General features: G+C 34.5%; 1 protein-coding gene across 2 annotated transcripts; it reads right to left on the reverse strand.

Annotated features, from left to right (window-relative positions):
* Positions 1–23,892: 23,892 nt before the first annotated feature.
* On the reverse strand, positions 23,893–91,049 carry LOC143238666 (dual specificity protein phosphatase 22-like). 2 transcript variants are annotated; one of them, XM_076479085.1, is made up of 6 exons: positions 90,961–91,049; positions 88,158–88,356; positions 48,819–48,935; positions 36,225–36,349; positions 30,314–30,485; positions 23,893–24,727 (listed from the first exon to the last, which is right to left on the reverse strand). In XM_076479085.1, the coding sequence occupies exons 2-6, from the start codon at positions 88,176–88,178 to the stop codon at positions 24,545–24,547; spliced, it is 618 nt and encodes a 205-aa protein (XP_076335200.1). In that variant the 5' UTR covers positions 88,179–88,356; positions 90,961–91,049; the 3' UTR covers positions 23,893–24,544. The 2 variants fall into 2 exon arrangements, with proteins under 2 accessions (XP_076335200.1, XP_076335201.1); XM_076479086.1 differs by lacking the exon at positions 48,819–48,935.
* Positions 91,050–144,179: the final 53,130 nt, after the last annotated feature.

Consider the following 144,179-nt stretch of genomic DNA (forward strand, 5'->3'; position numbering starts at 1 on the left):
AATAAACATAGAATTTAGAGGAAAGAAAGCCAGTTAAATTATTATATTATATCCTTAAACATACATTATTAAGTTGCCATCTAAGAAGTATAATATTTTCTTGTTATAGTGCAAATTGTGAACAGTTTGTGTTGAAACTTCAGAACAACGAATTTGAATCTAAAAATGTACTCTGTCACAAAATACACAAACTAAGCTTTAACACAATACCATTAGTTACTGACATTATGTATTTAGACAGTGACACTACACGGTTATATACCGACACTAAATGGTTAGATTGTTACAGTATACAATTAAATTCTGACACTATATGACTAGGTTTTGACACTATATGGATAGATTGCGAAAGTATATTGTTAAACACTGACTCTATATGATTAGATTCTGAGAGTATATGGTTATTTTCTAATGCTGTATAATTACATTTTGACAGCGTACAGTTAGATACCGACTTTATACAATTAGATTCTGAAGTCAAGAATTGAAACCCACATATTATTTCGGTGCTTTGAAAGCTGAATATACATATTAACAGTTCTGTATATAATATTAAGTAAAATTAAATAATTATAATTAAATGCAATTTAATGAAAAAACAAAATTACAAGGAAGGACTGCATTACAAACACTAAATCCCAATCTCTGATTAATTATATTATAACCATAAAATATTCAAGCCATAAACCAAAACACATTAACATGAAATTTTAAAAAAATATTTAAATATGCTGCACAGTTTTTAAGAAAAGAGGATCCTTAGATACAAGCTACAACATAGGATTATAATAAAATATCCTATGTTTTGGAGGTGACTGATATGTAGGACCCACATTGCGGTGGAAATACACCGTCTATCAGTCTTAACCTTCAATTCGGTTGTCTAACATGAGAAAATCAGTAACATTTTATGTTTATCTTATTCTTATTTTAACTTGGGAGAACAGTCACCTACCCACAGCTGTCTGCTGGCAGTGAAGGGTGATATAGATGTCGGACGTTGTAGTCTTCAGCACCCACAACTCGCTATCCTAATTTTTGATTTTCTTATGTGACACAATCGAATTGTAGAATAAAACTGACGGTGTATCACCACCGCAATGTGGGTCCTACATAGCAGTCACCTCCAAAACCTAGGATACATTTTATAATCCTACGTGGTTGTTTGTACCCTAGGATTTTTTTTATTTAAAAAAATAAAGAGCAGTGCAATTAAATAAATCTTTTAAAATAAATTTCATCTTAATATCGTTTGGTTTGGGCCTGGCATGGACTAACGCGTTAAGGCGTGCGATTCGTAATCTGAGGGTCGCGGGTTCGCGCCAGAGTCGCGCCAAACATGCTCGCCCTCCCAGCTGTGGGGGCGTTATAATGTGACGGTCAATTCCACTTTTCGTTGGTAAAAGAGTAGCCCAAGAGTTGGCGGTGGGTGGTGATGACTAGCTGCCTTCCCTCTAGACTTACACTGCTAAATTAGGGACGGCTAGCACAGATAGTCCTCGAGTAGTTTGTGCGAAATTCCAAAACAAACAAACAAACAAATCGTTTGGTTTATGGTGTATATACTTTGTGGTTACAATACAACATTAAGTGTATACAACATATACACAACATTAAGTACACACAACACTATTTGGTTAACTTGTACAAGCAACTTTAATAAGAAGCAGCAACAAAGTGAACATGATGTGTTATATACAATGTTACATAAGTATACTATGTAGATGATAAAGTGTGACGTACTAAGAACAACAATCTTGTGAACGATACTTGTTACATAAGTATACTGGGTAGATGATAAAGTGTGACGTTCTAAGAACAACAATGTTGTGAACGGTACTTGTAACATAAGTATACTGTGTAGATGATAAAGTGTGACGTTCTAAGAACAACAATGTTGTGAACGGTACTTGTTACATAAGTATACTGTGTAGATGATAAAGTGTGACGTACTAAGAACAACAATGTTGTGAACGGTACTTGTTACATAAGTATACTGTGTAGATGATAAAGTGTGACGTTCTAAGAACAACAATGTTGTGAACGGTACTTGTTACATAAGTATACTGTGTAGATGATAAAGTGTGATGTAATAAGAACAACAATGTTGTGAACGGTACTTGTTACATAAGTATGCTGTGTAGATGATAAAGTGTGATGTACTAAGAACAACAATGTTGTGAACGGTACTTGTTACATAAGTATATTGTGTAGATGATAAAGTGTGATGTACTAGGAACAACAATGTTGTGAACGGTACTTGTTACATAAGTATACTGTGCAGATGATAAAGTGTGATGTACAAAGAACAACAATGTTGTGAACGGTACTTGTTACATAAGTATACTGTGTAGATGATAAAGTGTGACGTACTAAGAACAACAATGTTGTGAACGGTACTTGTTACATAAGTATACTGTGTAGATAATAAAGTGTGATGTACTAAGAACAACAATGTTGTGAACGGTACTTGTTACATAAGTATACTCTGTAGATGATAAAGTGTGATGTACTGAGAACAACAATGTTGTCAACGGTACTTGTTACATAAGTATACTGTGTAGATGATAAAGTGTGATGTACTGAGAACAACAATGTTGTGAACGGTACTTGTTACATAAGTATACTGTGTAGATGATAAAGTGTGATGTACTGAGAACAACAATGTTGTGAACGTTACTTGTTACATAAGTATACTGTGTAGATGATAAAGTGTGATGTACTAAGAACAACAATGTTGTGAACGGTACTTTTTACATAAGTATACTGTGTAGATGATAAAGTGTGATGTACTAAGAACAACAATGTTGTGAACGGTACTTGTTACATAAGTATACTGTGTAGATGATAAAGTGTGATGTACTAGGAACAACAATGTTGTGAACAGTACTTGTTACATAAGTATGCTGTGTAGATGATAAAGTGTGATGTACTAAGAACAACAATGTTGTGAACGGTACTTGTTACAAAAGTATACTCTGTAGATGATAAAGTGTGATGTACTGAGAACAACAATGTTGTGAACGGTACTTGTTACATAAGTATACTGTGTAGATGATAAAGTGTGATGTACTGAGAACAACAATGTTGTGAACGGTACTTGTTACATAAGTATACTGTGTAGATGATAAAGTGTGATGTACTGAGAACAACAATGTTGTGAACGTTACTTGTTACATAAGTATACTGTGTAGATGATAAAGTGTGATGTACTAAGAACAACAATGTTGTGAACGGTACTTGTTACATAAGTATACTGTGTAGATGATAAAGTGTGATGTACTAAGAACAACAATGTTGTGAACGGTACTTGTTACATAAGTATACTGTGTAGATGATAAAGAGTGATGTAATAAGAACAACAATGTTATGAACGGTACTTGTTACATAAGTATGCTGTGTAGATGATAAAGTGTGATGTACTAAGAACAACAATGTTGTGAACGGTACTTGTTACATAAGTATACTGTGTAGATGATAAAGTGTGATGTACTAAGAACAACAATGTTGTGAACGGTACTTGTTACATAAGTATACTGTGTAGATGATAAAGTGTGATGTACTAAGAACAACAATGTTATGAACGGTACTTGTTACATAAGTATACTGTGTAGATGATAAAGTGTGATGTACTAAGAACAACAATGTTGTGAACGGTACTTGTTACATAAGTATACTGTGTAGATGATAAAGTGTGATGTACTAAGAACAACAATGTTGTGAACGGTACTTGTTACATAAGTATACTGTGTAGATGATAAAGTGTGATGTACTAAGAACAACAATGTTGTGAACGGTACTTGTTACATAAGTATACTGTGTAGATGATAAAGTGTGATGTACTAAGAACAACAATGTTGTGAACGGTACTTGTTACATAAGTATACTGTGTAGATGATAAAGTGTGATGTACTAAGAACAACAATGTTATGAACGGTACTTGTTACATAAGTATACTGTGTAGATGATAAAGTGTGATGTACTAAGAACAACAATGTTGTGAACGGTACTTGTTACATAAGTATACTGTGTAGATGATAAAGTGTGATGTAATAAGAACAACAATGTTATGAACGGTACTTGTTACATAAGTATACTGTGTAGATGATAAAGTGTGATGTACAAAGAACAACAATGTTGTGAACGGTACTTGTTACATAAGTATACTGTGCAGATGATAAAGTGTGATGTACTAAGAACAACAATGTTGTGAACGGTACTTGTTACATAAGTATACTGTGTAGATGATAAAGTGTGATGTACTAAGAACAACAATGTTGTGAACGGTACTTGTTACATAAGTATACTGTGTAGATGATAAAGTGTGATGTACTGAGAACAACAATGTTGTGAACGTTACTTGTCACATAAGTATACTGTGTAGATGATAAAGTGTGATGTACTGAGAACAACAATGTTGTGAACGTTACTTGTTACATAAGTATACAGTGTAGATGATAAAGTGTGATGTACTAAGAACAACAATGTTGTGAACGGTACTTGTTACATAAGTATACTGTGTAGATGATAAAGTGTGATGTACTGAGAACAACAATGTTGTGAACGGTACTTGTTACATAAGTATACTGTGTAGATGATAAAGTGTGATGTACTAAGAACAACAATGTTGTGAACGGCACTTGTTACATAAGTATACTGTGTAGATGATAAAGTGTGATGTACTAAGAACAACAATGTTGTGAACGGTACTTGTTACATAAGTATACTGTGTAGATGATAAAGTGTGATGTACTAAGAACAACAATGTTGTGAACGGTACTTGTTACATAAGTATACTGTGTAGATGATAAAGTGTGATGTACTAAGAACAACAATGTTGTGAACGGTACTTGTTACATAAGTATACTGTGTAGATGATAAAGTGTGATGTACTAAGAACAACAATGTTGTGAACGGTACTTGTTACATAAGTATACTGTGTAGATGATAAAGTGTGATGTACTAGGAACAACAATGTTGTGAACGGTACTTGTTACATAAGTATACTGTGTAGATGATAAAGTGTGATGTACTAAGAACAACGTTGTGAACGGTACTTGTTACATAAGTATACTGTGTAGATGATAAAGTGTGATGTACTAGGAACAACAATGTTATGAACGGTACTTGTTACATAAGTATACTGTGTAGATGATAAAGTGTGATGTACTAAGAACAACAATGTTGTGAACGGTACTTGTTACATAAGTATACTGTGTAGATGATAAAGTGTGATGTACTAAGAAAACAACGTTGTGAACGGTACTTGTTACATAAGTATACTGTGTAGATGATAAAGTGTGATGTACTAAGAACAACAATGTTGTGAACGGTACTTGTTACATAAGTATACTGTGTAGATGATAAAGTGTGATGTACTAAGAACAACAATGTTGTGAACGGTACTTGTTACATAAGTATACTGTGTAGATGATAAAGTGTGATGTACTAAGAACAACAATGTTGTGAACGGTACTTGTTACATAAGTATACTGTGCAGATGATAAAGTGTGATGTACAAAGAACAACAATGTTGTGAACGGTACTTGTTACATAAGTATACTGTGCAGATGATAAAGTGTGATGTACTGAGAACAACAATGTTGTGAACGGTACTTGTTACATAAGTATACTGTGTAGATGATAAAGTGTGATGTACTAAGAACAACTGTTGTGAACGGTACTTGTTACATAAGTATACTGTGTAGATGATAAAGTGTGATGTACTGAGAACAACAATGTTGTGAACGTTACTTGTTACATAAGTATACTGTGTAGATGATAAAGTGTGATGTACTGAGAACAACAATGTTGTGAACGTTACTTGTTACATAAGTATACTGTGTAGATGATAAAGTGTGATGTACTAAGAACAACAATGTTGTGAACGGTACTTGTTACATAAGTATACTGTGTAGATGATAAAGTGTGATGTACTGAGAACAACAATGTTGTGAACGGTACTTGTTACATAAGTATACTGTGTAGATGATAAAGTGTGATGTACTTAGAACAACAATGTTGTGAACGGCACTTGTTACATAAGTATACTGTGTAGATGATAAAGTGTGATGTAATAAGAACAACAATGTTGTGAACGGTACTTGTTACATAAGTATACTGTGCAGATGATAAAGTGTGATGTACAAAGAACAACAATGTTGTGAACGGTACTTGTTACATAAGTATACTGTGTAGATGATAAAGTGTGATGTAATAAGAACAACAATGTTGTGAACGGTACTTGTTACATAAGTATACTGTGTAGATGATAAAGTGTGATGTACTAAGAACAACAATGTTGTGAACGGTACTTGTTACATAAGTATACTGTGTAGATGATAAAGTGTGATGTAATAAGAACAACAATGTTGTGAACGGTACTTGTTACATAAGTATACTGTGTAGATGATAAAGTGTGATGTACTAAGAACAACAATGTTGTGAACGGTACTTGTTACATAAGTATACTGTGTAGATGATAAAGTGTGATGTACTAGGAACAACAATGTTGTGAACGGTACTTGTTACATAAGTATACTGTGTAGATGATAAAGTGTGATGTACTAAGAACAACAATGTTGTGAACGGTACTTGTTACATAAGTATACTGTGTAGATGATAAAGTGTGATGTACTAAGAACAACAATGTTATGAACGGTACTTGTTACATAAGTATACTGTGTAGATGATAAAGTGTGATGTACTAAGAACAACAATGTTGTGAACGGTACTTGTTACATAAGTATACTGTGTAGATGATAAAGTGTGATGTACTAAGAACAACAATGTTGTGAACGGTACTTGTTACATAAGTATACTGTGTAGATGATAAAGTGTGATGTACTAAGAACAACAATGTTGTGAACGGTACTTGTTACATAAGTATATTGTGTAGATGATAAAGTGTGATGTACTAGGAACAACAATGTTGTGAACGGTACTTGTTACATAAGTATACTGTGTAGATGATAAAGTGTGATGTACTAAGAACAACAATGTTGTGAACGGTACTTGTTACATAAGTATACTGTGTAGATGATAAAGTGTGATGTACTAAGAACAACAATGTTATGAACGGTACTTGTTACATAAGTATACTGTGTAGATGATAAAGTGTGATGTACTAAGAACAACAATGTTGTGAACGGTACTTGTTACATAAGTATACTGTGTAGATGATAAAGTGTGATGTAATAAGAACAACAATGTTATGAACGGTACTTGTTACATAAGTATACTGTGCAGATGATAAAGTGTGATGTACAAAGAACAACAATGTTGTGAACGGTACTTGTTACATAAGTATACTGTGCAGATGATAAAGTGTGATGTACTGAGAACAACAATGTTGTGAACGGTACTTGTTACATAAGTATACTGTGTAGATGATAAAGTGTGATGTACTAAGAACAACAATGTTGTGAACGGTACTTGTTACATAAGTATACTGTGTAGATGATAAAGTGTGATGTACTGAGAACAACAATGTTGTGAACGTTACTTGTTACATAAGTATACTGTGTAGATGATAAAGTGTGATGTACTGAGAACAACAATGTTGTGAACGTTACTTGTTACATAAGTATACTGTGTAGATGATAAAGTGTGATGTACTGAGAACAACAATGTTGTGAACGGTACTTGTTACATAACTATACTGTGTAAATGATAAAGTGTGATGTACTGAGAACAACAATGTTGTGAACGGTACTTGTTACATAAGTATACTGTGTAGATGATAAAGTGTGATGTACTTAGAACAACAATGTTGTGAACGGCACTTGTTACATAAGTATACTGTGTAGATGATAAAGTGTGATGTAATAAGAACAACAATGTTATGAACGGTACTTGTTACATAAGTATACTGTGCAGATGATAAAGTGTGATGTACAAAGAACAACAATGTTGTGAACGGTACTTGTTACATAAGTATACTGTGTAGATGATAAAGTGTGATGTAATAAGAACAACAATGTTGTGAACGGTACTTGTTACATAAGTATGCTGTGTAGATGATAAAGTGTGATGTACTAAGAACAACAATGTTGTGAACGGTACTTGTTACATAAGTATACTGTGTAGATGATAAAGTGTGATGTAATAAGAACAACAATGTTGTGAACGGTACTTGTTACATAAGTATGCTGTGTAGATGATAAAGTGTGATGTAATAAGAACAACAATGTTGTGAACGGTACTTGTTACATAAGTATACTGTGTAGATGATAAAGTGTGATGTACTAAGAACAACAATGTTGTGAACGGTACTTGTTACATAAGTATATTGTGTAGATGATAAAGTGTGATGTACTAGGAACAACAATGTTGTGAACGGTACTTGTTACATAAGTATACTGTGCAGATGATAAAGTGTGATGTACAAAGAACAACAATGTTGTGAACGGTACTTGTTACATAAGTATACTGTGTAGATGATAAAGTGTGATGTACTAAGAACAACAATGTTGTGAACGGTACTTGTTACATAAGTATACTGTGTAGATGATAAAGTGTGATGTACTGAGAACAACAATGTTGTGAACGGTACTTGTTACATAAGTATACTGTGTAGATGATAAAGTGTGATGTACTAAGAACAACAATGTTGTGAACGGTACTTGTTACATAAGTATACTGTGTAGATGATAAAGTGTGATGTACTGAGAACAACAATGTTGTGAACGTTACTTGTCACATAAGTATACTGTGTAGATGATAAAGTGTGATGTACTGAGAACAACAATGTTGTGAACGTTACTTGTTACATAAGTATACAGTGTAGATGATAAAGTGTGATGTACTGAGAACAACAATGTTGTGAACGGTACTTGTTACATAAGTATACTGTGTAGATGATAAAGTGTGATGTACTGAGAACAACAATGTTGTGAACGGTACTTGTTACATAAGTATACTGTGTAGATGATAAAGTGTGATGTACTTAGAACAACAATGTTGTGAACGGCACTTGTTACATAAGTATACTGTGTAGATGATAAAGTGTGATGTACTAAGAACAACAATGTTGTGAACGGTACTTGTTACATAAGTATACTGTGTAGATGATAAAGTGTGACGTACTAAGAACAACAATGTTGTGAACGGTACTTGTTACATAAGTATACTGTGTAGATGATAAAGTGTGATGTACTGAGAACAACAATGTTGTGAACGGTACTTGTTACATAAGTATACTGTGTAGATGATAAAGTGTGACGTACTAAGAACAACGTTGTGAACGGTACTTGTTACATAAGTATACTGTGTAGATGATAAAGTGTGATGTACTAGGAACAACAATGTTATGAACGGTACTTGTTACATAAGTATACTGTGTAGATTATAAAGTGTGACGTACTAAGAACAACGTTGTGAACGGTACTTGTTACATAAGTATACTGTGTAGAAGATAAAGTGTGATGTACTAGGAACAACAATGTTATGAACGGTACTTGTTACATAAGTATACTGTGTAGATGATAAAGTGTGACGTACTAAGAACAACAATGTTGTGAACGGTACTTGTTACATAAGTATACTGTGTAGATGATAAAGTGTGATGTACTAAGAACAACGTTGTGAACGGTACTTGTTACATAAGTATACTGTGTAGATGATAAAGTGTGATGTACTAGGAACAACAATGTTATGAACGGTACTTGTTACATAAGTATACTGTGTAGATGATAAAGTGTGATGTACTAAGAACAACAATGATGTGAACGGTACTTGTTACATAAGTATACTGTGTAGATGATAAAGTGTGATGTAATAAGAACAACAATGTTATGAACGGTACTTGTTACATAAGTATACTGTGCAGATGATAAAGTGTGATGTACTGAGAACAACAATGTTGTGAACGGTACTTGTTACATAAGTATACTGTGTAGATGATAAAGTGTGATGTACTAAGAACAACAATGTTGTGAACGGTACTTGTTACATAAGTATACTGTGTAGATGATAAAGTGTGATGTACTGAGAACAACAATGTTGTGAACGTTACTTGTTACATAAGTATACTGTGTAGATGATAAAGTGTGATGTACTGAGAACAACAATGTTGTGAACGTTACTTGTTACATAAGTATACTGTGTAGATGATAAAGTGTGATGTACTGAGAACAACAATGTTGTGAACGGTACTTGTTACATAACTATACTGTGTAAATGATAAAGTGTGATGTACTGAGAACAACAATGTTGTGAACGGTACTTGTTACATAAGTATACTGTGTAGATGATAAAGTGTGATGTACTTAGAACAACAATGTTGTGAACGGCACTTGTTACATAAGTATACTGTGTAGATGATGTGATGTAATAAGAACAACAATGTTATGAACGGTACTTGTTACATAAGTATACTGTGTAGATTATAAAGTGTGACGTACTAAGAACAACGTTGTGAACGGTACTTGTTACATAAGTATACTGTGTAGATGATAAAGTGTGATGTACTAGGAACAACAATGTTGTGAACGGTACTTGTTACATAAGTATACTGTGTAGATGATAAAGTGTGACGTACTAAGAACAACAATGTTGTGAACGGTACTTGTTACATAAGTATACTGTGTAGATGATAAAGTGTGATGTAATAAGAACAACAATGTTGTGAACGGTACTTGTTACATAAGTATACTGTGTAGATGATAAAGTGTGATGTACTTAGAACAACAATGTTGTGAACGGCACTTGTTACATAAGTATACTGTGTAGATGATAAAGTGTGATGTACTAAGAACAACAATGTTGTGAACGGTACTTGTTACATAAGTATACTGTGTAGATGATAAAGTGTGATGTACTAAGAACAACAATGTTGTGAACGGTACTTGTTACATAAGTATACTGTGTAGATGATAAAGTGTGATGTACTGAGAACAACAATGTTATGAACGGTACTTGTTACATAAGTATACTGTGTAGATGATAAAGTGTGACGTACTAAGAACAACGTTGTGAACGGTACTTGTTACATAAGTATACTGTGTAGATGATAAAGTGTGATGTACTAGGAACAACAATGTTATCAACGGTACTTGTTACATAAGTATACTGTGTAGATTATAAAGTGTGACGTACTAAGAACAACGTTGTGAACGGTACTTGTTACATAAGTATACTGTGTAGATGATAAATTGTGATGTACTAGGAACAACAATGTTGTGAACGGTACTTGTTACATAAGTATACTGTGTAGATGATAAAGTGTGACGTACTAAGAACAACAATGTTGTGAACGGTACTTGTTACATAAGTATACTGTGTAGATGATAAAGTGTGATGTACTAAGAACAACAATGTTGTGAACGGTACTTGTTACATCAGTATACTGTGTAGATGATAAAGTGTGACGTACTAAGAACAACAATGTTGTGAACGGTACTTGTTACATAAGTATACTGTGTAGATGATAAAGTGTGATGTACTAAGAACAACAATGTTGTGAACGGTACTTGTTACATAAGTATACTGTGTAGATGATAAAGTGTGATGTACTAAGAACAACAATGTTGTGAACGGTACTTGTTACATAAGTATACTGTGTAGATGATAAAGTGTGATGTACTAGGAACAACAATGTTGTGAACGGTACTTGTTACATAAGTATACTGTGTAGATGATAAAGTGTGATGTACTGAGAACAACAATGTTGTGAACGGTACTTGTTGCATAAGTATACTGTGTAGATGATAAAGTGTGATTTATTGAGAACAACAATGTTGTGAACGGTACTTGTTACATAAGTATACTGTGTAGATGATAAAGTGTGATGTACTAAGAACAACAATGTTGTGAACGGTACTTGTTACATAAGTATACTGTGTAGATGATAAAGTGTGATGTACTAGGAACAACAATGTTGTGAACGGTACTTGTTACATAAGTATACTGTGTAGATGATAAAGTGTGATGTACTAAGAACAACGTTGTGAACGGTACTTGTTACATAAGTATACTGTGTAGATGATAAAGTGTGATGTACTAGGAACAACAATGTTGTGAACGGTACTTGTTACATAAGTATACTGTGTAGATGATAAAGTGTGACGTACTAAGAACAACAATGTTATCAACGGTACTTGTTACATAAGTATACTGTGTAGATTATAAAGTGTGACGTACTAAGAACAACGTTGTGAACGGTACTTGTTACATAAGTATACTGTGTAGATGATAAAGTGTGATGTACTAAGAACAACAATGTTGTGAACGGTACTTGTTACATAAGTATACTGTGTAGATGATAAAGTGTGATGTACTAAGAACAACAATGTTGTGAACGGTACTTGTTACATAAGTATACTGTGTAGATGATAAAGTGTGATGTACTAAGAACAACAATGTTGTGAACGGTACTTGTTACATAAGTATACTGTGTAGATGATAAAGTGTGATGTACTAAGAACAACAATGTTGTGAACGGTACTTGTTACATAAGTATACTGTGTAGATGATAAAGTGTGATGTACTAAGAACAACAATGTTGTGAACGGTACTTGTTACATAAGTATACTGTGTAGATGATAAAGTGTGATGTACTAAGAACAACAATGTTGTGAACGGTACTTGTTACATAAGTATACTGTGTAGATGATAAAGTGTGATGTACTAGGAACAACAATGTTGTGAACGGTACTTGTTACATAAGTATACTGTGTAGATGATAGAGTGTGATGTACTGAGAACAACAATGTTGTGAACGGTACTTGTTGCATAAGTATACTGTGTAGATGATAAAGTGTGATTTATTGAGAACAACAATGTTGTGAACGGTACTTGTTACATAAGTATACTGTGTAGATGATAAAGTGTGATGTACTAAGAACAACAATGTTGTGAACGGTACTTGTTACATAAGTATACTGTGTAGATGATAAAGTGTGATGTACTAGGAACAACAATGTTGTGAACGGTACTTGTTACATAAGTATACTGTGTAGATGATAAAGTGTGATGTACTAAGAACAACAATGTTGTGAACGGTACTTGTTACATAAGTATACTGTGTAGATGATAAAGTACAGTGTGATGTATTGAGAACAACAATGTTGTGAACGGTACTTGTTGCATAAGTATACTGTGTAGATGATAAAGTGTGGTTTATTGAGAACAACAATGTTGTGAACGGTACTTGTTACATAAGTATACTGTGTAGATGATAAAGTGTGATGTATAAAATATTCCATGTAGGAGTAGTTGTGGAAAAAATAATTGGACGAAAACATGATTTGTTGTGCAGTAGTTTCTTTACTTTATAAGAAAAACACTTGAGAGAAACTGTGTTATTTGTTTATTGCATACAGGATTATGTAACCATATTCTTCTCTTGTTACATAGCTACAATTTTACAGAGTAAAGAACTCTGTTGTTTATTCAGAAGAAGTAGTTTAGGTGAAAACTAAATTGTTTATATTTAGATATAAAATGTCTTAATATATACAATGTTAATTTTACCGAAAATAAAACGAAGTTTAACAAAGCAATAAATGTGGGTAACCAAAAATTCAAAATACGTTTTAAGACATCTAGTATTGACATTAAAATTCCAGATATTCAAGTCTATGTGTTACATAACAATTTTAAACTTATGAAAGTTACAAGTACATTAACTGATTCAACTGATGTTTTGTCACTTGTCAACATATTACACCAGTTCAATAGAGTATTCAATTATGTATTTTACACGTGAGAAATGACCAAGTTTCACAGTATTTTGAAACAGAAATCATGAAGTTACATTGTATTTTGAAATCTATTTTCCCCTCATTTATTGGCATGAAAAACTGATTCGTTTTAGAACGTGAGCTATCACACGTGTGTACTGAAACGCACGTGCTCTGTATTAATTTTCTTTTTAATAACACATATCAATAAAATAGTTGAAGTTTCTTTCTAAAAACGGATACATAAAAGTATGACTAGACTACACTTACATTGCTGATGAAAATGTGTCTATATATCAATACATATCTCGATATCAATAATCTTGAAAACATTTGAGGTCAAGTCATTAAATTCACTCAACTGGAAATATTTAAAAGCGGAACTGAATGAAATGTCCCTCTGACAGCAAGCTTTCGAAGCTTTTGTTTGTTTAGAATTTCGCGCAAAATTACTCAAAGGCTATCTGCGCTAGCTTTCCCAAATGTATCAGGGTAAGACCAGAGGTAAGGCAGCTACTCATCACCACACACCGCCACCTCTTGGACTACTCTTTTACCAACGAATATTGGGATTGACCGTACCATTATAGCGCCACCACGGCTGAAAGGGGAGCATGTTTGGTATGACGGGGATTCGAACCCGCGACCCTTTGATTACGAGTCGAACGCCTTAACCCACCTGGCCATGCCGGGCCTAGCTTTCGAAGCAAGACAATTTCTAGTTCTATAGAACATGGTGTTTGATTTTGACCTGACAATAATTATTCTGTTTTGTTTGAAAACCCAGTGAAAGCAACAAATCAGATGAAGATGTAACAAAATGTAGTAAAGACGATTATTAATTTGACATAACGACGCGTTGATTTTTAATGAAAATAAGAAACAAGTTCTGTAAAGTATACAACTATTTGTTTAAGTATAGAAAATGACGAGTGTTGAGTTCACTTTATGAAACTTTCAGTGAGCATGCGTCATTCTTGACCTTATCATGGAGTCAAAGGTGAAAGCATATTTTAATAATGTCCGCACTGAAAGTGGAATGAAATATAGCATTCTTAATAACAAATTCATAACCTAAAGATAACTTACCATTAAAATTCCTAGAGTTGATCAACGTGAAGACACATGAAACCACTGAATTTAATCTATACCACGAACCACACTAATAATTAATTCTATTACACTACCGTGAAAGATTATATATGAATGGGAGCTGATCTGGAGGTTGAATCTCGTAAACTTTGACCACTCTACTATAAGCAATCACTCTAATAGCCCCTACGTATTATGTTTCGTTGTGATAACCCCTCACCCTACGATGTTAAGGTTACAAAATGCTTAAAAAGCACGTGAAATGTGTGTGCGTCATTACATCACAGTGTCAATGACAAAGGTCAACATAAAACCATTTTGTACAAGAAGTGAGGTAATAAAAAATACAACACAAATCAGGTATCAGACTGGATATAACACAAATCAAGTATCAGACTGGCTACAACATAAATTAGGTATCAGAGTGGATGTAACACGAGTCAGGTATTAGAGTGGCTACAACACGAATCAGGTATCAGAGTGGCTAGCCACAATACAAGTCAAGTATCATACTAGCTACAACACAAGTCAAGTATCAGAGTGGCTAGCCACAATACAAGTCAAGTATCAGAGTGGCTAGCCACAATACAAGTCAAGTATCAGAGTGGCTAGCCACAATACAAGTCAAGTATCAAAGTGGCTACAACACAAGTCAAGTATCAGAGTGGCTACAACACAAGTCAGGTACCAGACTGGCTACAACACAAGTCAAGTATCAGAGTGGCTACAATACAAGTCAAGTATCAGAGTGGCTACAACACAAGTCAGGTATCAGAGCGGCTACAACACAAGTCAGAGATCAGACTGGTTGCAATACAAGTCAAATATCAGACTGGTTACAACACAAGTCGAGTATCAGATTAGCAACAACACAAGTCAAGTATCAGACTGGTTACAACAAAAGTCAAGTATCATACCAGCTACAACACAAATCAAGTATCAGACTGGCTACAACACAAGTCAAGTATCAGACTGTCTACAACACAAGTCAAGTATCAGACTGTCTACAACACAAGACAAGTATCAGACTGGTTACAACACGAGTCAAGTATCAGACTGTCTACAACACAAGTCAAGTATCAGACTGTCTACAACACAAGTCAAGTATCAGTTATTGTCATACAATCCACAAGTCGAAGTATCAGACTGTTCTGACGTGGTACACAAAGACAAGTATCAGACTGGTTTTACTGACGTGGTCAAAAGTATCAGACTGGTGTTACTGACGTGGTACAAGTCAACTGTTTGATGTATCAGACTGTCTACGTGGTATCACACAAGTTTGATGTACAGTGGGTTTTATTGACCTGCATTCAATCCGTACTGTTCGACGTGACAGTGGGTGTTACTGACGTGGTATCAAACCTTACTGTTTGATGTGACAGTGGGTTTTACTGACGTGGTATCAAACCTTACTGTTTGATGTGACAGTGGGTGTTACTGACGTGGTATCAAACCTTACTGTTTGATGTGACAGTGGGTGTTACTGACGTGGTATCAAACCTTACTGTTTGATGTGACAGTGGGTTTTACTGACATGGTATAAAACCTTACTGTTTGATGTGACAGTGGGCGTTACTGACGTGGTATCAAACCTTACTGTTTGATGTGACAGTGGGTTTTACTGACGTGGTATCAAACCTTACTGTTTGATGTGACAGTGGGTGTTACTGACGTGGTATCAAACCTTACTGTTTGATGTGACAGTGGGTGTTACTGACGTGGTATCAAACCTTACTGTTTGATGTGACAGTGGGTTTTACTGACGTGGTATCAAACCTTACTGTTTGATGTGACAGTGGGTGTTACTGACGTGGTATCAAACCTTACTGTTTGATGTGACAGTGGGTTTTACTGACGTGGTATCAAACCTTACTGTTTGATGTGACAGTGGGTTTTACTGACATGGTATAAAACCTTACTTTTGATGTGACAGTGGGCGTTACTGACGTGGTATCAAACCTTACTGTTTGATGTGACAGTGGGTTTTACTGACATGGTATAAAACCTTACTATTTGATGTGACAGTGGGCGTTACTGACGTGGTATAAAACTTTACTGGTCGGTATGACAGTGTGTGTTACTGCCGTGGTGTCAAACCTTACTGTTTAGTGCGACAGTGAGTGCTTTTAACGTCCTTTCAAACCTTAGTGTTTGGTGTGACAGTGGGTATTATTGAGGCGCTGTCTTCCTTCTTGTAATTTAAAATTAGAGACACAGGTAACTGTGTGTTGGCTTTCGCGACTTTCAACAAACAATATTTCTCATAAAGCCACAAATGGTTGTTCTCGAATAATAAAATAAAAGCACAAGGTTTTACATGCATTGTAGGGCTGGTCTATACAACAGAAACTAAACAAGATAATGGAAAACAAATACTGCTACTTTTTACATATTAAGTATACTAAATTCGTGGTCAGAATCTTGTTGTCTGAAGCTAAACTGTTTGCTGGAAAAGATCGTCTAATATACATATATGATTACAACGTATGATTCGGCAAGTTGGCATACAGTGACTATATGTGGTTACTGACAAGTTTGTAAAATGATGTCGAACGGCCTCTTTCTACATTAACAATAACAATATTTAACAGAAGTAGACTTTGTGTCGCTATATGGTTAGCCTATTAACCCTTTAACTCTCCGGAAGTCATTACTCTAAACGGACAGACATCTCAGAACTCTAGAACCTGAGTCAGTCCTCTGATTGATATTCCTGAAACCAGAGACTAACAGCTGTCCCACCGGGCTTGTGTGTTTCCTTCCTTAACAATAAATAAGAAGAAGGTTATTCATATAGTCATATAATGTATAACGTGTTTAGTGTAATGTATACAGTGTATAACGTGTTTAGTGTAATGTATTTAGTGTATAACGTGTTTAGTGTAATGTATTTAGTGTATAACGTGTTTAGTGTAATGTATTTAATGTATAACGTGTTTAGTGTAATGTATTTAGTGTATAACGTGTTTAGTGTAATGTATTTAGTGTATAACGTGTTTAGTGTAATGTATTTAATGTATAACGTGTTTAATGTATAACGTGTTTAGTGTAATGTATTTAGTGTATAACGTGTTTAGTGTAATGTATTTAATGTATAACGTGTTTAGTGTAATGTATTTAGTGTATAACGTGTTTAGTGTAATGCATTTAGTGTATAACGTGTTTAGTGTAATGTATTTAATGTATAACGTGTTTAGTGTAATGTATTTAGTGTATAACGTGTTTAGTGTAATGTATTTAGTGTATAACGTGTTTAGTGTAATGTATTTAGTGTATAACGTGTTTAGTGTAATGTATACAGTGTAATGTATTTAGTGTAATGTATCTAGTGTATAACGTGTTTAGTGTAATGTATACAGTGTATAATGTGTTTAGTGTAATGTATACAGTGTATAATGTGTTTAGTGTAATGTATACAGTGTATAATGTGTTTAGTGTAATGTATACAGTGTATAACGTGTTTAGTGTAATGTATTTAGTGTATAACGTGTTTAGTGTAATGTATTTAGTGTATAACGTGTTTAGTGTAATGTATTTAATGTATAACGTGTTTAGTGTAATGTATTTAGTGTATAACGTGTTTAGTGTAATGTATACAGTGTATAATGTATCTAGTGTATAACGTGTTTAGTGTAATGTATACAGTGTATAATGTGTTTAGTGTAATGTATACAGTGTATAATGTGTTTAGTGTAATGTATACAGTGTATAACGTGTTTAGTGTAATGTATTTAGTGTATAACGTGTTTAGTGTAATGTATTTAGTGTATAACGTGTTTAGTGTAATGTATTTAGTGTATAACGTGTTTAGTGTAATGTATTTAATGTATAACGTGTTTAGTGTAATGTATTTAGTGTATAACGTGTTTAGTGTAATGTATACAGTGTATAATGTATCTAGTGTATAACGTGTTTAGTGTAATGTATACAGTGTATAATGTGTTTAGTGTAATGTATACAGTGTATAATGTGTTTAGTGTAATGTATACAGTGTATAACGTGTTTAGTGTAATGTATTTAGTGTATAACATGTTTGGTGTAATGTATACAGTGTATAATGTATTTAGTGTATAACGTGTTAAGTGTAATGTATACAGTGTATAACGTGTTTAGTGTAATGTATACAGTGTATAACGTGTTTAGTGTAATGTATTTAATGTATAACGTGTTTAGTGTAATGTATTTAGTGTATAACGTGTTTAGTGTAATGTATTTAATGTATAACGTGTTTAGTGTAATGTATTTAGTGTATAATGTGTTTAGTGTAATGCATACAGTGTATAACGTGTTTAGTGTAATGTATACAGTGTGTAACGTGTTTAGTGTAATGTATACAGTGTATAACGTGTTTAGTGTAATGTATACAGTGTATAACGTGTTTAGTGTAATGTATACAGTGTGTAACGTGTTTAGTGTAATGTATACAGTGTATAACGTGTTTAGTATAATGTATACAGTGTATAACGTGTTTAGTGTAATGTATACAGTGTATAACGTGTTTAGTGTAATGTATTTAGTGTATAACGTGTTTAATATAATGTATTTAGTGTATAACGTGTTTAGTGTAATGTATTTAGTGTATAACGTGTTTAATATAATGTATTTAGTGTATAACGTGTTTAGTATATTGTATACAGTGTATAACGTGTTTAGTGTAATGTATACAGTGTAATGTATTTAGTGTATAACGTGTTTAATATAATGTATTTAGTGTATAACGTGTTTAGTGTAATGTATTTAGTGTATAACGTGTTTAGTATAATGTATTTAGTGTATAACGTGTTTAGTTTAATGTATACAGTGTATAACGTGTTTAGTGTAATGTATACAGTGTATAACGTGTTTAGTGTAATGTATTTAGTGTATAACGTGTTTAGTGTAATTTATTTAGTGTATAACGTGTTTAGTGTATTGTATTTAGTGTATAACGTGTTCAGTGTAATGTATTTAGTGTATAACGTGTTTAGTATAATGTATACAGTGTAATGTATTTAGTGTATAACGTGTTTAGTATAATGTATTTAGTGTATAACGTGTTTAGTGTAATGTATTTAGTGTATAACGTGTTCAGTGTAATGTATTTAGTGTATAACGTGTTTAGTATAATGTATACAGTGTATAACGTGAGTGTAATGTATTTAGTGTATAACGTGTTTAGTGTAATGTATACAGTGTAATGTATTTAGTGTATAACGTGTTTAATATAATGTATATAGTGTATAACGTGTTTAGTGTAATGTATTTAGTGTATAACGTGTTTAGTGTAATGTATTTAGTGTATAACGTGTTTAGTGTAATGTATACAGTGTAATGTATTTAGTGTATAACGTGTTTAATATAATGTATTTAGTGTATAACGTGTTTAGTGTAATGTATTTAGTGTATAACGTGTTCAGTGTAATGTATTTAGTGTATAACGTGTTTAGTGTAATGTATTTAGTGTATAATGTGTTTAGTGTAATGTATACAGTGTATAACGTGTTTAGTGTAATGTATTTAGTGTATAACGTGTTTAGTGTAATGTATTTAGTGTATAACGTGTTTAGTATAATGTATACAGTGTATAACGTGTTTAGTGTAATGTATACAGTGTATAACGTGTTTAGTGTAATGTATACAGTGTAATGTATTTAGTGTATAACGTGTTTAGTGTAATGTATACAGTGTATAACGTGTTTAGTGTAATGTATTTAGTGTATAACGTGTTTAGTGTAATGTATACAGTGTATAACGTGTTTAGTATAATGTATACAGTGTATAACGTGTTTAGTGTAATGTATACAGTGTATAACGTGTTTAGTGTAATGTATTTAGTGTATAACGTGTTTAATATAATGTATTTAGTGTATAACGTGTTTAGTGTAATGTATTTAGTGTATAACGTGTTTAATATAATGTATTTAGTGTATAACGTGTTTAGTATAATGTATACAGTGTATAACGTGTTTAGTGTAATGTATTTAGTGTATAACGTGTTCAGTGTAATGTATTTAGTGTATAACGTGTTTAGTATAATGTATACAGTGTATAACGTGTTCAGTGTAATGTATTTAGTGTATAACGTGTTTAGTGTAATGTATACAGTGTAATGTATTTAGTGTATAACGTGTTTAATATAATGTATATAGTGTATAACGTGTTTAGTGTAATGTATTTAGTGTATAACGTGTTTAGTGTAATGTATTTAGTGTATAACGTGTTTAGTGTAATGTATACAGTGTAATGTATTTAGTGTATAACGTGTTTAATATAATGTATTTAGTGTATAACGTGTTTAGTGTAATGTATTTAGTGTATAACGTGTTCAGTGTAATGTATTTAGTGTATAACGTGTTTAGTGTAATGTATTTAGTGTATAATGTGTTTAGTGTAATGTATACAGTGTATAACGTGTTTAGTGTAATGTATTTAGTGTATAACGTGTTTAGTGTAATGTATTTAGTGTATAACGTGTTTAGTATAATGTATACAGTGTATAACGTGTTTAGTGTAATGTATACAGTGTATAACGTGTTTAGTGTAATGTATACAGTGTATAATGTATTTAGTGTATAACGTGTTTAGTGTAATGTATACAGTGTATGACGTGTTTAGTGTAATGTATACAGTGTAATGTATTTAGTGTATAACGTGTTTAGTGTAATGTATACAGTGTATAACGTGTTTAGTGTAATGTATACAGTGTAATGTATTTAGTGTATAACGTGTTTAGTGTAATGTATACAGTGTATAACGTGTTTAGTGTAATGTATACAGTGTATAATGTATTTAGTGTATAACGTGTTTAGTGTAATGTATTTAGTGTATAACGTGTTTAGTGTAATGTATACAGTGTATAATGTATTTAGTGTATAACGTGTTTAGTGTAATGTATACAGTGTATGACGTGTTTAGTGTAATGTATACAGTGTATAATGTATTTAGTGTATAACGTGTTTAGTGTAATGTATACAGTGTATAACGTGTTTAGTGTAATTTATACAGTGTAATGTATTTAGTGTATAACGTGTTTAGTGTAATGTATTTAGTGTATAACGTGTTTAGTGTAATGTATACAGTGTATAACGTGTTTAGTGTAATGTATACAGTGTAATGTATTTAGTGTATAACGTGTTTAGTATAATGTATTTAGTGTATAACGTGTTTAGTGTAATGTATACAGTGTATAACGTGTTTAGTGTAATGTATTTAGTGTATAACGTGTTTAGTGTAATGTATACAGTGTATAACGTGTTTAATATAATGTATACAGTGTATAACGTGTTTAGTGTAATGTATACAGTGTATAACGTGTTTAGTGTAATGTATTTAGTGTATAACGTGTTTAATATAATGTATTTAGTGTATAACGTGTTTAGTGTAATGTATTTAGTGTATAACGTGTTTAATATAATGTATTTAGTGTATAACGTGTTTAGTATAATGTATATAGTGTATAACGTGTTTAGTGTAATGTATACAGTGTAATGTATTTAGTGTATAACGTGTTTAATATAATGTATTTAGTGTATAACGTGTTTAGTGTAATGTATTTAGTGTATAACGTGTTTAGTGTAATGTATTTAGTGTATAACGTGTTCAGTGTAATGTATTTAGTGTATAACGTGTTTAGTATAATGTATACAGTGTATAACGTGTTCAGTGTAATGTATTTAGTGTATAACGTGTTTAGTGTAATGTATACAGTGTAATGTATTTAGTGTATAACGTGTTTAATATAATGTATATAGTGTATAACGTGTTTAGTGTAATGTATTTAGTGTATAACGTGTTTAGTGTAATGTATTTAGTGTATAACGTGTTTAGTGTAATGTATACAGTGTAATGTATTTAGTGTATAACGTGTTTAATATAATGTATACAGTGTATAACGTGTTTAGTGTAATGTATACAGTGTGTAACGTGTTTAGTGTAATGTATACAGTGTATAATGTATTTAGTGTATAACGTGTTTAGTGTAATGTATACAGTGTATAACGTGTTTAGTGTAATGTATACAGTGTAATGTATTTAGTGTATAACGTGTTTAGTATAATGTATACAGTGTATAACGTGTTTAGTGTAATGTATACAGTGTAATGTATTTAGTGTATAACGTGTTTAGTGTAATGTATTTAGTGTATAACGTGTTTAGTGTAATGTATACAGTGTATAACGTGTTTAGTGTAATGTATACAGTGTAATGTATTTAGTGTATAACGTGTTTAGTATAATGTATTTAGTGTATAACGTGTTTAGTGTAATGTATACAGTGTATAACGTGTTTAGTGTAATGTATTTAGTGTATAACGTGTTTAGTGTAATGTATTTAGTGTATAACGTGTTCAGTGTAATGTATTTAGTGTATAACGTGTTTAGTATAATGTATACAGTGTAATGTATTTAGTGTATAACGTGTTTAGTATAATGTATTTAGTGTATAACGTGTTTAGTGTAATGTATACAGTGTATAACGTGTTTAGTGTAATGTGTTTAGTGTATAACGTGTTTAGTGTAATGTATTTAGTGTATAATGTGTTCAGTGTATAACGTGTATTTAGTGTATAACGTGTTTAGTGTAATGTATTTAGTGTATAACGTGTTTAGTGTAATGTATTTAGTGTATAACGTGTTTAGTGTAATGTATAGTGTATAACGTGTTTAGTTAAGTATAGTGTAATGTATTTAGTGTATAACGTGTTTAGTGTTTAGTGTAAAGTGTAATGTATTCAGTGTATAACGTGTTTAGTGTAATGTATACAGTGTAATGTATTTAGTGTATAACGTGTTTAGTATAATGTATTTAGTGTATAACGTGTTTAGTGTAATGTATTTAGTGTATAACGTGTTTAGTGTAATGTATACAGTGTATAATGTATTTAGTGTATAACGTGTTTAGTGTAATGTATTTAGTGTATAATGTGTTTAGTGTAATGTATACAGTGTGTAACGTGTTTAGTGTAATGTATTTAGTGTATAACGTGTTTAGTGTAATGTATACAGTGTGTAACGTGTTTAGTGTAATGTATACAGTGTATAACGTGTTTAGTGTAATGTATACAGTGTATAACGTGTTTAGTGTAATGTATTTAGTGTATAACGTGTTTAGTGTAATGTATACAGTGTATAACGTGTTTAGTGTAATGTATACAGTGTATAACGTGTTTAGTATGTTGGTCAAATAATGAAACATTATTTAAACGTATAGAAGTTTCTGACTTGAAATGTCAACTAGTCTGAAGGTTAAAAAGATACAATATTTCTGTTAAGAGTTAGAAACTGTTCTCACAAACGTGCGGTCAAAATAAAGAACAGTTTGAGCATTATTGTCCCCTTACAGTTATACATTTAGTTAGAATGAATACCACAATACAATTCACGACTTACACGTGATCTCAAGGAAGTTATCACTATTATGGTAAAGAAGAAATGACCTTTCAGAGAGTTATAACAAAACCTTAATTATTGTTTTTATAAAGATCTAGTTAGCTCCACCACTGATGTAAACTTACTGATCAGAACTTGTGTCAAATGCTGAGAAAACCAGAACAGAAAACAATTTTCTAACAGGTATTCAAAAATTTCAACGTGAGATTTGAACAAAGTACCGTGCTAATGTGAATGAACTGGAGATGAAAGTGAGAAAATATCGAATATCAAATTTAGATTAATAAGTAAAAACCAATACTTATTGGTTAAAATTGAAGACTATAATTATTTGTTAATAAGTTCTTTTTTTCAATAACTTCTCTGAGGGTCCGCCAGGCGTAGAACGATTCAGAGCTCCTTTAAAAAGGACGGGCGTTCTCGTGACCCGGAGCACGACGTTTCGGTGAAGGAGGAATGGGGTGACTCCGACAGGGCTCCATTAGGCGGATACAGTTATGATAGGCCATCAACAGCTTTCGGCACTCTCTCTCATCCGCGTGGAGCTCGTGATCAGGATAGTTTGTTCTGAGTCGCTTTCGTTCCTGAAAGTTTACCTTCTGTGGTTATTCAAATAACACGTGTTTCTTTAAGAATTCACTACTATACTTTTACTGTAGAATTAGAATGTAGTTTACTGTAATTACACTTTTTTACCTATAATAAATATGAAACACAACAAAACAGCGATGTACGATTCATATAAAGTAGACACAACAAGACCAGTGTGATAACTTATCCACATCTGCACAGTGGTGCTTCTAATTGTGGACTAAACAATGACACATTTAAATTAGAGGATTTTGCTTCCAGTGCGTCTAAATCAGAAAACAACGATATGAACCTGCCTGTCTGTTCATAGACAATAAACACACAATAACAAACTGGATGTGACTGGTGTGTTTGTTCATAGACAATAAATACACAAGAACAAACTGGATGTGACTGGTCTGTTTGTTCATAGACAATAAATACACAACAACAAACTGAATGTGACTGGTCTGTTTGTTCATAGACAATAAATACACAACAACAAATTGAATGTGACTGGTCTATTTGTTCATAGACAATAAATACACAACAACAAACTGAATGTCACTGGTCTGTTTGTTCATAGACAATAAATACACAACAACAAACTGAATGGGAGTGGTCTGTTTGCTCATAGACAATAAATACACAACAACAAACTGAATGTGACTGGTCTGTTTGTTCATAGACAATAAATACACAACAACAAACTGAATGTGACTGGTCTATTTGCTCATAGACAATAAATACACAACAACAAACTGAATGTGACTGCTCTGTTTGCTCATAGACAGTAAATACACAACAACAAACTGAATGTCACTGGTCTGTTTGTTCATAGACAATAAATACACAACAACAAACTGAATGTGACTGGTCTGTTTGCTCATAGACAATAAATACATAACAACAAACTAGATCTGTCTTTTCTGTTTGTTCACAGACAATAAATACACAATAACAAACTGAATCTGACTGGTCTGTCTGTTCATAGACGACAAATACACTAACAAACTGGATTAGGCAGATGTATCTCAGGATGGTTGGTATGGGTTCTAACATTTTTATTAATAAAGCAGAGAAAAACGTTTCGACCTTCTTAGGTCATCCTTAGGTTAACCTGAAGCCGTCCTGAGATACATTTTTACTTCAAGTGGGGTTCTCGTCATCACAAATTATTTCACCATGGATCAGACCTCTCTCCTTGTTTATAGACAATAAACACATAAACAAACTGAATTAGAAAAAAATCTGTCTGTTCATAAAATTAAATACACCAACAAACTGGATGAGTTAGACCTGTCTATATATAGAGAATAAATGAGCCACTTCAAACCAGAGCTAATTGGAACATGTGATTTTGAACCGCACCAAACTAGAACTAACTGATACATGTATTCATCGAACCCCTTCAAACCAGATGTTGACTCTCAAACCACAGTGCTTATTAAGTGTTTAAATAACACGTGTTTATTAACAACAAGTTAATTTCGTTGTCGAGGACTGTTGTTCTTTGTCAAACGTTAGATCTGAGTTATTACTGTAATGGGGAGTTAGAAAAGAAACAGTCAGTGCTCTTACTCGGTTCAAAATGCTTTAATATTTGTTGAAACAATTGTCACACGTGGTATGTAAAACGTACGTAAGAAAACCTATAACAATGTACTAAGATCAAGGTAATGTATTACCTTACTAATAGAAGACATTAAGGAGGAGCTGAAAATGACATAACACTTAGGCCTAAGTCTGAAAAAACTCCCTTTGTTTGTATTTCTAACAAAGGTTGTTATATATACAACAACACGTAAAAAAAGTAATGCCATGTTAGTACAGCTATTATTCATAATTATTGATGGTATTGATACTAGTGTTAAAATACTAAAATAACAAGATTAGATTCGTTTGTAATTACGTACAAAGCTACACAATGAACTATTTGAGCTCTTCCCATTACGGGTATCGAAACCAGGTTTCTTGCGTTATACGTCCGCAGAAATACCGCTATGCCACTTGTGGGCTGAAAGGTAAGGAAACGAGATAGAAATGACCAGATAACGACACAACACTTGGTGGTTTTTAACGCGGTGCAAACTGAATGTGGGTGTGGCCAGCGTTCCACCCATTCCTACTTCGTGTGTTTTTTCTAAGTTGGTAATTATTCAAACTAAATGAACAGTGCGTATAGCTAAATTCTGTTGTAAGCTTTGTTTCAGCAACCAAGTAAAGATATATGTATGTAATCAAACTACGTGACCCTAACGAAATATATTACGTCGTAAGAGGGGTAACTGATGTTCGAAGTGTGACAGGTAGCTGTAGTGGTCATAATTTCCTTAAGAGGAATATTAAAGGTATCAAAGTAGTAAGAAGCGGGTTAACAAAGTAGTATTAATATTGTTAACTCTGAAGATTGATTGAGTATTTAGAAAGGATCAGCTACTGATAAAACTCACTTCAAGACTTTCATCAAAGTTTAATGTGCAGCACCACGCAGTAATGGGTGGAACTATGGTACTACCAACTTTGAGGGTGACTGTGCCAACACCCAATAAATGTTGCAATGTTTTCCCACCCATGCATTCATTGTTTCCTTCATTTTTGATGCTCCAATTGCTTTTCTTCCTATTTTAAAATATTCACAGTTGTTTCATAGCTTCTCTTGGTATCAAGTCGAGATTTGCGACTGTAATGTAAATAACTTTCACGTATAAGCCCCCAAATAGAGTCTCTCAACATGTTTTCGTTATACGCTCCTTGGTAGCGACCATCAAAGTCCAGTATATCTTAGTGGAAGCGCTCGCCTTGCTCCTCTGAGTATGCTCCCATGTTCTCCTTGAATTTATCAAGATGAGCATTAAGGATATGGACTTTCATGGGCATCCTGCAGCCCATTTTGCCTTAGTTCTTCACCAGAACCTCAACCAGTTCAATATAATCTTCAGCCTTGTGATTGATTGCCCAAGAAACCCCGAATTGCTGCAACAAAGCTGCCCAAAGCTTTTCTTCCCTTCCTTCTGAGGTTCTTGGTGAATTATGTGAACTCCGGGATCTTCTTTATTTGTGGTCCAACGAAGACACGAGCTTTGACCTTTGCCTCAGACAGCTAAGGAAAGAAGTCTCGAAGGTACTTGAAGACTGCAGACTTCTTATTAAGAGCTGTGATAGATTGTTTCATAAGACCCAATTTTATTTGCAATGGTGGGAACAACACCTTCTAGAGGTTCACTAGTGGCTCACACTTGACATTTTGCCTCCCTACAGAGAACTCGGTACGTTGTGGCAAGTGCTTCCTGTTGTAGTGCGCTGCGGTGTCCCTGCTGTTCCAAAGGCAAAGCTAACAGGGAAACTTGATAAAGTCTCCTTGGAGACCCATCAGGAATGTCACTATTCTGAAGTCTCCAATAATCTCCCAGCCATACTCATCAAATTTCAAGGCAGATGCTGTGACAGAGTACTTTTTCGCTCCTGTCTTGATAAATTGTCCACATACATAGCAGAATGTGTCTGGAGAATACTTGCAGCTTCTTGATGCCATCTTTGATAAAATCAGATAGGTTTATGTGTTCACTTAGGCAGCTAGCACTAAACTGAAATGGTAAGTGGTGAGCCCCAGTGTGTATACATATATACATATATATATGTATTGCTATGGAAAATTCTAAAAAGTTATTTAAAATTATTTTAAGTTCAAGATAATTCTCTATCAGCTACTCAGCACTGAATCTGCCTGGAATATTCTGGAAAATGAATAAATTGGAAAATTTTATTACCCAGGTTACAAAAGCAAAGTTTGAAGAGAAAAATAGGTCTTTTGCATTTACTTTAGCCATAAATAATTGGGAAATAACACGTTTTGCCCAGGAACAAGAAAAAGTAAAAATCTTGTTACATAGTATAATTGGACACAAGGGTGAGTTGTGTTCTAGATTAATCTTCTCGTAGCATTTTTCAGAGCTATCTCGCGATAGTTTACGGCTTTCGCTGATATCTTTGCAATAGATTCTCTTCCATGACAACCTTTTCTTTGGCTGGATTAATGTCTAATTGCTTCACATATTCACCATTACTGTATCTTACCTTATCTCTATTCTTACAGTAATCTTGTAACAATGACGTTTCAAGATTATTAACGTAAGATTTTCACCTTTTCTCTCATTTCATTTCCTTGAAAAGCATATTTTAAAAATCAAACTGAATCAAGTACAAACTTAGATGCTAATAGTTCACATGAAGTCTTAAAGTTATACAAATTTTATACAACTTGTACTTCTTGTTTTCAGTTCAGAGAGCTGGAAAAGCTGTGTTAAGTTTCGACAGAGGTAGAGTTTGTCTTCATATAGAAGACTCACGTCTTTGGCATCATTTGTACATACTTTTACTGATATGATAAAATTACTTTGTCTAACACAGAGTCAGATGTATTTTTTTTTTATCTAGCTGATATAGCTACAGGTTCATCACGTAGCGGGTGTACATGAACAATGGTGCATCCAAACATGATACAAAAACAGGTTGCTACTTGGCAACTCTTAGAGCGTACTCGTAATCGTAGAATGTAGCAACTAGTATATTGTTAGCTCGTTAGTAGTGTCGCAAAATAATTATTGTTATTACTTATCATTACCAAGGATGTAAGTAAAACTAACACAAAAGATTTTAATCAAAGTAGCATAATTCAATCATGTCCAGATGAGAGCTATGACAGAGCTATGCCTTTCCAACAACGTCATACAGTTAGTCAATCAGATAATTAGATTGACAAATTTGTGGATTTCTGAAATTTTTGTTTTTGCCTTACCGACTTTATCACGGGCTATTGTGGTTTGTTACTCTGTAGTCGATTTGTTTACCACTCAACACAGTGCTTACAAGGTTGTATTTGCATGCCGTTGACAGTGTGTATGATATTTGAATTTGTATTACACTCCATATTGTTACACTTCCTACTACAAACAATATCATACTTAGAATATACAATAATACTTAAAAATATAATGCTAGTTATCGTAGTATCACTAATATTCATTGAAACTACTTGTATACATAACATCAAATAAAAAAGATAGTTTTAGGCTATCGTGTACTATTATTAATGTTTATATATATATTACAATAAGGGAACAGGATAATTCGAAACTATAGGAAAGTAACACATATCATATTTAAAACCTTTAACTAAAATACATGTTTACTATGGGAGATGACAAACTAGACTCTAGAACACAGTTAACACTAAAACACAGTTACAGATACAGCGTGGATCTAATATGTTTAAGCCTAAATATAGTAGCTTTTGTGTCTAAGACTGAACACAAATAATTGTGTTGATCTTCAAATTACAAACACACCTGAAATGAAACATATCTCAACTGAAACAGTTAAGTCCTTGTTATTTCTTTTCATTCTACTGACGATCATTATAAATTACCTTAGAATCGTAAATAAAATTATAGACATAACGTTTCTAGGTCTAAAGAAATATTAATTAGATCAGGAAATGTATGACCTACCAAAAATACATGTTTTAGGATCAGTATATTTTGTTAAGTGACACATGGAACGAAGATTTACTATGTGACCGACTGATTATAGTTCTATACCTCTTTTACTCTACGCTGTTCGAAGTCACTCAGTTGCTTCTGGAATCCAAAGTTAGGATTGGCCACACTTCTAGCTCCACGGATAACTTTCAAGGCGTCCCTGTAGCTGAGAGAGGTCACGGACATGACGTAAGCCACTGCAATGGTTACACTACGAGACACTCCTGCTAAACTATAGTTAACAACATAACATTTGTAATTAAAAACGTCATTGTAAAGCAACAATTATAAAGTAAATCCTAAGTATATATAAGTTATCAAAATATAGTTAACTGGCGATAATAGAATTCCAGATTTTTGTACTTAGCAGTGACTCATAGGGAGAACTCATGTTATACATAAATCATATAGATTGAGGAAAGATATTATTACTTACCTTTCGTTAAACTAATTAAAGTATCATCAACTTTACGTATAAACCATTCATGTAATTTTTTAAAACAATATTGTAATTAAACATGAACTTCGGTCTAACAAACGTGTTTTTATAACTATAGCTTTGAATTAATTTTTATCAATTTATTATTTTTCTCAGAAGATAAAGTCAGTTTCCGTCATCGAAGTCTCATCGGTCTAACAAACGTGTTTTTATAACTATAGCTTTGAATTAATTAATATTAAACAATATTGTAATTAAACATGAACTTCGGTCTAACAAACGTGTTTTTATAACTATAGCTTTGAATTAATTTTTATCAATTTATTATTTTTCTCAGAAGACAAAGTCACTTTCCGTCATCGAAGTCTCATTGTTCAAAATATTGAATGATTTAGAAAATATATACGTGTGTTTACTTATATGTGTGTGAAGTTTTATAATGTTCATATCCTCCTTGTTTCCGTTGCTCACTCGATTATTATTAGACTTTCAATCCAATTAATATACAAAATCTTAAGGCTAATAAAGATAAGGAAACAAATATGCATTTTGCGTTATTAGACTCAACCACTTATTTGAGTAGAGCTTCGAAAGATGAAAATAAGAAAAGGGAAAATAGAAATAAAAACAATTTTAGTATTTAATAGGGAAAATGTGAACACTATGAAAATATTCTAAATATTAACTGGTCAAAAGTTTAAGACCATACCAAAAATAAGTCCTAAACAGGGTAGGAAATGCCCAACAAGAGGTCTCAGTAGTGAGTTGCACGGCCGTCATTGCGAATAAGTTGAAGCATTCGCTTTGGAATGGTCAATATAAGCGTTTGCAGAAGGCTGGCTGCAATGATATTCCAAGTGGTGAAGATGGCTTCACGAAGATCATGCACTGTTTGGAATTGACGTCCATTTTTATAAACTTCCCTTGCCATCTAACCCTAAACATTTTCAGTGGGGTTCAGTTCGGGCGAACACGCTGGATGGTCCAAAAGAATCAGGTTATTCGCCATGAAAAAATCCTTTATCCTGCGGGCATTGTGAATTGTAGCATTGTCCTGCTGAAAGATCCATTCGTTTCCACACAAGCGAGGACCTTCAGTCAATAAGGATGCTCTCTCCAACATGCCAATGTAGCCAACTGCTGTTTCACGCCCCTGTATAACTTGAAGCTCCATTGTGTCTTCGGTGGGATATCCTTATCGTGCCAGTAACGTTGGAAGCCATTTGGACTATCTAGGTTACATTTTTCTAATCAGAGAACAAAACCTTCTTCCACTTTTTTACGTCCCATGTTTGATGCTTCTCAGCAAAGTTTAACCGAGCTGTTTCGTGGCGTGGAAGGAGGCGTGGCCTTTGAAGACGTTTATGGATTTTAAAGTCTTTCTAACGTAGATGCCGTCTTATTGTTCTTGAGCTGCATTCTGCGTCTGTAAGGGCCTTAATCTGGTTCGAAGATCGGCTGGTGTCTTGCCGGAAAACTCGTTGAATCCTCCTGCTCGACATTAGCGAAATTTTCTTGGGCCGACTTCTTGAAATTCTCATTCCGTATCCCTAAGGGTCTTTTAAGAAATTTGTAACAGCAGTTTTACTACGCCCAATCTCACCAGCGATAGTTGAGAGAGACCTTGCTTTTGGAGCTCGAAAATTCTGCCACGTTCAAACTCTGTCAACTTTTTAGCTTTTGCCAGGTTTTTACTCAATATAACACAGGAAATGTCAGTGGGAGATGTTGACAACTCTAATGCTTGAACACAAATAACTAAATTTCGTTACGTGTTTCCCGATTAACGCTTTGTATCAGTATAGTCTTAAACTTTTAACCAGCTGGTATTTAGGCTAATTTCATAATGTTCACATTTTCCCTATTAAATGCTAAAGAAGTTTTTATTTTTATTTTCCCTTTTCTTATTTTCATCTTTTAAAGCTCTGCTCATATAAGTGGTTGAGTCTAACAACACAAAATGCATATTTTTTCTTTATGTTCACTGGCTTTAGGATTTTGGTCAGCAGTGTATATTCAGTTAAATAAACATTTTGAAAGTCGATCCAACGCCCCCCTGACCCTGTCTTAAAACGCTAAAAACCGTCATCTACGAAGACAAGAGAACAGACAGCCCACCGTCCAACTATGTGTTCACATACAAATATTGCAGCAAGCCTCATCTATGGTTCATCGGTTAGTTTGAGGTCTTTTAAGGCTAAAATCGGTATGCATAGTAGGCAATGTACAGATAGCTTATTGTACTTTTCTTTCTCTTCTTTATCGATGTTAAAAACAACAACAGTAATGTTGAAGGAATGTGGCAATAGTTATTATTGTAGTTAAGGACAGCACGATCACACTGATAATTATAACTCTATACAGTTAGCCAAATCAGTCACATTCGCTCACAGTATCAAACAATGAACAGCAAACTTGTCTCTTCACCCCTCTAACAGAAGTGTAAACAGAGCTCTGACATATTGTCTCTTCATTCTTCTAACAGAAGTGTAATCAGAGCTCTGACATCTTGTCTCTTCATCCCTCTAACAGAAGTGTAAACAGAGCTCTGATATCTTGTCTCTTCATCCCTCTAGCAGAAGTGTAAACAGAGCTCTGACATCTTGTCTCTTCATCCCTCTAACAGAAGTGTAAACAGAGCTCTGACATCTTGTCTCTTCATCCCTCTAACAGAAGTGTAGACAGAGCTCTGATATCTTGTCTCTTCATCCCTCTAACAGAAGTGTAAACAGAGCTCTGATATCTTGTCTCTTCATCACTCTAACAGAAGTGTAAACAGAGCTCTGATATCTTGTCTCTTCTTCCCTCTAACAGAAGTGTAAACAGAGCTCTGACATCTTGTCTCTTCATCCCTCTAACAGAAGTGTAAACAGAGCTCTGACATCTTGTCTCTTCATCCCTCTAACAGAAGTGTAAACAGAGCTCTGACATCTTGTCTCTTCATCCCTCTAGCAGAAGTGTAAACAGAGCTCTGACATCTTGTCTCTTCATCCCTCTAACAGAAGTGTAAACAGAGCTCTGATATCTTGTCTTTTCATCCCTCTAACAGAAGTGTAAACAGAGCTCTGATATCTTGTCTCTTCATCACTCTAACAGAAGTGTAAACAGAGCTCTGATATCTTGTCTCTTCTTCCCTCTAACAGAAGTGTAAACAGAGCTCTGACATCTTGTCTCTTCATCCCTCTAACAGAAGTGTAAACAGAGCTCTGACATCTTGTCTCTTCATCCCTCTAACAGAAGTGTAAACAGAGCTCTGACATCTTGTCTCTTCATCCCTCTAACAGAAGTGTAAACAGAGCTCTGACATCTTGTCTCTTCATACCTCTAACAGAAGTGTAAACAGAGCTCTGATATCTTGTCTCTTCATCCCTCTAACAGAAGTGTAAACAGAGCTCTGATATCTTGTCTCTTCATCACTCTAACAGAAGTGTAAATAGAGCTCTGACATCTTGTCTCTTCATCACTCTAACAGAAGTGTAAATAGAGCTCTGACATCTTGTCTCTTCATCCCTCTAAGAGAAGTGTAAACAGAGCTCTGACATCTTGTCTCTTCATCCCTCTAAGAGAAGTGTAAACAGAGCTCTGACATCTTGTCTCTTCATCCCTCTAAGAGAAGTGTAAACAGAGCTCTGACATCTTGTCTCTTCATCCCTCTAAGAGAAGTGTAAACAGAGCTCTGACATCTTGTCTCTTCATACCTCTAACAGAAGTGTAAACAGAGCTCTGACATCTTGTCTCTTCATACCTCTAACAGAAGTTATATTGTGAAACAGTAACACCGTGTGACTCAAAACTGAACGAGTCTCCTTTGCTGTTCCCATCTCACGGACCGAGCCATGAATTTCAGCATTATAAACGTTCAGGCTTAATCCACATCGGGATATCTGCTGAGCCAATCGAGGGGAATCGAACCCCTGATTTGAGCGTTGTAAATCTATAAACGTTGCGCTGTACTAGCGGGGGGCATACAGAGTTCTATTCAGCAAATATTAATTTTAAAAGTAACCAGAAAAAATGAACTAATATCGCGTAAATTTTGTATTTTAAAACCACTGAATATTTGTAGTTAAAATAAATAAAAAATAAGATTAAAAATAAATAATTTATTGTTTCTTATACTTTCAACAACTTCTTTTTGCACCAATTGTGAAGATAATGTAAAAAGTGTAACAGTAAGTTTCACATTTCAGGTTTCAAAGCTATAAAAGTGTTTATTTTGTAAATAAAGTTTGTGTTTTTCTCGTAGCAAAATCATATCAGGCTATCTGCTGTGTTTACCGAGGGAAATCGAACCCCTAATTTTAGCGCTGTAAAGCCGTAGACTTGTAACTAAAGAATACAATCATGAATATGTGAAGTTTGAGAGTAAAAAAACAAACAAACAAAAATGAATCTTGTTAATGGTTTGCTGGTTGCTAAATTAAATCAAAATGCGTAAGGAATTAGGAACAGTGGAGACTGTGATCCCAGAATCAGTCGATTAGGAACAGTGGAGACTGTGATCCCAGAATCAGTCGATGTGTAACAGTCTTTACTTATTGTTTTCAAACATGTTTACAAGACTAGTTACAAATATGGTACCAGTCATTTTGTAGTTTTCCTAGAAAAACAGTACTGGCTTTATTAAGTGACAGTTAGAGAATAAAAAGAACATACTTCTTGAAATAATCTAGTCTAATAAATACTACATAACCGAAAGATAGAGTGAGGGGGAAAGTGTGTGAAGAACACACCCTGATATCCCAAGAAATCACATTATTCTGGTACCTAATTCCTCATCAGCATGAGTGGTTATGTTCTTCAAGTAAGTAACTATTTTTGTCTTCAAATTAAGAGCTGTACGATTTTCATAACTTACTGAATTGGTTAAAACTTTACGTTAAAAATAGTTAATATGATATTTATGTTTTCAAATACACTAGGGGCTACGTGTGCTGTGTCCACCACGACCATAAACCCAGTTTTTAGCATTTGAGCCCTCAGACTTGCTTCTGAGCCAGTTAAAGGTTGCTGTTAGGTTGGGGTTAAAAGATCCTCAATAAATAATTACATACTTCATTACTTGTATTTGATCACTATGTTGTTTTTACCACTTTTTAGTCCTAACTGATGGAATTGGTCATGATGACGAGAAACTGAAGTTAAACTGAAAACAAAAACATGTAATTAATGTTTACCAATTATTATATGAAATCTGACAATCTGGTAGTTAAATGAGTCTGTGTTTGGAGGATACATAAATACTAAAACCATGAAATAAAATGTAAAATCATCCTAATATTACTCGGTTTTTGTTAGTGTGAAACAGGATCGAGCAAGTAATCTTCATTTGCCTCTGCTAGGTCGAAGGTCACGTTTTTCATTCATCAAATCACTGAAATATGTACTTCATAGTTAAACATAGTTTCTTAAAGAAATAGTGGGAATACACTCCTAAGAAACATATATACAAATAATAAAAAATAAAGACGCACGTGTTGTTCTTAACTTTTAAACAAAGAGAAAACGATTATTTTGTAACGAGATACTCACCAGTGAACGAGCACGTTCCCTCCATTAGTGCGAGCCTTGTGGATAAAATCGTTGCATCGAGAGAAAAACTGGATTAAGTTTTGATACGGTGTATCAGATGCTTGTATACATAAATATTCTTTGTCCTAGAAATATATGTTGATAAATACAAAACGATATTTAACTTATATTAAAATTTTACTCAAATTAAAATAATAATTCTACAAATTTCACATCTGATATAATTTAAAACGTCACAACAATGGACATGTGGTACGACGACACATGTTAAAATCAGAAATAGTTAATGTGTACAAGTACGTAGTGTAAACTACTTATCCTAACCATTGTCCAGTCTTCACACACACACGTAGTGTAAACTACTTATCCCAACCATTGTCCAGTCTTCACACACACACGTAGTGTAAACTACTTATCCTAACCATTGTCCAGTCTTCACACACACACGTAGTGTAAACTACTTATCCTAACCATTGTCCAGTTTTCACACACACGTAGTGTAAACTACTTATCCTAACCATTGTCCAGTTTTCACACACACGTAGTGTAAACTACTTATCCTAACCATTGTCCAGTTTTCACACACACGTAGCGTAAACTACTTATCCTAACCATTGTCCAGTCTTCACACACACGTAGTGTAAACTACTTATCCTAACCATTGTCCAGTCTTCACACACACGTAGTGTAAACTACTTATCCTAACCATTGTTCAGTCTTTGCACACACGAAGTGTAAACTACTTATTCTAACCATTGTCCAGTCTTCACACACACGTAGTGTAAACTACTTATCCTAACCATTGTCCAGTTTTCACACACACGTAGTGTAAACTACTTATCCTAACCATTGTCCAGTCTTCACACACACGTAGTGTAAACTACTTATCCTAACCATTGTCCAGTCTTCACACACACGTAGTGTAAACTACTTATCCTAACCATTGTCCAGTCTTCACACACACGTAGTGTAAACTACTTATCCTAACCATTGTTCAGTCTTTGCACACACGAAGTGTAAACTACTTATCTTACGACTGTTCAGTCCTCACACAGACGTAATGTCAACAACTCATCCTTATTACTATCTAGTCTTCACACACACGTAGTGTAAACTACTTATCCTAACCATTGTCCAGTCTTCACACACACGTAGTGTAAACTACTTATCCTAACCATTGTTCAGTCTTTGCACACACGAAGTGTAAACTACTTATCCTAACCATTGTCCAGTCTTCACACACACGTAGTGTAAACTACTTATCCTAACCATTGTCCAGTCTTCACACACACGTAGTGTAAACTACTTATCCTAACCATTGTCCAGTCTTCACACGCACACGTAGTGTAAACTACTTATCCTAACCATTGTCCAGTTTTCACACACACGTAGTGTAAACTACTTATCCTAACCATTGTCCAGTCTTCACACACACGTAGTGTAAACTACTTATCCTAACCATTGTCCAGTCTTCACACACACGTAGTGTAAACTACTTATCCTAACCATTGTTCAGTCTTTGCACACACGAAGTGTAAACTACTTATCTTACGACTGTTCAGTCCTCACACAGACGTAATGTCAACAACTCATCCTTATTACTATCTAGTCTTCACACACACGTAATGTAAACTACTTATCTTTGTACTGTCCAGTCTTCACACACACATAGCGTAAACTATTTATCCTCACCAATGTCCACTCTTCACATACACGTTGTGTAAACTATTTACCCATACCATTGTCCAGTCTTCACACACACGTATGGTAAACTACTTATCTTTAGCACTGTGCGGTCTTCACAAACACGTATGGTAAACTACTTATCTTTAGCACTGTGCAGTCTTCACACACACGTATGGTAAACTACTTATCTTTAGCACTGTGCGGTCTTCACAAACACGTATGGTAAACTACTTATCTTTAGCACTGTGCAGTCTTCACAAACACGTATGGTAAACTACTTATCTTTAGCACTGTGCAGTCTTCACAAACACGTATGGTAAACTACTTATCTTTAGCACTGTTCAGTCTTCACACACACGTGATTTGAACTACGTATTTTTACCACTGTAAAGTCTTCTCGGAAATCCACGTACCTTCAATCTGCTTTTGACTGTTTTATCGCGAAACTATACAAGAGGCTATCTGCACTTTGTTCATCACGAAGAATCGAACCCCAGATTTTAGCGTTGTAAGCCCGTGAACTTACCGCTTATCAACTGAGGGATTTTCCAACCTGTAAATACTGTTGTGTTATCACTTCATTTATGTAGTAATTCATTAGATTCATGTTAACATGAAAATTGCAGTTAAAAATACATCGACTGTTTCATTGGTGTTTTTCTTTTGTTTTTTTTTAGATAATTTCATAAAAGAACAACATGACTGGTTTATAACTTATGGTGAAATCATCTTTATTTCACATCAAAGCGTTGTAGTCACGTGAACTGTGAAAGAAGTAGAAACGTTTGTGAAACCAAGAGCGTATGTTTTGTTACAATCCTTTAAATACGGTATAAACACACACGCAAAGAAACACAGCACATAAACAGCAAGACATAATAATTTATCTAGCATGTCATAAATATTAAATACGTAATATCCAAGGAAACTAAACTAAAAATAAAACAAGATAAATTTGCTTTGGAGGCATTTCCAGGAAAGGCAGGATAACTAAAGAATAAAACAATACAAAAAGCAGACCCTACTAATCTACTCATGCGAATAAAATAACAACAATAACAAACGTAAACAGAATATACTCGTTTCTTTAGGACATCGTTCATGGTAAAGAAACCAGATGTAAACATGTTTTCTCATTACACGAACTACATGTGTAAACCCATTTTTTAACTGTCATGTGCTTTCTTATGTACGTATAACACAAGCAATATTCTGTAGAATTACACTGTCTCTACATTTTATATATCTCCTGTGGTCTTGTCTGTGTAACAGAAGTAACATATGTGCTCTATTTAATTATTATATGATTTATTTTAGTGTGTGTATGATAACAGTAATACCTGACGTGTCCTTCAATCCACACAGAGTTAATATTACAACAGAGTACGGAAAGTCTGAACATCTCATTCACATCCGGGTTTTCCAGGTTCACATTTGTCACGGAGGTTTCAATATGGTCATGAATTCAGGTTTGACGTTTCTTATATGTTCCTAATAGCATAAATCACGATTATTTTGTAGTTTTGAAATAAAAATGTCAGTTTTTTTTTTAAATAAATGATCCTGGCCGTTTCTTTTGTTTGATAAGAGAATATGTTAAACGTTACAATATAAAACTAAACACACACAGAACTAACCAAACACAAAACTTACCGATTGAAGGTTCGTTTTTCTTCAAGTTAAAACTATTCTGTTACATAGATCTAAGAACAAACTTACTGTTCTATTTCCTACACCGATCAAACAACAAAGTTACTGTTCTATTGTCCCACGTGGATCTAACAAGGAAGTTACTGTTCTATTGTCCCACGTGGATCTGACAACGAAGTTACTGTTCTATTGTCCTACATGTATCTGACAATAAAGTTACTGTTCTATTGTCCTACATGTATCTGATAATAAATTTACTGTTCTATTGTCCTAGATGTATCTGATAATAAAGTTACTGTTCTATTGTCCTACATGTATCTGATAATAAAGTTACTGTTCTATTGTCCTACATGTATCTGATAATAAAGTTACTGTTCTATTGTCCTACATGTATCTGATAATAAAGTTACTGTTCTATTATTCTACATGGAAGAGTTTTTTATTTTTCTACAATTGAGCCGTACAGTTTAGATAAAAATACACTAAATGTGTTGGTTTTCGTTGGTGTTCAATTTATTATGGGCCGTAATGAAAATGTAATTCCATAAGTATAACTGCTTTCGTCAGAAATGTAAGGTGTAGATGTGAGCTTCTGACCACACACAGCCAACAAATTATCTTTTCTCAAAACGATGCAGGGAAAGTACTTGTTTCCTTATAGGAAAGCCAGACCGGGATATCTGCTGAGTCCAGCGAGGGGTGCAGAGAAAGACTGTTTCTTAAATTAATACAAAAAGCGTGAATATTAAAGGTGGCGCTTCGTGTGATTCGATTACAATCAAATGCCTGTAGAAAATGTATACTGTTCGTCTATAAATAGGTGAACAGTTAACGTAGAGTTTATACAAAGAAATACGTGAGTGGTTAAACATCGACGAGCCAGAAATGTCAAATTATTTAAACAGGTGAGGTTAATGTGTTGTCACAAGACATAGAAACATTTCAGGTGAAAAGCTAAAAATTCATAAGTCAGGCATTGTCAACATTTTGAGTCTCTAAGTTTCTGTGATTTATTGAAAATCTTTAATCCTAATTCCTATAAAACTACATATGTACTAGCGGGAGGGAACTAGAACTCGTAGTAATGCTCGTTATATTATGTTATTCACAATCAGAGAGTGTTATATGAAACATGCATCCAACTCTTGTTATTACGACCTGTTGTCTGCCTACAGTCCACTAACGACGAAGTTACATTTCGATACAAATTAGAACAATGCTTAACAGATTTTAACAAATCTGTATAATGATAGCAAAACAAACGGTAAGGGTATCGATTATGAAGTGTCGGAGAACTACAAATTAGTGTCGTTTGGTTGTTGTATGTCTCACACATAAAATAAAACCTTTTAATTCATAATATGTACATGTCCACAGTAGTTTAGCGGTAAGTCTATATATGGGCTTATATATAGACTAACACTAAAAACTGGTTTTAGATTTCTGTGGGGAGATAACCTACCGTGTAGCTCTGTGTTTAATAACAAACGAGCTGTTCACTCACACACAGACAAGTGAAAGCGATACCCCTTTTGTTAGGGAGTAAATATTTGCTTGAATTTCGGCTCATTGTTAATAAAAATATAGGTTTAAATAGTAATATAAAAACACAGTATTTAATCCGATGATATTGTGACAACACGACCAGATGTTTTATTTTCAACATGATGAAGGACCATCTGCGCTAGCCGTCCCTAATTTAGCATTGTAAGACTGGAGGGAAGGCAGCTAGTCGTCACCACCTACCGCCAACTCTTGCGTCACTCTTTTACCAACTAATAGTAGGATTAACCGTCACATTATAACGCCCCCACTGCTGAAAGGAGAAGCATGTTTGGTGTGACGGGGATTTGAAACCACGACCCTCGGATTACAAGTCGATTGCCTTAACCACCTGGCCATGCCGGGCCACGATGAAGGAAGAGCTAACTTACTTTCAACATGATGAAGACAGATCTACCTTATTTTCAACATGATGAAGGCAGATCTACCTTTCAAATTTGCTCGAGTTTCTTGCATTAAAACTAAATTACGTACAGTCATAAGAAAAAGTTAGGACACCCTATGAAAGCCTGTGTATATTTGTAACATTTTTGGATATATAAATATTTAATCTCAATTTTAACATTACTGAGAGATTATAGGAATATAACTAAACAATTAATACTGAAGAAAATACTTTTCAAGATATTCTGTAAATGTAATTCTACAAAAATGCATATTCTAACTGAGGAAAAAGTTAGAACACTCCCACATTTATTTCCACTTAAAATGGATAAACTCACACACACAGGTGTATCACACCATGTGCACATGATTAGAAGATCGTTACTCAGAATTTTGAATGAGGCTTACATTTAGTTTGGTGTGCTCCTGACTGTTGAAGTGAGAGTGAGCACCATGGTGAGAGCAAAAGAGTTGTCTGAGGCCTTCAGAAAGAAAATTGTAGCAGCTTATGAGTCTGGTAAGGGATTTAAAAAGATCCAAAATATTTTGAAATCGGCCATTCCACTGTCCGGAAAATAGTCAACAATTGGAGGGCTTTCAAAACAACTGCCAACATGCCCAGGTCTGATCGTCCAAGCAAGTTCACCTCGAGAACAGACCGCAACATGCTAAAAGAGGTTTCCAAATACCCTAACATGTCATGCCGGGACCTACAGCAAGCTCTTGCTACTGTTGATGTGAAAGTGCATGCCTCTACAATCAAAAAGAGACTGCACAAGTTTAACTTGAATGGGAGGTGTGCAAGGAGGAAACCTTTGCTCTCTAAGAGAAACATCAAGGCCAGAGTGAAGTTTGCCAGAGAGAATGTAGACATAGACCAGGACTTCTGGAATAATGTTCTTTGGACAGATGAGCCCAAATTTGTATTATTTGGACACCAGAACAGAGGACATGTTTGGCGTAAACCAAACACAGCATTCCAGGAAAAGAACCTCATACCAAATGTGAAGCATGGAGGTGGAAGTGTCATGGTTTGCTGCTGCTTTGCTGCAGCAGGACCTGGACAGCTCACAATCATAGAATCCACCATGAATTCTACTGTGTATCAGAGGGTGCTTGAGGATCATGTGAGACCATCTGAACGAAAATTAAAGCTGAAGCGGAACTGGACTCTGCAACACGACAATGTCCCAAAAACATACCAGTATATCCACCAAGGACTGGATGAAAACTTAAGAAATGGAGAGTCCTGGAATGGCCGAGTCAAAGCCCAGATCTTAATTCAATTGAGATGCTGTGGGGTGACTTGAAACGGGCTGTACATGCAAGAAACCACTCAAACATCTCACAGCTGACAGAATTCTGCATTGAGGAGTGGGGCAAACTTTCTTCAAACCGATATCAGAGACTGGTAGATGGCTACAAGAAGCGTCTCACTCCAGTTATTTTAGCCAGAGGGGATAACACTAGTTATTAGGGGGTAGGGTGGTCCTAACTTTTTCCTCAGTTAGAATATGCATTTTTGTAGAATTACATTTACAGAAGAACTTGAAAAGTCTTTTCTTCACTTTTAATTGTTTAGTTATATTCCTATAATCTCTCAGTATTGTTAAAATTGAGATTAAATATCTATATATCCAAAAATGTTACAGAAATACACAGGCTTTCATAGTGTGTCCTAACTTTTTCACATGACTGTATATAATAATTTCAAAATTCCATAAACGTCTTTATTCACGTGCTTATATTATATATGACAGATGTGTAACTGAGATTCAGATTTGTAGTTATTGATTGTAACTTCAACTGTACAGTGATAATAATTAAGAGAAGACCATATTTTATTTTACATAGTTTCTAATGACAAACTTGACGTAAACCATCGGATTTCATTTCGAACGTGATGATGAAAGCTACCACGTAATTGAGACTCATTCAGATGTACTATAGCAGAGCCTGGAACAAGTTAAATATAGGGACGGAAAAAGATGGTTTTTACAAGCGCTCTCCAGTTGCATAGTAGCGTGTCTTTGGGCGTACAACGCTAGAATCCGGGTTTCGATACCTCTGGTGGGCAGAGAACAAATAGCCCATTGTGTTGCTTTGTGCTTAGCTATAAACAAACATGTTATAATCACTGATATTTGTAACCCATGACATATAGTTATTTTAATATGTGAGAATCCGATTCGATGGTCGTAAGTACAACAGATGAAATAAAGCTACCAACTCTCAAAAACGAAAATAAAAGTTGTCTTTTTTCAAGATCCCTGGTGTCTCATTCGTGAAATTAATGGCTTATACTGCAAATATTTTAGGTTTAGTCCCTAAAGTAAACAAAGCTCATTGTTCGGGTGCGTACTTAAACGAACCTTCACAAAAGTGCAATGTATGAAAATAAAAACAGTCGATATAATTAAAGAACAAACAGTAAAATGTATCTTTACACAGAGAGAATCTATCGTAAGTTTGAAAATAACGACTGTATATTTAACGTTTTCTTTTTAAGTAACATACCGTGATGTAGTTAAGAAGATACAAGTAATGCGATATTTAATGCACGAACAAAATTGTATGTTCAATTATGTGTAAAGTTTATGAATTATAAATTAATTGAGGCTTAAGACAACTTATATAGTTTGATTTATATAGTGTCTTTATTGTTACCTTAACTGATACATGTTTCTAACGGTCATGTCCTTGGAAGTATAGTTAAATTGTTTATATTTTTAATTGTATTTAACTACCAGTGCGTCTAAAACAGTGTTTATCACCAAATTTCAGTTTCAATCGAGTTATTAGCGAATATGATGACACACTACCTTCGTTTGTTTGACTCGTTTTGGAATTTCACACAAAGCTACTCGAGGGCTATCTGTGCTAGCCGTCCCTAATTTAGCGGTGTAAGACTAGAAGGAAGGCAGCTAGTCATCACCACCCACCGCCAACTCTTGGGCTACTCTTTTACCAACGAATAGTGGGATTGACCGTAACATTATAACGCCCTCACGGCTGGGAGGGCGAGCATGTTTAGCGCGACGCGGGCGCAAACTCGGATTACGAGTCGCACGCCTTACGCGCTAGGCCATGCCGGGCCTGTTTGAAGTAACTGTCGTAAACACTTTTTACGTTACGTAATAGATATCAACCGATTGTAATAATTTACTGTCTTTGTTTGTTTGAAGTTAAGCATAAAACTACACAATTGGCTGCCTGTACTCTGTTTCTAGCGTTGTAAGTCCGTAGACGTACCGCTATGCCACTTGGGGGTCGTACTGTTCTTACGCAAATAGTTTTGGTAATAATTGTTCGCATCCTGTGTGTCTTCACTGTTTACTACACATTTAGGTTTTTTTTCTGGTAATTGTTACTGGTGTATTAGCAGAGCTGTATATTTAATTTTTTTCCTCAAATGGAAGATACCCATGAGTCACGTGATGTGTCTAATAATTCTATATCTAGTGCACACGTGGAAGGAGATAAGTTAATAATTAAGGAGTTTCAAGAAACAGGTGAAGATATATGGGTTTCAAAACCCATAACGTATGGTCTCCAAAAGGTTATATTTTGGACATAAATTCCAGTAAATAATAAAATAGTAATAATAAAAACACAACAAGGTATTTTCGTTAATTCCACAACGTCTCACCAGATGAGGTACATATCGTGCGTATTACCTCAAATATCAGTCATTTAGTCGCTCAACTTTAACATATAATACACCATCATGGTATCAGTACAGTGTAAAGGTTGGATAAAAAACAACACAAAAAACCAATGTGGTTCACAAGGAAAAAAACATAAATATAGCAACACGAACTATAAAAACTCAGCAGCTATTACATCTATGACGTCATATTTTATCAGATATTCATAATATTATGACATCTAATAACCATCTTCTACTTTTAAGACTGTCCATCAAACATGTCTAAATATGGAAAACTCAAGGTGAAGATACAGTTCTCTTGACATCAACTAGTAAGGTTCTAATAATATTTTAACGTGGACATTGTGGATTTTAACATTTATCATCCAGGCTCTATGTTGCTATAGCTGTGGGAATCGAGAAGAAATAATGTGAACAAGGGTGTGCATCTGTAGTTGGTACATGCCATTCTGTTATCTAATTTTGAAGAACTGACCACGGGAAGACACGCAGTCACGAGCACATTATCATCGATATTCGCTACCCAGTGGCTCAGCGGTATGTCTGCGGACTTACAACGCTATAAACCGGGTTTTGACACCCGTGGTGGGCAGAGCACATATAGCCCATTGTGTATCTTTATGCTTAATCCAAAACAAAAACAATCGTCATTATTCATACTAAAAAACTGATTGTCACTTGTATAACGCACCCATAGCAGAAAGTGCGGGGAATATGTTGTGTTATCGCAAAAATTGGAAAACGGTCCACCAACTTCGAAATCCGGAACTCTATCATAGGGGCTTGCAAGAGGAGACCCTATTTGGAGAAATACATCTATCCCTAAGGAATATATAACGAAACCCCACTGTTCTTTAGAACTATGGAATAAAACCTCCGTTGTCCCTTAGGGCTATGGAATAAACCCAACACTGTCCCTTAGGGCTGTGAAATAAACCCTACACTGACCCTTAGGGCTGTGGAATAAACCCTACACTGTCCCTTAGGGCTGTGAAATAAACCCTACACTGTCCTTTAGGGCTGTAAAATAAAAGCTCCACCACTTTCCCACACGCCTATGGAACAATTCAGTTACTAACAATAAGTATGTGAGAAAATAAAACAGTCGAAGTGACTGTAACAGAATAAGAATTTATAATAAACGTTTCATTAGATGGCAAATAAAAATCGTTTTACAATATATTCACCACACAACTATTTTTCCATGTGCAATAATTTCAACAACTTCATTCTAAAGCTTTTAAAGTTTTGTACACCGTATCTACTATTGTTTTTTTTTAAAACATATCATTCTCTGTAATGGTGTATATAGAATATGCTATGATAAACCGTTTTATTAATAAGTTCAATTACTGTTTGCATAAATACTTGACTGAAGTCTGAGAGAAATAGACTACACGTGGTTCTGTTTATTATGATCTATTCGTTTGTAAATAGTTAATATATTACAGAAGAGAATGAAATCGAAATTTAAGATAATTTAAAGTATTTTCAATTTCATTCAGAATTTGTGATTTTACGAGAAGTATCGATCGAATCACTATGTTACCTTCTAACACAATTTTAGACGACACAAGTATGTTGAATTGTTTTGGCAGAGAAGTCGTCCGTCGGAGTTAAAATGTAATATTGTGAGTTGGACACAAAAGGTAATAAAATTCAGGTATAGTATTAATATTATTTACCTTTTCAAGAAATCTAAAGATTCGATCCTCTGCTACAAGGATTTTCTACGGGTGAGTAAACCACATTCAATGACATAATGTTGGATAAAAGCAAACTGAATCAAATGTAAAGGCTAAAAAGTTAAAGCTTAATTCATGGACCACATTGTACTACCGGGTTAACAAATGTAAAGTCAGGTGCAAAGGTTAAAACGGTATTTCTTTTAAACAACGAACAAAACCTACTGAATCTGAAACGGCATCTTTGTTCTATTGTCGACCATTTTAATTATTCCAGATAATTCATCGAGACAAACCTAAAACTGTTTAACATTTTAATGTTTTCAAATAACTTTACTTAATTAATCCTATATCGTTTGAATTATGTAAAATTATTTCAATTACAATATTGAAAAGTGGACTAGAGATCAGGAACACCTATAAAAAAAAAGAAGCCACGAACTTCACATGAGCAGTTCCAAGAAATAGTAACCAATATCTTTGTTTTCACCTTTGGAAGTTTCACCACAAAAATCCAGATGAGCAGTTCCAAGAAATAGTAACCAATATCTTTGTTTTCACCTTTGGAAGTTTCACCACAAAAATCCAGATGAGCAGTTCCAAGAAATAGTAACCAATATCTTTGTTTTCACCTTTGGAAGTTTCACCACAAAAATCCAGATGAGCAGTTCCAAGAAATAGTAACCAATATTTTTGTTTTCACCTTTGGAAGTTTCACCACAAAAATCCAGATGAGCAGTTACAAGAAATAGTAACCAATATCTTTGTTTCCACCTTTAGAAGTTTTACCACGAACTTCAGATGAGCAGTTCCAAGAAATAGTAACCAATATCTTTGTTTTCACCTTTGGAAGTTTCACCACAAAAATCCAGATGAGCAGTTCCAAGAAATAGTAACCAATATCTTTGTTTCCACCTTTAGAAGTTTTACCACGAACTTCAGATGAGTAGTTCCAAGAAATAGTAACCAATATCTTTGTTTTCACCTTTGGAAGTTTCACCACAAAAATCCAGATGAGCAGTTCCAAGAAATAGTAACCAATATCTTTGTTTCCACCTTTAGAAGTTTTACCACGAACTTCAGATGAGCAGTTCCAAGAAATAGTAACCAATATCTTTGTTTTCACCTTTAGAAGTTTTACCACGAACTTCAGATGAGCAGTTCCAAGAAATAGTAACCAATATCTTTGTTTTCCACCTTTAGAAGTTTTACCACGAACTTCAGATGAGCAGTTCCAAAAAATAGTAACCAATATCTTTGTTTTCCACCTTTAGAAGTTTTACCACGAACTTCAGATGAGCAGTTCCAAGAAATAGTAACCAATATCTTTGTTTTCACCTTTGGAAGTTTCACCACAAACTCCAGATAAGCAGTTCCAACAAATAACAACCAATATCTTTGTATTACATTTAAGGGAGACGAAATGTTGTGTGTTAACAAGTCAAAACAGTATTTATCTGAAGTTTGTGGTTATAGTTGTGTTATGAGTTATGGAAACTTCAGATTCTAAGTGCATTAGTTCATTTCATGATGAAAAATAGAATAGAAATAATAATATAAAACTGTGATTCTTTACTTATCAGAATCCTGATATAAAAATAAAAAAAATGAAACTTCTACTCCCTGGTGAATTAAGGTAATTTCTAAGCAAAAATATGATTTCACAAAATCATCACGTGTGTAAAACGTTACAACTGAATGTTTTCATTGAAACAGATAAAACAAAACTGCTTAACGTCATTTGGAAAATTTAACTTCCAATTTTCTACTAGTCTAAAATATTTTGATAACTTTTCAAACATCACCAGAAATTTTCTATAAAATCAAAAACAGAACTTTCACGTTACCACACACTTTTCAGTTGAAATATCCAATGTGGATGAACCAGAAAAACGTCAGTGGAAAAAACAACAACTTAAGACTAGGTTTAACCCGTCTTGGAAGTTTTATAATTACCTCATAAATTATCTTGGCGTTGTCGTGGATGGAGATGATGTGAGTGATGTTATTGGTTGTTAACTGACCCTTGTCCTTGGAATCCCGGAAATTTCCCACATACAAACCCGGGAGGACCTACATATAAACACAATATAGGTGTATATTTATAAGTACAGTAAGTGTCGTGCTTGACAAGCTGTCGTAACAACGATGGCAAAACGATCAGTTTAAGTATCATATTAACTCTGTGCTTCAATACTGGTATTTTATTGAGAGGCTGCAGATATATTTTTATTAACACGAATGTTTTATTCAACATCATCATGTTTTATTGTCCACATGTTGGGTCACTGGTAAATTTATGGACTCTGAACACTAAAATCACGATTCAATTTCGCGCGGTGCACTAAGTGTGAATAAGCAATTATGACGCTTGTCACTAAGAAAATGGCACATTGTTTGTCAGTAATGTCTCGTCTAAATATAGACATATGTACATCGAACTGGGTTTCAGTTTCACTAAGTTTATGAAAAAGGAAAAACTTATGACGTCACTTCAGAGTCCACAAAGTTATCGATTCTATCCGATAAATACATTAAGCTCTAATAGTCCGGTACAACTGGACGTCTTTCATTAAGTACCAATAGCCCGGTACAACTGGACGTCTTTCATTAAGTACTAATCGTTAGACACAAGTTGACGTCTTTCAATATGTCCTAACAATTAGTTACAATTGGACGTCTTTCAACATGTCCTAACAATTAGATACAATTGGACGTCTTTCAATATGTCCTAACAATTAGATACAATTGGACGTCTTTCAACATGTCCTAACAATTAGATACAATTGGACGTCTTTCAATATGTCCTAACAATTAGATACAATTGGACGTCTTTCAATATGTCCTAACAATTAGATACAATTGGACGTCTTTCAATATGTCCTAACAATTAGATACAATTGGACGTCTTTCAACATGTCCTAACAATTAGATACAATTGGACGTCTTTCAATATGTCCTAACAATTAGATACAATTGGACGTCTTTCAATATGTCCTAACAATTAGATACAATTGGACGTCTTTCAATATGTCCTAACAATTAGATACAATTGCACGTCTTTCATTAAGTACTAATATCGTTTAAAAAGTTAACGTTTGACAAGGTGTGGCTCAAACAAATGTTTTACTACCAATAACTTTGATAAATATATCTAACATTAAAACAACGTATTTTATCACAGAAAACGTTGAATTGTAACTTGGAGGAGACCATACAGAGTTTGGCTGTACGTGTGCTAATCTCAGTTTTTCAACAGAGATATTAATACTTCAGCAGTCCCAACTGACGTACCAACACACAATTATCTTTTGTTATTTTTACACACTGCTGACAGTAATGTATCTTAGAATCCGAACGGAAAGGAAAAAAAGAACCCCATCGATAATATACCAAGAACTCGTGTAATAGCATTTTGTCACGCATATCCATAGCTTCTGAAATCTCTCTCTTAATGAGTAGAACATTCGTCGCCAAATAACGATTTGGATAAAGTTGAATATAACTGTGGTGCTCGAAAGTTCATTGTAATCTTTAGGGTAAAGCTGAAAACGCTACATATTCTTACATACCAAACACAGAGAAGTAATGGTAGAATGTACCATTTTCTGTATAGCGTGCCATTGTTTAGAAATATCATCTGTTATTTAATTTCTTAACAAGTCTATCATAATCCCTCAGTATTTCAATTAACTAACATATCTTTTAGACTTTGTTAATCAGACGTTTTTGTATTTCATAAATTAAAAAACATCTAATGTATTGAGAGCACGGACCATTAAAGGACCTCTGTTATTAAAAGAACCTATACACAGATGTAGATTTGAATGTATAAGTTTATTTCAGTTTATTAAACTTATCAACTGTCCTTCTGTGTATTTATTGTTATGTTTTATAAGTTACACAAAACTGGATGTCAGCTGGAAAGAACAAATAACACTTGAAAATAATACAGACAATAAATCACCGGTTATAGAAAAAACAAACACTTTATATCATTAAAAACATTTCATAAGTGAACATTTTACATACCCGATAGAGATTGTTTTCTTATTTAAACAAGACAGAAAAACTTCATGTTCCCGTTATTGTTACAGATAAGTTTCGTTAGTAATAAGTGCAGGTCAGAGAAACAGAAATATAAAGGCAAGAAAAATTATTTTGGGATCAAAAGGATTGTATCAAGATTAGAGGAACACAGAAATAAAACAAGAAATAATAGTTGTAGCCATCCAGATATAATCTACATTCTACAGTAATTATATTATAGTGATTAAGTAATTTAGTGGTTGTTTTACGGTAATTATATTACAGTGATTGTTTAGGTTATTTAGTGGTTGTTTTACAGTAATTATATTATAGTGATAGTTTAAGTTATTTAGTGGTTGTTTTACAGAAACTATATTATAGTGGTTAAGTTATTTAGTGGTTGTTTTACAGAAACTATATTATAGTGGTTGTTTTACAGTAACTATATTATAGTGGTTAAGTTATTTAGTGGTTGTTTTACAGTATCTGTATTATAGTGGTTAAGTTATTTAGTGGTTGTTTTACAGTAATTATATTATAGTGGTTAAATTCTTTAGTGGTTGTTTTACAGTAATTATATTATAGTGGTTGTTTAAGTTATTTAATGGTTGTTTTACAATAATTATATTATAGTAATTGTTTAAGTTAGTTAGTGATTGTTTTACAGTAATTATATTATAGTGGTTAAATTCTTTAGTGGTTGTTTTACAGTAATTATATTATAGTGGTTGTTTTACAGTAACTATATTATAGTGGTTAAGTTATTTAGTGGTTGTTTTACAGTAATTATATTATAGTGGTTATTTTACAGTAACTATATGATAGTGGTTAAGTTATTTTGTGGTTGTTTTACAGTAATTATATTATAGTGGTTGTTTTACAGTAACTATATTATAGTGGTTGTTTTACAGTAATTATATTATAGTGATTAAGTTATTTAGTGGTTGTTTTACAGTAATTATATTATAGTGGTTGTTTAAGTTATTTAGTGGTTGTTTTACAGTAACTATATTATAGTGGTTAAGTTATTTAGTGGTTGTTTTACAGTAATTATATTATAGTGGTTATTTTACAGTAACTATATTATAGTGGTTAAGTTATTTTGTGGTTGTTTTACAGTAATTATATTATAGTTGTTGTTTTACAGTAACTATATTATAGTGGTTGTTTTACAGTAATTATATTATAGTGATTAAGTTATTTAGTGGTTCTTTTACAGTAATTATATTATAGTAGTTGTTTTACAGTAACTATATTATAGTGGTTAAGTTATTTTGTGGTTGTTTTACAGTAATTATATTATAGTGGTTGTTTAAGTTATTTAGTGGTTTTTTAATATCTAGAGATAATGAAAATACTAGATGCAAGTTTTATAATTCATACTTGAAACTGTCAGTAGTTTAAGTGAAACTCCATTATCATAGTTTTATCTTCCAATCTACAAATATAAAATCTAACAAAAACTGATGCCGAAATTTTGTATATTGCATAAGATATAAGTGTTCACACCTGGTAAATGACAGGCCTAATTCTTTCAATTTTATACAGTGGATGAAACGTCTTTAAAAGTGCAAGAACTAGGATGTCTTTTCTTCTGTCACACACGAACTGAGACTTTCTTTCTGTGTTGACTTTCTTACGAAATATTCATCACGATAATACAGTATTATTTAGCAAATAAAATTAAAAACAACAACTAGGAAAAGGTTATGATAAAAAGAAAAGTACACCTGAATGTCAAAATGTATAGAACAATGAAACTTCGATAGAGAAATGCATCAACATATGTTAGGCCTTTCAGTGAGTCAATGGTAAGTCTGCAAGCTTGAGACACTAAAATTCGGGATTCGATACCCGTAATTGGTTTAGTAATGCGCTTAATAATGAACTGGCCAAGATCTGTTAAACATTTTGTACATATGTCGCCTATACTATACAGCGCCACCATTAGGAGGAGCAAAGAGTTACAATAAGAGCTAATTTATATACCTTAACCACTACATGTACATACAAACTCCAATACAACTGACCAACCTGTACGTGTATAATACTGGTTCCTTTAATACTAACATTCTTATTTAGAACCGAACTACAGTCTTGGTAGGTTCCACGGAATCTCTTGTGTCTGATTAACTACTGCTAACTGACAACATGAGCTATAAATCTGTTCCTAATCTTGAACTGATAGATTAGAGGAAAGGAAAGCTAATTAACAGCCCCCATGGACAACTCAGAAGCTATTCTAATCAAATGGTGAGATTTAGCTCTTCCACTTATAGAATACCAACAGCTCCAAATTGCGGAACATAAACTAGGACATACCATCCAAAGATCACGTCATTGGCCATCTTTCTCTGTATCAACACAGATTCAAAGCCCTGATCTCTAGTTGAGTATGTTGACCTTCAAAAGCAGATGAGGTCCAGAATTTAACTCTTTGAAGAAAAGAATATATTTAGTGCTGGAGAGGAACGGGTGGTTTTCCAAAGATTGAACGGAACAGCAGCTGCAGATGTGGAATACAGAACTATGTGGACTGAATACACCAAGTATACAAAACTATGTGGACGTACTGAATGCACAAAGTATATAAAACTATGTGGAATGAATACACCAAGTATATAAAACTATGTGGACTGAATACATCAAGTATATAGAACTATGTGGACGTACTGAATGCACAAAGTATATAGAACTGTGTGGACTTACTGAATGCACAAAGTATATAGAACTGTGTGGACTTACTGAATGCACAAAGTATATAGAACTGTGTGGACTTACTGAATGCACAAAGTATATAGAACTGTGTGGACTTACTGAATGCACAAAGTATATAGAACTATGTGGACATACTGAATGCACAAAGTATATAGAACATAAGTAAAGTATATAGAACTGTGTGGACTTACTGAATATACCAAGTATCCATTTCTTATAGTCCTTTGTATAAAACAGCATTATCAAACTGTTACTGTCCATGTTGCAGAAGATTTATTCAGGACGGTTGTGGGTAAGTCCACGTTACAGTAATAATGGTAAGTTAATCACATGCACATTTTAATTATAAGTTTGGTGGAAGCAAATATTACGTACTTATATTAAGTGCCAGGTTAATTTTGTAGTTCTGTATAAAAACCAGTAACTTGACAAATTATGTATGTCAGATGGTGAATTTAGTAACTTGACAAATTATGTATGTCAGATGGTGAATTTAGAAATCAAGAATATTTACAACCGGAAAGATGACTCACAGGTTAACAATAAGGAGCGGGGAGATGACTCACAGGTTAACAATAAAAGCAGGGGAGATGACTCACAGGTTAACAATAAGGAGCAGGGGAGATGACTCACAGGTTAACAATAAGGAGCGGGAAGATGACTCACAGGTTAACAATAAGTAGCGGGGAGATGACTCACAGGTTAACAATAAGGAGCGGGAAGATGACTCACAGTTTAACAATAAGGAGCGGGGAGATGACTCACAGGTTAACAATAAGGAGCGGGGAGATGACTCACAGTTTAACAATAAGGAGCGGGAAGATGACTCACAGGTTAACAATAAGGAGCGGGAAGATGGTTTAACAATAACAAGGAGCGGGGAGATGACTCACAGGTTAACAATAAGGAGCGGGAAGATGACTCACAGGTTAACAATAAGGAGCGGGAAGATGACTCACAGGTTAACAACAAGAAGCGGGGAGATGACTCACAGGTTAACAACAAGGAGCGGGGAGATGACTCACAGGTTAACAATAAGGAGCGGGAAGAAGACTCACAGTTTAACAATAAGTAGCGGGGAGATGACTCACAGGTTAACAACAAGGAGCGGGGAGATGACTCACAGGTTAACAACAAGGAGCGGGGAGATGACTCACAGGTTAACAATAAGGAGCCGAGAGATGACTCACAGGTTAACAACAAGGAGCGGGGAGATAACCACCCAAACCATCATAACCATACATGTTGCGATAAAAACGACTAATTAATTTTTGTTTTATTTTTATTGCACTGATGGTCAGTTTACTAAAGCCATTTCCCGTCGACTATATATTTGAAGTAGTGACCAGAGAGAAAGCACGCATTCAGCAACAAGTTGATTTATTCTCAAAGTTATAAGGAACTCACAACTGAAAGTACAAGCATCATTTTGTGGTTTCGCACAGATTCAAACCCAAGAGCGCCAGCTCTGAAAAAATCATATCTGTACCATAGGGCCACAAAATAATATTTGTGCCATAGGGTGACAAAACAATAAATATATCATAGGGCTAAAAAACAACAGTTGTACCATGGGGCCAAAATATAATAGTTTTACCTTAAAATCACGAAATAAAAGTTGTATCATAGAGTCACAAAATAATACTTTTAAAATAGGGCTACAAATTTATTGTTATATGTTGTTAGTTTCTAACTTACTTGACCTATACGGTCATAACTGGTTTTCCACGAAAGGAAAGCCTATAAAAATATTTTAAACTAATTTAAAGTTAGTCTGAAAGACCGTCACTATCATGATGTCATGTGTTATTATAACAAACATAAAGTTCACCTGAAAGACCGTCACTACCACGATATCATGTGTTATTCTAACAAACATAAAGTTAGTCTGAAAGACCGTCACTACCATAATATCATGTGTTATAATAACAAATACAAAGTTAGTCTGAAAGACCGTCACTACCACGATATCATGTGTTATAATAACAAATACAAAGTTAGTCTGAGAGACCGTCACTACCACGATATCATGTGTTATAATAACAAATACAAAGTTAGTCTGAGAGACCGTCACTACCACGATATCATGTGTTATAATAACAAATACAAAGTTAGTCTGAGAGACCGTCACTACCATAATATCATGTGTTATAATAACAAATACAAAGTTAGTCTGAGAGACCGTCACTACCACGATATCATATGTTATAATAACAAATACAAAGTTAGTCTGAAAGACCGTCACTACCATGATATCATGTGTTATAATAACAAATACAAAGTTAGTCTGAAAGACCATAACTACCACGATATCATGTGTTATAATAACAAATACAAAGTTAGTCTGAAAGACCGTACCATAATATCATGTGTTATAATAACAAATACATAGTTAGTCTGAAAACCGTACTACCACGATATCATGTGTTATAATAACAAATACAAAGTTAGTCTGAAAGACCGTCACTACCACGATATCATGTGTTATAATAACAAATACAAAGTTAGTTTGAGAGACCGTCACTACCATAATATCATGTGTTATAATAACAAATACAAAGTTAGTCTGAGAGACCGTCACTACCACGATATCATATGTTATAATAACAAATACAAAGTTAGTCTGAAAGACCATAACTACCACGATATCATGTGTTATAATAACAAATACAAAGTTAGTCTGAAAGACCATAACTACCACGATATCATGTGTTATAATAACAAATACAAAGTTAGTCTGAAAGACCATAACTACCACGATATCATGTGTTATAATAACAAATACAAAGTTAGTCTGAAAGACCGTAATACCACGATATCATGTGTTATAATAACAAATACAAAGTTAGTCTGAAAGACCGTCACTACCATAATATCATGTGTTATAATAACAAATACATAGTTAGTCTGAAAGACCTTAACTACCACGATATTATGTGTTATTATAAGAAACATAAAGATTTATTACAACTAGCAGTAAAATAATTATTTGTCTGAACTACGATTACTACCATGATGTGAAATATTATTTTGTAGAAGTCTGTGGTTATTGTAGAGACTTAGATGTGATGTATATTATTTATATAATACCTACCACTACCACAGACTGTGATGAACACGAAAGTTTCACTGTTGTTATATAGGTGTTTAGTGCTTGCTCTTGTCCATGTAGTGTCGTGACCTACAGTTTTTTTTCGATACTTAAGGTGTTGAGTGTCAATTCTACTCACCGTACATTAATCGTTTTATATTCTACGTTTTTCCCGTTGTAAATGTTCAGAAATACGTTGAATTTATAACTCCCGTCGTGTAGCAACCAAACATATCCGCATATCGATATCACCACAGTAACAATGGGAAAACAGCGGCCGTCATCGAATAATTTCTTACTCACTTAGAAAATTATGTAATTTATGTCGTTGCCTTCACTTATTATCATATTCCTTTCGCTACATGTATAAACATTTACACAAGTAGGTGATAAAGTTGTTTATTTTAGTCAAAATGACTAATAGCTGAAGTCATATGTAAAATAAGAAAAATAGGAAATTTGTGTATAAATCTGAGTTTAAAAAACAAACGCAGACAGAAAACAGCGGCCGTCATCGAATAATTTCTTACTCACTTAGAAAATTATGTAATTTATATTTGTTTTTTAAATTTCGTTTTAAGCAACTCCAGGGTCATCTGCGCTAGCTGCCACTAATTTAGTAGTGATAATCTAGAGGGAAGTCAAATCACCCCATGAAAAATGGAATTAGCTACATTAATAGCAACATGACTTAAAACCCTTAATTTCGTCCAGTGATAGAAACATGACTTAAAAACCCACGTTCCTTACAGTAACAGAAACAGGATATAAAATATCTAGTTTTGTACAATGAGAGAAACATGACATAAAACCCATAGTTTCGTCCATTAGTAGAATCATGACTTGAAACGCCTAGTTTTGTCCAGTAATAAAAACAGGATGTAAAATACCTAGTTTTTTGGAATAGTAGAAACATGACGTAAAACCTCTAGCTTCTTACAGTAATAGAAACATGACCTAAAACCTCTACTTTAGTCCAGTTGTAGAATCATTACCTAAAACCTCTAGTTTCGTCCAGTAATAGAAAAATGATTGAAAACCCCTAGTTTCGTCCAGTGAGAGAAACATGACTTAAAATATCTAGTTTAGTCCACTAATAGAAACATGACTTAAAACATCTAGTTTCGTCCAGTGAAAGAAACATGTGTTAAAACACTTTCGTTTCTTCCAGTAACAGAAACAGGATGTTAAAATACATAGTTTTGTACAATGATAGAAGCATGACTTAAAACCTATGGTTTCGTCCAGTAACAGAAACGTGACTTGAAACCTTTAGTTCTGTCCACTTATAGAAACATTAGTTAAAACCTCCAGTTTTGTCCAGTAACTGAAAGAAGATGTAAAATATCTAGTGTTCAACAATGATAGAAAAATGACTGAAACCCCTAGATTCGTTGAGTGATAGAAATATGATATAAAATATCTAGTGTCGTCCAGTAATAAAAACATGTCTAGAAACCACTAGTTACGTCCAGTGATACAAACATGACTCAAACCACTTAGTTTCGACCAATAAGAGAAACATGACTTAGAACCTGCAGTTTCGTCCAGTGATAGATACATAACTTAAAACCTATACTCTACTTCAGTAATAGAAATATGACTTAAAACATCAAGATTCGTTCAGTGAAAGAAACATGACTTAAAACACGTTCGTTTCTTCGAGTAATAGAATCATGACATAAAATACCAAGTTTTCATAAGTAATGAAAACATGACTTGAAACTTCTAGTTTTATCGAGTAATAGAAGCATGATTTAGAACCGCTAGTTTCGTCCAGAGATAGAAACAAGACTTAAAACCCCTAGTTACGTCCAGTAATAGAAAAAAATGACTTCAAATCTATAGTTTCGACCAGTGATAGAAATACGACTTAAATAATCTAGTTTCATTCAGTGATAGAAACACAACTAAAAATCCAAGATTAATCCAGGAATAGAAACATGACTGCACCCCTTGTTTTGTCCAATAATAAAAACATGAATTAAAACCCCTACTTTCATCCAGGAATAGAAACATGATTTAAAACCCCTAGTTTCGTCCAGAAAGAGAAGGATGACTTGAAACTTCCAGCTTCTTCAAGTGATAGAAGCATGACTTAAGGCCTTTAGTTTCGTCCGGTGATAGAAACATGACATAAAATTCCTAGTTTCGTCCAGTAATAGAAACATGATATAAAACGCCAAGTTTTGCAAAGTAATAAAAACATGACTTAAATCACTAGTTTCACCCAGTAACAAAAACATGACATAAATCCTCTACTTTAGTCAAGTAATAGAAACATGACCTAAAACCCCTAGTTTCGTCCAGTGAAAGAAATATAAGTAAAATCCTTTAGTTTCGACCAGTAGAAGATAATATCTTAAAACCCCTAGTTTAGTCCAATTATAAAAATATGACATAAGACACATAGTTTCGTTTAGTGATAGAAACTTGAGTTAAAACCCATGTTCCGTACAGTAATAGAAACATGAATTAAAACCATAGTTTCGTCAGGAATATAAACATGACTTAAAACCCCTAGTTATTTCCAATAATTGAAACAGGATGTAAAATATCTAGTTTTGTACAATAATAGAAACATGACTTAAAACCTCGAGTTTCGTCATGCAATAGAAACATGATTTAAAATCTCTAGCTTCGTACAGTAATACAAACATGACTTAATTCCCCTAGTTTCGACCGGTAATAGAAACATGATATGAGCCTTTGTTAAGTAAGAGAAACATGACTTAAATCCTTTACTTTTGTTAAGTAAGAGAAACATGACTTAAATCCTTTACTTTTGTTCAGTAATAAAAATATGACTTAAAACCCCTAATTTCGTCAAGTAATAGAAACATGGATTAAAATTTCTAATTTCGTCCAGTGATAGAAACATTTCTTAAAACCCGAGTTTAGTAGAGTAACATAAACATGACTTTAAACCCCTACTTTCGTCCAGTAATAGAAACATGATTTAAAACCTCTAGTTTAGTAAAGTAATAGAACCATGACTTAAAACCTCTAACTTCGTCAAGTAATAGAACCATGATTTAAAACCCCTAGTTTCGTCCATAATAGAAACATGACATAAAACACCTACTTTCGTCCAGTAATAAAAACATGACTTAAAACACCTAGTCTCATCCAGTAATAGAAACATGACTTAAAACCCCTAGTCTCATGAAGCGATAGAAACATGACTTAAACTTCTAATTTCGTTCAGTAATAGAAACATGATTTAAAACTCCTAATTTCGTCCATTAATAGAGTCCTGACTTAAAACCCATAGTTTCGTCGTTTGATAAAAACAGGATATAAAATATCTAGTTTTGTACAACGGTACAAACATGACTTAAAACCTGAGTTTCGTCTGGTTATAGATGCATGACTTAAAACCCATAGTTTCGTCCAGTAACAGAAATAGAAACGTAATATAAAAACCCTGGTTTCGGCCAGTGATAAAAACATGACTTAATACCCCTAGTTTAGTACAGTAATAAAAACATGACTTAAAACCCATAGTTTCGTCCAGTTACAGAAACATGATTTAAAACCCAACGTTCCGTACAGTAATAGAAATATCACGTAAGGCCTCTAGTTTTGTGCAGTAATAGCAACAGGACTTAAAACTTCCAACTTCATCCAGAGATAGAAATGTGACTTAAAACCCTAGTTTCGTCCAATTATAGAAACATGATTTAAAGCCCCTACTTTCGTCCAATTATAGAAACATGATTTAAAGCCCCTACTTTCGTCCAGTAATAGAAACATGTCTTAAATCCGTACTTTCGTCCAGTAATAGAAGCATCACTTAAAACCTCCAGCTTCCCCCAGAAATACAAAAACAGGATGTATATGATCCAGTTTTTACAATGGTAAAATATGACTTAAAACCTCTACTTTAATCCAGTAATAGAAACATGACTTGAAACATCTAGTTTCGTCCAGTAATTGAAAGAGAAGGTAAAATATCTAGTCTTCTACAATGATAGAAACATGACTTAAAACCCCTTGATTTGTTGAGTGATAGAAACGTGACTAGAAACCCCAAGTTTCGTCCGATAATAGAAGGATGACTTGAAACTTCTAGTTTCGTTCAGTAATAGAAACATGACTTAAAACTTCCCCTTTAGTCCAATAATAGATACATGAATTAAATTCTTTACTTTAGTCCAGGAATAGAAACATGACTTGAAAACTCTAATTTCGTCGATTAATAGCAACATGACTTAAAATTCTTAGTTTCGTCCTTTAATAGAATAATGTCTTAAAGCCCCTCGTTTCCTCTAGTAATAGAAACAGGATGTAAAATACATAGTTTTGTACAATGATAGAAACATGACTTAAAACCTCTAATTTCATCTAGTAATAAAAACATAACTTGAAACCCTAGTTTCATCCAGTAATAGAAATATGAATTAAAACCAGTTTCGCCTAGTGATAGAAACATGTCTTAAAACTTCTAGTTTCATCCAGTAATAGAAAGGTAATTTAAAGCCCCTAGTGTCGTCCACAAATTAAAACTTCTACTTCAGTCCAGTAACAGAAAAATAACTTAAAACAAGTAGATTCGTCCCGTTAAAGAAACATGAGTTAAAACATCCTCGTTTCTTCAGTAATAGAAACAGGATGTAGAACACCTAATTTTGTACAGTGATAGAAATATGACTTTAAACCCCTAGTTTCGTCCATTTATAGAAACATCTTAAAATTTCTAGTTCCGTCCAGTAATAGAAACGAATTAAAACACCCTCGTCTCTTCCAGCAATATAAAAATGATATAAAATACCTAGTTTTGTTAAATCATAGAAATATGACTTAAAACCCTAGTTTGGTCTAGTAATAAAAACATGACTAGAAACCTCTAGTTTCGTCCAGTGATACAAACATGACTCAAACCCCTTAGTTTCGTCCAATAAGAGAAACATTACTTAAAACCTGCAGTTTCGTCCAGTGATAGATACATAATTTAATATCCTAGTTTCCAGTTATAGAATCATGACATATACTCCCTATTTATATCCAGTTAAAAAAATTGACTTAAAACCTCTTCTTTACTTCAGTAATAGAATTCTGACTTAATATCCATAGTTTCGTCTAGTATTAGAAACATGACTTAACACACCTTCGTTTCTTCCAGTAATAGAAACATGACTTAAAACTAGTTTCGTCTAGTGATACAAACATGTCTTAAAACCTCTGGTTTCATCCAGTTATAGAAACATGATTTAAAACCTCTAGCTTCGTCCAGTAATAGAATCGTCACTTAAACGCATAGTTTTGTCCAGAGATAGAAAGATAAATTAAAACCTCTAATTTCATCCAGTGATAGAAACGACATTAAACCCTAATTTGGTTCAGTAAAAGAAAAATGACTTGAAACCCCTAGTATTGTCCAATAATAAAAACATGACAAAAAATACCTAGTTTCGTCCAGTGATAGAAACAAGACTTAAAACTCCTTGTTCCGTACAGTAATAGAAAGATTATTTAAAATCTCCAGTTTCGTTCAGTGATAGAAACATTACTTAATATCCCTAGTTTCACCCAGTAATTGAAACAGGATGGAAAATATCTAGTTTTGTACAGCGATAGAAACATGACTTTAAACCCTAGTTACGTCCAGTAAAAGAAAAATGACTTGAAACCCCTAGAATCGTCCAGTAATAGAACCATTTTTTTAAAATCCTAATTTCGTCCAGTAATAGAAATTTGACTTAAAACATCTAGTTTAGTCCCGAGAGTGAAACATGAGTTAAAAGTATCTCGTTTCTTCCAGTAATAGAAACATGACTTAAAACCTGAAGTTTAGTCCAGTAATAGAAACATTACTTAAAACCCCTAGTTTCGTCCAATAATAGAAACATGATTTTTAACCTCTAGGTTGGAAAAGTAAAAGAAACATAATTTAAAACATCTAGTTTCGTCCAGTAATATAACCATGACTTGAAACACCTAGTTTCTTCCAGTAATTGAAACATGATGGAATATATCTAGTTTTGTACAATGAAAAAAACATATTTTAAAACCTCTAGTTTTATACAGTAATAGAAGTATTACTTAAAATCTCTAACTTCATCCAGTAATAGAAGTATGATTTAAAACCACTAGTCTCGTCCAGAGATAGAAACATTACTTAAAACCACTAGTCTCATCCAGAGATAGAAACATTACTTAAAATCTCTAGTCTCGTCCAGAGATAGAAACATTACTTAAAACCACTAGTCTCGTACAGAGATAGAAACATTACTTAAAACCTTTAGTCTAGTACAGAGATAGAAACATTACTTAAAATCTCTAGTCTCGTCCAGAGATAGAAACATTACTCAAAACCTCTAGTCTCGTACAGAGATAGAAACATTACTTAAAACCACTAGTCTCGTACAGAGATAGAAACATTGCTTAAAACCACTAGACTCGTCCAGAGTTAGAAACATTACTTAAAACCTCTAGTCTCGTACAGAAATAGAAACATTACTTAAAATCTCTAGTCTCGTCCAGAGATAGAAACATTACTCAAAACCTCTAGTCTCGTACAGAGATAGAAACATTACTTAAAACCACTAGTCTCGTCCAGAGGTAGAAACATTACTTAAAATTTCTAGTCTCGTCCAGAAATAGAAACATTACATAAAATCTCTAGTGTCGTACAGAGATAGAAACATTACTTAAAACCACTAGTCTCGTCCAGAGATAGAAACATTACTCAAAACCTCTAGTCTCGTACAGAGATAGAAACATTACTCAAAACCTCTAGTCTCGTACAGAGATAGAAACACTACTTAAAACCACTAGTCTCGTCCAGAGATAGAAACATTACTTAAAACCACAAGTCTCGTACAGAGATAGAAACATTACTTAAAACCTCTAGTGTCGTACAGAGATAGAAACATTACTTAAAACCTCTAGTCTCGTCCAGAGATAGAAACATTACTTAAAACCACTAGTGTCGTACAGAGATAGAAACATTAGTTAAAACCACTAGTCTCGTACAGAGATAGAAACATTACTTAAAACCTCTAGTCTCGTACAGAGATAGAAACATTACTTAAAATCTCTAGTCTCGTCCAGAGATAGAAACATTACTTAAAACCACTAGTCTCGTACAGAGATAGAAACATTACTTAAAACCACTAGTCTCGTCCAGAGATAGAAACATTACTCAAAACCTCTAGTCTCGTACAGAGATAGAAACATTACTTAAAACCACTAGTCTCGTACAGAGATAGAAACATTACTTAAAACCACTAGTCTCGAACAGAGATAGAAACATTACTTAAAACCTCTAGTCTCGTCCAGAGATAGAAACATTACTTAAAACCACTAGTGTCGTACAGAGATAGAAACATTACTTAAAACCACTAGTCTCGTACAGAGATAGAAACATTACTTAAAACCACTAGTCTCGTACAGAGATAGAAACATTACTTAAAACCACTAGTCTCGTACAGAGATAGAAACATTACTTAAAACCTCTAGTCTCGTCCAGAGATAGAAACATTACTTAAAACCACTAGTCTCGTCCAGAGATAGAAACATTACTTAAAACCTCTAGTGTCGTACAGAGATAGAAACATTACTTAAAACCTCTAGTCTCGTACAGAGATAGAAACATTACTTAAAACCTCTAGTCTCGTACAGAGATAGAAACATTACTTAAAATATCTAGTCTCGTCCAGAGATAGAAACATTATTTAAAACCACTAGTCTCGTCCAGAGATAGAAACATTACTTAAAACCTCTAGTCTCGTACAAAGATAGAAACATTACTTAAAACCACTAGTCTCGTCCAGAGATAGAAACATTACTTAAAACCACTAGTGTCGTACACAGATAGAAACATTACTTAAAACCTTTAGTCTCGTACAGAGATAGAAACATTACTTAAAACCACTAGTCTCGTCCAGAGATAGAAACATTACTTAAAACCACTAGTCTCGTACAGAGATAGAAACATTACTTAAAACCTCTAGTCTCGTCCAGAGATAGAAACATTACTTAAAACCACTAGTCTCGTCCAGAGATAGAAACATTACTTAAAACCTCTAGTGTCGTACAGAGATAGAAACATTACTTAAAACCTCTAGTCTCGTACAGAGATAGAAACATTACTTAAAACCTCTAGTCTCGTACAGAGATAAAAACATTACTTAAAACCACTAGTCTCGTCCAGAGATAGAAACATTACTTAAAACCACTAGTCTCGTCCAGAGATAGAAACATTACTTAAAACCTCTAGTCTCGTACAGAGATAGAAACATTACTTGAAACCACTAGTCTCGTCCAGAGATAGAAACATTACTTAAAACCTTTAGTCTCGTACAGAGACAGAAACATTACTTAAAACCACTAGTCTCGTCCAGAGATAGAAACATTACTTAAAATCACTAGTGTCGTACAGAGATAGAAACATTACTTAAAACCTTTAGTCTCGTCCAGAGATAGAAACATCACTTAAAATCTCTAGTCTCGTACAGAGATAAAAACATTACTTAAAATCTCTAGTCTCGTCCAGAGATAGAAACATTACTTAAAACCACGAGTGTCGTACAGAGATAGAAACATTACTTAAAACCTTTAGTCTCGTCCAGAGATAGAAACATCACTTAAAATCTCTAGTCTCGTCCAGAGATAGAAACATTACTCAAAACCTCTAGTCTCGTACAGAGATAGAAACATTACTTAAAACCACTAGTCTCGTCCAGAGATAGAAACATTACTTAAAATCTCTAGTCTCGTCCATAGATAGAAACATTACTTAAAACCACTAGTCTCGTACAGAGATAGAAACATTACTTAAAACCTTTAGTCTCGTCCAGAGATAGAAACATTACTTAAAACCTCTAGTCTCGTACAGAGATAGAAACATTACTTAAAACCTATAGTCTCGTACAGAGATAGAAACATTACTTAAAACCTCTAGTCTCGTACAGAGATAGAAACATTACTTAAAACCTCTAGTCTCGCACAGAGATAGAAACATTACTTAAAACCTTTAGTCTCGTCCAGAGATAGAAACATTACTTAAAACCTCTAGTCTCGTACAGAGATAGAAACATTACTTAAAACCTCTAGTCTCGTACAGAGATAGAAACATTACTTAAAACCTCTAGTCTCCTACAGAGATAGAAACATTACTTAAAATCTCTAGTCTCGTCCAGAGATAGAAACATTACTTAAAACCACTAGTCTCGTACAGAGATAGAAACATTACTTAAAACCACTAGTCTCGTCCAGAGATAGAAACATTACTTAAAACCACTAGTCTCGTACAGAGATAGAAACATTACTTAAAACCACTAGTCTCGTACAGAGATAGAAACATTACTTAAAACCTCTAGTCTCGTACAGAGATAGAAACATTACTTAAAACCTCTAGTCTCGTCCAGAGATAGAAACATTACTTAAAACCACTAGTCTCGTCCAGAGATAGAAACATTACTTAAAACCACTAGTCTCGTACAGAGATAGAAACATTACTTAAAATCACTAGTCTCGTCCAGAGATAGAAACATTACTTAAAACCACTAGTGTCGTACAGAGATAGAAACATTACTTAAAACCTTTAGTCTCGTCCAGAGATAGATACATCACTTAAAATCTCTAGTCTCGTCCAGAGAAAGAAACATCACTTAAAATCTCTAGTCTCGTACAGAGATAGAAACATTACTTAAAACCACAAATTTTATCCAGTAATACAAACATGACTGAAATCCAGTAGTTTCATCCAGTGATATAAAAATGACTAAAAGTAACTAGTTTCATCCAGTGAAAGAAATATGAGTTGAAACACCCTCGTCTCTTCCAGCAATAGAAACATGATATAAAATACCTAGTTTTGTACAATGATAGAAACATTATATGAAATACCTAATTTGTACAATGATAGAAACATGATATAAAATACCTAGTTTTGTACAATGATAGAAACATGAGTTAAAACCTATTGTTTGGTCCAGTAATAGAAAGAGTATGTAAAATTATCAGTTTTGTACAATGTTAGTAACATTACTTAAAACCTTTACTTTCGTCTCGTGATAGAAAACATGACTTAAAACTCCACGTTACGTAGAGTAATAGAAATATCACATAAAATCTCTAATTTCGTCAACTAATAGCAACATGACTTAAAATCCTGAGTTTCGTCCAGTGTTTCAAAGATGAATTAAAACCTTTACTTTCATCCAGAGATAGAAATATGACTTAAACATCTTGTTTCATCCAGTAATAGGAACATCACTTAAAACCCCTAGTTTCGTTCAGTAATATAACCATAACTTAAAACACCTAGTTTCTTCCAGTAATTGAAACAGGATGGAAATATCTAGTTTTGTATAATGATAGAAAAATAATTTAAAACCTCTAGTTTCGTCCAGTGAAAGAAACATAACTTAAAACCTCTTAGTTTCGTCCAGTGAAAGAAACAGGATGTAAAGTATCTAGTTTTGTACAATGATAGAAACATAACTTAAAACCTCTAGTTTCGTCCAGTGAAAGAAACATAACTTAAAACCTCTTGTTTCGTCCAGTGAAAGAAACAGGATGTAAAGTATCTAGTTTTGTACAATGATAGAAACATAACTTAAAACCTCAAGTTTCGTCCAGTGATTGAAACAGGACTTAAATCCTCTATTTCGTCCCAACACGACTTAAAACCTGTGAGTTAAAATATTAGTAACTTATTTGGTAATGGTCTTTAAATCAACTGAAAAAAATATTACACAATTTATTCAGTATTGTTTACGTTGTTAGAAAAATGTAGAAAACACATCTTTTAAAATTTAAAACCTTCCTAGTGAACATTCACTGCACCATACTCTAGTTGTAACACATTCTACTGGACATCCAATTGGTACAGTAATACCTAGTAATTGGTACAGTGATAGCTAGTAATTGGTACAGTAATACCTAGTAATTGGTACAGTAATACCTAGTAATTGGCACAGTGATAGCTAGTAATTGGTACAGTAATACCTAGTAATTGGTACAGTAATACCTAGTAATTGGCACAGTAATACCCAGTAATTGGCATAGTAATACCCAGTAATTGGCACAGTGATACCTAGTAATTGGCACAGTGATACCTAGTAATTGGCACAATAATACCCAGTAATTGGCACAGTGATACCCAGTAATTGGTACAGTGATACCCAGTAATTGGTACAGTAATACCCAGTAATTGGTACAGTAATACCCACTAATTGGTACAGTAATACCCAGTAATTGGCACAGTGATACCCAGTAATTGGCACAGTGATAGCTAGTAATTGGCACAGTGATAACCAGTAATTGGCACAGTGATACCCAGTAATTGGTACAGTAATACCCAGTAATTGGTACAGTAATACCCAGTAATTGGCACAGTGATACCCAGTAATTGGCAGAGTAATACTTAATAATTGGCAGAGTGATACCCAGTAATTGGTACAGTGATACGCAGTAATTGGCACAGTAATACTTAGTAATTGGCACAGTGATACCCAGTAATTGGCACAGTGATACCCAGTAATTGGCACAGTGATACCCAGTAATTGGGACAGTGATACCCAGTAATTGGCACAGTGATACCCAGTAATTGGCACAGTGATACCCAGTAATTGGGACAGTGATAGCCAGTAATTGGCACAGTAATACCCAGTAATTGGTACAGTGATACCTAGTAATTGGTACAGTGATACCCAGTAATTGGTACAGTAATACCCACTAATTGGTACAGTAATACCCACTAATTGGAACAGTAATACCCAGTAATTGGTACAGTGATACCTAGTAATTGGCACAGTGATACCCAGTAATTGGTACAGTGATACCTAGTAATTGGCACAGTGATACCTAGTAATTGGTACAGTGATACCTAGTAATTGGTACAGTGATACCCAGTAATTGGCAGAGTCACACTTAGTAATTGGCACAGTGATACCCAGTAATTGGCATAGTGATACCCAGTAATTGGCACAGTGATACCCAGTAATTGGCATAGTGATACCTAGTAATTGGTACAGTGATATCTAGTAATTGGTACAGTGATACCTAGTAATTGGCACAGTGATACCTAGTAATTGGTACAGTGATACCTAGTAATTGGTACAGTGATGCCTAGTAATTGGTACAGTAATAGCTAGTAATTGGTACAGTAATACCAAGTAATTGGTACAGTAATACCAAGTAATTGGTACAGTGATACCTAGTAATTGTAAACTTATGAAATGTCGAGTTAATGAATTTCATGTATTATGCTTACTTGTATTCTAGAAGAATGCGCATGTGTAGAAGACAACATTATTATAGACTAACAGTTCTGAAAAAGCAGTCGTACTGCACACGTACACATTGAATACGATTCTTACCAAAGTAGCTTTCATGGTAGTAATTCTCCTTTGAAAGAATAACCACCTACGAATCTCACATTAACAGGGGTTATCCCGTTGATTTTTGTCCTTCAGTAAGTGTATTTAACAGATGAACTATTTCACGAAACGCGTGACCATATCGTTTCATCAATTTTGATTTGTGAGGGCTATTGGTACTACTACAATAGGCGTGGTTCTAAATCACGTGACGTGACCCATGAAACAAGGGGAGGAGTCCACGAATTTCGAGAATATGAAATCTCAGCTGAAAAAGAATTGCAATACACACTGCCGTTCTAAGTATTAAAAAAACACTGAACACTACGTCACGCATTCGAAGTGATTATATTGAGAATGTATCTGAAGATTAACATATTAATTTAGGTAATATGATTAGAAACGTTTCACTTCTCATGAATATTTATATTAAAAACTGGAGTACATAAATATATGCAATATTAAAGTTCCAACAGATATTATGAGAATACAGTAAGAAACACGAGAAAACATTTAAAACGAAACATTCATCTAATACCACATTACACATGTCATAATAAAATCACATCTTGTTTAATAATTGTTAATCACCATGTTGTTAGTTTCTAGCAGGCCTCCGGTATAGTTGTTATTAACCCTAAATTAATGTTTCTTCTATTTTACGTACTGTTAAAAGTAATGTTAGTTTCTCGCAGGCGTCCATTGTACTTCCTATAAACTATCTATTATTGGACTTCTATTTCAATACATATTTTTCCACTTAATTATCTGCCTCTGTCCTTCTAGCTGAGCAGCATGTCTAAGGGCTTATAGGTAAAAATTTTCGATACCTGCTGTGAGCAGAAAACAGACAACCATAATTAAACTTTATGCAAAAAACAACAACTAACTAACGAGTCATAACTACGTGTATAAAAATTCGATAATAAAACAAATGTGACCAATAAAACATTATGTTTTTAATGTTGCCATTTAATTAACATGCTTGAAATTTATACAGTAAATCTCAATTCTCACTTCAGTTCTTAGACTTGAAATTTACGTAAGCGTCGTTAATAGATATTTACTGAAAAGTTCGTCACGTAAACAGCTTCAGCTGCACCCTCGTGAGACTTTAGAGGACAGCTTCAGCTACACCCTCGTGAGACTTTAGAGGACGCACATGATGAAACAATATTCTATGATATCCAACTTCTGACACTTCGTTCCGTATGCTACAATTTTACAATAATACCCTAGAGTCAAATACTAATTACAAATCTTCCTTTCGTGTGATATAATAGACACTTCGGCTAACAACTACGTTACGCAAGTGTCATTACCTGTAGAAGCAAAGACAGTATAGCGAACAACTACGTTACGCTAGTGTCATTACCTGTAGAAGCACAGACAGTATAGCTAACAACTACATCACATTAGTGTCTTGACCTGTAGAAACATAAACCGACTAGCTAAAAATTATATCACACTAGTGTCTTGACTTGTAGAAACATAAACAGTCTAGCTAAAAATTATATCACACTAGTGTCTTGATCTGTAGAAACACAGACAGTCTAGCTAACAACTATATCACACGAGTGTCTTGATTTGTAGAACCACAGACAGTATAGCTAACAACTACATCACATTAGTGTCTTGACCTGTAGAAACATACAGTCCAGCTAACAACTACATCACATTAGTGTCTTGACCTGTAGAAACACAGACAGTCTAGCTAACAACTATATCACACTAGTGTCTTGACCTGTAGAAACACAGACAGTATAGCTAACAACTACATCACACGAGTGTCTTGACCTGTAGAACCACAGACAGTATAGCTAACAACTACATCACATGAGTGGCTTGACCTGTAAAAAGACAGACAGTATAGGTAACAACTACATCACATTAGTGTCTTGACCTGTAGAAACATACAGTCTAGCTAACAACTACATCACACGAGTGTCTTGACCTGTAGAAACACAGACAGTCCAGCTAACAACTATATCACACGGGTGTCTTGACCTGTAGAAACACAGACAGTATAGCTAACTACTACATCACACGAGTGTCTTGATCTGTAGAAACACAGACAGTCTATCCAACAACTACATCACACGAGTGTCTTGACCTGTAGAACCACAGACAGTATAGTTAACAACTACATCACACGAGTGTCATGACCTGTAGAAGCAAAGACAGTATAGCTAACAACTACGTCACGCTAGTGTCATTACCTGTAGAAGCAAAGACAGTATAGCTAACAACTACGTCACGCTAGTGTCATTACCTGTAGAAGCACAGACAGTATAGCTAACAACTACATCACATTAGTGTCTTGACCTGTAGAAACATAAACCGTCTAGCTAAAAATTATATCACACTAGTGTCTTGACTTGTAGAAACATAAACAGTCTAGCTAAAAATTATATCACACTAGTGTCTTGATCTGTAGAAACACAGACAGTCTAGCTAACAACTATATCACACGAGTGTCTTGATTTGTAGAACCACAGACAGTATAGCTAACAACTACATCACATTAGTGTCTTGACCTGTAGAAACATACAGTCTAGCTAACAACTACATCACATTAGTGTCTTGACCTGTAGAAACACAGACAGTCTAGCTAACAACTATATCACACTAGTGTCTTGACCTGTAGAAACACAGACAGTATAGCTAACAACTACATCACACGAGTGTCTTGACCTGTAGAACCACAGACAGTATAGCTAACAACTACATGACATGAGTGGCTTGACCTGTAAAAAGACAGACAGTATAGGTAACAACTACATCACATTAGTGTCTTGACCTGTAGAAACATACAGTCTAGCTAACAACTACATCACACGAGTGTCTTGACCTGTAGAAACACAGACAGTCCAGCTAACAACTATATCACACGGGTGTCTTGACCTGTAGAAACACAGACAGTATAGCTAACTACTACATCACACGAGTGTCTTGATCTGTAGAAACACAGACAGTCTATCTAACAACTACATCACACGAGTGTCTTGACCTGTAGAACCACAGACAGTATAGTTAACAACTACATCACACGAGTGTCATGACCTGTAGAAGCAAAGACAGTATAGCTAACAACTACGTCACGCTAGTGTCATTACCTGTAGAAGCAAAGACAGTATAGCGAACAACTACGTTACGCTAGTGTCATTACCTGTAGAAGCAAAGACAGTATAGCTAACAACTACGTCACGCTAGTGTCATTACCTGTAGAAGCACAGACAGTATAGCTAACAACTACATCACATTAGTGTCTTGACCTGTAGAAACATAAACCGTCTAGCTAAAAATTATATCACACTAGTGTCTTAACTTGTAGAAACATAAACAGTCTAGCTAAAAATTATATCACACTAGTGTCTTGATCTGTAGAAACACAGACAGTCTAGCTAACAACTATATCACACGAGTGTCTTGATTTGTAGAACCACAGACAGTATAGCTAACAACTACATCACATTAGTGTCTTGACCTGTAGAAACATACAGTCTAGCTAACAACTACATCACATTAGTGTCTTGACCTGTAGAAACACATACAGTCTAGCTAACAACTATATCACACTAGTGTCTTGACCTGTAGAAACACAGACAGTCTAGCTAACAACTATATCACACTAGTGTCTTGACCTGTAGAAACACAGACAGTATAGCTAACAACTACATCACACGAGTGTCTTGACCTGTAGAACCACAGACAGTATAGCTAACAACTACATGACATGAGTGGCTTGACCTGTAAAAAGACAGACAGTATAGGTAACAACTACATCACATTAGTGTCTTGACCTGTAGAAACATACAGTCTAGCTAACAACTACATCACACGAGTGTCTTGACCTGTAGAAACACAGACAGTCCAGCTAACAACTATATCACACGGGTGTCTTGACCTGTAGAAACACAGACAGTCTATCTAACAACTACATCACACGAGTGTCTTGACCTGTAGAACCACAGACAGTATAGTTAACAACTACATCACACGAGTGTCATGACCTGTAGAAGCAAAGACAGTATAGCTAACAACTACGTCACGCTAGTGTCATTACCTGTAGAAGCAAAGACAGTATAGCTAACAACTACGTCACGCTAGTGTCATTACCTGTAGAAGCACAGACAGTATAGCTTACAACTACGTCACACTAGTGTCTTGACCTGTAGAAACATAAACAGTCTAACTAACAACTACGTCACACTAGTGTCTTGACCTGTAGAAACATAAACAGTATAGCTAACAACTACATCACACTAGTGTCTTGACCTGTAGAACCACAGACAGTATAGCTAACAACTACATCACACGAGTGTCTTGACCTGTAGATCCACAGACAGTATAGCTAACTACTACATCACAAGAGTGTCTTGATCTGTAGAAACACAGACAGTCTATCTAACAACTACATCACACGAGTGTCTTGACCTGTAGAACCACAGACAGTATAGCTAACAACTACATCACACAATAGTGTCTTGACCTGTAGATCCACAGACAGTATAGCTAACTACTATATCACACTAGTGTCTTGACCTGTAGAACCACAGACAGTATAGCTAACAACTACATCACACTAGTGTCTTGACCTGTAGATCCACAGACAGTATAGCTAACTACTATATCACACTAGTGTCTTGACCTGTAGAACCACAGACAGTATAGCTAACAACTACATCACACTAGTGTCTTGACCTGTAGAACCACAGACAGTCTAGCTAACTACTATATCACACTAGTGTCTTGACCTGTAGAACCACAGACGGTATAGCTAACAACTACATCACACTAGTGTCTTGACCTGTAGATCCACAGACAGTATAGCTAACTACTACATCACACTAGTGTCTTGACCTGTAGATCCACAGACAGTATAGCTAACTACTATATCACACTAGTGTCTTGATCTGTAGAAACACAGACAGTCTAGCTAACAACTATATCACACGAGTGTCTTGATTTGTAGAACCACAGACAGTATAGCTAACAACTACATCACATTAGTGTCTTGACCTGTAGAAACATACAGTCTAGCTAACAACTACATCACATTAGTGTCTTGACCTGTAGAAACACAGACAGTCTAGCTAACAACTATATCACACTAGTGTCTTGACCTGTAGAAACACAGACAGTATAGCTAACAACTACATCACACGAGTGTCTTGACCTGTAGAACCACAGACAGTATAGCTAACAACTACATGACATGAGTGGCTTGACCTGTAAAAGACAGACAGTATAGGTAACAACTACATCACATTAGTGTCTTGACCTGTAGAAACATACAGTCTAGCTAACAACTACATCACACGAGTGTCTTGACCTGTAGAAACACAGACAGTCCAGCTAACAACTATATCACACGAGTGTCTTGATCTGTAGAAACCCAGACAGTCTAGCTAACAACTATATCACAAGGGTGTCTTGACCTGTAGATCCACAGACAGTATAGCTAACTACTATATCACACTAGTGTCTTGACCTGTAGAACCACAGACAGTATAGCTAACAACTACATAACATGAGTGGCTTGACCTGTAAAAAGACAGACAGTATAGCTAACAACTACATCGCATTAGTGTCTTGACCTGTAGAAACATACAGTCTAGCTAACAACTACATCACATTAGTCTCTTGACCTGTAGAAACACAGACAGTCTAGCTGACAACTACATCACACGAGTGTCTTGACCTGTAGATCCACAGACAGTATAGCTAACTACTATATCACACTAGTGTCTTGACCTGTAGAACCACAGACAGTATAGCTAACAACTATATCACACTAGTGTCTTGACCTGTAGATCCACAGACAGTATAGCTAACAACTACATCACATTAGTGTCTTGACCTGTAGAAACATACAGTCTAGCTAACAACTACATCACATTAGTGTCTTGACCTGTAGAAACACAGACAGTCTAGCTAACAACTATATCACACTAGTGTCTTGACCTGTAGAAACACAGACAGTATAGCAACAACTACATCACACGAGTGTCTTGACCTGTAGAACCACAGACAGTATAGCTAACAACTACATGACATGAGTGGCTTGACCTGTAAAAAGACAGACAGTATAGGTAACAACTACATCACATTAGTGTCTTGACCTGTAGAAACATACAGTCTAGCTAACAACTACATCACACGAGTGTCTTGACCTGTAGAAACACAGACAGTCCAGCTAACAACTATATCACACGGGTGTCTTGACCTGTAGAAACACAGACAGTATAGCTAACCACTACATCACACGAGTGTCTTGATCTGTAGAAACACAGACAGTGTATCTAACAACTACATCACACGAGTGTCTTGACCTGTAGAACCACAGACAGTATAGTTAACAACTACATCACACGAGTGTCATGACCTGTAGAAGCAAAGACAGTATAGCTAACAACTACGTCACGCTAGTGTCATTACCTGTAGAAGCAAAGACAGTATAGCTAACAACTACGTCACGCTAGTGTCATTACCTGTAGAAGCACAGACAGTATAGCTTACAACTACGTCACACTAGTGTCTTGACCTGTAGAAACATAAACAGTCTAACTAACAACTACGTCACACTAGTGTCTTGACCTGTAGAAACATAAACAGTATAGCTAACAACTACATCACACTAGTGTCTTGACCTGTAGAACCACAGACAGTATAGCTAACAACTACATCACACGAGTGTCTTGACCTGTAGATCCACAGACAGTATAGCTAACTACTACATCACAAGAGTGTCTTGATCTGTAGAAACACAGACAGTCTATCTAACAACTACATCACACGAGTGTCTTGACCTGTAGAACCACAGACAGTATAGCTAACAACTACATCACACTAGTGTCTTGACCTGTAGATCCACAGACAGTATAGCTAACTACTATATCACACTAGTGTCTTGACCTGTAGAACCACAGACAGTATAGCTAACAACTACATCACACTAGTGTCTTGACCTGTAGATCCACAGACAGTATAGCTAACTACTATATCACACTAGTGTCTTGACCTGTAGAACCACAGACAGTATAGCTAACAACTACATCACACTAGTGTCTTGACCTGTAGAACCACAGACAGTCTAGCTAACTACTATATCACACTAGTGTCTTGACCTGTAGAACCACAGACAGTATAGCTAACAACTACATCACACTAGTGTCTTGACCTGTAGATCCACAGACAGTATAGCTAACTACTACATCACACTAGTGTCTTGACCTGTAGATCCACAGACAGTATAGCTAACTACTATATCACACGGGTGTCTTGACCTGTAGAAACACACACAGTATAGCTAACAACTACATCACACGAGTGTCTTGACCTGTAGATCCACAGACAGTATAGCTAACAACTACATCACACTAGTGTCTTGACCTGTAGAACCACAGACAGTATAGCTAACAACTACATCACACTAGTGTCTTGACCTGTAGATCCACAGACAGTATAGCTAACTACTATATCACACTAGTGTCTTGACCTGTAGAACCACAGACAGTATAGCTAACAACTACATCACACTAGTGTCTTGACCTGTAGATCCACAGACAGTATAGCTAACTACTACATCACACGAGTGTCTTGATCTGTAGAAACACAGACAGTCTATTTAACAACTATATCACACTAGTGTCTTGACCTGTAGAACCACAGACAGTATAGCTAACAACTACATCACACTAGTGTCTTGACCTGTAGATCCACAGACAGTATAGCTAACTACTACATCACACGAGTGTCTTGATCTGTAGAAACCCAGACAGTCTAGCTAACAACTATATCACACGGGTGTCTTGACCTGTAGATCCACAGACAGTATAGCTAACTACTATATCACACTAGTGTCTTGACCTGTAGAACCACAGACAGTATAGCTAACAACTACATCACACTAGTGTCTTGACCTGTAGATCCACAGACAGTATAGCTAACTACTATATCACACTAGTGTCTTGACCTGTAGAACCACAGACAGTATAGCTAACAACTACATCACACTAGTGTCTTGACCTGTAGAACCACAGACAGTCTAGCTAACTACTATATCACACTAGTGTCTTGACCTGTAGAACCACAGACAGTATAGCTAACAACTACATCACACTAGTGTCTTGACCTGTAGATCCACAGACAGTATAGCTAACTACTACATCACACTAGTGTCTTGACCTGTAGATCCACAGACAGTATAGCTAACTACTATATCACACTAGTGTCTTGATCTGTAGAAACACAGACAGTCTAGCTAACAACTATATCACACGAGTGTCTTGATTTGTAGAACCACAGACAGTATAGCTAACAACTACATCACATTAGTGTCTTGACCTGTAGAAACATACAGTCTAGCTAACAACTACATCACATTAGTGTCTTGACCTGTAGAAACACAGACAGTCTAGCTAACAACTATATCACACTAGTGTCTTGACCTGTAGAAACACAGACAGTATAGCTAACAACTACATCACATTAGTGTCTTGACCTGTAGAACCACAGACAGTATAGCTAACAACTACATGACATGAGTGGCTTGACCTGTAAAAAGACAGACAGTATAGGTAACAACTACATCACATTAGTGTCTTGACCTGTAGAAACATACAGTCTAGCTAACAACTACATCACACGAGTGTCTTGACCTGTAGAAACACAGACAGTCCAGCTAACAACTATATCACACGAGTGTCTTGATCTGTAGAAACCCAGACAGTCTAGCTAACAACTATATCACAAGGGTGTCTTGACCTGTAGATCCACAGACAGTATAGCTAACTACTATATCACACTAGTGTCTTGACCTGTAGAACCACAGACAGTATAGCTAACAACTACATAACATGAGTGGCTTGACCTGTAAAAAGACAGACAGTATAGCTAACAACTACATCGCATTAGTGTCTTGACCTGTAGATCCACAGACAGTATAGCTAACAACTACATCACATTAGTGTCTTGACCTGTAGAAACATACAGTCTAGCTAACAACTACATCACATTAGTGTCTTGACCTGTAGAAACACAGACAGTCTAGCTAACAACTATATCACACTAGTGTCTTGACCTGTAGAAACACAGACAGTATAGCTAACAACTACATCACACGAGTGTCTTGACCTGTAGAACCACAGACAGTATAGCTAACAACTACATGACATGAGTGGCTTGACCTGTAAAAAGACAGACAGTATAGGTAACAACTACATCACATTAGTGTCTTGACCTGTAGAAACATACAGTCTAGCTAACAACTACATCACACGAGTGTCTTGACCTGTAGAAACACAGACAGTCCAGCTAACAACTATATCACACGGGTGTCTTGACCTGTAGAAACACAGACAGTATAGCTAACCACTACATCACACGAGTGTCTTGATCTGTAGAAACACAGACAGTCTATCTAACAACTACATCACACGAGTGTCTTGACCTGTAGAACCACAGACAGTATAGTTAACAACTACATCACACGAGTGTCATGACCTGTAGAAGCAAAGACAGTATAGCTAACAACTACGTCACGCTAGTGTCATTACCTGTAGAAGCAAAGACAGTATAGCTAACAACTACGTCACGCTAGTGTCATTACCTGTAGAAGCACAGACAGTATAGCTTACAACTACGTCACACTAGTGTCTTGACCTGTAGAAACATAAACAGTCTAACTAACAACTACGTCACACTAGTGTCTTGACCTGTAGAAACATAAACAGTATAGCTAACAACTACATCACACTAGTGTCTTGACCTGTAGAACCACAGACAGTATAGCTAACAACTACATCACACGAGTGTCTTGACCTGTAGATCCACAGACAGTATAGCTAACTACTACATCACAAGAGTGTCTTGATCTGTAGAAACACAGACAGTCTATCTAACAACTACATCACACGAGTGTCTTGACCTGTAGAACCACAGACAGTATAGCTAACAACTACATCACACTAGTGTCTTGACCTGTAGATCCACAGACAGTATAGCTAACTACTATATCACACTAGTGTCTTGACCTGTAGAACCACAGACAGTATAGCTAACAACTACATCACACTAGTGTCTTGACCTGTAGATCCACAGACAGTATAGCTAACTACTATATCACACTAGTGTCTTGACCTGTAGAACCACAGACAGTATAGCTAACAACTACATCACACTAGTGTCTTGACCTGTAGAACCACAGACAGTCTAGCTAACTACTATATCACACTAGTGTCTTGACCTGTAGAACCACAGACAGTATAGCTAACAACTACATCACACTAGTGTCTTGACCTGTAGATCCACAGACAGTATAGCTAACTACTACATCACACTAGTGTCTTGACCTGTAGATCCACAGACAGTATAGCTAACTACTATATCACACGGGTGTCTTGACCTGTAGAAACACACACAGTATAGCTAACAACTACATCACACGAGTGTCTTGACCTGTAGATCCACAGACAGTATAGCTAACAACTACATCACACTAGTGTCTTGACCTGTAGAACCACAGACAGTATAGCTAACAACTACATCACACTAGTGTCTTGACCTGTAGATCCACAGACAGTATAGCTAACTACTATATCACACTAGTGTCTTGACCTGTAGAACCACAGACAGTATAGCTAACAACTACATCACACTAGTGTCTTGACCTGTAGATCCACAGACAGTATAGCTAACTACTACATCACACGAGTGTCTTGATCTGTAGAAACACAGACAGTCTATTTAACAACTATATCACACTAGTGTCTTGACCTGTAGAACCACAGACAGTATAGCTAACAACTACATCACACTAGTGTCTTGACCTGTAGATCCACAGACAGTATAGCTAACTACTACATCACACGAGTGTCTTGATCTGTAGAAACCCAGACAGTCTAGCTAACAACTATATCACACGGGTGTCTTGACCTGTAGATCCACAGACAGTATAGCTAACTACTATATCACACTAGTGTCTTGACCTGTAGAACCACAGACAGTATAGCTAACAACTACATCACACTAGTGTCTTGACCTGTAGAACCACAGACAGTCTAGCTAACAACTACATCACACGAGTGTCTTGACCTGTAGAACCACAGACAGTATAGCTAACAACTACATAACATGAGTGGCTTGACCTGTAAAAAGACAGACAGTATAGCTAACAACTACATCGCATTAGTGTCTTGACCTGTAGAAACATACAGTCTAGCTAACAACTACATCACATTAGTCTCTTGACCTGTAGAAACACAGACAGTCTAGCTGACAACTACATCACACGAGTGTCTTGACCTGTAGAAACACAGACAGTCCAGCTAACAACTATATCACACGGGTGTCTTGACCTGTAGAAACACAGACAGTATAGCTAACAACTACATCACACGAGTGTCTTGACCTGTAGATCCACAGACAGTATAGCTAACAACTACATCACACTAGTGTCTTGACCTGTAGAACCACAGACAGTATAGCTAACAACTACATCACACGAGTGTCTTGACCTGTAGATCCACAGACAGTATAGCTAACTACTACATCACACGAGTGTCTTGATCTGTAGAAACACAGACAGTCTATCTAACAACTACATCACACGAGTGTCTTGACCTGTAGAACCACAGACAGTATAGCTAACAACTACATCACACTAGTGTCTTGACCTGTAGATCCACAGACAGTATAGCTAACTACTTTATCACACTAGTGCCTTGACCTGTAGAACCACAGACAGTATAGCTAACAACTACATCACACTAGTGTCTTGACCTGTAGAACCACAGACAGTCTAGCTAACTACTATATCACACTAGTGTCTTGACCTGTAGAACCACAGACAGTATAGCTAACAACTACATCACACTAGTGACTTGACCTGTAGATCCACAGACAGTATAGCTAACTACTACATCACACGAGTGTCTTGATCTGTAGAAACACAGACAGTCTATCTAACTACTATATCACACTAGTGTCTTGACCTGTAGAACCACAGACAGTATAGCTAACAACTACATCACACTAGTGTCTTGACCTGTAGATCCACAGACAGTATAGCAAACTACTACATCACACGAGTGTCTTGATCTGTAGAAACACAGACAGTCTAGCTAACAACTATATCACACGGGTGTCTTGACCTGTAGATCCACAGACAGTATAGCTAACTACTATATCACACTAGTGTCTTGACCTGTAGAACCACAGACAGTATAGCTAACAACTACATCACACTAGTGTCTTGACCTGTAGATCCACAGACAGTATAGCTAACTACTATATCACACTAGTGTCTTGACCTGTAGAACCACAGACAGTATAGCTAACAACTACATCACATTAGTGTCTTGACCTGTAGAAACACAGACAGTCTAGCTAACAACTATATCACACTAGTGTCTTGACCTGTAGAAACACAGACAGTATAGCTAACAACTACATCACACGAGTGTCTTGACCTGTAGAACCACAGACAGTATAGCTAACAACTACATGACATGAGTGGCTTGACCTGTAAAAAGACAGACAGTATAGGTAACAACTACATCACATTAGTGTCTTGACCTGTAGAAACATACAGTCTAGCTAACAACTACATCACACGAGTGTCTTGACCTGTAGAAACACAGACAGTCCAGCTAACAACTATATCACACGAGTGTCTTGATCTGTAGAAACCCAGACAGTCTAGCTAACAACTATATCACACGGGTGTCTTGACCTGTAGATCCACAGACAGTATAGCTAACTACTATATCACACTAGTGTCTTGACCTGTAGAACCACAGACAGTATAGCTAACAACTACATAACATGAGTGGCTTGACCTGTAAAAAGACAGACAGTATAGCTAACAACTACATCGCATTAGTGTCTTGACCTGTAGAAACATACAGTCTAGCTAACAACTACATCACATTAGTCTCTTGACCTGTAGAAACACAGACAGTCTAGCTGACAACTACATCACACGAGTGTCTTGACCTGTAGATCCACAGACAGTATAGCTAACTACTATATCACACTAGTGTCTTGACCTGTAGAACCACAGACAGTATAGCTAACAACTATATCACACTAGTGTCTTGACCTGTAGATCCACAGACAGTATAGCTAACAACTACATCACATTAGTGTCTTGACCTGTAGAAACATACAGTCTAGCTAACAACTACATCACATTAGTGTCTTGACCTGTAGAAACACAGACAGTCTAGCTAACAACTATATCACACTAGTGTCTTGACCTGTAGAAACACAGACAGTATAGCTAACAACTACATCACACGAGTGTCTTGACCTGTAGAACCACAGACAGTATAGCTAACAACTACATGACATGAGTGGCTTGACCTGTAAAAAGACAGACAGTATAGGTAACAACTACATCACATTAGTGTCTTGACCTGTAGAAACATACAGTCTAGCTAACAACTACATCACACGAGTGTCTTGACCTGTAGAAACACAGACAGTCCAGCTAACAACTATATCACACGGGTGTCTTGACCTGTAGAAACACAGACAGTATAGCTAACCACTACATCACACGAGTGTCTTGATCTGTAGAAACACAGACAGTCTATCTAACAACTACATCACACGAGTGTCTTGACCTGTAGAACCACAGACAGTATAGTTAACAACTACATCACACGAGTGTCATGACCTGTAGAAGCAAAGACAGTATAGCTAACAACTACGTCACGCTAGTGTCATTACCTGTAGAAGCAAAGACAGTATAGCTAACAACTACGTCACGCTAGTGTCATTACCTGTAGAAGCACAGACAGTATAGCTTACAACTACGTCACACTAGTGTCTTGACCTGTAGAAACATAAACAGTCTAACTAACAACTACGTCACACTAGTGTCTTGACCTGTAGAAACATAAACAGTATAGCTAACAACTACATCACACTAGTGTCTTGACCTGTAGAACCACAGACAGTATAGCTAACAACTACATCACACGAGTGTCTTGACCTGTAGATCCACAGACAGTATAGCTAACTACTACATCACAAGAGTGTCTTGATCTGTAGAAACACAGACAGTCTATCTAACAACTACATCACACGAGTGTCTTGACCTGTAGAACCACAGACAGTATAGCTAACAACTACATCACACTAGTGTCTTGACCTGTAGATCCACAGACAGTATAGCTAACTACTATATCACACTAGTGTCTTGACCTGTAGATCCACAGACAGTATAGCTAACTACTATATCACACTAGTGTCTTGACCTGTAGAACCACAGACAGTATAGCTAACAACTACATCACACTAGTGTCTTGACCTGTAGAACCACAGACAGTCTAGCTAACTACTATATCACACTAGTGTCTTGACCTGTAGAACCACAGACAGTATAGCTAACAACTACATCACACTAGTGTCTTGACCTGTAGATCCACAGACAGTATAGCTAACTACTACATCACACTAGTGTCTTGACCTGTAGATCCACAGACAGTATAGCTAACTACTATATCACACGGGTGTCTTGACCTGTAGAAACACACACAGTATAGCTAACAACTACATCACACGAGTGTCTTGACCTGTAGATCCACAGACAGTATAGCTAACAACTACATCACACTAGTGTCTTGACCTGTAGAACCACAGACAGTATAGCTAACAACTACATCACACTAGTGTCTTGACCTGTAGATCCACAGACAGTATAGCTAACTACTATATCACACTAGTGTCTTGACCTGTAGAACCACAGACAGTATAGCTAACAACTACATCACACTAGTGTCTTGACCTGTAGATCCACAGACAGTATAGCTAACTACTACATCACACGAGTGTCTTGATCTGTAGAAACACAGACAGTCTATTTAACAACTATATCACACTAGTGTCTTGACCTGTAGAACCACAGACAGTATAGCTAACAACTACATCACACTAGTGTCTTGACCTGTAGATCCACAGACAGTATAGCTAACTACTACATCACACGAGTGTCTTGATCTGTAGAAACCCAGACAGTCTAGCTAACAACTATATCACACGGGTGTCTTGACCTGTAGATCCACAGACAGTATAGCTAACTACTATATCACACTAGTGTCTTGACCTGTAGAACCACAGACAGTATAGCTAACAACTACATCACACTAGTGTCTTGACCTGTAGAACCACAGACAGTCTAGCTAACAACTACATCACACGAGTGTCTTGACCTGTAGAACCACAGACAGTATAGCTAACAACTACATAACATGAGTGGCTTGACCTGTAAAAAGACAGACAGTATAGCTAACAACTACATCGCATTAGTGTCTTGACCTGTAGAAACATACAGTCTAGCTAACAACTACATCACATTAGTCTCTTGACCTGTAGAAACACAGACAGTCTAGCTGACAACTACATCACACGAGTGTCTTGACCTGTAGAAACACAGACAGTCCAGCTAACAACTATATCACACGGGTGTCTTGACCTGTAGAAACACAGACAGTATAGCTAACAACTACATCACACGAGTGTCTTGACCTGTAGATCCACAGACAGTATAGCTAACAACTACATCACACTAGTGTCTTGACCTGTAGAACCACAGACAGTATAGCTAACAACTACATCACACGAGTGTCTTGACCTGTAGATCCACAGACAGTATAGCTAACTACTACATCACACGAGTGTCTTGATCTGTAGAAACACAGACAGTCTATCTAACAACTACATCACACGAGTGTCTTGACCTGTAGAACCACAGACAGTATAGCTAACAACTACATCACACTAGTGTCTTGACCTGTAGATCCACAGACAGTATAGCTAACTACTTTATCACACTAGTGCCTTGACCTGTAGAACCACAGACAGTATAGCTAACAACTACATCACACTAGTGTCTTGACCTGTAGAACCACAGACAGTCTAGCTAACTACTATATCACACTAGTGTCTTGACCTGTAGAACCACAGACAGTATAGCTAACAACTACATCACACTAGTGACTTGACCTGTAGATCCACAGACAGTATAGCTAACTACTACATCACACGAGTGTCTTGATCTGTAGAAACACAGACAGTCTATCTAACTACTATATCACACTAGTGTCTTGACCTGTAGAACCACAGACAGTATAGCTAACAACTACATCACACTAGTGTCTTGACCTGTAGATCCACAGACAGTATAGCAAACTACTACATCACACGAGTGTCTTGATCTGTAGAAACACAGACAGTCTAGCTAACAACTATATCACACGGGTGTCTTGACCTGTAGATCCACAGACAGTATAGCTAACTACTATATCACACTAGTGTCTTGACCTGTAGAACCACAGACAGTATAGCTAACAACTACATCACACTAGTGTCTTGACCTGCAGATCCACAGACAGTATAGCTAACTACTATATCACACTAGTGTCTTGACCTGTAGAACCACAGACAGTATAGCTAACAACTACATCACACTAGTGTCTTGACCTGTGGAACCACAGACAGTCTAGCTAACTACTATATCACACTAGTGTCTTGACCTGTAGAACCACAGACAGTATAGCTAACAACTACATCACACTAGTGTCTTGACCTGTAGATCCACAGACAGTATAGCTAACTACTACATCACACGAGTGTCTTGATCTGTAGAAACACAGACAGTCTATCTAACAACTATATCACACTAGTGTCTTGACCTGTAGAACCACAGACAGTATAGCTAACAACTACATCACACTAGTGTCTTGACCTGTAGATCCACAGACAGTATAGCTAACTACTACATCACACGAGTGTCTTGATCTGTAGAAACCCAGACAGTCTAGCTAACAACTATATCACACGGGTGTCTTAACCTGTAGATCCGCAGACAGTATAGCTAACTACTATATCACACTAGTGTCTTGACCTGTAGAACCACAGACAGTATAGCTAACAACTACATCACACTAGTGTCTTGACCTGTAGAACCACAGACAGTCTAGCTAACTACTATATCACACTAGTGTCCTGACCTGTAGAACCACAGACAGTATAGCTAACAACTACATCACACTAGTGTCTTGACCTGTAGAACCACAGACAGTATAGCTAACTACTACATCACACGAGTGTCTTGATCTGTAGAAACACAGACAGTCTAGCTAATAACTACATCACACGAGTGTGTTGACCTGTAGAACCACAGACAGTATAGCTAACAACTACATCACACTAGTGTCTTGACCTGTAGATCCACAGACAGTATAGCTAACAACTACATCACACGAGTGTCTTGACCTGTAGAACCACAGACAGTATAGCTAACAACTACGTCACGCTAGTGTCATTACCTGTAGATCCACAGACAGTATAGCTAACTACTATATCACACTAGTGTCTTGACCTGTAGAACCACATGTATTCCTCATTTTAATCAAGTATCCTTTATCTTGTAAACAGAACATGATGTTGCTATTCCTCTCCTTTATTTCTACAAACGACTCCTGGTGTCGTTCAAAACTTCTACTTATGTTGTATTTAAAGACAAGTTCGTTAACACAACCTGATGATATGTTCTGACTTATTGTAAAAATGTGTCTCAGAACAGCTGGTATGTGTTCTTAACCTGAAGATGACCTTGGAAGATTGAAATGTTGTTCTCTACGTATCAATAAAAGTGTTAATATCCATACCAGCCATTCTAAGATACATTTTTATTTCAAGTGTGTTTCTCGTCATCAAGAAAGGTTTTTGACTTACTGGTTATTTACAGACAAATGAACTTAACATATAATTATGTTACTTAACACGTCTAAAGACTTTGTTCATTTCTTAATAGTATTAAACAGCTCACTCTTCTGATACACTGATGTTTTAATATTCCTTCTGCTACTGTCAGATTTAGAGGATGATTAAATTGTGTGGGGTCCTTGACTCCTAAGGAAAAAGTCTGAATTTTAAAGACCCAGAAAGAGTGCACATCGAAGTGTCTCATATGGTCTAAACTGGTTCTGCATATAGCAAATGGAGGATCTCAAATCCCCAATGGCAATGTTAGGATCATGACGTTACACTATAAGTGATGTTTACAATGGCTGTTTTGACATCATGACGTTACACTGTAAGTGATGTTTACAATGACTGTGTTGACATCATGACGTTACACTGTAAGTGATGTTTACAATGGCTGTTTTGACATCATGACGTTACACTGTAAGTGATGTTTACAATGGCTGTGTTGACATCGTGGACGTTACACTGTAAGTGATGTTTACAATGGCTGTGTTGACATCATGACGTTACACTATAAGTGATGTTTACAATGGCTGTTTTGACATCATGACGTTACACTGTAAGTGATGTTTACAATGACTGTGTTGACATCATGACGTTACACTGTAAGTGATGTTTACAATGGCTGTTTTGACATCATGACGTTACACTGTAAGTGATGTTTACAATGGCTGTTTTGACATCATGACGTTACACTGTAAGTGATGTTTACAATGGCTGTGTTGACATCATGACGTTACACTGTAAGTGATGTTTACAATGGCTGTGTTGACATCATGACGTTACACTGTAAGTGATGTTTACAATGGCCATGTTAGCATCGTGGACGTTACACTACAACTGAACTTTACGTGGAACGTTTTGTTATCAACGGATATGTTGGGTTTTGTTTGTTTTGAATTTTGCTCAAAGCTGAACGAGCCGTTTTTACATATATATTTAAATATACAAATTTCATTATTCCGTTCAGAAAAACTATTTTTAATAATAAAAATCATATAGCACATAAATAATTTCTTTAAAAGTTCAGAAAAAAACACACAAGATATGAACTGAGAAATCATAACTTATTCTGAAAGCAATATTTTAATATATATTTCATCTTTACATGATGCATTAAAGACATGGTAAAAAAACGACTGCTTTACATTTATGTTTTTGTAGAAGAACACCGATTCTAAACAGTTGTTAAAAATTTCCGTATTTAAATCATTCTAAACATGACGAAAATGTATTTGTGGTAAGTATCGCTGTACAAGATTTAGTTCTGACAGCTCTCGTTTTTACATGGAGAGTCTGGTGTTTTTAAATGAAAATAAATAAAAATTAATTTAAGATACCTACTTTGTTCATACCATTGCCCATGGCGTCAACTAGGTGGCTCTGAGCTATTTGTATACGTCAAACAGTTACGGGAATTCCTTTCTATAAACATCACATGCTCAGTTGACAAATTATCTCCTGAGTGTACTCATTCTTGGTGTTGAATTGAATGCAAAGAGAAGATTGAAAGTAACTCAGACATAATCCAGTCTTGGACGTCCTGTTCCGGAAAGGACTTATAAACACTCTGGATGCTAACTGTTTACTTATAAACACAGTAGATGTTAATTGTTTACTTATAAACACAGTAGATGTTAATTGTTTACTTATAAACACAGTGGGAGTTAATTGTTTACTTATAAACACAGTGGATGTTAATTGTTTACTTATAAACACAGTGGATGTTAATTGTTTACTTATAAACACTCTGGATGTTAATTGTTTACTTATAAACAATCTGGATGTTAATTGTTTACTTATAAACACTCTGGATGTTAATTGTTTACTTTAAACAATCTGGATGTTAATTGTTTACTTATAAACACACACGATGTCAATTGTTTACTTATAAACACTCTGGATGTTAATTGTTTACTTATAAACACTCTAGATGTTAACTGTTTACTTATAAACACTCTAGATGTTAACTGTTTACTTACAAACACAATAGATGTTAATTGTTTACTTATAAACACTCTGGATGTTAACCGTTTACTTATAAACACTCTAGATGTTAATTGTTTACTTATAAACAATCTGGATGTTAATTGTTTACTTATAAATACAGTGGATGTTAATTGTTTACTTATAAACACTCTGGATGTTAATTGTTTACTTATAAACACTCTAGATGTTAACTGTTTACTTATAAACACTCTGGATGTTAATTGTTTACTTATAAACACTCTGGATGTTAATTGTTTAATTATAAACACTCTGGATGTTAACTGTTTACTTATAAACACTCTAGATGTTAACTGTTTACTTATAAACACTATGGATGTTAATTGTTTACTCCTTCAAACATTATGAATCTAAAAATATTTATTAATTGCAACAAGTGAAAATATTGAAATGTTTCAATATATCTTACTAAGGTGATTTCCTGTTATTGAACGTTTGAACACATTGAAACATTAAAAACCAAAGAGAATTAAATGAGTAAAAGAGATTTTTCGAAACACTCAAGACTCTCATAACAGATAGAGAGTTATACTGTGTCAGATAGAGAGTTGTAATGTGTCAGGTAGAGAGTTGTACTGTGTCAGATAGAGAGTTGTACTGTTTCAGATAGAGAGTTGTACTGTTTCAGATAGAGAGTTGTACTGTGTCAGATAGAGAGTTGTACTGTGTCAGATAGAGAGTTGTACTGTGTCAGGTAGAGAGTTGTATTGTGTCAGACAGAGAGTTGTACTGTATCAGATAGAGAGTTGTAATGTGTCAGATAGAGAGTTGTACTGTGTCAGATAGAGAGTTGTACTGTGTCAGATAGAGAGTTTTACTGTGTCGGATAGAGAGTTATACTGTGTCAGATAGAGAGTTATACTGTGTCAAATAGAGTTGTACTGTGTCAAATAGAGAGTTGTACTTTGTATGATAGATAATTGTACTTTGTCAGATACACAGTTGTATCTTGTCAGATAGACAATTGTTCTTTGTTCAGTTCCTTACAATAACATGAGAACTGATGCTACTCTGTAACGTGTATGTTGTTATACAGAAGTGTATTTGTACACACAAACATTACTACTCTAACAGCGGTGGGTATACGGACTTACAACATAAAGATCCGGAGTTTGATTCTCCTCGGTGGACACAGCAGATATCGTCTTGTAGCTTTGCTTTAAAACAAACACAAACTAACGGTAACAGTGAAGTTAATATTTATTTCTAACTATTAGATACACATAAAATTTTAGGTTTCCTGCAAAATGAAAATGGCTCTTAGTTTTATCAGTCACGATCGCCGAAAAGCATATTAAATTCCAGAACACGTGTAATTTAAATGGAAGTACAAAGCCCGCTGTGGACAGAGCAGACAGCCCAACATGGCTTTCCCCTGGTGAACAAACAAACAATCAAACGGTATGGTCTACATCCCTTTCTGTTTCTCCTTCTGTAGTGTAATTTAAACAGTGAAACAGACCACATGAAAAAGGATAGGTCGATATTACACTATATAACTTATCAATAGTAACATAAAATAAAATATATATATACATTGTATATATATAAATATATATGGGAATAAAATACATGGGATCTTATTATAACTTATATTATTAGTACAAACAGAATTTGTATTTTCTCTTTATGGTAAAGCTGCTAAGACCATCAACAACTGTGCCATAATTTTGAACTTCGAAAAAAAAAAAAAGGCAGACATTCAGTGGCATCCTACGATCCAAGGTAAGTGATTCATTGTCACACTTATAACGCATCCTTGGCTTTTAAGTGCGAGGAATACCTTCTGGCATCGCACAGATTCAAACCAAGCTCCAAAATCCAGAGTTCTACTATATGTCCAATCCGCGCCTCACTACAATTATAAAGAAATGACATAACTCGCTTTCGTACAATTTTCAAGCACATCAGAAACAACCTATCGTTTAGGCATGGATTCAGATGTTACTCGATACAGCATTCTTTATCACTTGGAAGTAAGTCTAAGTTATACCTCTCCGTCTTTAACGATATATTTACAAACTACAAGTGTTATTTGACCTTTAACATGCATTCTATTAATTTTTTCAGATTATTCCACAGAAAGATTGACACTTGTTATTAATGACATTTTATACGAAATACATTTAGAAGTTTTTACCTCAATGTAGGCTTAAGCTCTTCTAGATTACTTTTCCACAAAACAGTAATAGTGTTCTTACGTCGACCTCAAACAGCTTTATCTTCTCTACGTCTACATTGCAGACGACACACATAACGAGGCGCCTGACACCTAGTAGTGATTTGTTAAAATTATATAAAAGTACATTTAATTTTTATTGCAGAAGCAGTTTAAATGGAAGGAATTTTACCAGCAACTAAGCCAAAAATATTGTATTTTTGTTAGTATTAAAACAATAAGAGAATTAGTTTATTGAATTTTAGAGAAAATTATTTATGTTACAATTTATAATTACTATGGCAACACAGCTTTTCTGTACAAGGATTAGGTTAGGCCTATGAAGAATGAAAGATTTATGATAATGTAGTCAATTGAAGAATAACTGGAAGATATGAAATAAATAGCCAAAGGTTAAAAATTAGATAAAGTTTTATATGAAGTAAAATATAAACTAAAAAAATAAAAAAAAATGCCAAGGAAAATTAACATACATGAAAAATTAAACCTATTGAAAGTATGTGCGCCATGGAGAAGTACTTATTTTTATATTAAATTAGTTAACTTGTATTCACTAGTAGTACATTTTATTATCGTCACAATAAATAAGAAAATAAATATATTTTATGAGAGATTGAATTACCAGATTATAGTTCTTTCCGTAAAAGTTTTTATTTTCAAATTATTATAAACGTATTAAGAACATTTACATCTGAGTTGTCTAACATTAATACAATAATGCAGTGAGCAAACTATCTACAGCGTGCAATAAACACATAACGACCAAATTGTAGTGTCAACTAACTCTTTAATCTTTCAAATAGAAAGGCGTATGTTATGTCATATTTTATATATGTTTGCACACAATAAGTTATAAGTAATCCATTTTATTTAAACACAACGATTTTCTTCCTATAAAATCAGCTGTGAATTACCAGTTGAATTCACTTTCATGAATGAATAAATAATCTGTAGGGGCCAATGACACCATTCCAACAATAGATCAATGCTGCAGACCTATGCCAGAATCTGGTTCCACCCTTGAAATGGGCAGGCTAGAAAACGTTATTTATCGTAAGTAATGAAAACCTACTGTGTAGGGTGAGAGGAAAGTTTTGGGGATACTCATCCCAAAAAATTCTTTCTCTTGATAAAAGAGAGAGAGAAAAGAAAATAAGAAAAAGACGAAAGGAAGAAGACAGAAAAAATACATTTTTTTCTAGAACAGATCATGTTTATGTTACATACATGCATCCCGCTAGTACAGCCGTAAGTCTACGGATTTACAACTCTACAATCAGGGGTTCGATTCCCCTCGGTGGGCTCAGCAGATAGCCAGATGTAGCTGAGCTATAAGAAAATATGCTATTTGATAAATACCTGTTTTATATTTCAAATACATACTGTTCTAGTATTATATATTACTACATTACTGGTTTAGTAAGGGATCTTTCCCATACCATGTGTTATTACATTACTATTTTTCTGGTGGGTCGTCTTCATATCATATGCCTTTCCACCGCTGAGACAGCGGTAAGTCTCCGGTTTTACAACGCTAAAATCAAGGGTTCGATTCCCCTCAGTGGACACAACAGATAGCTTGATGTGGCTTTGCTATAGGAAAAACACACACTCATATCATATGTTATTACTTACCATTTTTGTAATGGGTCTTCTCCAGAGAAACTGTCAAAAAAATTACAGTTCTTTTTATCGGAAAGGGAAAATACCCAAAATGTTAAACACAAACATTAACGGTAGTAACTATAGCCCCACCCCCAGTGGCACAGCAACATGTCTGTGAACTTACAATGTTAGAAATAGAATTTCAACACCCGTGGTGGGCAGATAACAGATATTCCATTGTGTAGCTTTGTGCTTAACTTCACACAATAACCCGGCATGGCCAGGTGGGTTAAAGCGTTCGACTCGTCATCTGAGGGTTGCGAGTTCGAATTCCAATCGCATCAAACATGTCTGTTTTTTTCAGCCGTAGTGGCGTTATATCGTGACGGTTGATCCCACTATTCGTTGGTAAAAGAGTAGCCCAAAAGTTGGCGGTGGGTGTGGATGAGTAGCTGCCTTTCTTGTAGTCTTAAACTGCTAAATTAGGGACGGCTAGTGCAGATTTCAAAACTTCAGACAAACAACAATAAGTAACTAGTAAATATGTCCAATGCTAAAACCTACATAGAATTTTTAATTGTTATTTTCAGGTGCTCAATTTTAATTATATTATGAATTATTTTCTTTCATTTATATAAACTTGAATTCTTAAACTGCGTGGGCACTAAATCTAAACTGAGAGTGGAAGGCTCCCTTAGCTCTCTCTCCTCACGTGCTCCTGGCCCAAGAGAAAACTCACTCATGAAGTTAAGTTCGATGAATACGAATATAAATCATGTTATTTTTTATAAAGTTAGAGAAACGTTGTGATAATATTTAAGTTTATTAAAATTAACACGGAATGAGGAAAAATAGAAAAATCTTATCAAATAAGTAAAAAAATAATCCTGATGAAGGTTAAAAATAACCTTATTAAAGCTAAGGATTTGGAATTTTCATACTACATAAATGTGTAGGATGCAGGCATAATATATGTTTTCTATTCCATTATTTAATAGAAAAACGTTTTGTATATAACTATATGCAAATTTAAAACAGAATGCTAGTTACGGAGGTTGCTAAGCTCCTTTTGCTCCAGTTGCTTATTGGACTGGGTTATTTATATATGATATCTAATGCCTTTTGTTATATGAAGTATTTTTTGTAAAGTAGAACATACTATTAAATTAAAACAATAATCTTCCCAACTGGAAGAACTGGAAAGGAATAACACTATATAGGGCTATGCTTTCTGTGACTATAACAGCTTTTCACAAATAATCACTTAGAGACATACTTCATTGAGAGTTCTCACACCTCCAGGAAAGACGCCTTATGATATTCTTTCATATTTATTTTCAAGACGAGTAAAATTATCCCACTTGTTTTCTAAAACAAAGAAGTAAGGAATCCAATGACTTTCAAAACTTCTAGTTCAAGAAACATATTTAATTTTTTAAAGTATGGACATTCGAGTTTAACCCAAAATTATTTAAAGGTGTCTTAATGACTAAAAATTAATTCATTTTTAATAATATTAAATGGAAAGCTACCTACATCGACTCAGAAATTGTTATTTTCACTCTAAACCAAAATTTGTCTAAATATGTCGCAGAATTGTTGGGGTTTAGGGTGATATATGTGTTCATCTCTGCCATCTCAGCCATTATGGTTGGTGTAGGCTCGCCTCTTGCATTAAAAGCCAGAACTAGCCCTGACCCCTGCAATTTGTCACACTGATGATCCATTTACACTTTTCGGAAAGTGCCACAACTATAATTTATGACAATCTCTAACTAAGAATGATTATTACACCAAGATCTTTAATGGTAATATTACTTCTCTTTCGCAGAGTTGTTTCAGGTCTTTCTTTTCACTGCATGTCGTTTGGCATAAGGAAACGTGTAGAACGATATGATAGAAAAGTCTAAATCTTTAAATGTAATACCAGTTCTTAAGCTTAGAAAACCAAATTCACTCTTGACACCCTGTTTTCTAATACATTATATTATTACATTATATAATTACATTGCATTACATTATAATATATTATATTACATTACATTACATTATATTATATTATATTATATTATATTATATTATATTATATTATATTATATTATATTATATTATATTATATTATATTATATTATATTATATTATATTAAAGTGCTATTAATTATTTGGTGGTTCTGAAAGAATTCTTCGTTTAGGATTTTGGCCATCCTGAACATGTGATGCCCATTTTCTAAGTATTGAATCTGCTTTTGATAAAGTTTGGAAGAAAATCATAGTTTTCGAGCATACATGTAGAGTTTTGTGACTATTGTACAATTACTTGCATGGGCGAAAACTTGCTGTCAAAATTAAAAATAAGAGGTTTTGTTAGAGAGGCTTAAGCTCCCTTGTATTTCATGCCAGGTGGTCATACTCCAGCTATTTTCAGTTTGGACACAATTACATAACTTTTGTTTCATGCCTCACCATTTTAAAGAATTTTTATTCATATCAGACCTGGATTAATATTCATGAATGTTTCTTTTCTGCATTGAAATGTAAGTATATGGTTGTTACAAACAAAGAAAAACGTTAAATTACCGAAACTTTGTATCAACCATTTGGATATATCGTTAGAAACATAAATACAAATGTTTGGATAATTACAGGGATAAAATACCTTACATTTTTGTAACTGACTTATCAAATCATACTTTACTTCCTATATAACTGGACTGTGGAAGTGCTTTTTATGTTTCTACTCATTACCTCTGCCACATAGTGTGTGTATCGTTGTCAATAATGTGACATAAACAGCTAAATTTTGACGAAAGTTAGTATACGTTTGGATTTTAACCCAAATTAGAAGTTATTAAATTTTGGTAGTTCAAGGTTACAGTAAGGTTCTAAGTATTCAAAAATTCCCATTAGTTAGCATGGAGACCGATTTTTTCACTCTATGTTTAATGTATAACTCATTTAATAATGTTATGTCTAAAATACTTCGTATTCTTTAAGAACGACAGTCATATAGACATATTTTCATAATTTCTGAGAGCCGGATATGAACAACATTAGGTGGATGAAGTTTGTTTGTCTAGTGAGTCCCCCTTTAGTTTATAGATGTTTCACAAATTGTATTTCCTACAAAATAAAGATTCACGTGTTTTATGGAACCCATTTATTAACTTCTTACTTTAATTAACATAGACAGTATTTGATAGGACAGAGCGGTGACAGTATTTGATAGGACAGTGATGTGACAGTATTTGATATGACAGAGATATGACAGTATTTGATAGGACAGTGATGTGACAGTATTTGATATGACAGAGATGTGACAGTATTTGATAGGACAGTGATGTGACAGTATTTGATAGGACAGTGATGTGACAGTATTTGATAGGACAGTGATGTGACAGTATTTGATATGACAGAGATGTGACAGTATTTGATAGGACAGTGAGGTGACAGTATTTGATAGGACAGTGATGTGACAGTATTTGATAGGACAGTGAGGTGACAGTATTGTCGAGACAGTAATGTGACAGTATTTGATAGGACAGTGATGTGACAGTATTTAATAGGACAGTGATGTAACACAAATTTGAGTATACCAACAAGAATGTGACAGTATTTTATAGGACAGTGATGACAACAGTGATGCGACAGTATTTGATAGAGACAGTGAGTGACAGTATTGATAGGACAGTAAAGGTGACAGTATTGTATCTGATGGGACAATATGACAAGAGAATGTGACAGTATTTGATAGGACAGTGAGGTGACAGTATTTGATAGGACAGTGAGGTGACAGTATTTGATAGAAGAGTGAGGTGACAGAATTTGATATGACAGAGATGTGACAGTATTTTATAGGACAGTGATGTGACAGTATTTGATAGAACAGTGAGGTGACAGTATTTGATAGGACAGTGAGGTGACAGTATTTGATATAAACAGAGAATGTGACAGTATTTGATAGGACAGTGAGGTGACAGTATTGATAGAGACAGTGAGGTGACAGTATTTGATAGAAAGAGTGAGAGTAACAGTACCAATACAGGACAGTGAGGTAACAGTATTTGATAGAGACAGTGATGTAACAGTATTGATGAGAATGACAACAACAGACAGTGACAGTATTGATAGGACAGTGATGTGACAGTATTGTAACAATGACAGTGATGTGACAGTATTTGATAGGACAGTGATGTGACAGTATTTGATATAACAGAAGATGTGACAACAGTATTTGATAGAGACAATGAGGTATCAGTATTTGAGAAGACACAATCATGTGACAGTATTTGATAGAGACAGTCATGTGACAGTAGTATTGATATGACAGAAGATGTGACAGTATTTGATAGGACAGTGATGTGACAGTATTTGATAGAGACAGTGATGTGACAGTATTTGATAGAACAGTGATGTGACAGTATTTGATAGAGACAGTGAAGTGACAGCATTTGATAGAGACAGTGATGTGACAGTATTTAATATAACACAAGATGTGATAGTATTTGATATGACAACAAGATGTGACAGTATTGATAGAGACAGTGATGTGACAGTATTTGATAGGACAGTAGTGACAGTATTTGATAGAGACAGTGATGTGACAGTATTTGATAGAGACAGTGAGGTGACAGTATTGTGAGACAGTAATGTAACAGTATTTGATAGAACAGTGATGTGACAGTATTTAATAAGACAGTGATGTGACAGAATTTGATATGACAGAATGTGACAGTATTTTATAGAGACAGTGATATGACAGTATTTGATAGAGACAGTGATGTGACAGTATTGATAGGACAGTGAGTGACAGTATTTAGGTATATGACAGAAATGAAGAATGTGACAGTATTGTCGGACAAGTGAGTGACAGTATTGTGATAGAGACAGTGAGTGACAGTATTTGATATAACAGTAAAGGTGACAGTATTGATCGGACAGTAATGTGACAGTATTTGATAGAAAGTAGTGAAAGTAACAGTACCAACAGGACAGTTAAGTGACAGTATTTGATAGAGACAGTGATGCTGACAGTATTTGATATGAACACAAGATGTGACAGTATTTGAATAGAGACAGTGATGTGACAGTATTTGATATGACAGTGATGTGACAGTATTTGATAGAGACAGTGATGCTGACAGTATTTGATATGACAGAATGTGACAGTATTTGATAGAGACAATGAGGTGACAGTATTTGAAGGACAGTCATGTGACAGTATTTGATAGGACAGTCATGTGACAGTATTTGATATGAACAAGAGATGTGACAGTATTTGATAGGACAGTGATGTGACAGTATTTGATAGGACAGTGATGTGACAGTATTTGATAGAACAGTGATGTGACAGTATTTGATAGAGACAGTGAGGTGACAGCATTTGATATCGAGACAGTGTAATGACAGTACAGTATTTTATAGGACAGTGAGGTGACAAGTATTTGATATGACAAGATATGACAGTATTTGATAGAGACAGTAAAGGTGACAGTATTTGATATGACAGTGATGTGACAGTATTTGATAGGAACAGTGATGTGACAGTGGCCCAATAGAGACAGTGATGTGACAGTATTTTATAGAGACAGTAATGTGACAGTATTTGACAGGACAGTGAGTGACAGTATTGATAGAGACAGTGATATGACAGTATTTGATAGGACAGTGATGTGACATTATTTGATAGAGACAGTAGAATAACAGTATTTCCCAATAGAGACAGTGATGTGACAGTATTTGATAGAGACAGTGATATTTGAAACAGTATTGTCGAGACAGTAATGTAACATTATTTGATAGAGACAGTGAATGACAGTATTTGATAGGACAGTGATGTGACAGTATTTGATAGGACAGTGATGTGACAGTATTTGATAGAACAGTGATGTGACAGTATTTGATAGGACAGTGAGGTGACAGCATTTGATAGGACAGTGATGTGACAGTATTTAATATGACACAGATGTGATAGTATTTGATATGACAGTGATGTGACAGTATTTGATAGGACAGTGATGTGACAGTATTTGATAGGACAGTGAGGTGACAGTATTTGATAGGACAGTGATGTGACAGTATTTGATAGGACAGTGATGTGACAGTATTTGATAGAACAGTGAGATGACAGTATTTGATAGGACAGTGATGTGACAGTATTTGATAGAGACAGTGAATGACAGTATTTAATAGAGACAGTGATGTGACAGTATTTGATATGCAACAGTGATGTGACAGTATTTGATAGAGACAGTGATGTGACAGTATTTGATAGAACAAGTGATAGAAGAAATGACAGTATTTAATAGAGACAGTGATGTGACAATATTTGATAGGACAGTGATGTGACAGTATTGATCGAGACAGTGATGTGACAGTATTTGATAGAACAGTGATGTGACAGTATTTGATAGGACAGTGAGGTGACAGTATTTGATATAGAGACAACAGTGATGTGACAGTATTTGATAGAGACAGTAAGGTGACAGTATTTGATAGGACAGTGATGTGACAGTATTTGATAGAGACAGTAATGTGACAGTATTGATGACCAACAAGAAATATGACAGTATTTGATAGGACAGTGATGTGACAGTATTTGATAGGACAGTGATGTGACAGTATTTGATAGAACAGTGAGGTGACAGTATTTGATAGGACAGTGATGTGACAGTATTTGATAGGACAGTGATGTGACAGTATTTGATAGGACAGTGATGTGACAGTATTTGATAGAACAGTGATGTGACAGTATTTGAATAGAACAGTAAAGGTAACAGTATTTATCGAGACAGTGATGTGACAGTATTGATAGAGACAGTAGGTATGTAAGTATTTGATAGAGACAGTGATGTGACAGTATTTGATAGAGACAGTGATGTGACAGTAGTATTTGAACAGAATGTAACAGAGAATATGACAGTATTTGATAGAGACAGTGATGTGACAGTGGCCCAATATAAAACAGAATATGACAGTATTTGATAGAACAGTGAGGTAACAGTATTTGATAGGACAGTGATGTGACAGTATTTGATAGGACAGTGATATGTGACAGTATTAGACGCCAATAGTGACAGTAATGTGACAGTATTTGATATTTGAGACAGTAGATGTGACAATTTGATGAGACAGTGATGACAGTATTTGATAGGACAGTGATGTGACAGTATTTGATAGGACAGTGATGTGACAGTATTTGATAGAGACAGTAGTAGGTAACAGTGAGGTTACAATATTTGATAGGACAGTGATGTGACAGTATTTGATAGAGACAGTGATGTGACAGTATTTGATAGGACAGTGAAGGAGATGACAGTATTTGATAGGACAGTGATGTGACAGTATTTGATAGGACAGTGATGTGACAGTATTTGATAGGACAGTGAGGTGACAGTATTTGATAGGACAGTGAGGTGACAGTATTTGATAGGACAGTGATGTGACAGTATTTGATAGAACAGTGAGGTGATATTATTGGTATGGTTTCTTTTGAAGTTCGTAGAAAGCTATACGACGGCTCTCTGCGCTGGCCGTCCTTAATTTAACAGTGTAAGACTAGAGGGAAGGCAGCTAGTCATCACCATCCACCCTCAACTCTTGGACTACTCTTTTACCAACGAATAGTGGTATTGATCGTAACATCATAACGCTTCCACGGCTGAAAGAACGAACACGTTTAGTGTGACAGGGATTCGAACCTGCGACTCTCAGATTATGAGTCGAGTGCCTTATCTACCTGGACATGCCGGGCCGTTGAGGTGACAGTATTTGGTATACCAGTGGGATGACAGTATAAGAGAGATAAGTGGATGACTATTTGATATGACAGAGGAATTACAGTATCTGACAGGTCAATGGAGTAAAGTATTTCACAGACCAGTGAGATTACAGAATGTGATAAGTCAATTGGGTTTGGGTTTTGTTATAGGTATGGCCCGGAATGGCCATGATTAAGGCACTCGACCCGTAATCCGATAGTGGCGGGTTCAAACTCCCATAACACCAAACATAATGTACCCATTTTACCGTTGGGGCATTATAATGTGAAAGTCAATCCCACTATACGTTGGTAAAAGAGTAGCCAAAGACTTGGCGGTGGGTGTTGATGACAAGCTGCCTTCCCTCTAGTCTTACACTGCTAAATTAGGGACGTCTAGCGCAGATATCTTGCGAAATTATAAAACAAACAGGTATGTGAGAGGTCAGAGGGGTGGCAATATAATGGGTCACTATGATGACAATGTCTGATAGGTCAATGGAGTAACTGAATTTAATATGTCAGATTTTTGGGGTTTTAAATACGTAATGGGATTTCTATTCTTTCATTCGTGTTGCATTTCTATCCTGGTCACTATAAACAAAATATTACTTCATGTCTAACTTCTTCCTTATCATTATAAACAGAATATTACTTCATGTCTGACTACTTCCTTATCACTATAAACAGAATATTACTTCATGTCTAACTTCTTCCTTTTCACTATAAACAGAATATTACTTTATGTCTAACTTATTCCTTATCACTATAAACAGAATATTACTTCATAGTGATAAGGAAGAAGTTAGAAATGAAGTAATATTCTGTTTATAGTGATAAAGAAGAAGTCAGATGTGAAGTAATATTCTGTTTATAGTGATAAAGAAGAAATTACTTCATGTCTGACTTCTTGCTTATCACTATAAGCAGAATATTACTTCATGTCTGACTTCTTCCTTATCACTATAAACAGAATATTACTTCATATAACTTCTTCCTCATCACTATAAACAGAATATTACTTCATGTCTAACTTCTTCCTTATCACTATAAACAGAATATCACTTGATGCTTAACTTCTTCCTTATCACTATAAACAGAATATTACTTCATGTCTGACTTCCTCCTTATCACTATAAACAGAATATTACTTCATGTCTGACTTCCTCCTTATCACTATAAACGGAATATTACTTCATCTAACTTCTTCCTTATCACTATAAACAGAATATTACTTCATGTCTGACTTCTTCCTTATTACTCTAAACAGAATATTACTTCATGTCTGACTTCTTCCTTATCACTATAAACAGAATATTACTTCATCTAACTTCTTCCTCATCACTATAAACAGAATATTACTTCATGTCTGACTTCTTCTTTATCACTATAAACAAAATATTACTTCATCTAACTTCTTCCTCATCACTATAAACAAAATATTACTTCATGTCAAACTTCTTCCTTATCACTATAAACAGAATATCACTTGATGTCTAACTTTTTCTTTATCACTATAAACAGAATATTAGATCATCTAACTTCTTCCTCATCACTATAAAGAGAGTATTACATCATGTCTGACATCTTCCTTATCACTATAAACAGAATATTACTTCATGTCTGACTTCTTCCTTGTCACTATAAACAGAATATTACTTCGTGTCTGACTTCTTCCTTATCACTATAATCAAAATATTACTTCATGTCAAATTTCTTTCTTATCACTATAAACAGAATATTACAGCTTCCACCAGAACCATGGAGGTTTTCTTCATTATTGGACTCTTTCTAATGTTACTTTTTACCTTAATCTTACAAAACTTCCTAGAAGTGAAGCCATTTAACTTAACTAACGTTCATATTACATAGCTTGAAGAATATTTAAGAGATTATTTGTATGGTTCATATAACTCTTGTACTGGGCACAACATCAGCTAATATACTTATGTTTTGTATACATATAACTCTTGTACTGGTCACATCATCAACTAGCATACTGTAAAAACAAAACCAGTAAAAAAATAAATGTCTAAAGAATAATCTTAATCAATAATCATGTGTATCAGTTATTTAGTTAACCAACAGATCTTTGTTCATGTTATTATTGATTCTGAGTTTTAAACACACCAGTCGCCTTCATGTATGTTTAGTGTAATTGAAATATATAATTTTGTTTGAAAATACGACTTAAAACCATGCAATGTACTGAATACTGTATAAATTACCTTCTGTTTCCTCTCTCTCTTTGCTAAACCTGTATGTAAGTTTATCCATTAATTTATAAACTGTTTTAATATCATTATATTTTAAAACAGCGCCTGTTAAGAGATAGAATCGTGTTTATAATTACAATCTACTAATATATTTACAATTTTTTGATTCACTTGTTTGCTCAGTTTTGTCGTTTGTTAATAAGTTCTGTGTAAGAACCTGAGAAACAGTAACATTTGTAAAGTTGTTTAAGTCATTACGAATTCCCTTTTAGTCAGAGTAGATATTTAATACGTCAAATAAAAGTTTTATATACCCTGAGTTTATGAGAATAAATACATGTTGGCTCGAAACGTTTCATTTTTCGATAGACTTCTGATTAACTTAACATCTTTGGGTCGCGTAACTGAAATATCTAGTCGTTACGTTCTTGTTAATAAGTGGATGTATGTTTATATGATCTGAGTTTCGTGATTTAGGAAACTGGTTTATGTTATTCCTGTTCTTAATTTAGCGCGAATCGTTAGAAAAGGAATTCTGGGATGTGTCCTCCACGGAACTTCGATCCTCAGATTTTACTATTGTAAAGTCCGTATTTTACACTGACATTTTGAAAGTCATCCTTAAAAAAAAAACAAACCGTATTGAGCTGTATATATGTGTACGTTAACTAAGTGCATAACTGACAGTAAGAAGAGTACAAAAAATACATTTTGCAAGTAATGCGTGTGCGTTTAGATTGCCATCTATTGGGACATTTGGGAAATATACTTCTCATGTCTTTTATGTCATTTACCCTTTCATCAACGTTAGTTTTATTGTTTTGGTAAGAAAGTATTTGGTTTTGGTCTACATATTTATGTCAGTCAGTGATGATATCACTTTTAGTAAATATCTGGCCTATGGATCAACAAGGTTCAGTTTAGTTGTAAGTAACATTAGAAGGGACAAGGTTCAGGGTTTAGTTGTTAGTAACATTAAAAGGAACAAAGTTCAGGGTTTAGTTGTAAGTAACATTAGAAGGAACAAGGTTCAGGGTTTAGTTGTAAGTAACATTAGAAGGAACAAGATTCAGGGTTTAGTTGTTAGTAACATTAGAAGGAACAAGGTTCAGGGTTTAGTTGCAAGTAACATTAGAAGGAACAAAGTTCAGGGTTTAGTTGTAAGTAACATTAGAAGGAACAAGGTTCAAAGGTTTAGTTGTAAGTAACAATAGAAGGAACAAGGTTTAGGTTTAGGTGTAAGTAATATTAGAAGTAATAAGGTTCAGGTTTAGGTGTAAGCAGAAGTAGAAGTAATAAGGTCCAAAGTTTAGGAATCAGTGCTTGGACCTTTGACCAGTAAAATGCTTCAGGGGTCAATGCTTGTGTCGTTAACCAGTGGAAAGTTTCAGGTGTTACTGTTTGGATCTTTGACCAGTGAAATTATTTATGGATCAGTGCTTGGATCGGTGATTAGAGGAGTGCTTCAGAAGTCAGTGCTTGGACCTTTGATTTTTTCTTTCATTAACAGTAGAAAGTTTTGATAGTATTAGTGAACAGGTCGCTTGTTGTTTAATAACAGTTGAACATATGATGTTTAATAATAGATTAGGATACCAGGGTTATCATAGTTTGGATCACGTGTTTAATAGAGATGGAAAACCAGATAACCACGTGACTGAAGAAACATATCTTGTTATGGTGATGGATAAGTCACCCAGAACATCGAAGCAGAAATATGTCAGTAGCAGAACTTGTTGAAATCTTGAGTGTATTTGTAGACTGGTGTTAAGTCAAACACATATTAATTTATCTACACAAATCACAAGCTAAGACTCATTTTAAATACAGCGTACAATTCTGGTGTCCTTATCTAAGATGGGATTTGAACATAGTGGAAAGGAATTAGGACTATAAGGACAAACTGGATATCAATAGGATTAAAATATTTGATATCTTTGAAATATGATATATCTTTATAACAGTTTTTAACTAAGACAGTTGTATTTTATAACAGATTTTAACTAAAAAAGTTGTAATTTATAACAGGTTTTAGCTAAGTCAGTTATAATTTATAAGTTTTTCTAAGACAGTTGTAATTTATAACAGTTTCTTTTCTGAGACAGTTGTAATTTATGACTGTTTTTTATAAGACACTTGTTACTTATAACAGTTTTTTCTAAGACAGTTGTAATTTATAACAGTTTTTAACTAAGACAGTTGTAGTTTATAACAGTTTTTAACTAAGTCAGTTGTAATTTATCCACTGTCGAACCTGTTGTCAGACTGAATTGTGGGATTTGACCGTCATTCTTATGGCCACAAAGTAAGAAGGGCGACCTCTTACGTTGGTAACGGACACGAACAAGAACATAAGAGAGTGATTTTGGCTGATTTCCAATGTGGGTAGGCCTCGTGTAGGTTTATGTGAAATTCAATAACGTAGACAATCATACAATAAAGAACTTCAGTTTCCGAACATCTAGAGACCCGGTATGCCCAGTTCATTCGGGTGCTCGAGTCGTAATAGAAGAACCTTGAATTCGAATAGCTATCACAGTAAACATGCTAGCCTTTTCAGCCATGGAGGCGTTATAATGTAACGGTGAATCACTATATTCGTTAGTGAGAGTAACCCAAGACTCGGCGGTAGATGGTATGTCTCTCTCGATTCCCTCTAGTCTTGTGGTATGTCTCGCTCGATTCCCTCTAGTCTTGCGGTATGTCTAGCTCGATTCCCTCTAGTCATTTGGTATGTTTAGCTCGATTCCCTCTAGTCTTGTGGTATGTCTAGCTAGATTCCCTCTAATCTTGTAGTATGTCTCGCTCGATTCCCTCTAGTCTTGTGGTATGTCTAGCTTGATTCCCTCTAGTCATTTGATATGTCTAGCTCGATTCCCTCTAGTCTTGTGGTATGTCTAGCTCGATTCCCTCTAGTCTTGTGGTATGTCTAGCTCGAATCCCTCTAGTCTTGTGGAATGTGTCGCTCGATTCCCTCTAGTCATTTGGTATGTCTAGCTAGATTCCCTCTAGTCTTGTGGTATGTCTAGCTAGATTCCCTCTAGTCTTGTGGTATGTCTAGCTCGATTCCCTCTAGTCTTGTGGTATGTGTAGCTCGATTCACTCTAGTCTTGTGGTATGTCTAGCTCGATTCCCTCTAGTCTTGTGGTATGTGTAGCTCGATTCTCTTTAGTCTTGTGGTATGTCTAGCTTGATTCTCTCTAGTCTTGTGGTTGTCTAGCTTGATTCCCTCTAGTCTTGTAGTATGTCTAACTAGATTCCCTCTAGTCTTGTGGAATGTCTAGCTTGATTCCCTCTAGTCTTGTAGTATGTGTAGCTTGATTCCCTCTAGTCTTGTAGTACGTCTAGCTAGATTCTCTCTAGTCTTGTGGTATGTGTAGCTAGATTCCCTCTAGTTTTGTGGTATGTCTAGCTAGATTCCCTCTAGTCTTGTGGTATGTCTAGCTAGATTCCCTCTAGTCTTGTGGTATGTCTAGCTCGATTCGCTCTAGTCTTGTGGTATGTGTAGCTCGATTCACTCTAGTCTTGTGGTATGTCTAGCTCGATTCCCTCTAGTCTTTTGGTATGTGTAGCTCGATTCACTCTAGTCTTGTGGTATGTGTAGCTCGATTCTCTTTAGTCTTGTGGTATGTCTAGCTTGATTCTCTCTAGTCTTGTGGTTGTCTAGCTTGATTCCCTCTAGTCTTGTAGTATGTCTAGCTAGATTCTCTCTAGTCTTGTGGAATGTCTAGCTTGATTCCCTCTAGTCTTGTAGTATGTCTAGCTTGATTCCCTCTAGTCTTGTGGTGTGTCTAGCTAGATTCCCTCTAGTCTTGTGGTTTGTCTAGCTTGATTCCCTCTAGTCTTGTGGTTTGTCTAGCTTGATTCCCTCTAGTCTTGTAGTATGTGTAGCCTGATTCCCTCTAGTCTTGTAGTATGTCTAGCTAGATTCTCTCTAGTCTTGTGGTATGTGTAGCTAGATTCCCTCTAGTTTTGTGGTATGTGTAGCTCGATTCCCTCTAGTCTTGTGGTATGTCTAGCTTGATTCCCTCTAGTCTTGTGGTATGTCTAACTCGATTCCCTCTAGTCTTGTGGTATGTGTAGCTCGATTCCCTCTAGTCTTGTGGAATATCTAGCTTGATTCCCTCTAGTCTTGTAGTATGTTTAGCTTGATTCTCTCTGGTCTTGTGGTTTGTCTGGCTTGATTTCCTCTAGTCTTGTAGTATGTCTAGCTAGATTCCCTCTAGTCTTGTGGAATGTTTAGCTTGATTCCCTCTAGTGTTGTAGTATGTCTAGCTTGATTCCCTCTAGTCTTGTGGTGTGTCTAGCTAGATTCCCTCTAGTCTTGTGGAATGTCTAGCTAGATTCCCTTTAGTCTTGTGGAATGTCTAGCTTGATTCCCTCTAGTCTTGTAGTATGTTTAGCTTGATTCCCTCTAGTCTTGTGGTGTGTCTAGCTAGATTCCCTCTAGTCTTGTGGTTTGTCTACCTTGATTCCCTCTAGTCTTGTAGTATGTCTAGCTTGATTCCCTCTAGTTTTGTGGTATGTCTAGCTAGATTCTGTCTAGTCTTGTGGTATGTCTAGCTTGATTCCCTCTAGTCTTGTGGTTTGTCTACCTTGATTCCCTCTAGTCTTGTAGTATGTCTAGCTTGATTCCCTCTAGTTTTGTGGTATGTCTAGCTAGATTCTCTCTAGTCTTGTGGTGTGTCTAGCTTGATTCCTTCTAGTCTTGTGGTATGTCTAGCTAGATTCCCTCTAGTCTTGTTGTATGTCTAGCTAGATTCCCTCTAGTCTTGCAGTATGTCTAACTAGATTCCCTCTTGTCTTGTGGTAGTAAACTAGAAATGGGTAGTGTAGACGGTCCTTTTGTAGCTTTGCGCGAAGTTCATAAAAACAAACATTTAGTTTAGTCTTACCGCATCCATCATGAACTAAACATCTCCTTACGTTTATTTACATTTAGTTTAATAGTACCATGTTCATCATGAATTAAATATCTCTATAAATTTACTTACATCTAGTTTAGTATTACCATGCCCATCATTAACTAAATATCTCACCAAGTTTACATACAAGTTGTTGTCCCTTGCTGTTACAGGGGTGAGTCTATGGATTTGCAACGCTAAAATCTTTGCTATAAGAAAAACACAAATACATCTAGTTTAGTCTTACCAAATCCATCATGAACGAAAAATTTTCTTAAGATTGCTTAGGTTTACTTTAATGTTACCACCTTTTTGTGAGTTAAATATCTTCTTAAGTTTACTTTTATCTAGTTTATTCTTACAACATCCACGATAAACTAATTAACTCTTGTTTCCGTTATTAATAGGTATTTCAACATTTGAAGGTAAATAAAATATAGGTTTACAATTGTTAACTCATTAAATCACTAGATGGCACGACCAACAAAGAACGTGGAGATAATGATTCTTTTAGTAGTAAAGTGAATATTTATACAAGAGACATGCTATTTGTTCATGACGAGTATCGAAACCCAGGTCTTAACGTTAGAAGGGGGAAGCAGCTATCCAACACCACCCATTGTCAGCTTTGGGCCTCTTTTTAACCAACTAATAGTAGGAATTATTATTCACATTATAATGTCTGTATAGCTAAAAAGAACAATTAGTTTCAGGAAGAGAGATTCTAATCTTCAGATTACGAGACAAGCACTCTGACTAGCAGGTTTGGAACTAACAGTGATAATTATTAATGAACGTAATATAAGATAACATTTTTTTCTAATATGTTTTCCTGAAATAATAAATACGCATACATTTCTAATATGTTTTGAAATACAAAATATTGTGTGCAAGTAATAATAATAAACAATACCACGATGCTTCTAATTTTGTCATTGCATTACCTGTAGTTTTTAATTGTGTTGTTCTATATTTGTGTGCACGGATTACAGGTATTTACGTAAATTAAAGCGAAGCGATGGTATAATATTTGTGAGTATATATTCGAAGCTTACGCGCGTAAGTGTCGTAATTGAAACGTTAGCAACAAAATGAAATTACAAAATAATAAAGCTAGAAAGCTAGAACAGCTGTGCTATGAAACTATCCATATGAATTATTGTCATATTCTTAACAGAATATTCTTGTATAGGTGTTTGTGTAACAACAATCAAAGTTAAGATTAATTTGTATAGATGTTTGTGTAACAACAATCAATAGTTTGTATTTATATTTTCCTCATTTCATATTCTTAACAGAATAACATATTATTCTATTTATAATTATTTTCTTGAACAAACCTTTATTATTATTTCACTTATCAACTAACTGATGAAATATAACGAAAAATGAATTTCACAAAACCCCTGATTTAGGGATTTAAAACACTAAACTTCTATAGCGGTGCCCTCAAAGTGTTCCCTCTGATAACGATACTGTAGAATATTCTTAATAAGACGCTTCTAGTTAAGAAAGCCGTTCAACTCGTGGGGAAGAATAATGAACCGTGGGTGATATAAGGCATCAGCTGTCACTCCACGGAGGTTCTAATGGTACATTAGAGGTTTGGTGACACTTGATTCAGTAGTTTGTTTGTTATAAGATGACTTATAAAACCAGAGTAAACTTAAACTACATCATATCTACAAGTGTTCCAAGTGTTACTATACCATCATGTCTCCAAGTGTTCCAAAGTGTTACTATACCATCATGTCTCCAAGTGTTCCAAAGTGTTACTATAGCATCATGTGTGCAAGTGTTCATCATGTCTTCAAGTGTTCAACATGGTACTATAGCATCATGTATTTAAGTGCTCAACATGTTACTATAGCATCATATCTACAAGTTTCCAAAGTGTAACTATAGCATCATATCTACAAGTGTTCCAAGATGTGACTATAGCATTATGTTTACAAGTATTCCAAAGTGTTACTATAGCATCATGTCTTCAAGTGTTCCAAAGTGTTACTATATGCATCATGTGTGCAAGTGTTCATCATGTCTTCAAGTGTTCAACATGGTTCTATAGCATCATATCTTTAAGTGCTCAACATGTTACTACAGCATCATGTCTTCAGATGTTCCAAAGTGTTACTATAGCATCATGTCTCCAAGTGTTCCAAAGTGTTACTATAGCATCATGTCTTGAAGTGTTCAACATGTTGCTATAGCATCATATCTACAAGTGTTCCAAAGTGTTACTATAGCATCATGTCTTCAAGTGCTCAACATGTTACTATGGCATCATGTCTTCAAGTGCTCAAAATGTTACTATAGCAGCATGTCTACAAGTGTTCCAAAGTGTTTTTGAAAGAAGTAACTTTCCGTGCTTTCTTCCTAGTGTTATTTCTGTGTCCCCCGCTAGTACTGCGGTAAGTCTACAGATTTACAACGCTAAAATCAGTGGTTCAATTCCCCTGAACCAAGATGTCCCACTGTGGCTTTGCTGTAAGAAAAGGCACACACATTATTTCTGTATAGGAACAATAGTGAGTAGTAAATATGATTAACTGTTGACATCACCAGTCAAGTTTCTATAAGTGTATTTGACGTGTTTAATATGTAAACCAGATAACTCTTTATACAACAGTCTGATTCATTTATAGGCCTATTGGTCTACTATATAATTATGTTTATCCTACGACTCTAATTTCAAGAAGTTTCCTTCTCTGTTTGTGATAAAGTAAGAGTTACTTGTTAAGAAAGGTTATAACGTTTGTTAAACAGAATTATTTAAAATTTTGTTTTACACTCTTCGTGGTTAATGACAAATAAAATTACAATTAAAAGACAGAAAACAGATGTCATTCTTAAATATATAGGAAATAAAGATTTTCCTTTACATACAGACAGATTAACCTAACCTTACAGAAGCCTACTTCACGCCTATAGTCACGAAATAGTCTATTTTTTAAATTTTATTCGAAGTCCGTGGTTATGAGGTAATTTTAAAAATATAATACGTTTCATGAAGGACCGAGAACACCGAAACATATATTGCCTCTTATTATTTATTTTCTCTGCTTTTAATGGTTTATGTTCAGTACAAAGAACGTTTGATTTGAAAAATATGTAAATTAGGAGACTTATTTTGTTTTGCTTACTTCCGTAGATATTTTTTACGCGAATTACCATAATGCCTAAACTTCACAGTAGAATTCGTAATGATATGAAATTGTCGCTCATAACATGTAAGTGTCCCTTCACTTATCGAGCGAAGCACGAGAGATTTATATATATCTATAGTTAAGTTCACTTCCATAAGAGAGACAATATGAAGAGGTTTCTCTGTAAATAAGTGGCTGACATCTGATGACCTAATCAGTGATGAGAATGGTCTTACGGCTTCTGATTTCTCATGATGATAGATCACATGAGGGTCTGTTTTCTTCGTTTTCGCAGGGTTATCTAATTCAGGCTGAGCGATACATTTGGCACATGAGAAGATCCGAACTGTCGAAAAGCACATTTGTCCTTAATAATGTTTCATGCTGTAATCACAGCGCAGTCCAATCCCTCACAATTTCAATGACTCGAAACTGATTAGTTTCCAGTTTTGACACACTTTACTGGTTACTATAAAACTACGAATTTCGTCGCTTTGTTTGGCTATCTCGAGAAACAAAAACAAACACCAATTTCTCCCCGTGTATTTTAGAATACATGTATATGTTCTATGTCTTTTATAAAGATAAAACAAAACTGAAACCTATAGAATAGAATAAAGGGTATTATCGTCTGAAATTATACGGTATAGCATAGTAGGTTATCTGTTCGTTAAGGGGAAGAGTAAGGAATGGCTTCTGTATGGAAGTTAAGACATCAACAGAACACTTGCTATTTATATTGTTTAACAAGTGTTAAGACATCAACAGAACACTTGCTATTTATCTTGTTTAACAAGTGTTAAGACATCAACAGAACACTTGCTATTTATATTGTTTAACAAGTGTTAAGACATCAACAGAACACTTGCTATTTATATTGTTTAACAAGTGTTAAGACATCAACAGAACACTTGCTATTTATATTGTTTTACAAGTGTTAAGACATCAACAGAACACTTGTTATTTATATTGTTTAACAAGTGTTAAGACATCAACAGAACACTTGCTATTTATATTGTTTAACAAGCACAAGTGTTAAGACATCAACAGAACACTTGCTATTTATATTGTTTAACAAGTGTTAAGACATCAACAGAACACTTGCTATTTATATTGTTTAACAAGCACAAGTGTTAAGACATTAACAGAACACTTGTTATTTATATTGTTTAACAAGAGTTAAGACATCAACAGAACACTTGCTATTTATATTGTTTAACAAGTGTTAAGACATCAACAGAACACTTGCTATTTATATTGTTTAACAAGTGTTAAGACATCAACAGAACACTTGCTATTTATATTGTTTAACAAGTGTTAAGACATCAACAGAACACTTGCTATTTATATTGTTTAACAAGTGTTAAGACATCAACAGAACACTTGCTATTTATATTGTTTAACAAGCACAAGTGTTAAGACATCAACAGAACACTTGTTATTTATATTGTTTAACAAGAGTTAAGACATCACTTTGTTTTTATTTCAGTTCTAATGACAGAAAATTTGAGTTTGAAGAAGAAATCCGTAAATTAAGTTTTTGTTTAACTTTTTAATTAATTTTACTCTTCTGTTACTTTTTTCGAACATTATTATAAAACATCTATCATTCAATAACCAATTTGTTTTGTTTTATTTTTACCTTTGCTACAGACAGCATAGAGTCTGTTCGTATTGATACATCACAAACATCGTAACACGGTCGAGAATATAAGTTATCCACCAGGTTCCTAGGACTGAGATTTATCAATCAATCTAATTGCCTTCTTCATTAGAAGTTCCATTCTGTACTTTAGTGATTGGAAGTAATAGATGATGAAAAGAAATCGGAACAAAAGATAGTTTTTGTAGATCAGTCGCTGAATAAAAGGTTCGTTGACTTTCTACATAGAGCTTACTTGACATGTAGCTTGTCTAACACGGAATAGAGCACTTATTTAATTATATGTAACACTAGATAAATTCAGCGATTCACTAACGCTAGCTGTATGCTGTTCGGATGCAGCACGTGAAACCACCACACCATCTTCCTCGTGAGACAAGAAAAAATCAGTGGTTGTATGATTTATCAAATACTTCTTTCTATGGATAAAGAAACGAATACGGAGGTTAGTTCTGCTTCATAGAGTAATATACGTAACACTCTAACGCTTGAAAAACTAATGAAGTCCATATTGCGAAGATTTTCATGAATGTAATTATATTTATTTTTTAGACAAATGTATGATTGAAATTCGTAAAGGAGGCTTGTAACACGAAATATGCAAGTAATATGCGCATTACTAAGTTAGATTTGTGTCCTATTTGTATCTATGTATCCCAGGACGGCTGGTATGGGTATTATATGACCTATTTGTATCTATGTATTCCAGGACGGCTGGTATGGATATTAAGTGGCCTATTTGTATCTATGTATCCCAGGACGGCTGGTATGGGTATTAAGTTGCTATTTGATTATTTTATTGTTCCAAACATGAACTTTGACATTGTAAAACTTGATATCGTTGTTGCTATTGGGGTATTTTATTGTTCCAAACATGAACGTTGACATTGTAAAACTTGATATCGTTGTTGCTATTGCATTATTTTATTGATCCAAACATGAACGTTGACATTGTAAAACTTGGTATCGTTGTTGCTATTAGAATATTTTATTGGTCCAAACATTCAGGTTTTGAATTTGTTTTCTTATCTACGGATCTTTTATTCGTTTGTAATATTGAGTTCCTGAAATCTAACTACTCTGGCCAATAGCTCTATGTAATAGTAACTGTTTTGTCTGAACTTGTACGTTTTAGTGTTAACAGTAGCTGTTCACTCTATGTTTTAGTGTTAACAGTGGCTGTTCACTCTATGTTTTAGTGTTAACAGTGGCTGTTCACTCTATGTTTTAATGTTAAAAGTTGTTGTTTACCGTATGTTTTATTGTTAACAGTAGTTCTTTCCTGTATGATTTAATGTCAACAGTAGTTGTTTAATGTTCGGGCTTCTGATAACATTTTATTTGAAGTGGCTGGACGGGCGGACATGCTTTGTAAAACTTCTCTTGTATATCTCATTGTGAATGATCAATTTGATTATAATAACATGTTAACTGTTGTACACAAATAACAGTCAATGTTAACATATTAATTATTAAAGAGAAATAACACTCAATATGTTCACCAGTGGCACAGCTATATGTCTGTGGACTCATACTGCTAGAAACCAGGTTTCAATACCCGTGGTGTGCAGAACATAAATAGACGTGTAGCTTCATGCTTAATTATCAACCAACGATAAATGTTTATTGTTAAACAGAAATCACTAACTACGGAAGTGTTATTATGAATTAACGAAAATCGTATTTGTGGAGATTTCACTTAAGTTGTTTCATGAGTTACAGTTTGATGTAACCAAAGTTACAGTTTGATGTAGCCATAGTTACAGTTTGATGTGACCAAAGTTACAGTTTGATGTAGCCATAGTTACAGTTTGATGTAACCAAAGTTACAGTTTGATGTAGCCATAGTTACAGTTTGAAGCAACAATAGTTACAGTTTGATGTAGCCATAGTTACAGTTTGAAGCAACAATAGTTACAGTTTGATGTAGCCATAGTTACAGTTTGATGTAATAAAAGTTACAGTTTGATGTAGCCATAGTTACAGTTTGATGTAACCAAAGTTACAGTTTGATGTAACCAAAGTTACAGTTTGATGTAGCCATAGTTACAGTTTGAAGCAACAATAGTTACAGTTTGATGTAGCCATAGTTACAGTTTGATGTGACCATAGTTACAGTTTGATGTAGCCATAGTTACAGTTTGATGTAACCAAAGTTACAGTTTGATGTAGCCATAGTTACAGTTTGATGTAGCCATAGTTACAGTTTGATGTAGCCATAGTTACAGTTTGATGTAGCCATAGTTTCAGGTTGATGTAACCATAGTTACAGTTTGATGTGACCATAGTTACAGTTTGATGTAGCCATAGTTTCAGGTTGATGTAACCATAGTTACAGTTTGATGTGACCACAGTTGCAGTTTGATGTGACCATAGTTACAGTTTGATGTGACCACAGTTGCAGTTTGATGTAGCCATAGTTACAGTTTGATGTAACCAAAGTTACAGTTTGATGTAGCCATAGTTACAGTTTGATGTAACCAAAGTTACAGTTTGATGTAACCAAAGTTACAGTTTGATGTAGCCATAGTTACAGTTTGAAGCAACAATAGTTACAGTTTGATGTAGCCATAGTTACAGTTTGAAGCAACAATAGTTACAGTTTGATGTAGCCATAGTTACAGTTTGATGTAATCAAAGTTACAGTTTGATGTAGCCATAGTTACAGTTTGATGTAACCAAAGTTACAGTTTGATGTAGCCATAGTTACAGTTTGAAGCAACAATAGTTACAGTTTGATGTAGCCATAGTTACAGTTTGATGTGACCATAGTTACAGTTTGATGTAGCCATAGTTACAGTTTGATGTAACCAAAGTTACAGTTTGATGTAGCCATAGTTACAGTTTGATGTAGCCATAGTTACAGTTTGATGTAGCCATAGTTACAGTTTGATGTAGCCATAGTTTCAGGTTGATGTAACCATAGTTACAGTTTGATGTGACCATAGTTACAGTTTGATGTAGCCATAGTTTCAGGTTGATGTAACCATAGTTACAGTTTGATGTGACCACAGTTGCAGTTTGATGTGACCATAGTTACAGTTTGATGTGACCACAGTTGCAGTTTGATGTGACCATAGTTACAGTTTGATGTAGCCATAGTTACAGTTTGATGTAACCATAGTTACAGTTTGATGTAGCCATAGTTTCAGTTTGATGTAACCATAGTTACAGTTTGATGTAACCATAGTTTCAGTTTGATGTAACCATAGTTTCAGTTTGATGTAACCAAGTTGTGGAATACGATTCCCTCGTTCTTTTTCTGAAAACATAGACGACAGTTTGTTACTTTACCAGAATGTACATGTGAGACAGATTAGTTTAGTTTTTGTTTTTAGATAAATTTAATATTTTACCACGTCAAGTCACGATCTGCTGATATGAAGACAACATATTTCCGCACTCATGGTTGGTGATCGCGTTGGTTTTGTTCCTGATATTCTGCTTGCACTTTAAGTTTGGGCGAACGTAAGCTGTTTCGTTGTTGGATTCTCTAGTCTGATGTCTTATCTCACGGGCTAGTATCGAACTAAAACCTTGAACACTTGCCGAAAAAAACAACACCACTTGCCTACACGAAATCTCGCTTCGATCGAAGTGTTTCTGCTTTAGGGTAAATTCTAAATAAAATTTTTATTTGAATACAATACATTTTATTAATGTAATTTAATTTTGTACATACAAACGTGACAGTTTGTGCTTCATTTTTAGATCATATACTTATTAAATAAGGGACAGGTCTTAGCCAGTACGTTTACCTATTTTATAACAAATAAAATCATTATTGTTAATATTGAATACAAATACATTCAGTTCTGTGAAACTGGAATATCTATGTTAAACATCTACATATGTAATTTGTATAATGATACAGGTTCTATGGACATTATGCTCGATTTATTAGAACAGCAGACATTTATCAGACACCTGTAGAAAGATGGATAATTCATAATTTTACCTATCACAACAAAACACATACAATGGCAAAATATAACGTCAAATTATTATAAATAGCATCTCTAACCTGATATAAGTTCATATTTAACATTCAGTACTTGGTTGGTTCTTCTCGTACTTTAATAACTTCTGCAAAGTGCTGTCGATGATGTTGTTGATGTAGTACACCATGGAATTGTTTCCACTTGTCACTAGAATGCACTGAAACTCAGCTACAGCGACTGGCTAGGGTAATGAAGTAATTTTTCTGGCTTAAGTCCACACAACAGTTCTTAATAAGAGTACAATCTGGAGACATTGTTGAACATAACAATCTGGAAACATCCTTCTGGTCCAGATACTCTTGTACAATATGTATACCCTGGAAAATGACATTGTAATTCTGGAACTGAAAGATTATTGCCAAACCTATTCTAGCATATAGCAAAAAATCGCATGTGATGCCTATCGAAGCTACCAATGATGTTACCCTTGAGGATATGAAAATATTTTTTTACCATAATGAATAGTTGCTCAAATATGTACTACACCAGCTACTGCGTGTTCCTTTTGGGAAAGACAGCCTTTTCTCATCAGTTCGGAAACAGGACTTACCTGGAAAGATTACATTACGGGAACGTTTCAGGTTTCTGAATACAGTAAAATGGGGTGTCCTAGCCTTCTGGCAATGTCCGTTTACTTCATATAATTTCTGGACAGTCGAACAATTGGATGCCCTATAATTTCTGGCGCGTGATGAAACATGACTCAACATCAATACAGAGAAACTGTCTAAACAAAGCATTGATCATTTTTGAGAAAGGTAATCCCAAAATCAAACTATTTTGTACACAAAACAGGTGTGCATGTGTGTTTTAACGAAAAAATGCTGAAAACAACATATATAGACAGGAATAACAAATTGTGCTTGTTTGTCCGATCATAAGCTACCTTCTTTGTTACTACTCAATAATTATTCCATGTTTGTAGAAAGTAATGTCAATATGGAAGAGTACGAAATGTCTGTTTTAGTGATCATAATTTGTTCTATTTTTAAACTAACGTGTTTCTTCTTCTAACTAGTGTTTTGATCTTACGCTTGGCTCAACTGTCTCCAAAACAGCCAGTCTTATCAAGCTAAATATAGGCTTTATTTTTATTTTACAGTTGATTCTAACTATAGTTCTTGTCTTCCTGTTTCAGTTGACGTCATTTATTGAGAGGAGATGTTTAAAGAATTTTCTTTCGTGAGTCTAGCATTATATCTTTATGAAATTACATCTTCGTAAAATTTATCCACATTGAAAAAAATGTTTGGAGAAGAGGTTGTGTAATGGAATCCCTGAAAGGTATTGTTCGTGAAATAATAAACTATTCTGTTACATTTAGGTATTAGTTTTAAAATTAAGATGTGCTTATCTTAGTTTTAGAGATACGTTAATGCAGTGCAGTCTAGTACTATTGTTGTCATTAAAATGCTATAGAGTAACAGAAATATGCACACACACAATTCACATTAAGGACTGAGTCGATGAACATGATTACAGATGTGGTTGAATCAAACCTCAAAATAATTTCACTTATTGACTCCATCTGTTCTTTCTAGTCTATTCTCTGGATAATAAATGCTCCTACTATCACTTCAGTCTTTCTATTCCTTCCACTGCAACTTCTCTACAGCATGAAACGTAATTAGATCCAATCTGGTATACTTCCTTTAATTAATAGTTGGAATAAATTCAATTGAGTGACCACAGCCTTGAAAAAGTTGCTCGCGGTATCTCACAGTGTGGATTTATCTGTCTCACAATTGGAGTCTCCCAATACCTGTGTTTCATTCAAGCGCACGTATCTGTTATTGAGAGAGACTGCTTATAGAATTCTATAGTGAGAGAGACACAATAGATGTGATTAAGGTGGTTCAAACTAGCTGCGATCAGATTACTTTTACTTCACTTCCATGTTAAAGTTGTTGAAAATTACCAGTGAAATGCACTTCCTCTAGAAAATGCTGGAAGATGTTAAAAAAAACTGAATGAAACAGAACACGTCTCAAGATTTTGAACAAATGCGTCTTTTTTTACTTTTGTTTGAGTGAGTTAAAAGCTTTCAAATTTCTACTTGAACCAGACTTTACATGTCAATATGTCTTTTAAGAAATTCTCAATTGAGGCAAGAATTCAGTTTGTCGGTATGGAGCACATGTATCGATTAATGTGTTTTTTTGAAGTACATGCATTAATCATATATGCTAGAAGAGTTGTTTAAGCTTTGGTTCACCCTGTACATGAAATATACACGTCTCCAAGTAAATGTTTTATGTTCAATGTTGCATTATATTTATAGAAATAAACATATCTAGTAAAGATGTTCTTGTTTTGTTTTTAATTTCCCGCAAACCTACACGAGGTATGTTTGTGTTAACCGTCCCTAATTTAGTAGTGTAAAGCTAGAGGGAAGACAGCTAGTCATCACCACCCACCGCTAACTTTTGAACTACTCTTTTATTAACGAATAGTGGGATTGACCGTCACATTATAACGCTCCCACGGCTAAAAGGGCGAGCAAGTTTAGTGTAATGGGGATTCGAACCTGCGACCCTCAGTGTTACGAGTCAAGTGTCTTAACCACCTGGCCACACCGGGGTCCATCTGATAAAGAAATGACAGAGGATCTTAATTGTCTTCAATGCCCCCACTAGTACAGCGGTATGTATCCGGATTTACAACACTAAAATCAGGGGTTCGATTTCCCTCGGTGGGTTCAGCAGAGAGCCCGATGTGGCTTTGCTATAAGAAAACACACTTGTCTTCAACTCCTTTTAAATTACCAGAAACATAAAACTTAAGTAATAAACGTCACTTCTTATCACACAAGTCCCATACACAAAATCCTTGAAATAACTATTACAAGTGAAGTTTTAGTACAAGCATAACTCTTCATAACTTCTCCTTACCCTTCATAACTATGATGCTTCTTTGAAATTGATAAAAGTAACTGACATTTTTTGTATAAAACATCTGGTCATTATTTCATTGAGAAACAAATTACAAAAAAATTAGTAAGAGTTGGTCTTAATAACACAAAGTCATGACTTGTTACCCACTTTATTAATGTTAATATAAAACCAATGATTAAGGTCTAAATTTAAGTAAAAAGATGATCCTTATAGCATTGTTGCATGTTAAACAGATGTAACAACTAACATTGTTTAAGACCATTTTGTTCTGAGTCGTTGTTACCAAGTGATTGGTTATATACACGTCTACAGAAAGACAGTGCTTGGTGTCTTCGTGTGCTATCAGTATCATTTTCTGGAGTCTTCAAATATTATCAGTATCAGTACTTGGAGTCTCCGAGTGTTATTATTATCAGTGTTTGGAGTCTTTAAGTTCTATCAGTATCAGTGCTTGGAGTCTTCAAGTGTTATCAGTATCAGTTCTTGAAGTTGTCAAGTGTTATTAATAGCAGTACTTGGAGTCCTCAAGTGTTATCAGTATCAGTTCTTGAAGTTGTCAAGTGTTATTAATAGCAGTACTTGGAGTCCTCAAGTGTTATCAGTATCAGTTCTTGAAGTTGTCAAGTGTTATTAATAGCAGTACTTGGAGTCCTCAAGTGTTATCAGTATCAGTTCTTCAAGTTGTCAAGTGTTATTAATAGCAGTACTTGGAGTCCTCACGTGTTATCAGTATCAGTTCTTGAAGTTGTCAAGTGTTATTAATAGCAGTACTTGGAGTCCTCAAGTGTTATCAGTATCAGTTCTTGAAGTTGTCAAGTGTTATTAATAGCAGTACTTGGAGTCCTCAAGTGTTATCAGTATCAGTTCTTGAAGTTGTCAAGTGTTATTAATAGCAGTACTTGGAGTCCTCAAGTGTTATCAGTGTCAGTTCTTGAAGTTCTCAAGTGTTATTAATAGCAGTACTTGGAGTCCTCAAGTGTTATCAGTATCAGTTCTTGAATGTAATACACAACCTCATTAATTGATATATTTATCTAATGCACAACCTCAAAAAACGATATATTTATCTAATACGCCACATCATCCAATCATATATTTATCTACCACACAACGTCACTAAATGGTATATTTGTCCAATATACAACCTCAATAAATGATATATTTATCTAAACACAACTTCACTAAATGATATATTTGTCGGGTACACAACCTCATTAAATTATATAGTTATCTAATGCACAACCTCATTAAAAGTTATATTTTTATGTTCCACAACCTCGTCAAATGTAATACACAACCTCACTAAATGAGATATTTATCTAATACACAAGTCACTAAATGATATATTTATTTAATACACAACCTGATTATATGATATATTTATATAATACACAACTTCAATAAATGGTAAATTAATTAATACGCATCCATATTAAAAGGAACATTTATCTAATATACAGTCTATCTAAATGGTATATTTATCTTATACACAACCTCATGAAATGATTTTTCTATCTTATATACAACGTCATTAAATGGTATATTTATCTAACACACAACCTTACTAAATGGCATATTTATCTAATACAAAACGTCAATAATTGATATATTTGACTAATACATTACTCATAAAATGGTGTATTTATCGGATACACATCCTCATTAAATTGCACGTTTATCTAATACACGTATATTTTTATCAATACACAACCTCATTAAACTTTATGTTTATCTAATACACGAACTCATTGAATGATATAATTATGTAATACTCAACCTTAACGAATGGTATATTTATTTATCTTATACACAACCTCATTAAATGGGATATTTATCTAATATACATCCTCTCTAAATTGTATGTTTATCGAATACACAATCTCACCAAATGGTGTATTTATCTAACCCACAATTTCGCTAAATGGTATATTTATCTTATACACAACCTCATAAAATGGTATATTTAAGTATTACACAACCTCACTAAGTGGCATATTTATCAAAACACAAGTCCACTAAATGATATACTCGTCTAATACATAACCTCATTAAATTATTTATTTATCGAAAGCACAAGTTGGCCCGGCATAGCCAAGCGTGTTAAGGCGTGCGATTTGTAATCTGAGGGTCGCGGGTTTGCATCTCCGTCGCGCCAAACATGATGGCTCTTTCAGCCGTGGGGGCGTTATAATGTGACGGTCAATCCCACTATTCGTTGGTAAAAGAGTAGCCCAAGAGTTGACGGTGGGTGGTGATGACTAGCTGCCTTCCCTCTAGTCTTACACTGCTAAATTAGGGACGGCTAGCACAGATAGCCCTCGTGTAGCTTTGTGCGAAATTCAAAACAAACAAACAAACAAACAAAAACACAACTTCGTTAAATGTTATATTTATCTATTACACAAGCTCGTTAAATGACATATCAATGTTATACACAACCACTCTAGATGATATATTTATCTAAACCACAAAAGTATTAAATGATATATTTATATATTAAACAATAAAAAATAAATTGTATATTTATCTAATGTACAACTTCATTAAATAGGATATTTAATTAATTCACCTTGTTACTAAATGGTATATTTATCTAATGCATAACCTGACTAAATGATATTTTCTGTAACCCACAACCTGACTAAATTGTATATTTAAGTAATATATTCTATTTCGTGAGGTTGTGTATTAGTTAAATATACAATTTAATAACCTCTATATTTATGTAGTTGTTTGTTTATATTTAAGCACATAGCTGCCCAAAGGGTTGTTTTTGCTCTGCTCACCACGTGTATCGAAACCCAGTTTCGAGTGTTCTTAGTCAAGAAATGTGGGCCTTTATAACCTCCCCATACTTGAAGTTATAAAACACATAACCTCTCTAAATTATATATTTATGTTATACGTAGCCTCTCCATATTGCATAGTTATGAAATGAAAGAAAATATAAACACATTATTTTGGTTATTAAGAAATATTCTGTGTTTACCGTTGATAAAATAAGTGTTTCGATATTTAAACACTAATAAACTTTTACGTCTTACACGTTTGAACAAATGACGTATTTATGTGTCACTGCACTTTTTGAAAAATAATTATATTTATTTATATTTAAGAAATACTGTTAAGGCTTCTGAGATATTTTTCTTTTCCTCAACAGAATCCACATAAAAAAACTGTAAACTTCAGTCTATTGGAAATAAGACTTATATAGAAGAGTTTTGGTTTCTAAACGGATGTGTTGCTACAAATTGAAAACAAATTAATAGGCCTACGTTTCTACTTGATTAGATATGTTTGTAGAGTTTATTATAATAGGCCTACGTTTCGAGTGATCTACTTGATTAGATATGTTTGTAGAGTTTATTATAATAGGCCTACGTTTCGAGTGATCTACTTGATTAGATATGTTTGTAGAGTTTATTAAGTCCTATTTTTTGTTGTTGTCGTTGTACTTTGGAGATGGAATTAGATTTTAATATTCGATCTTTTCTTTTTTTACGAAAGCACCACAGAAATAAACCTTGTTCTTGTATTTTAATAAGACAAGTGAAATAAAAGATGCCGTCCTCAAATTGAACCGACCCTTAAAATGAACTCAGCTTTTATCAAAAACATGTTGGCCAACACATACATGTAACTTGGAAATAAAAATATTGCCTGTAGCAATAAACATTCTGTTAAAGAAACTACATGTTCTCTTTGATAGGACTTTAGAGATATATCCTTACAAAACTGAGTTTCTTTAAGAAATAAGTCCTTATATACATTTTAAATGTGTAACTAATACATTAGAAAAGCTGAGTTACTTTCAAGTGATCAGCCTTCATTTAAAATGTTGTTTTTTGAAAACTTCGCTGATGTGCACGTGCAGAGTTAATTCGGTAATTTTGAACCAAACTTTATTCGTCCATTTTCGAGCAGAAAACCGTTTGATGAAGGTTATGAGGTAACCTATAAACTAATAACGTGAATAGTGTAAGCGTAACGATAGACACTCAGGCATGGTATAACGGTTACCTTTCTGGATTTTGTATCCAAGCGTCTTATGTTCGCGTCCCGTTGTCGTAAAAGAGAGCTACAAAAGTATAGCGTTCAGCATTTTGGGATTTTTCATGTAGTTAAAGTATACCAAGAGTTGGGTGCGGGTGCTATGGATTATCTCATATTCCTACAAAATATGGGATCAAAATTAGAACGGTCATCGTAAATAGCCTTTGTTTAACTTAACACATATATCCGAATCACTCCGGACCGAAGTTATTCACTTCAAACCGCAGATGATAGTTTCTATTGTGAAAACTTGTGAAATATGGTTTCAAACTCCATTATAATATTAAATGGTAATGAAGTCAGTAGAGACGAACTTATCCGGAAAATGGAGTTGTGTTACGTCATTTGTATTCTGTGTGTCATAACAGCAATCCTTGTGTATAAATTCATAAACTGGATGCTTTATCGCAAATAACTAAAACTTCGTTTCTGAAAAGATATTTTGAATAGTTTATCTAGTAGTGTTTGTGTTAAATCGGGAAAAGCTAAGATTACCGAAACAAAATTATATTAATATTCTGAATTTTTCCTTCTATCAATTTTTATATCTATAATTTTTATATAATTTTTATATCTATAATAAAAGGAAATATAAAGAAAACATAGGCCTGGCACGGCCATGCGCGTACGGCGTGCGACTCGTAATCCGAGGGTCGCGGGTTCGCGCCCGCGTCGCGCCAAAACATGCTCGCCTTCCCAGCCGTGGGGGTGTTATAATGTGGTGATCAATCCCACTATTCGTTGGTAAAAGAGTAGCCCAAGAGTTGGCGGTTGGTGGTGATGACTAGCTGCCTTCCCTCTAGTCTTACACTGCTAAATTAGGGACGGCTCGGTGCAGTGGGCTAACAACCTACTCACTTAAATACTTGTTGAAGAATTCGCAAGCGATTGCGGCCCTATGTCCCTAGATGGAATCTAATGGTGATAACTAACTAACTAACTAAAGAAAACATAAAAACTACTTTTATACACATGAATGTTGTTGATAAACAGTGAGTTACTAGATAACTAAATAATGTTAAATACTACAGATACCCATAGTTCTACGAGTTATCGGTAGGAGATACGTTTGGAAAAATATTTAGACTGTTAACTCTCCTAAAATGTACGTAATGTACCAAACAGTCTGATTAGAGACCTCTGAGGCTTAACAGTTCATGATGATCAAGACCAGACCAGACGGAAAGTACCCAGTTGATAGCACAATCCGCCTCAAACGGTTATTCTTAACCGAACAGCAGGGTTGACTTTCATTCTTTTGATGCATGGAAAGCTGAATGTATGAATTATGGTATGGGTAAACTTCCTCTCGAATCCGATACTCTAACTATTAGATCACTCTGATATGCTAACTGTAAGGATATGTAGCCCTAAGTGAAATAGGAACTGATAGAGTTCTGAAACTGTGGGATTTAAATCTCTGGATCAAGCTAAGAGTTCTGAATCTGTGAATGAGATAAAAGCTCTTAGAGTTCTGAAACTGCAAGGATGTAAATGTCTGGATCAGTTACAATCTCCTAGAGTTCTGAAACTGTGAGGATGTGAACCTATGGACCAAATAGAAGCTCCTAGAGTTCTAAAATTAAGAAGATGTGAAATTCTTTAAATGAGATTGAAACTCCTAATGTTCCAACCTGAAACTGTGAGGATATGGATCTCTGAACTAGAGCTATAAAACTGTGAGGATATGTATCTTTGAATTAGCTGAAATATCCTCAAGTTCGTATTTGAGACCACAAAACATTTGTATCTTTAAATTAGATGATGATATCTCGAGTTTGTAAATAGTGAAACTTGGATGTCTTGTTTTGAATAACTGATACCTGAAGTCAATTTAAGTTATTAAAATCACAGGTGATAATTAGGAAAGGATAAAATAATGTCAGAATTATAAAGCTATTTTCACACTTACATCCGTAAACTTGGTTAACAAAACTTTAGAATTAGAACTTTAATTTCTTATAAATAAGTACAAATGGTTGATTAGTTCGTGTAAAGTAAATACAAAAGGAACACGTTGGAGTAAAACAAAACTAAGATAACAACATACATTCCTACCCAAGTTCAAAAATCCAGATTATTAGCTGTGATAATTAAAACCTGTGTACCCCCACACCTTCATACCAGCCAAGTTAGCTTTAGAAAGTTGGTAACAAAAATATTGTAATATATCTGTTTCAATAATTTTGTCAATGTGGTGAAATATAATGGTTTTGTTTATGGAATTTTCTCCAATAGTTAAAGGTATCCGGGACTATTATACGTGGTTTGTAAGTATTTCATTATAGTTAAAGGTATCTGGGACTATTATATGTTGTTTGTAAGTATTTCATTATAGTTAAAGGTATCCGGGACTATTATACGTGGTTTGTAAGTATTTCATTATAGTTAAAGGTATCCGGGACTATTATACGTGGTTTGTAAGTATTTCTTTATAATTAAAGGTATCCGGGACTATTATACGTGGTTTGTAAGTATTTCTTTATAATTAAAGGTATCCGGGACTATTATACGTGGTTTGTAAGTATTTCATTATAGTTAAAGGTATCCGGGATTATTATACGTGGTTTGTAAGTATTTCATTATAGTTAAAGGTATCCGGGACTATTATACTTGGTTTTTAAGTATTTCATTATAGTTATAGGTATCCGGGCCTATTATACGTGGTTTGTAAGTATTTCGTTATAGTTATAGGTATCCGGGATTGTTATACGTTGTTTGTAAGTATTTCATCTATTGGCTAACAACTAAACGCCGTCCAACACTGTTTTTGTTACTTCAATTGTAAAGAGACACGTTTTATAAAATAAGTATATTCCAGCAGTACATAAAGATTATGACTTGAAAATCTGAGTTGAGATATTTAAGAAGAAAATAAGTTAAGGCTGAAAACCACTTTTAGATACAAACACTTTTTTCACCAGATGGCAGAGGTGTCTCACTGTAAGAAGCGATTGTTTAGTTCTACTGAACAAGATAACTTCATTGGTATTTTATTGATATCGAGAGCCAAAGACAGATACCACTTTCAATAATTGGAATTAGCTTTGAAATCCTTTTTCCAACAGGTTAATGACAAAAACACCATTTTATGTTTCCAGATAATACAGCATATATTTCTAATTTTTATAAACTAACTGTGGTATACACAACCTTGGATTTCAGTTCATCACAATACTGAAATTTTGTTGAGTTAAATACCTACAATATTCTAACTGAAGGTCGGTAGTTGGTTCCAGTGCCATGTTTTAATTAGTTTTATTGAATTATCATCGTATAATTTTCTTCAGTAAACATCATACTATAATGGAACTCTTGCTTATTTCATATTGGAAAAACTTTTTTACTACGTGATGTGCAACCCCAAACTTCGGTATATCTTTTCCTGTGTACATACAGATTTGCAATAGAGGTCACGATTTTCTTGTTTCGTCTCCGTGTCCCGTCACGGATTATGTTACTTTTCTTTATTTTCAGGGTGCAGATATGACGTCATGAATACGTCTCACTCGAATCTAATGTAGTGACGCCATCTTTATAAATACAATAATACTGCCTTTTACTGTTCGTATAAATACTTTACAGGATGTGGATATATGAGTGTTTTTGCAAAGTTGACTAATAAAATGACATCAAGATGTTAGAAGTAATTTAACACACATTATAACACTTAAAAACAAACATTTTGTACAAGTAAGTGTCTTGAAGATAGGGAACATTTTCTCCTCTTGATATAACACAAAATACACATAATTCTGTATAAATACACAGGAAACAATGCGTTATTACTGTATGCTGAAAACTTCAGACTTAGCACGTTTATAATCATTCACTCAGATCCTGTTTTTAAACTTAACCCACGACATCCGTGAGAGACATTTTCAAGCTGGTTACATGGTTAATATGTTTTATTATAATCACAAAACACTAAATTTTCTCAGGATCGTATACTGTTCTGATTCAGATTCTAGTGAAGAAATAAGTTAGGAATTTAAATTTAGAGTGAAGAAAAACGGAAGAATTAGGGTAAGGATGAGAAAAAACGAATTGAAGTAAATTGTAGAGATAAAAAGATATTCCTGAAAATCATACTTTACGGAATAAATGAGCGGTATATTCATATAATGGAAATATTGGCTGTCGGAGTTGAGAAGTATATTCTGATACAATTCTTTAAAATTGGACATTTAGTAGGTTCCCAAGTACATAGTAAGGTTTACTTCTCTAGTTATTTCAACTCTCGGTGATCATTTTAAAAACTTACATCCTCTCAGCTTAAGCTTTAGAAATTTTCGAAAATCCGCAATAATTCATAGTTTAATCCATAGTATAAATTATCTTTGTTTGGTAACTTTTAACTTAAAAGTTTTTTAGTCTTTAGATGGCTTTTCTCGTCCCACATAAATGCTCGTGACAAATCGTAACTTTCCTACCGGGAGTCTCGTGAAATTAGCAGATGACGTTTGATGCACACAAAAAAAATTATTTATTGATGTATTTCACTTAAATAATCGAACTTTATAGACATAAGTTTTAAAGCTCTTTGGATTTACCTTGTGTGTGTGTGTTTTGCTTATAGGAAAGCCATATTAGATCATCTGTTGCGTTCACCAAGGGGAATCGAGCCCCTGATTTTAACGTTGTTAATCCGAAGACTTACCGCTGTACGACCGGGAAACATATTTACCTTGTTTTTATAATAAAGCTGTTGAAAAAAAAAAGCTTTATATAGCTCTAATTGACGTAATATACAAAATGTAACAGAATATATGATCTAAAAACTGTTAGTTATATGTATGAATAGACAAAAATAGGCAGACAAATAGATGATAGATTTTTATGCCTCACAAATAACGCACTTCTTTGTGGAAATACTTTGTAAGAGCAAAGAATGATTTACAAAAATGTAATACTCAGGGTGAACCAAATATTATGTAATACTCAGGGTGAACCAAATTTAATGTGATATTCAGGGTGAACCAAATTTAATGTAATACTCAGGGTGAACCAAATTTAATGTAATATTCAGGGTGAACCAAATTTAATGTAATACTCAGGGTGAACCAAATTTAATGTAATATTTAGGGTGAACCAAATTTGATGTAATACTCAGGGTGAACCAAATTTAATGTAATACTCAAGGTGAACCAAATTTAATGTAATATTCAGGGTGAACCATATTTAATGTAATATTCAGGGTGAACATATTCAATGTAATATTCAGGGTGAACATATTCAATGTAATATTCAGGGTGAACATATTCAATGTTATCGTAAGGGTGAACATATTCAATGTAATATTCAGGGTGAACATATTCAATGCAATATTCAGGGTGAACATATTCAATGTAATCGTAAGGGTGAACATATTCTATGTAATATTCAGGGTGAACATATTCAATGTAATCGTAAGGGTAAACATATTCAATGTAATACTCAGGGTGAACTAGATTTGATTCCTAACTATAATGAACTGGATCACATGGGTTTTCGACTGAAAGTAATTTATCATTCTTTGAGATGACACAATTTACTACTTGAATCCATAGCTCCACATAGCAGGAAGGACACCGACTGTTTGTTATTCAGTAAATAAAGTGAACATGTTTGGTTTGTAATATCAACTAAGTAGCCTTGTTTGAGAAAATGTACTTTAATATAATAGCAAAATAAAGAGTTGTTTTGAAACAATACATGCAATTTCAAAGGAGAGAAGGACTGGTCATATGGCAAACTAATGGTAGTAACTCCGATATCGGCAACTGAAACTACTCGTGGCAGAGACAGCCAATTAGAAGATATTGGGCTAGTGGTCCTTCTTCTAGTTAATTAGATCCAAGTTTGGTACTGGTAACACATGCAGCCAATGTGAAGACTGTCAGCTGGTTGTCCTTCCTCAATTTTATTAGATACAAATATGGTACTGGTAACACATGCAGCCAATGTGAAGACTGTCAGCTGGTTGTCCTTCCTCAATTTTATTAGATACAAATATGGTACTGGTAACACATGCAGCCAATGTGAAGACTCTCAGCTGGTTGTCCTTCCTCAATTTTATTAGATCCAAATTTGGTATTGATAAAGAAAAATCCAATTTGAAGACTGATGCCTAAATGTCCATCCTATAGTTTATTAGGTTCAAATTTGGTACTGCGAACGCAGATAGTCAATGTGAAATCTGTTGGATACTTATCCTACCTATAGTTTATTAAACACAAATTTGGTACTGCTAATAGAGTCAACCAATATAAACACTGTTGACAAGTTATCTTTCCTCTAGTTTATTATATCCAGAGTTCATACTGCTAACACATAGCAAATTTAAAGACTTCTGACTGGTTGTCCTTCTTCTAGTTTATTATATCCAAATTTGGTACTTCTAACGCAAGCATCCACTCTCCAGACTGTTAGATAGTTGTCCTTCCTCCAGTTTATTAGATCCAAATTTCAAACTACTGACGCAAACGGACAACGTGAAGACTTGTTTTTAGAAACAAATTTGTTGCTGTTAACGCTGACACCTAATGTAAAGCTATTGGATAGTTGTCCTTCCTCCAGTTTATCAGATCCAAATTTGGTACTACTAAGGAAAACAGCCAATATGAACACTGTTGCCTATTTGTCCTTCCTCTAGTTTATTGGATCCAAATTTGAAACTATAATTGCAGACAGCCAATGTGAAATCTGTTACATAATTGCCATTCTAGTTCATTAAGTACAAATTTGGTGCTCCTAATGCTGATAGGCAATGTGAAAACTGTTGGATACTTGTTTTTCTTCTAGTTTATTAGATACAAATTTGGTACTATTAACTCTGACAGCCAATGTGAAGACTGTTGGATAGTTGCCCTTCCTCTAGATCATTCGATTCAAATCTGATACTGCTAATGCACACAGCAAATTTAAAGGCTTTTGACTAGTTGTCCTTCCTCTAATTTATTAGATCCAAATTTGGTTCTGCAAAGGCAGACAGCTAGTACCAAAACTATGGGATGGTTCATCCTTCTCCGGTTTATTATATTCAAATTTAATACTGTTCTCACATACACTCAATTAGAAGACTATCGACCAGTTTTCATTGTTCTACTTTATTAGTTACAAATTTGGTACTGCAAAAGAAGACAGCCAATGAGAAGACTGTTGGATAGATCTGCTTCCTCTAGTTTATTAGATCCAAATTTGATACAGCTAACTCAGTCAGCCAATGTCAAGAATGTTGGCTACTTGTTCTTCCTATAGTTTATTAGATCCAAGTATTATACTGCTAACGCAGACAGCTAATGTGAACACTGTTAGATCGACGTTCTTTCTCTAGTTTATTAGATCCAAGTATTATACTGCTAACGCAGACAGCTAATGTGAACACTGTTAGATCGACGTCCTTTCTCTAGTTTATTAGATCCAAGTATTATACTGCTAACGCAGACAGCTATGTGAACACTGTTAGATCGACGTCTTTTCTCTAGTTTATTAGATCCAAGTTTTATAGTGCTAACGCAGACAGCTAATGTGAACACTGTTAGATCGACGTCCTTTCTCTAGTTTATTAGATCCAAGTATTATACTGCTAACGCAGACAGCCAATGTGAACACTGTTAGATCGACGTCCTTTTCTAGTTTATTAGATCCAAGTATTATACTGCTAACGCAGATAGGCAATGTGAACACTGTTAGATCGACGTCTTTTCTCTAGTTTATTAGATCCAAGTTTTATAGTGCTAACGCAGACAGCTAATGTGAACACTGTTAGATCGACGTTCTTTCTCTAGTTTATTAGATCCAAGTATTATACTGCTAACGCAGACAGCTAATGTGAACACTGTTAGATCGACGTCCTTTCTCTAGTTTATTAGATCCAAGTATTATACTGCTAACGCAGACAGCTATGTGAACACTGTTAGATCGACGTCTTTTCTCTAGTTTATTAGATCCAAGTTTTATAGTGCTAACGCAGACAGCTAATGTGAACACTGTTAGATCGACGTCCTTTCTCTAGTTTATTAGATCCAAGTATTATACTGCTAACGCAGACAGCTAATGTGAACACTGTTAGATCGACGTCCTTTCTCTAGTTTATTAGATCCAAATTTGATACAGCTAACGCAGACAGCTATGTGAACACTGTTAGATCGACGTCTTTTCTCTAGTTTATTAGATCCAAGTTTTATAGTGCTAACGCAGACAGCTAATGTGAACACTGTTAGATCGACGTCCTTTCTCTAGTTTATTAGATCCAAGTATTATATTTCTAACGCAGACGGCTAATGTGAACACTGTTAGATCGACGTCCTTTCTCTAGTTTATTAGATCCAAGTATTATACTGCTAACGCAGACAGCTAATGTGAACACTGTTAGATCGACGTCCTTTCTCTAGTTTATTAGATCCAAGTATTATACTGCTAACGCAGACAGCTAATGTGAACACTGTTAGATCGACGTCCTTTCTCTAGTTTATTAGATCCAAGTATTCTACTGCTATCGCTGACAGCTAATGTGAACACTGTTAGATCGACGTCCTTTCTCTAGTTTATTAGATCCAAGTATTATACTGCTAACGCAGACAGCTAATGTGAACACTGTTAGATCGACGTCCTTTCTCTAGTTTATTAGATCCAAGTATTATACTGCTAACGCAGACAGCTAATGTGAACACTGTTAGATCGACGTCCTTTCTCTAGTTTAGTAGATACAAATTCGATACTTCTTCGGCAGACAGGCAACGTTCAGACTGTTGGCTAGTTGCTGTTTCTCTTGTTTATTAGGTACATATTTGGTACTGCTAACGCAGAGAGCTATGTGAACACTTTTAGATCGACGTCCTTTCTCTAGTTTAGTAGATACAAGTATTATACTGCTAACGCAGACAGCTAATGTGAAGACTGTTGGCTAGTTGCACTTCTTCTAATTTATTGTATCCGAATTTCTCAAAAAAGCAAACAAAGAAAAAATAGAAATAATCGAAAAAAGTATAAAGATGAAAATATTGGTTCTAGAAGATTAACTGACGGTATTTTAAATAATTTCTTCCAGTTATATGATGTTTTCTATTCTATATAGATACTGATTTGATATTGTTAAGTGTAATCACAAAATTCTACAAAAGTGTAACATTATAAGATATATCAGGTATAGAGGTCGAGTACCTTATATTAAGTCGATTTTGAACGTTTGACACACCTATACAGTCCACGCTTACCTTGCCGGTCATTCGTTATCTGACAACCATACAACTAAACTATAACGCCGCAACATATTTTCCATTTGAAAATCCTGAGTCGTGGGGTTTAACGTCTATAGCACACTAATCTTTCAGTTTCTTACCGTTTAAATCAAACAGACAAATAGAAATGTTATACATTCTCGTTTCCATGGGAAATCTGGTGTAATTTGATACAGAAGATATGTTGTACGAGTGTTGTTTCCATGAAGAAATACGATTCTCTTCCAATTACGTAATGAAGCAATCTCTAATTTTGACAATATTATATTGTTTGGGTTTTAACTACAGGAGAAATGTACATATTACACAACCCTACTTTGTGTTTCATAAAGCAGGTTAACAGTATTATACTGAATCCAGAGGGCTCATGGTTCAAGTCCCGTTACCGCAAAATTGAGATCACTTTTATGGCGTGGGTAAGTTATAATAGTGACAATGATTTCACACAATTCAATTCGGTTGGTTGAAGAGTATGTGCTGCTCAGTGGCTATTTTTTCTTTAGTGTATCATACAAAGTTAGAACCAATAATTACATAGATTTTGTGTAACTGTGCACAAAGTTCTAGAACAAAAATAAATTGCCCTTAAGAATCGTAAAGCAGACTCACGTACCTTCTGTTTAACATGTTAAAAGTCTTTTTTGAACATTTCAAATGTAAGCAGAGGATTTGTTCCAAATATTTAATGGAATATATTCACACTTATTATAAAATAAAGATAACAATATGTAAGAAAAATTCGGCGATTCAAATCTCAAAACATGAATGATATCTATTCCTTCTTATACAGTAGAAAGTGTTCATAATATGATTTTACTGAGAAATCCATTCTTATTAAGAAAGTCCAGTTTACTGTGTTGTCAGTTTGTTCTGCATTTTGTTTTCAGATATATTTATCTTGTTTCTTTAGAAATCATATATCAGTTCCAAATAAATCCGCAGCTTCCTACGTATCGAAGTTCTTTTGTAGCTTTTCATCCATAACTTTAAATACTGTGGTTGGTACAGAGAGAATAAGGGTTAATAATAACCAAACTAATAAACACTTCTTTCAAACTCTGAATTGTTTCTTTGAAATTCATCAGGTCCGTGTTTTTCATGAAAATTCAGTATTTTACTTAAATTCTATTTTTACGTATTTTCTCCTTTTTTACGGAATTGCTGGTGGAAAACGTAGCATCGCCAGTTTTACGGTCATGTAATGAAGTCATCTCAAAATAGCTAACTTTCTTTAAGATTGAATAATGACAATTTTGTCTTATATTTACAGGGAATTTAATATAAAATATATGGACGGCTCTTGTAATAGTTATGTGTCAAATAACGAAACTGGATATTTAACTAAAACGATTATACCAACAGCACACTCTTTTATACAAAACAGGTGTGTATGTATATTCATGAGTATACCAAGTAGAAAACAGGTGTGTATGTGTATTCATGAATACACCAAGTAGAAAACAAGTGTGTATGTGTATTCATGACTACACCAAGTAGAAAACAGGTGTGTATGTGTATTCATGACTACACCAAGTAGAAAACAGGTGTGTATGTGTATTCATAACTACACCAAGTAGAAAACAGGTGTGTATGTGTATTCATGACTACACCAAGTAGAAAACAGGTGTGTATGTGTATTCATGACTACACCAAGTAGAAAACAGGTGTGTATTTGTATTCATGACTACACCAAGTAGAAAACAGATGTGTATATATATTTATGATTACACGAAGTAGTAAACAGGTGTGTATGTCTATCATAAATACAGCTAGTAGAAAAAACGTGTGTTGTGTATTCATGACTCTACACAAAGTATAAAACAGGTTTATGTGTATTCATGACTCTACACAAAGTATAAAACAGGTTTATGTGTATTCATGACTCTACACAAAGTATAAAACAGGTTTATGTGTATTCATGACTCTACACAAAGTATAAAACAGGTGTATGTGTATTCATGACTACACCAAGTATAAAACAGGTGTGTATGTTTATGCATTACTCTACACCAGGTGTGTTTGTATTTTAACACCCAAGTGCTAAAGACAACAAGTACATACAAGAATCACGACTCGTGCAAGTTTATTTAATCATACACCGCCTTCTCTCTTACGTTTCCAGTATTCACTGAATGGTACACAATAAGGACATATAAAAATAGACAAGACTGCACAACTTTACGGATAGTACGGGAGAAATAAACCCATAAAATGTTCAGAGACATTCACCCTTCCTCCAAAAATGTCCATATCCAGAGTAATTCACCCTTCTACCAAAAATGTCCATATCCAGAGTAATTCACCCTTCTACCAACAATGTCCATGTCAAGAGTAATTCATCCTTTCTCCAAAAATGTCCATGTTCAGAGTAAATCACACTTCTACCAACAATGTCCATGTAAAGAGTAATTAACCCTTCCTCCAACAATGTCATGTCCAGAGTAATTCACCCTTCCTCCAACAATGTTATGTCCAGAGTAATTCACCCTTCCTCCAAAAATGTCCATGTCCAGAGTAATTCACCCTTCCTCCAACAATGTCCATGTCCAGAGTAATTCACCCTTCCTCCAACAATGTTATGTCCAGAGTAATTCACCCTTCCTCCAACAATGTCATGTCCAGAGTAATTCACCCTTCCTCCAACAATGTCATGTCCAGAGTAATTCACCCTTCCTCCAACAATGTCATGTCAAGAGTAATTCATCCTTTCTCCAACAATATCCATGTCAAGAGTAATTCACCCTTCCTCCAACAATGTCCATGTAAAGAGTAATTAACCATTCCTCCAACAATGTCATGTTCAGAGTAATTCACCCTTCCTCCAACAATGTCCATGTCCAGAGTAATTCACCCTTCCTCCAACAATGTCCATGTCCAGAGTAATTCATCCTTCCTCCAACAATGTCATGTCCAGAGTAATTCACCCTTCCTCCAACAATGTTATGTCCAGAGTAATTCACCCTTCCTCCAACAATGTCCATGTCCAGAGTAATTAACCCTTCCTCCAACAATGTTATGTCCAGAGTAATTCATCCTTTCTCCAAAAATGTCCATGTTCAGAGTAAATCACACTTCTACCAACAATGTCCATGTAAAGAGTAATTAACCTTTCCTCCAACAATGTCATGTCCAGAGTAATTCACCCTTCCTCCAACAATGTTATGTCCAGAGTAATTCACCCTTCCTCCAAAAATGTCCATGTCCAGAGTAATTCACCCTTCCTCCAACAATGTCCATGTCCAGAGTAATTCACCCTTCCTCCAACAATTTTATGTCCAGAGTAATTCACCCTTCCTCCAACAATGTCATGTCCAGAGTAATTCACCCTTCCTCCAACAATGTCAAGTCCAGAGTAATTCACCCTTCCTCCAACAATGTCATGTCAAGAGTAATTCATCCTTTCTCCAACAATATCCATGTCAAGAGTAATTCACCCTTCCTCCAACAATGTCCATGTAAAGAGTAATTAACCCTTTCTCCAACAATGTCATGTCCAGAGTAATTCACCCTTCTTCCAACAATGTTATGTCCAGAGTAATTCACCCTTCCTCCAACAATGTCCATGTCCAGAGTAATTCACCCTTCCTCCAACAATGTCCATGTCCAGAGTAATTCATCCTTCCTCCAACAATGTCATGTCCAGAGTAATTCACCCTTCCTCCAACAATGTCATGTCCAGAGTAATTCACCCTTCCTCCAACAATGTCCATGTCCAGAGTAATTCACCCTTCCTCCAACAATGTTATGTCCAGAGTAATTCACCCTTCCTCCAACAATGTCATGTCCAGAGCAATTCATTCTTCCTACAACAATGTTATGTCCAGAGTAAATCACCCTTCCTCCAACAATGTCATGTCCAGAGTAATTCACCCTTCCTCCAACAATGTTATGTCCAGAGTAATTCTTTCTTCCTCCAACAATGTCATGTCCAGAGTAATTCACCCTTCCTCCAACAATGTCATGTCCAGAGCAATTCATTCTTCCTCCAACAATGTTATGTCCAGAGTAAATCACCCTTCCTCCAACAATGTCATGTCCAGAGTAATTCACCCTTTCTCCAACAATGTCATGTCCAGAGTAATTCACACTTCCTCCAACAATGTCATGTCCAGAGTAATTCACCCTTCCTCCAACAATGTCATGTCCAGAGCAATTCATTCTTCCTCCAACAATGTTATGTCCAGAGTAAATCACCCTTCCTCCAACAATGTCATGTCCAGAGTAATTCACCCTTCCTCCAACAATGTCATGTCCAGAGTAATTCACCCTTCCTCCAACAATGTCATGTCCAGAGTAATTCACTCTTCCTCCAACAATGTTATGTCCAGAGTAATTCACCCTTCCTCCAACAATGTCATGTCCAGAGTAATTCACCCTTCCTCCAACAATGTCATGTCCAGAGTAATTCACCCTTCCTCCAACAATGTCATGTCCAGAGTAATTCACCCTTCCTCCAACAATGTCATGTCCAGAGTAATTCACCCTTCCTGCAACAATGTCATGTCCAGAGTAATTCACTCTTTCCTCCAACAATGTAATGTCCAGAGTAATTCACCCTTCCTCCAACAATGTCATGTCCAGAGTAATTCACCCTTCCTCCAACAATGTCATGTCCAGAGTAATTCACCCTTCCTCCAACAATGTTGTGTCCAGAGTAATTCGCCCTTCCTCCAACAATGTCATGTCCAGAGTAATTATCCCTTCCTCCAACAATGTCATGTCCAGAGTGATTCACCCTTCCTCCAACAATGTCGTGTCCAGAGTAATTCACTCTTCCTCCAACAATGTCATGTCCAGAGTAATTCACCCTTCCTCCAACAATGTCGTGTCCGGAGTAATTCACCCTTCCTCCAACAATGTCCATGTGAGAGTAATTAACCCCTTTCTCCAACAATGTCGTGTCCAGAGTAATTCACCCTTCCTCCAACAATGTCATGTCCAGAGTAATTCACCCTCCTTCCTCCAACAATGTTATGTCCAGAGTGATTCACTTCCTTCCTCCAACAATGTCATGTCCAGAGTAATTCACCCTTCCTCCAACAATTTCATGTCCAGAGTGATTCACCCTTCCTCCAACAATGTCATGTCAGAGTAATTCACTCTTCCTTCAACAATGTCGTGTCCAGAGTAATTCACCCTTCCTCCAACAATGTCATGTCCAGAGTGATTCACCCTTCCTCCAACAGTGTCGTGTCCAGAGTAATTCACCCTTCCTCCAACAATGTCATGTCCAGAGTAATTCACCCTTCCTCCAACAATGTCATGTCCAGAGTAATTCACCCTTCCTCCAACAATGTTATGTCTAGAGTAATTCACCCTTCCTCCAACAATGTCATGTCCAGAGTAATTCACCCTTCCTCCAACAATGTCATGTCCAGAGTAATTCACCCTTCCTGCAACAATGTCATGTCCAGAGTAATTCACTCTTCCTCCAACAATGTCATGTCCAGAGTAATTCACCCTTCCTCCAACAATGTCATGTCCAGAGTAATTCACCCTTCCTCCAACAATGTCATGTCCAGAGTAATTCACCCTTCCTCCAACAATTTCATGTCCAGAGTAATTCATCCTTCCTCCAACAGGTAGCATTAATAAACAAACTTATATAACAACCAGTGTACATCTTTTGTCGACTTAATATATTTTAAGAGTGATTACTGCAATACATCGGTTGGATTAGAACAATAATTATTCCAAAGTAGATTTCTGTTATTTATTATTATCCATTTGTTAATGTCTTCTTACTTTGCGGAGAACTTTGTAAAATGTATTAAATGCATTTGTATGGAGATGATTAAGTGTTATTCGCTCATACTATATAGTTTTAATACGCCAAAAATATAACAATAATAGCAATGTATTTTTTCATAACTAAAAGGAAACTTTGAACTTAAACCTTGATATAGTTCATTGTTTTTAATGTACACGTGCTCAAGACTGAAAAACGTATCCACAAGGTAAAAGATATTTAGTTATGAAAAGAACCACCCAGTAAAACACAGATTTAGTCTTTAACACAGAGCCGTACAGAGGATATCTGTGCTGTAGCCATTGCAGGGATCAAATCCTGAGTTCAGCGCAATGAATCTCGAAATTTTTGCCCTGAGCCACCAGTAAGAAATATATTTGCACTTTCAACAATTATGATTGAATTATTTTTATTTCATGAGTTTTTAATAATTGAATAAAAATATTGTTTTTATAAATTCACATACTATACTCATATACTATTATATATATATCTAATACACTATATTCATATACTATTATATATATATCTAATACACTATATTCATATACTATTATATATATATCTAATACACTATACTCATATACTATTATATATATCTAATACACTATACTCATATACTATTATATATATCTAATACACTATACTCATATACTATTACATATATTTAATACACTATATTCATATACTATTATATATATCTAATACACTATATTCATATACTATTATATATATCTAATACACTATACTCATATACTATTATATATATCTAATACACTATACTCATATACTATTATATATATCTAATACACTATATTCATATACTATTATGTATATCTAATACACTATACTCATATACTATTATGTATATCTAATACACTATACTCATATACTATTATATATATCTAATACACTATATTCATATACTATTATATATATCTAATACACTATACTCATATACTATTACATATATCTAATACACTATACTCATATACTATTATATATATCTAATACACTATATTCATATACTATTATATATATCTAATACACTATATTCATATACTATTATATATATCTAATACACTATACTCATATACTATTATATATATCTAATACACTATATTCATATACTATCATCAATATATCTCATACACTAACTCAGTTGTATAACAGCTTCTGACAAAAACAATGATATTATAATAATAATAATAAATTAACATGCTCGAAATTATTTAAAGATACTTTATCTTCTACAATGCCATCCAGCTGATATAATATCTAAGAAAGAATACCTAATCCACCCAGAGCACCCGTTGAACTATGTCTAATAACAAAACTACTCTGTCCCCCAAGAACAATGTTACATGAGATCCTACCAAAATGTCCAAGGAACAAAAGATATACACTAACATAAAAATAGAAGAGATCATTATATGATATATTAATACTTACCTACATATTACATTATATGATATTCTCAGACTAACACAGATGTTACATTATATGATATATTACTATTTACATAGATATTATATTATATAATATATTAATACTTACATAGACATTACCTTACATCACATAGATATTATATAATTGGCTATATAAATAATTACACTGATATCACATTATATGATATATTAATAGTTCTATAGAAGTTACATTACATGATATATTAATACTCACTTAGATATTATGTTATATGATATATTATTACTTACAAAAAATATCACATTATATGACATAATAATACTTTCAGAGATATTAAATTATATGAAATACTAATATTACATAGGCATTATATTATATGATATATTAATACTCACATAGATATTGTATTATATGATATATTAATACTTATATAGATATTACATTATATGATATGTTAATACTTAGATATATATTGCATTATATCATATATTAATACTTACATAGATGTTATATTATATGATATACTAATAGGTACATAGATATTAGATCATATGATATATTATTACTTATATAGATATTACATTATATGATATATTAATAATTAAATAAAAATTGCATTATATGACACATTACTACTTACATAGATATTACATTTTATGTTATAATAATACGTACCTATACATTACATTGTATGATATACTAATATTTACAAAGATATTATATTACAAAATATATTAATTCTCACATAGATATTACGTTTTATTATATAATATGTTATTACATACATAGATATTAATATACGACGTACTAATGCTTGCATATATATTACATTACATGATATTCTAATAGCTACACAGATATTACATTATAAGACCTACTAGTAACTACGTAGATATTACATTAAACAGTAATTCTTACTTAGATATTACATCATTTGTTATGCTAATACTAACATATATATTACATTATATGATATATTAATATTCACATTTATATTACATTGTATGATATACTAATACTGATATAGATATTACATTATAGGGTATACTAATTCCTATATAAATATGAGATTATATGATATATTATTACTTACATAGATATTACAGTATTTGATACGTTAATACTTACATTGATATTACATTATATGACATACTAATACTCACATGGACATTACATTATATGTTATATTAATAGTTTTATAGATATTATATTATATATGTTAATTATATAAATATTACATTATATGATATATTAATACTTATATAGATATTATATTATATAACATATTAATAGTTACATATATATTGCATTATATGATACACTAATAGTTACCTAGTTATTACTTTATATGATACATTAATATTTGCATAGATATTAAATTATATAACATATCTGGAAGAAAAACGAAATAATAATACTACGATCACTCTGTGAAATGTTAGAGCGATATTTGAAATACCATAATACTATAATTCAACATAATATGAAGTATTACTTATGTGTTTGAATTTATGGACCGAGGGCTTTATTTCTGTCTTCCAGAAAACATGACCACGACAAACTGTGAGGAAGTTATTAGATAAATCATTTCACGTCTGAAGTGAAAGACAAGATCTCGTTTAGGAAGTATGACACAAGAGTAGAGAAACAAGATTTGTTGAAGAAAGACATCATCCAATGATCTTCTTTGTAAAATGTTAATACAAAGTTGTTCGTATTCATATTTTTATATTTTAAAACTTTACATTTCTAAATACACAAACCACAAGACTGGTATTTTAAAGATATTTCTATGAACCTACTTACATTTTCAAGACTTTCTGTGTGAAATAAACGATTTATATTACCAAAGAAAATCACTGTTACCAATTACCAGCTTTTACTCTCAATCAAAATGATTTACTTTGTGTTGTTATGTCCTTTTACGTTATTAATAAGTTTGATTGACTATGGTCACGTAACCAATGGTTCAAAGGAAGTTTATGTCATGAATCTGGGTCTCTATTTCCCGCAGTGGACAGAGCCAATCATAACCAATGATAGAAGTGGATTTCTGCATCATAGTGTTCCAAAAGTACCATATATTTTCTTTAATGTTTCAAACAATATTTTCCAAGGCGATGCCTTGAAAAGATCACGTATTGAAGATAATAAAAATTCGTCCTTCAATGAACATTGTTTGTATTACTGAAATCAATGGTTTTGAGCTTGAAGGTTTCATTGCAGTACCTGGTTACATATACCAAAATACCTTCATGACACGTCATGTCTGCTCCAAATATTTGTGACTTCAAATCCAAGACTACTGAAGAAGTGACTACCTAATTTCGTATATTAAGTCGGTGCACCTCTAGTGAATACATTCAAGAAAAAAAACCGATTCTACCTAATTTACCTTTTGTTGTTTTATATTCCTAACATAATTTAATAATTTTTACAAATTTCGTGAAAAACCACTAAAGTTCACTTTGATTAGATTAACAAAAACGTCAGAGGAGAAGTTCAATCATCCTAAAAAAGGTTTGGTTTTCTAATTATCGTGACATACTGTCGTGTTAATTATTGATACCAAAACCAAAAAGAACTTCATTCACGTCATTATGTTTTTTTATTACAAAACTCACTTTTGAACAGTATGTTTCCAGACAGATGCGCCTCCGAAAGGCTGGCTATCTGCTCGTGTTGTCTCTAATTGTGAGCTAGTAGATTAGAGAGAAGGCAAAATGTTTAGCTATTGTGAGTCACTTGGGAAAAAACGGTGTACAAGTTAAAGTATAATTGGAGAATCATAATACAGAGATAGCAACAAGATGAATGTCAGAGATTGTTACTTTATATTAAACAAAGATACATACACTCAGTCATACACAACCTGTAACTGAACGTACTTTAAAATACAGATTATAATTAATGTACTGAACAAATACACTTTAATCTGCTTCACAAGATAGACACACCAAGTTAAAATATATCAACTTATAAAGTAGTTTTTAGTCACCCCTGATTCATTTTAATGTTTGGAACTATATCTGTAAACCAAGTTTCCACTACTTATTGAAAAGGCTGTTATGCGCATGCCCCTTGATCCTGTTGACGTAAAGTCGAAGTTGTTTGAACCAACAGAGATTTCCTTATTTTACAGGAGGTATTTTGTGTTTGTTTAAACAGGAAAATCTAGGTATCTGTTTGTTTGACTTGAAAATTACTCTTAGACTGCCTTGGGCATAATGTGATTGTAGAAAGTTTTTGATTTGAATTTTAGTTTAATGCCAAGATGTCAAGTGAAAAGTAACATCAAGGTCATAGGACATTTAGGAACGTTGAGGTCAGGAACTTTACTGATTAATTTCAAAAAATAGTGTTCTTCGTTAATGATAGAAGGAAGAGATTTTTAATAATTTTTTTTAAATATTGATAAGTTCATTATGAAAATAACCATACGATATGGAAACTTTATGTGCTCTATAAACTAAAATACTGGTTAAATTAGTTTTGTAACAACCAAGTATAGATGTGGTGAAATGACAGTACAGGTTATAAAATGTTGGTTTATGTCAGTACTTAGTTTCTAACCTGTTGTTCCGGTTGATGACTTCTAGATCTGAAAAAAATCCAGCTTAGATCATTTTTTGCTCTATAGCTGTGAACTCGATATTCCTGTGGTCTAAATAAAAGTAATTTTGAAATGCTTTCACATGGTGTTACTTTCTAAATATATTAAAAGTTCCATCAACGCATCTCTTATAAACTAGAGGTTTAAATTTGGACATACTTTCTGAATATATTAAAAGTTCCATCAACGCATCTCTTATAAACTAGAGGTTTAAATTTGGACATACTTTCTGAATATATTAAAAGTTCCATCAACGCATCTCTTATAAACTAGAGGTTTAAATTTGTACATACTTTCTGAATATATTAAAAGTTCCATCAACGCATCTCTTATAAACTAGAGGTTTAAATTTGGACATACTTTCTGAATATATTAAAAGTTCCATCAACGCATCTCTTATAAACTAGAGGTTTAAATTTGGACATACTTTCTGAATATATTAAAAGTTCCATCAACGCATCTCTTATAAACTAGAGGTTTAAATTTGTACATACTTTCTGAATATATTAAAAGTTCCATCAACGCATCTCTTATAAACTAGAGGTTTAAATTTGGACAAACAACCAGTTGGTATCACGATGAGACAAATATCGTATGTATTATTATGAGATTCACAAGTCGCTCAATAAATCAAGTTTTAGTTAAGCCTTTGATTTTAATCAAGAAACACTAAATCGTTACTTAATATGATCAGTTGTATAATACCAAACCTCTTGATGTATTCACATCCAATACAGAAAATCAGAGAATTAATACAAGTTTTAACAATAAAGGTATTCTAAGTAAACATAAGTAAAAACGTGGTTTAAAAACAGCCAGTTTATAACTGTGTTCTCCTATGTTGACTCAATGAAAGAGCTAGTTTGTAACTCCGTGTTCTTACGTTGACTTAATGAAAGAGCTAGTTTGTAACTCCGTGTTCTTACGTTGA

The sequence above is a fragment of the Tachypleus tridentatus genome, chromosome 13, assembly GCF_004210375.1.
Source record: "Tachypleus tridentatus isolate NWPU-2018 chromosome 13, ASM421037v1, whole genome shotgun sequence".
NCBI classification, from domain to species: Eukaryota; Metazoa; Arthropoda; class Merostomata; order Xiphosura; family Limulidae; genus Tachypleus; species Tachypleus tridentatus.

What these genes read in the sequence shown, in the direction of transcription:
- LOC143238666 (XM_076479085.1), bottom strand. Translation starts at nt 88,178, where the DNA reads ATGGGCAATGGTATGAACAAA. An exon ending in TGGGCAATGGTATGAACAAA is followed by an intron (nt 48,936 to 88,157) that starts GTAGGTATCTTA and finishes GTTTATATGTAG; the next exon opens with GTCCTCCCGGGTTTGTATGT. An exon ending in GGGAACGTGCTCGTTCACTG is followed by an intron (nt 30,486 to 36,224) that starts GTGAGTATCTCG and finishes TGTTAACTATAG; the next exon opens with TTTAGCAGGAGTGTCTCGTA.